Source organism: Carcharodon carcharias, chromosome 13 (assembly GCF_017639515.1).
Source record: "Carcharodon carcharias isolate sCarCar2 chromosome 13, sCarCar2.pri, whole genome shotgun sequence".
NCBI classification, from domain to species: domain Eukaryota; kingdom Metazoa; phylum Chordata; class Chondrichthyes; order Lamniformes; family Lamnidae; genus Carcharodon; species Carcharodon carcharias.
The window spans coordinates 114,352,045-114,496,223 of NC_054479.1; the positions used below are offsets into that span (position 1 = coordinate 114,352,045).

At 43.7% G+C, this 144,179-nt stretch overlaps 1 protein-coding gene across 1 annotated transcript; it reads left to right on the top strand.

Annotated features, from left to right (window-relative positions):
- The first annotated feature begins 34,029 nt into the window (after positions 1–34,029).
- panx2 (pannexin 2) lies at positions 34,030–106,167 on the top strand. Its single transcript, XM_041203117.1, has 3 exons — positions 34,030–34,255; positions 101,799–103,238; positions 105,788–106,167. The coding sequence occupies exons 1-3, from the start codon at positions 34,030–34,032 to the stop codon at positions 106,165–106,167; spliced, it is 2,046 nt and encodes a 681-aa protein (XP_041059051.1).
- The last annotated feature ends 38,012 nt before the right edge of the window (positions 106,168–144,179 follow it).

Genomic DNA, 144,179 nt, shown 5'->3' on the forward strand with positions numbered 1-144,179 from the left:
GACAAATGTAACAAGCAGTGGAACATCCTACACCTTAAATGTTACTATCTCCATAGTCTGCTAACTTAGCACACCGGGACACAAAAAATGGATTTTATAACAGTATATTTCTTTTCTTATTGGACTCTAACTTCCTTTATTTCTGTATATGTGTGATGTCATGTTTATTTTATTTTTCCCTCGTGTTTAGTGGTTAATAAAATTATTCTTTCTTCAACTCAAGAAAATTTCATTTGATTGTTTCAGTTCTCTTATCCATGTTTGAACTAAGGTTGTAATGAGATCGGGAGCTGAGTGGCTCTGGCGGAACCCAAACTGAACATCAGTGAGCTATGTAAGTGCTGCTTGATAGCACTATCGATGATCCCTTCCATCACTTTACTCATGACCGAGAGTAGACTAATGGGGTGGTAATTGGCTGGATTGAATTTGTCCTGCTTTGTGTCCAGGACATACAGAAGCAATTTTCCGGATTGCCGGGTCACTGTGCTGGAACAGCTTGGCTGGGTCACTGCTATTTCTGAAGCACAAGTCTTCAGTACAATGGCCAGAATATTGTTAGGGCCCATAGCCTTTGCAGTAATCAGCTTTCAGCCATTTCTTGATATCACGTGGAGTGAATAGAATTGGATGAAGACTAGCTTCTGTGATGCTGCGGAACTCAGGAGGAAGCTGAGATGGATCATCCACTATTTGTTTCTGGCTGAAGATGATTGCAAACTCTTTAACCTTATCTTTTGCACTGATGTACTGGATTCCCCCCATCTTTGACAATGGGGATATATGTGAAGCTACCTCCTCCAGATAGTTGTTTAATTGTCCACCACCATTTACAATTGGATGTGGCAGAACTGCAGAGCTTAGATCTGATCCATTGACCGTGGGATCATTTAGCTCTGTCTATTTCTTACTGTTTGGCATGCAAATAGTCCTGTGTCATAGCTTAACTTGGTTGACACCTCATTTTTAGGTATGCCTAGTGCTGCTCCTGGCATGCCTTCCTGAACTCTTCATTGTACCAGGGTTGATATTTCAACTTGACGGTAACAGTAGAGTGGGGGATATGCCGGGCCATGAGGTTGCAGATTTTCTGGTTGAGTACAATTCTACTGCTGCTGATGGCCTCATGCATACTCACGTTGCTAGATTTGTTTGAGATTTATCCCATTTAGCACGGTGATAGTGCCACCCAACACAGTAGAGAGAATCCTCAATGTGAACAGGACTTCATCCCCGCAAGGGCTGTGGGGTGGTCACTCCTACTGATACTGTCATGGACGGATGCATCTGTAGCAGGCATATTGGTGAGGATGAGGTCAAGTAGGTTTTTCCCTCTTGTTGGCTCCCTCATCAGCTGCTGCAGACCAACTCCATCAGCTATGTCCTTTAAGAGTTGGCCAGCTCAGTCAGTAGTGGTACTACTGAGCCACTCTTGGTGATGGTCACTGAAGTCCCCCACCCAGAGTACATTCTGTGCCCTTGCCGTCCTCAGTGCTTCTTCCAAGTGGTGTTCAACATGAAGCAATGAGGGAGTCAGTAGATTAGAATCAGCAGGAGGTTTCCTTGCTCATGTTTGATCTGATGGTATGAGATTTCATGAGGTCCAGAGTCAATGTTGAGGAGTCCCAAGGCAACCCCCTCCTGACTGTATACTATTGTACCATCCCCTCTGGTCATTGTCTGTAGTGTATGATTCTGTGAGTATGGCTATATCAAGCTGTTGCTTGACTAGTCTGTGGTTCAGCTCTCCCAATTTTGGCAGAAGCCCCCAGCTGTTAATAAGGAGGGCTTTGCAGGGTCAACAGGGCTGTGTGTGCCATTGTTGTTTCTGGTGCCTGGGCTGATGCCAGCTGGCCTGGTCGATTTCATTCCTTATCTGCAGCGGTTTGCTACAGCTGAGTGGCTTGCTAGGCCACTTAAGAGTCAACTACCTTATCACATATGGGCCAGACCAGGTAAGGATGGCAGATTTCCTTCTCTACAGGGCATTAGTGAACCAGATGGGTTTTTATGGCAATCAACAAAGTTTTCATTGGCTTTCACTAGCTTTTAAATTCCAGATTTATTAATTGAATTTAAATTGCACCAGCTACCATGGTGGGATTTGAATCTGTGCCCCCTGAGTATTGGCCTGGGCCTCTGGATTACTAGTCCAGTGACATTACCACAATGCCACTGCCTACCCTTATTGTGTGTTGAAGGCCATTTTGTGCTGCTTTACCTGAACTATAATTTTGCAGAAAGAAGCAAAAGCTGCACAAAAAATATAAATACCATCAGTCTAGCGCTGAAGCGTGAAATATGATACCCTGTTACCCCTTCTAACTGAAAGCTCAAAACCAAAATAAATAACTTCAAGTTGTCATTCCTACCTATGCTTCAATAAAATTGCTACCAATTATTTTATAGTGAAACAGTTTGATTGTTTAATAGGCTGCTTAGATATTGTGTAAGTGTCTGACCAAGGATCAAAAGTCAAGTTTTTGAACATTGACCCAATTTTAATCTTGCCTTCCAAGCCATACACAGTTTCTGAAGTGACAATATACACTTGGTTCAGAGAATCTAAGCTTTCTCAATGTTTCCCTTGAATTCTTGTGTAAGTAGATTTGTAGTGCTCATCTTCCTTCCAGATATTGTAGTTTACCTCTACAGTCACTAAAAATTGCAAAGTTGTTTGCATTTGTTCCTGTCTAATCTCTAGAGATCAAAACACACAATTACTTCTAAGGCATCATGGCCAGAAATTGGTTTGAGTGAATCCAGCAGCAGCAATAATGGTTCTTTTTGTGTCTTCAGGACATGGTCGGTGTGCTACAAGCCCTAGTTGCCACTTGAGGAAATGTGTCAGTCACAAAGTCATTGAGTAGGGATGCAATATCCAAACAGCATCATCCAGAGTAGAACCTCACAAGCACCTCAAGCAACAATCCCATGTACAAATGAACATATCTTGAACTCACAGTGACATTTTCAATTGGCACATGACACCCGGCTTCACTTCTGTGTTTAAAAATGGCAAAAATTTCCAATAAGTTCACTCTAACCAATTCACCTGCAATAATGTACTATTTCTATCCACACAAGTGGGCTTTAACAGGAAAAAAATACACTTTGCATTAAGTAATAAATATTTTCTCATTTTAAATTGAAACTAACCACACTTACAAATGCCCAGCATTGAGCATATATTAGGAAAGCAAAGTACTTTAGATGCTGGAAATCTGAAATATAAACAAAAATTGCTGGAAGTACTCAGCAGGCCAGGCGACATTTATGGAGAGAGTCAGTGCTTCAGGTCCACAATCTGCACTAGCTCTAATGAAGGGTCATTGACTTGTGTTTCTCTCTGCACAGACATCCTATTTCTATTAGAACAAAAATAACCCCTTTTGCCAGCCCTCCAAACAGCAATCAGATTACTTGTGAAACTTTCATTCCCCTTCAGCAAGTAACCCAGCAGCAGCTGCTTAAGATCTGGTTTGGCGTAACATTAAACTTGAATTTCAAAAAAACAGTTAAGGTACAAAGAAAACAGAAATAACTTGCTGAGCAAAAAATAAAATTCAAAGCAATAAATTTATAATTTAAAAAAGTAATAAAATGACCATTAAAAAGTGCCAAGCATCAGAGTTAACAAATTAAACCTTCTTTTCACCTAAGAAGCAGAGCTAGAGAGAGAGAGAAAGACAGACTGGGGCCCAAGTCCTGGTCACCACGGAAGGGGGTGGGGACTGGGGCCAAGCTAAGGAGTTGAGTTTGACTGACACCAGCCTCCCATTCACCTGTGGTGGCGCACACTCCAAGCTGGCCTTGGCAGAATTCATATGATAGTGGGGTCAGAAGTGCCATGACATACGTGCACAATGCAGATGCAGGTGGAGGAGGCTGTTAACCCCAATAATTGCATATAAAGAGAGAATGAGTCTGAAGTTGGTCTTTTACCTCAAGCAGGTTAATTCTTCAGCCAGCTCAACAGAGTAAAAAAACTCCCAATTCCTTTCCCCACTGGAGTGTTACAGCTGTACCCATTTATGGATGAGCCAATGACCATCACCCATTTTAACAATGTAATTGTCTTAACAATCTAATTGCTATACAATGTAATTGCCAGTCAAAACGATGATTGTTATTGGACCTTGACAATGTAATATCTGATACGTTGGGTAGAAATTTTGGGTCAGTGAGCGGGGGCGGGGCCCACTCACCAACGCATAAAATGATGCTCGGTGATGTCGGGTGTGTGCCCCAATGTCACCATGTGTCATTTAGATTTCCAGTTCAGCGGATACCCAGCTGAGTTGGCTGCACACCCACCGAACTGTCAAAGGCCTTTTAAGGCCTCTTAAAAAATAATTAAAATAGTTAAATGAGCTGCCAGTCGAACCTTAAGGTGGTGGGCAGGTGAAGAGCCCAGGCAGCCTTTGCATTTTTCATGGAACCTCATCCACAGGCGGGGTGAGGTTTCATTAAGTTTTTATAAATTAAAAGAAGGTTTTCATTAATGTTCCTTGACATGTCCCAGCTCATGTGTCACTGCCACATGAGGGCACATGTCTTAAAATATTTTCTTGCCTTTATTTATCTTGTAAAAACTTTAACTAATTTCCCTGAGGCACCTCAGGGAGATTTCCATACAATTTTATGCACTTGCGTGAAAGAGTGGAGGCTCTGACTCAGGGAATATCGCCCCCCCCGCCTGCACAGGGAGCGCACAGCGCTTCCGGGCGCACACCACTCTGAACAAGCCTTAATTGGCCCACCCACGTAAAATGGCGGCACGGACATGATCAGGGGTGCCGATCAGGTTCACGCCCGTGCCCACCCACACCCGCACAACCCCCCTGACGGGGGGAAAATTCTGCCCATTGACAGAGACCGTGCAATTTTTATGTATCCAATTCATCTGTACCATTGCAGAATTTGTCCAAGCCAGTTCCAGCACTGCATCCTCTTCATCTGAGATGCTTGTTGGCTCTGCACACAGCGGACAGAATTTTACTATCCGCGAGTGGGGCATGGGGCCTGTTCACCAACGCCTAAAATGACGCGGGATGACGTCAGGCGGAACCCCCGACGTCACCCCGCCCCATTTAAATTTTCAGGAAGGCGAGGGCGCAGCAAAATCAGCTGCGGGCCCACTGACCACTTGAGGCCATTGACAGGATCAATTAAGCAAACCAACCTTAAGGTTGGCGGACAGGCCAGGAGCCCCGGCGGCAAATAGAGAAAACATGAAACCTCATCCACGGACGGGATGAGGTTTCATGTAGGGTTTTAAAAATTGTAATAAAATTGTTATGTAAATTATGAACATGTCCCAACTCATATGACATTGTCACATGAGGGGACATGTAAGGAATTTTTCTTTCCTCTATTTTTAATATTTTTAAAAGTTGAGGCGATCTCCTTGAGGCTGCACTTAGCCTCAGGGAGATGAGTGCACTCTTTCGTGCGCATGTGTGAAAGAGCACACTCTTAATTTTAGGGAATTTCCACCCCCCCCCCCCCCCCCCCCACCCCCCCCCCCCCCCCCCCCCCCCCCATGGCACAGGGAGCACATAGCTCTTCCTAGCAGACGTCACGCTGGGTGGGCCTTAACTGGCCCGCTCACGTAAAATGGCGGTGTGGCCCCGATCGCTGGCAACGATTGGCTCCGTGCCCGCCCGCAATTGGGTCAGGCCTGCCTGCCCAACAAACGGAAAATTCTGCCCAGCAGGTGAGCTGGCCAAGGCCTGGGAGAGGGGGTGCACTGGCACTGGTGTGCCTGTCGGGTAGATCTCCCTGTAGGCAGCCAATTAGGATGCCATGTCCAGCCTATTGGGATAGGCTTCATTTGAACCATGCTGGGACCAGTGTCCTGGCGAATTGTATAACTAGGGTTGTAGATAGGGCTTTAAATTAATTAATGGGGGGAGGGTTCAATTGAAGGGAAGTTTAAAAAATCAAAAAGAAATGAGAGAACAGAGGTGCAGGGTAGTGAAGAGGTGAACGATAATCAAAGTATGACAGGAAGGGGCAGAAAATATAAGCAGAAGAGTGCAGCAGAAATTAGAATCAGGATGAGTAATAATGGTTAAAAAGGAAAAGCTTAAGGTTCTTTATCTGAATGCACGCAGCATTTGTAACAAGATAGATGAGTTGCCGGCACAAATAGAAATAAATGAATTTGACTTGATAGCTATTACAGAGATGTTGTTGCAAGGTGACCAAGACTGGGAACTCAATATTCAAAGGTATTAGACATTCCGGTAAATAGGCAAAAAGGAAAAGGAGGTGGGGTAGTTTAGTTAATGAAGGAAGGTATCAGTGTGGTGGTGAGTAGTGGTATAGGTGCAATTGATCATGATGTGGAATCAGTTTTGGGTGGAAATAAGGAATAGCAAGTGGAAGAAGTCATGGGTGGGAGTCATCTGTAGAACCCCGAAGAGTTGACTCACTGTAGGACAAAGTTGAAATTGGGAAATAATGGAGGTGTGTAAGAAGGGTGTTACAAATGTCATAGGTGATTTTAACCTGCATATTGACTGGACAAATCAGATTGGCAGGGGCAACATGGATGACGAATTTGCAGAGTGCATCAGGGATTGTTTCTTAGAGCAAGACATTGCAGAACCTATCCAGGAACAGGCTATTTAAGATCTAGTAATGTGTAATGAGGTGGGATTAATAGAAGATTTCATAGTTAAAGATCCTCTAGGGGTTAGCGATCACAACATGGTAGAATTTCAAATTCAGTTTGAGGGCGAGCAGCTCATGTCTCAAACCGGTGTCCTCAATTTAAAGATGGACAATTACAGAGGTATGAAGAAAGAATTGTCTAAAGCGGGTTGGGAAAATAAACTGAGGGGAAGTTCAGTGGTTGAGCAGGGGCAGACATTTAAGTAGATATTTCATAACACTCAGCAAAACTTTATCCAGGTCAAAAAGAAGGATGCGATGAGAAGGACAAACCACCCATGGTTAACAAAGATGGTCAAGGAGACTATCCAATCAAAAATTAAGGCATACAAAGCGGTGAAATCTATTGGTAGGCCAGAGGATTGGGAATTTTTTAGGAACCCCAGCAGCAGATGACTAAAAAGGTAATAAAGAGGGAGAAAATTGATTATGAAAATAAATTGGCAAGAAATATAAAAACAAGCAGCAAGAGCTTCTACAGGTATGTAAAAAGAAAAAGAGCAGCTAAAGTGAGTGTGGGACCCTTGGAGGATGTGACTGGAGAATTGATAATGAGGAACAGGGAAATGGTAGATACTTTAAACCAATATTTAGCATTGGTCTTCAAAGTGGAGGACACTATAAACATCCTAAAGATATCAGATAAAAAAGGAGCTAATGGAAGGAAAGATCTTGTAACAGCCTCTATCATGAGAGATAAAATATTTGACAAACCAATGGGACTAAAGGCAGAGAAGTCACCAGGTCCTGAAGGCCTGCATCCAAGGGTTTCAAAGAAAGTGGCTGCAGAGATTACGGAGGCATTGGGCGAAATATTCCAGAACTCTCTGGATTCTGGGAGGGTCCCACCGGATTGGAAAACCACTAATGTGATGCCCCTGTTCAAGAGGGGAAGGAGGCAAAAAGCCAGAAACTATAGGTCAGTCTAACATTTGTCATTGGGAAAATACTAAAGTCCATTATTAAGGAAGAGGTAGCAGGATATTTAGAAAAGCTTAATGCAATCAAACAAAGTCAACATGGTTTTGTGAAAGGGAAATCATGTTTGACAAATTTGCTAGAGCTCTTTGAGGATATAACAAGCAGAGTTGATAATGGGGAACCGGTAGATGTAATGTATTTGGATTTCCAAAAGGCATTCACTAAGATGCCACATAAAAGGTTATTGCACAAGATAGGAGTTCGTGGTATTGGGGGTAACGTATTAGCATGGATTGGGGGGCTGGTTAACACACAGAAGACAGAGAGTCTGGATTAATGGATCTTTTTCAGGTTGGAGAGACGTAACTAGCAGAGTGCCACAAGGATCAGTCCTAGTGCCTCTATTATTTACTATCTATATTAATGGCTTGGAGGAGGGGGCAGAGTGTAATGTATTCAAATTTGCTGACAATACAAAAATAGGTGGGAGAGTATGTTGTGATGAGGACATAAGGAATCTGCAAGGGGATATGGATAGGTGAGTGGGCAAAACCCTGACAGATGGAGTTTAATGTAGGAAAGTGTGAGGTCATGCACTTTGGTAGGAAGAATCAAAAGCAGATTATTTTTTAAATGGAGAGACTCCAAAAAAGTGCAGCACGTAGGGATCCGGGGGTTCTTGTGCATGAAACACAAAGAGTTAGCATACAGGTGAAGCGAGTAATTAAGAAGACAAATGGAATTTTGCCCTTTATTGCTAGGGGGTTGGAGTTTAAAAATAGGGAAGTCTTGTTACAACTGTACAAGGTGTTGGTGAGGCTGCACCTGGAGTACTGTGTATGGTTTTGGTCCCCGTATTTAAGAAAGGATATACTGGCATTGGAGGCAGTTCAAAAGAGATTCACTAGGCTGATTCCTGGGATGAAAGGGTTGACTTATTAAGAAAGGCTAAACAGCTTAGGCCTTTATTCATTAAAGTTTAGAAGAATGAGGGGTGATCTTATTGAAATGTACAAGATTCTGAGGGGGCTTGACAGGGTGGATGCTGAGAAGATGTTTCCACTAGTGGGGGAATCTCAAACTAGGGTACGTAGTTACAGAATAAGGGGACACATTTAAAACTGAGATGCGAAGGAATTTCTTCTCTCAAAGGGTAGTGAATGTCTGGAATTCTCTACCCCAGAAAGTTGTGGAGGCTGGATCACTGAAAGTATTTAGAGACGAGGTAGATAGATTTTAGAAATATCGGGGAGTTGAGGGCTATGAGGAGCTGACACGAAAGAGGAGTTGAGGCCTGGGGCAGATCAGCCATGATCTTATTGAATGGCAGGGCAGGCTGAGGGGCTGAATGGCCCAGTCCTGCTCCTATTTCTTATGTTCTTATATGCTATGTTGAATTAGGAACAGTGGCCGGGTTTCAGAGTTAGGACATATAATGCAGCCTCTGGATATGGCCATTCGCTGCCTGCACAAAGGGGTGGTGCAGCCAGTAAAGCAAAAGCTGCGAGTTGGGTATGGGGCCCTGGGCTTCCTGAGAGCATGCGGCACTCACTCACTACACCCCAGGGTGTGGAGTGCCTACTTGAGAGAGGAGAGGTGCTGCCCAAGCCCAGCCCACCCCAAAGGCATGGGCCCCAGTGATTAGCACCGATTGCCTCTTGCAGGCCCTCCCATAGCCACACGCTCCACCATGTCAAAATTCTCCTCTGGGTGCCCATGAGGATTCTTCAATCTGATTGGTTGAATAGACATAGAGCTGGATTTGGCCATTGCAATTTGGGTCTTGCCAATAGGCCCAAAAGCTGTGGGGAGGAGACCCCATTTCGACAATCTGTAAGACCCAAGCCTGCATTGTCAGCAACAGCCAATTAAATGACTGCTTTGAGGGCTACCATCCCCATAAAGGATGGTCGCCAGCCCCCAGGAGCTGCTGGTCAATCACAGGGCCAACAGCCTCAGTAGCACCACTGGGAGCATTGCCACGGCTGGGACTACACCTGGAAGAAGCGGACACCATGGAAGGATGGCACACTCACAACCAGGCGAGTGTGATCTGGGGTCACAGGGGCTAGCCAGATGGGCCCTGGTAAAGGGAGATTGGTTGGTGAGGGCAGGTAGCGCTGTTGCCACTAGGACGGCAGAGATGTCCTGTAGAGGGCGACATGCTGAATCAGACACCCGATAATAGCAAGTTGCTGCTCAAAAACCAGGAGAAGTCAATGGGTAGCTGTAAGCATAGGGAATGGTGAGCACCATTCTTTCACTGCTGACTGCAAAATTAGGACCATTTAATCAAAGGTTGGTTGAAGCATCCTGGGACAACCTGTATAATTGTAAATTGCTGTTGTAGATTCAGAAAACCAGAGATACTATTCCAACTTCCTATTTCCCTTTTTTGTTTTCCTTTTTTCGTGGGATTAGCTCAACCTGGGTTACATTGATTTAGCATTGGGAGTATTATACCCATCAGGGTGGCTGAGGCTAAGAAGAGGGCATCAGTTGACTTCCCCCATAAAAGTGAGATCAGAGATCATGGGTCAGAATTTTCACCCCGTCGGGGGAAAGTTCAGGAGTGGGTTCGTGGAGGCGTGCCTCAGATTGATACCCCCATTTGGGGGTGCACCGCCATTTTACGTGGACGGACCAATTAAGGCCCGCCCAGCGTGACGTCCACAAGGAAGCGCTATACGCTCCCTGTGCGGGCGGGAGGGGATTCTCTGAGCCGGGAGTGCACTCTATCATGCATGCACGCAAAAGAGATCACAGATCTCCCTAAGTCTGAGTGCTGCCTCAGGGAGATCGGCTCCGCAATAAAAAATCTTAAAAACAGAAAAAAAAATTCCCTGACATGTCCCCTCATGTGACACTGTCACATGAGTTGGGACATGTCCATCACTTTTAATTACGCTTTTATTACATTTTTGAAATCCTACATGAAACTTCACCCCGCCCGTGGATGAGGTTTCATGCTTTTTCCAATTCCCGCCAGGGCTCCCGGCCTGCCCACCAACCTTAAGGTTGGACGGGCAGGTCCACTAATTACTTTAATGCCTCTGTCAATGACCTTTTGGATGAAAAACTATATCAAATCAGTGGGAGCATTCAAAGGTGAGATTTTGCGGCCACAGTTTAGGCTGAGCCGCCGCCGACCTGGAAATTTAAATGAGGCGGGATGCATCGGGAGTTCCGTCAGACATCATCCTGCGTCATTTTACGCGTCGACGAGCGGGCCCTGCCCCTCATGCGCCAACCGGGAAATCCTGGCCCATGAGATCAGCTTGTTGCAGTGATTAAAGTTGTGTGCTCATGTACTGAGATTTAAGAATGCATTAGTGAGCTGTAACAAAGATCTGTGTAGGATGAAATATTATGGTATTTATATATGCATATATTCTCTTTATATTATACTGTATTATGCTGTAAAATGGAGCATGTGTAAAAATGGCTGCAAAAAATTCCAGATCTTACCTTAAAGCAATATAGCCATTCAATTCATATCTAACTAAAACCACCACACTAGACAATTAAAACAATCCTCCATCATGCTAATTTGTTGCAGCATTTAATCTGCCAAATAAAGATCATTAAAGATCATACATGGTAATGTATCAATTTACCTGGCTATATCTATTCTTGCATAATTAGGTTTCTCAAGAGGCAAAATAACAAAAAACACCAAGCTGCTTTTATATTTTAGAAAGTGTAGCAATTGATCAATTGTTGTTAGAAAATGGTGACAGTTTTCCATACATGCTATGTTAGCTGCCAGCATTATTTCAGTACAAACACCACAATGGAAGCAGAACAAAAACAGAATTACCTGGAAAAACTCAGCAGGTCTGGCAGCATCGGCGGTGAAGAAAAATGTTGACGTTTCAAGTTCTCATGACCCTTCAACAGAACTGAGTAATATTAGAAGAGGAGTGAAATATAAGCTGGTTTAAGGTGGGGGTGGGGGGATGGGGGTGGAGAAGTGGAAGGGGGGGTATTAGGATAGGAGCAGATCATTAAAAGATGTCACAGACAAAAGTACAAAGAGGTGTTGAAGGTGGTGATATTATCTAAACGAATGTACTCATTACGAATGGATGGCAGGACATACAAGGTACAGCTTTAGTGGGGGTGGAGTAGAAAAACTAACAGGGCATAAAAGGTATAGATTTAAAAATAATGGAAATAGGTGGGAAAAGAAAAATCTATATAAATTATTGGAAAAAACAAAAGGAAGGAGGAAGAAACAAAAAGGGCATGGGGATGGAGGAGTGAGTTCAGGATCTAAAGTTGTTGAATTCAATATTCATTCCGGAAGGCTGTAAAGTGCCTAGTTGGAAGATGAGGTGCTGTTTCTCCAGTTTGCGTTGGGCTTCACTGGAACAATGCAGCAAGCCAAGGACAGACATATGGGCAAGAGAGCAGGGTGGAGTGTTAAAATGGCAAGTGACAGGGAGGTTTGGGTCTTTCTTGCGGACAGACCACAGGTGTTCTGCAAAGCGGTCGCCCAGTTTGCATTTGGTCTCTCCAATGTAGAAGAGACCGCATTGGGAGCAACGAATGCAGTAGACTAAGTTGGGGGAAATGCAAGTGAAATGCTGCTTCACTTGAAAGGAGTGTTTGGGCCCTTGGACGGTGAGGAGAGAGGAAGTGAAGGGGCAGGTGTTGCTTTGCATGGGGAGGTACCATAGTTGGGGGTTGAGGAGTAGGGGGTGATGGAGGAGTGGACCAGGGTGTCCCGGAGGGAACGATCCCTACGGAATGCTGCGGGGGGTGGGGGGAGTGAAGGGAAGATGTGTTTGGTGGTGGCATCATGCTGGAGTTGGCGGAAATGGCGGAGGATGATCTTTTGAATGCGGAGGCTGGTGGGGTGATAAGTGAGGACAAAGGGGACCCTATCATGTTTCTGGGAGGGAGGAGAAGGCGTGAGGGCGAATGAGCGGGAGATGGGCCGGATACGGTTGAGGGCCCAGTCAACGACCGTGAGTGGAAAACCTCGGTTAAGGAAGAAGGAGGACTTGTCAGAGGAACTGTTTTTGAAGGTAGCATCATCAGAACAGATGCCACGGAGGCGAAGGAACTGAGAGAATAGGATGGAGTCCTTACAGGAAGTGGGGTGTGAGGAGCTGTAGTCGAGGTAGCTGTGGGAGTCGGTAGGTTTGTAATGGATATTGGTGGACAGTCTATCACCAGAAATTGAGACAGAGAGGTCAAGGAAGGGAAGGGAAGTGCCAGAGATGGATGATGTGAAAATGATGGAGGGGTGGAGATTGGAAGCAAAATTAATAAATTTTTCCAGGTCCCAACAAGAGCATGAAGCGTCATCGAAGTAATCATCGATGTACCGGAGAAAGAGTTGAGGGAGGGGGCCGGAGTAGCACTGGAACAAGCAATGTTCCACATACCCCATAAAGAGACAGGCATAGCTGGGGCCCATGTGGGTACCCATAGCCACACCTTTTATTTGGAGGAAGTGAGAGGAGTTAAAGGAGAAATTGTTCAGTGTGAGAACAAATTCAGCCAGACAGAGAAGAGTAGCGGTGGATGGGGATTGTTCGGGCCTCTGTTCGAGGAAGAAGCTAAGGGCCCTCAGACCATCCTGGTGGGGGATGGAGGTGTAGAGGGATTGGACGTCCAATGGTGAAGAGGAGGCGGTGGGGCCAGGGAATTGGAAATTGTTGATGTGATGTAAGGTGTCAGAGGAATCACAGATGTAGATGGGAAGGGACTGGACAAGGGGAGAGAGAAGGGAGTCAAGATAACAAGAAATGAGTCCCTTGGGGCAGGAACAGGCTGACACGATCGGTCTGCCGGGACAGTCCTGTTTGTGGATTTTGGGTAGGAGGTAGAAGCGGGCTGTCCAAGGTTGGGCGACTGTCAGGTTGGAAGCTGTGGGAGGAAGATCTCCAGAGGAAATGAGGTCAGTGACAGTCCTGGAAATAATGGCTTTATGTTCAGTGGTGGGGTCATAGTCCAGGGAGAGGTAGGAGGAAGTGTCTGCGAGTTGACGCTCAGCCTCCGCTCAGTTTCTCTGCTCCTCTCACCTATTCTAATCTGTCTCTCTCTGATCTTACTGCACTCCTTTCTCTCAGGTCCAATCCCAACATTGTCATCAACCCCGCTGACAAGGGTGGTGCTGTTGTTGTCTGACCTCTACCTCCAATCTCCACCCCTCCATCATTTTCACATGGTCCATCTCTGGCACTTCCCTTCCCTTCCTTGACCTCTCTGTCTCAATTTCTGGTGATAGACTGTCCACCAATATCCATTACAAACCTACCAACTCCCACAGCTACCTTGACTATAGCTCCTCACACCCTGCTTCCTGTAAGGACTCCATCCCATTCTCTCAGTTCCTTCACCTCCGTTGCATCTGTTCTGATGATGCTGCCTTCAAAAACAGTTCCTCTGATATGTCCTCCTTCTTCCTTAACCGAGGTTTTCCACCCACAGTCGTTGACAGGGCCCTCAACCGTGTCCGGCCCATCTCCCGCGCATCTGCCCTCACGCCTTCTCCTCCCTCCCAGAAACATTATAGGGTCCCCCTTGTCCTCACTTATCACCCCACCAGCCTCCGCACTCAAAGGATCATTCTCCGCCATTTCCGCCAACTCCAGCATGATGCCACCACCAAACACATCTTCCCTTCACCCCCACACCCCTCCCCCCCCACCCAACAAGCAGCATTCTGTAGGGATCGTTCCCTCCGGGACACCCTGGTCCACTCCTCCATCACCCCCTACTTCTCAACCCCCACCTACGGCACCTCCCCATGCAAACGCAAAAGATGCAACACCTGCCCCTTCACTTCCTCTCTCCTCACCGTCCAAGGGCCCAAACACTCCTTTCAAGTGAAGCAGCATTTCACTTGCATTTCCCCCAACTTAGTCTACTGCATTCGTTGCTCCCAATGCGGTCTCTACATTGGAGAGACCAAACGCAAACTGGGCGACCGCTTTGCAGAACACCTGTGGTCTGTCCGCAAGAAAGACCAAAACCTCCCTGTCGCTTGCCATTTTAACACTCCACCCTGCTCTCTTGCCCACATGTCTGTCCTTGGCTTGCTGCATTGTTCCAGTGAAGCCCAACGCAAACTGGAGGAACAGCACCTCATCTTCCGACTAAGCACTTTACAGCCTTCCAGACTGAATATTGAATTCAACAACTTTAGATATTGAACTCACTCCTCCTCCATCCCCACCCTCTTTCCGTTTCTTCCCCCTTCCTTTTGTTTTTTCAATAATTTATATAGATTTTTCTTTTCCCACCTATTTCCATTATTTTTAAATCTATACCTTTTATGCCCTGTTAGTCTTTCCACCCCACCCCCACTAGAGCTGTACCTTGTGTGTCCTGCCATCCATTCTTAATGAGCACACTCATTTAGATAATATCACCACCTGCAACACCTCTTTGTTTTTTTGTCTGTGACATCTTTTGATTAACTGCTCCTATCACTGCTTGCTTGTTCCTACAACCACAACCCCCCCCATCCCCCACTTCTCTCTCCCCCCCCTCCACCCACCCCACACCGCCGCCCCCCCCCCCCCAACCTTAAACCAGCTTATATTTCACCCCTCTCCTAATATTACTCAGTTCTGTTGAACGGTCATGAGACTCGAAATGTCAACATTTTTCTTCTCCGCCAATGCTGCCAGACCTGCTGAGTTTTTCCAGGTAATTCTGTTTTTGTTTTGGATTTCCAGCATCCGCAGTTTTTTGTTTTTATCACAATGGAAGCAGCTCAGGTATAAATCCATAATGAATAGTGCCAACACTTCAATTCATTGGTGTGTTTCTGATTAAAAGAGGAGCAATTAAACATAGCAGCATCAAAGCAAAAAGCAAATGAAAAACAGAGTTCAAAAAATAAGACAATGGATATATAGCACCACATATTTGAAATATGATGAAAACTGCAATGTTGACCCATGATTAACACTGGAACAATGCTATGTTACAATGGGAATGAATGGCACTCAACATTTAATTACATATTGGAAAAAAATCTCATCTCATTTTGCAGGATCACAGCCACATTTTGTTTTCATCTTCTGCAAATAGTAAATCAAAAATTATGGAAATGAAAAGTCAAAGCTATGGTAGAAACTTGTGCATGAAAATAATCTTATATGCCAATCCAATAAAATGCATAATAAGAATTAAACAATGAGTACCCCAGAAGAGTCATAACTTGGTTTAGAATATAAACCAAGAAATAAAATGTGTCAAAGCCTCCATTAAAATATCAAAGAAAGAAATTTGATACAAGTACTCTAACGGTAGAATTTTTCCCCCATTGGGGGAGGTTGTGTGGAGGCAGGCATGGACCCGATCAGTGCCCCTGATTGGGTCCATGCCACCATTTTATGTGGGCGGGCCAATTAAGGCCCGCCTAGTGTGACGCACCCTCGGAAGCATTTAGTGCTCCCTGTGCAAGCGGTGGGGGGGTGGAGGCGGTGGGATTCCCTGAGTCAGGGTCTGCACGCACATGCGCAAAAGAGCACAGAAATCTCCCTGAGGCACAGAACTGTTTAAATCTCCCTGAGGCGATTTGTTTAAGTTCCAAAAATTTTAATAAAAGAAAAAAAATTTAAGACATGTCCCCACATGCGACAATGTCACATGAGCTGGGACGTGTCAATGATCTTTAATAGAAAAATTTATTTAATTTATAAACCTTTCATGAAACCTCATCCCACCTGATGAGGTTCCATCAAAAATGCGAAAGCCGCCTGGGCTCTTCACCTGCCCACCAGCCTTAAGGTTGAACAGGCAGCTTTCTCAACAAGGTTAATTAGTTAATTAATGGCCTTAATAAGCCGAACTGAAAATCTAAATGAGGTGCGGTCAAATTGGGGCGCATACCTGACGTCACCCCGCATCATTTTACCCCGCCCCTGCTCGCCGAGCTGTAGATTCAGCCATAAGAATCTATACTGTAGAATCTATAGTCAGAAGACTATATTTTCTTTACACTTAAAGGAATTCTCTTCTAAATTAAAAGTCATATTGGTGTTTACATTTCACATCAATATTGAATTAAATTGAACATATATAAAAAGATAAGAAACATATATATATATATATATGCTGTATATAAAGAAGAAGCTACTGGACTCTACCATCAAAATAGTGATAAATTACAGACAAGTTCCACAGGCTGTAATTACACAGTGTCAAATCAGTAATACATAGAATCCCATAAAGTAAGAATTAGCCTGCATGAGGCCAGAAGATTAAACAGGTGAGATGGTGATCATGGGTTGTACAGTCTGCTCTGTTGTTGGGGGAGGGGCGGTCTTTTCAAAGCCTCTGCTTCATAAGGGAGACTATCATTGAACTGTGCTATCTGTTCCAAACTAATCTGCAGACAACTGCCAGAACAGAGTCTGTTCTTGTAGGAGCTGTATAAATCACCACTGGTTTCAACTTTAATGCAACCAGATAGTTCTCAGTCATTGTAGTGAACATATATCAGATCTATCAGGCTGCTATTCATAGATGCTTCAAGCGAGTGGCAGATGCCACATCCGAAAGGGCAATACCATTGTCATTTTCCCTGCGAAAATAAGTTAGGATGGATAGTGTACAAAACTTTTATCAGGTCGCAGAGTTCCTAAGAATTCGTGGCTTCATAGATAGCACCAACCTGGCTTGCTTTCTCTCTGACAATATCCCTTTGCTCCTTCTCAGTTATGCACATCAACACAGGAAAAGAGAAAAAAGAAGGCTGATGGGGGTCTAATAGAGTTCTTCAAAATTATGAAAGGTTTTGATAGGATGGATACAAAGAGAATGTTTCCAATTATGCAGAAGAGCATAACTAGAAGCCATCAATATAAGATAGTCACCAAGAAATCCAATAAGGAATTCAGAAGAAACATTTTTACCCAAAGAGAATGTGGAACTCGTTAGCACAGGGAGCGGTTGAAGTGAATAGTATAGATGCATTTAGAAGGTAAACAGCATATGAGGGAGAAGAGAATAGAATTCCAATGATAGATTTGGATGAGGAAAGATGGGAAGAGGCTCAAGTTGTGCATCAATGCCAGCATGGACTGGTTGGACCGAATGGCCTTTTCCTATGTAATCCTACATAATCCTATACAAGTCAAAGTAGTAGGCTTCCTCCAAGCTGAGGCCCAGTATTATCTTTTATGTAGTGTTTCCCTTTTCACTTATTCCCAAACAAGCTATATAAATCACACAAATATCAAATATTCTCACCCCAATTTTAACCTATGAGCCCAATGAGAATGAGCCAGATCAGGAGGAGGTAGGCTAAAATTGGGGCAACTTCCTGGTCTCCACATTTGTGCAACACTCCCATCCACCATCATGTTAATTCCCAAGTTTTGGCAACAGCTCCATTTGGCTCTTGAGTTTCATGAACTCTCTCCCTAAAAGCACTGTGGGTGTACCTGTACCACATGGATGGCAGTGGTTCAAGAAGGCAGCTCACCACAACCTTCTCAAGGGCAATTAGTGATTGGCAACAAATGCTGGTCTTGCTAGTGACACTCACATCCCATGAAAGAATAAAGAAAAGAATTAAACAACAGTCTTAATATGACCAGGAGCCTTATGTTATATTCAAAGTTTTAAATACATATCATGTTCTACAGGCAAAAAAACTAAAAACAACACAGTTTCCTCCATGTAATTTGGTGATAATATTTGTTTAAATAATGTTCAAGCTGCCAATACAGAACTTTGCTCATCATTAAAAGTGATTAAATTTCATTTGTTAAGGATATGGTGATTGGTCCTGCCATTCATCGAGGCTCAGCGGTTCTGGTGATCTGTTCATTCTTTTTTCCTCAAACCTTACAGAAAGCAGAGAGCCCTTCTGCAGTCACAGTGCTTATAGCATGCTTCACTACTCCCTTCATCCTGCATGAAAGGACATTTAGAGTATATAGACAACTTCTAGAACACTGACATGTTGACAATGCAGAAACAAAAGCTAATAAATCACACAGCGGATCAAAGTGCCAAATAATAATGGTGGTTAATTTAACTGCGTACAAAATAATTACCTTTCACTCATTTCACTCCCAACGTGTTATATTGTTACATTATTTGTAAAGAGCTAAGAACTAATTATTATGTGAATGTATAACCCAGGGTGCTACATTCACTGTCACACTGCAGTCATGAGCCAAGTATCAGCTTGCAACCACATGGAGAGCAGGAGGAAATACACTAGATGAAACTCCTGCATTTTGAGTCTAATGTGTGATTATTTCTAATTTCTGCGAACTCAGAAACATAACATGATGACAGTGGGTGTCTGTGAGTAAAAAACCCACATATTTTGAATGATTATATATTGAGATGTGATGATGCAAAGAGTATGTGATAGGGAAGGGTGTGTAAGAAGTGCTAGGCGATTCTGAGAGAATTGGAGGGATGAAGAGGTGTATTTACCTTGTTACTCATACAAGGTCATTGAACTTCTTTCCAAATTGAAACCATATTCTGGGGTGATGCTGCAGATGATGCTGGTGACATCAACCCTGTCAGCCACTTCTATCCAAGCCTGTGCAATTACAGTCCTGGGAATGCTTCTGTGCCTAATGAGGACAAGGGCATCCATCATTACCCATACCTCCTCTATTAGGGCCACCAGGGTGCTTATAAAAACCAGGGAGCAGATCTTCTACTCATCTCAGTGGCAAATAAATCCCCCAGAGATGGAGCATCAAGAGTCAAAGCAAGGGAATGCAACCTTACTTTAAGCAGTGCAATCCACTTCAAGTAGACCTCAGCATAAATTATATTGGAAGTGAAATGTGAAGGTTCACTAGATTAGTTCCTGGGATGAGAGGGCTATCCTATGATGAGAAACTGACTAATTTAGGTCGATATTCTCTGCAGTTCAGAAGAATGAGAGGTGATCTCATTGAAACATACTAGATGCTGAAGGTCTTCACATGATAGGCAATGAGAGGTTGTTTCACCTGGCTGCGGAATCTAAAGCACAGGGGCACAGTCTCAGGATAAGGGGCTGATCAATTAGAACTAAGTTAAGGAGAAATTTCTTCATTCACAGGGTTGTGAATCTTTGGAATTCTCTACCCCAGAGGGTATTGGATGCTCCATCGTTGAATACGTTTAAGGCTACGATAGACAGATTTTTCGTCTCTCAAGAAGTCAAGGGATATGGGGAGAGGACAGGAAAGTGGAACTGAAGCCTGTTACGAAAGTATAATAATTTTCATAATATTTTCCTGGTTTGATGTAAAGTAGGTTTATGGGTGAGAGTGTAGATAGACTGTCTGTGTGACTTAATTACATTTGGAGTCAGGCAGACTGAAAGCTTGAAATTACCAAAAGAAGCTAGGTGTAGAAATGTATTTGAAATGCTAATGAGTAAACATGGTTGTTGTCTTAGCATGTGAGGTATGAAGGAAATTTATATTTTTAGACAAGTGAAAGGATTGTTTGGATTTCAAAGGGATTTTAGTCTATCTACAACTAGCCAGATAAGCAAGGCTAAGGAGTTTATTTTTCCCAAAGGTTACTGACAATATTGGCAACATTAAAGTTTTTATGTTATGGGATAGATACAGTTCCAAACACATGTGGAACAATGGAATTTGCATATTAAAGAAAGAGAAACATATATAAAGGAGAATGAAAGGCTACATTGGAGGCCATGTAGGATCTAACAGGAGTATGTGAAACAGCCTTGAAGAAGCCTCCAGCCATTTGTGCATAAGGCCATTTGGAGTTCCACTGTCAAGTGGGTAGTGTGGTAACTTGCTGTTTTTTTTTTTAATCTAAAATCTATCTTAAAAGGGGTTTGTAACTGGGAGTCAGGTTAATTAGGAATTTTAGGAGTTGTTATAGTATTAAGTAATTGTAGGCTTATGTATGTGCTTGAAATCTTTTATTTTGTTAATAAGTATTTTAATTTAACTTTTTAAATCCCTAAAGGTCTTAGTGGGCTTATTACTTCTAAATTCAGTACATACATCTTCTCATAATAAAAACTGTTGTAATAGCATAGCCAAGTTTCCCTTGTGGATTCAGCCCACCTGGCACACATCATCTGCCATGTCATAACAAGCCAAAGATTATCCATGATCATATTGAATGGCGGAGCAGTCTTGACGGGCTATATGGTCTACCTTTTCCTATTTCTTATATTCTTATGGGCAGTCTGATGACTGACATGATTGTGAGGGCAGCAGATCAGCTAAGTGGAATTACATCCTGATACTTAAAATAACCCAGGAGTGATGCCTATGCAAATATGCGAATTTGATGCATTTCAAGTTAAAATCAGGGTTTATAGCTTGTAATACAAGCTTTGTTCAAAGGTATGTCAGGGATCCTGTATTATAATGCAAAATACTTGTCTGTCGTTAAAGGCTTTAATCTGAGCTTTCTCTTGATACTCGCTAATTGCAGTTGTGCTGGTTCATGTAAACTTTGGAGAGAGACACAGACATCGATCTTATGTGGTTTTACCTTGCTTGAACTGCTGGCAGCCCTGACATGCTCTCTCCCATCCTTTCCATCCTCTCTTAACCCTCTCTCTCCACTCCTTCTGCATCCCTCTTTCAAACATGCCTTTAGGGTTTACATCCCTCGGAAGATTAAACAATTTGGCTAGCAGTTCTAACACTCCAAATTATATATGATCTACAGGAGTTTGATGAGTTAAGTGGTTTTTCTTGCATTATGTACTTGGTTTTTTTCTGAAGTAAGATGTATGTTAAATAGTGAATGGCAATGTAAAGGCATAGTTATGCCTTTTCTAAGCATCAGCAGTGCAGTGCAAATGCTGGTTCAATTGTGCAAAATCTTTAATGCACTGTGATCACAATAAAATATTGGGAATTGTCCCAGCCACTTACAAGTCCATACTAAATAGAATGCTGTTATATGCCAAAACACACTTGTATCATTCCCCTAAGCTACAGCCATGCTGGATCAAAGTCTGAGGGGGTGAAATTGGTCTAGGCCTGAGCTTCTTTCCACTGAGGTTCACAGAAATGATAGTTTGAACTCTTTTTGGAGACTGGTTTCCTAGTCTCACAGTAACATTTACCTTGTTTGAAATGTATTTGGTAGATAAGTGCCTGATGGTTTAGCAATATTCATTTATTCTCCAAATTATATATCAAGGAAGGTTTTAGGACATATTTAGAAGGATATTTTCTTGTATTTATTATTTGCAATGAAAATGTAGGAAAGTACTGTTAAAATCACAATCTAGATCAGCCAAATGAAAATCATATGAAATTTCAAAGGAGTTGAATGAAAATAAAGGAAAAAATTCCTGGGTAATTCTTATATTAATCAGTTTAATAAATGGGGAGAATTTTAAGTGTCATCGTATTTTTTTAAAATCTTATCGCATTAAATACACAATTTGGTTTGTAATGTGGACTGGTTTTTCAGTGCTGACATGAGGAACTGCTGTACTGTCGAAAGTGCTGTGTTTCAAATTAAATGTTAAACAGAGGCACATCTACCATCTTAGGTAGATAGATAAAAGATCCCATGGCACTTATTGAAGAAAAGCAGGGGAGTTGTCCCAGTGTCCTGGCCAATAGTTATCCCTCATAAAACCTCAGCAAGAGATTACTTGGCCATTTATCTCATTGCTCTATGTAAGACTTTGCTCTGTGCAAATTGTCTGCTGCATTTCCTACATCACAACAGTGACTGCATTTTAGACATGCTTAATTGGCTGTGAAGTGGTGTGGGGAGTCCTAAGATTATGAAAGGCGACATGTAAGTGCAAATTCGATCCTCCTTTTATATATTTGTTTGACAAGTGCGCATGTCTTTAACTCAATTAACTATCAATACCATCAGTGTACAAAAAGTATCAGACATTCAAATTTATTTGTACAACAAGTGGACCAGAAGAAGAAAATTGGAATTGGTTCAGATGGAACTGGAGTGGAAGAAATGGCTCAGTAATGTATTAATGTAGCCTGTATCAACAAGAGGTCACAATGGAGATTGGGTTTTCCTCTCCTTCCAACATGATTTTAGGCAATATTCAGGGAAGGGGTTAGAGAAAGGGGTTAAGATTTACTATGGTTGATCATAAGACCCTAGGATCAGAAGCAGGTCATTTATCTTCCAAATCCTGTTCATAAGATTATTCAGAGAGTATTTATGTCTTTAATACATATTCCTTATACAATTACTTAGCAAAATATATCAATCTCAATCTTAAAAATAACCTTTTAAACTCAGGAAATACAAATCTCATTTATACAACCTGTCCACATAATTTAACTCTAAGTGCTGGTATAATTCTGGTGAATCTGTTCTGTAGTCCCTCCAAGCTCCAGTACATCTTTCCTGAGATTCAGTGCCTAAAATTGACTGCAGTATTCCACACAGAGTCCGATCAAGGTTAAGTACAGTTGAAGCATCGTTTGCTAACTTTTGTATTCCAACCCTCTTGAGACAAAGAGAAGCATTCTATGAGGTGTTTTTACATACATTCTGAACCTGGGAATGATTTATTTGAGCATGCACAACTTTCTGCCATAAATTCAAATGGATGGCATAATTTAAATGTGAAGGTTATGCAATCTTTTATCCATCATTTGCAATCTATGATAATAATGCCCATTTAAAAGTGGCCATAAAACAATATTAGGGAAAATTTAGAAGTAAATTTAAAGAGCCAAACATACATATTTGAAGACACTGCAGAATCCTAACTTTTCCACTGATTTTGGATTTCTTATTCATTATTGGTCCTGGCGACTATCTTAGCGATAGCATTGCAGCCACTTGCTCTGGGACTCTCATTTCTCTCTCTTTCTCTCTTTCAGGTTGGGTACCATGGATCTCCTGTTGGAAATTCCCCTTGGCCTTTGCTTCCTGGAAGATGAAGAATAATACCGATGGATGTAGGTTAGGCAGGCAAAACTGCTTGGGAGATGCAAGGCATCCTCTCAATGGCACCCGACAACAAGAGAAATGCTCCTACCTGTATTTACTGACAGAATAGCAGCCAAATGAATGCAGAAGGTGACTCTTCTCAGGTTGCAAGGTACATTCATGCCACATTGACACCAGAGACTTTCTCTTGATTACCTTAGATGGCCACAACAGGATTAGTCCCGTACATATTGTGTTGAAGCCTATATTTACATTGTTGAGTGTGGAGGTAAGGAACTCCAACTCCTGACAATCCTCGGACCTTCCATACATGCACCAGCCGGCAACTAGCTGCACATACACGGACCGGGTATTTTACGTTCTTCAGACCAAGGATCAGCCCTGCGTGCTTGCGCAGAAGGAAGAATGAAGAATGTTGTGAAAGGGCAGGTCAGATGACCTGGAATAGAGTGCCATTGTTGACTAAATATCCCAGAGAGCGGGACACGGTGGGAGGGACAGGGAGAGGTCCCAAATGGAAGCTTCAAGAAAGGGATAAAAGACAGGGGACAGAAATAGTTCTGTTAAGTTAAATTAAAACAAAGCAGCAGAGAAATAGGCTCTAAATTAAAGGAAGAGCTGCAGGGAGCAGACTTTAAGTGAAGTGGGCACAAGAGAAGCCCTGAAGATCTAAGAAGGCAGCTGAAGGTTGGTGACTCCTTGCTGCGGGCCACTGGGGCAACGGTATCCCTTTGGAAGCAGTGATATTCTGCTTGGCGTGGCCGAAGATCTAGAATTGTGCTTGAGAGGTGAAGCTTGAGTGTACTCAGAGATCCAGGGGAAAGGAATGGTGGAAGACAAGATTGCAGCCCTGCGAGGTGGGCCATTGTTCAATCCATCTAAGTAGGAGCAATTTTTGGAGCAACTTCCAAGGCAAGATCTTAAATTGTGGAGATTGGAAACCCTCGTGAGAGAGATGATGTTTTAGTAGGATTGGTTGGCTCACAATGTGACAAACATCTGGGTTGGTTGTTGAGAAATTCATAGAGTATGCTTTGGTCGCATCTAGCATTTATTGTGTAATGTGGTGTGTTCGACCACAGTTTGTCTGTTAATTCATATGTACCTCATATTTACCCTGCGTGTTAGAGTATAAGATAGATATTGTGAATTGTTTTTATCTTTCTGAACTTGTAAAGTTTATTTTTGTTTGTTCAAAACCTGTGAAATCTTGTGACTTTATTCATTTTGTTAGGAAATAGAGATAGTTTAAGTAAGTTATATTTGTATTTGTGGGTGTTAGGAATGGGTTTTAGCTTTAATGCTTAAGTTTGATTTGTATTTCTATATCTGTGTGTTAAGAAAACATCAAATTGACTTTTAATTTCACTTTGAAAGATGCCTGCATTACTAATAAGAGCTTTACAATTGTTGCAGCTAAGTTAAACAAACAAGAATAGGGAAACTGGGCTGTTGCCTAGCAACAGGGGTGCAGAGAGGCAGGTCTGTCCCACAGACACACAGATGAAACTAGAAACAGCAGTTTGATTTGGAAGTTGTTTGAATTCAGTTGGTTTTGAAAGTTACTGCCAGGAGAGACTGGAGCAAAGGGGACAGATAGCTAGTCCCAAGCTAAAGAAAAGATCCCCAAAAAATTCAGGGGAATGGAACAGAGGAAAGTCCCAATAAGACCTTCTTGTCAATGGGAAGGACAGGAACCCAGAAAAGGCACTTTTAAATGAAGTTAAGAGTGAGAGGCAGAGATAAAGGCTCCAAGCTTCAGATATAAAGAATCAAAAGCTGCAGAAAGCAGATTTAAAGCGAGAACAGCTTGCAAGAAGCCAGAAAGTCCAAAGAGACAACTGAAGGCCTGTAACTTTTTCTATGGGCATCTGAAGCAGTGGCGTACTTGTGACAGCTGAGTTGGTGAGAGAGAGTGCATGAAAGACAGCTTGAATGCATGTGGTGACCCAGGGAAGAGAAACATTGGAAGGAGAGTTCAAAACCCTAGAGGCGACCCCTTTCGGAAGGTGTCTGAGAAAAAGCATCAGTTTGGGAGAAGTTCCAAAGCAAGTTCTTGGAGAGTGGAGATTGGAAATCCTCATGTGAAAGATGGAGTTCAGTGTGATTGGCTCATTGTGTAACAAGCTTCTGGGGGAGCGGGGGGGTGGTGGGCGGGGGCAGTTGAAAAGAGATCCATAGCATCTGTTTGAGGTGGCATTTGTCGCTTGGTTTCAGAGCGTAGTGTGTCTGACCACTGGTCGCCTATTGATATATGGACTGTGTACTTATTGTGGACATTAGAGTATAAGGTAATTTTTGTAACTTGTATTATCCTTACAAATCTGTATATGTCTGTAAAGGTATAGTTGTGGGTGAAGGAGTATTGCAATATAGTTCATCTTTTCTGGCTTAATAAATGTTTTATGCTTTTGTTAAAAGTTCATTGGCTGACTCCGGTGACCCTGTTCAGTCACCCCTCTCCACATTTCTAGACAAACAAAAAAAAGTTAGGATCTATCAGGCTGGGTTCCATCCTGAGATCAGGCTTGTCCAGTGGCAACCTCAGCTGGGGGTCATAACAACTTAGTAAGCATCTTGAATCTCAAACTTTATGTACTTTAAATGAAACATTATTGGTCCCTAACCAGATCTCCCCCCCCCCCACCCGCCCCCACCACCCCCCACAACCCAGGGCCTGGCCAAGGACCATAACAATATTTTCCCACCATTGACATTCCATTATCTACTGAAACTTCCCTATGCACTGCAAATCTCAAAGCTCCTGTTCATTCTACCAAATGAAAGCAACCTCAAAACCTTGAGAAGGATAATCTTTGTCCGTACCACAAATCTAGTGCAGCCAAAATGTTAACATAATACCACTTGTCTGAATGCTTTCTATCATACTTCACCTTGGAGAGAATGCTTGATAAATGGCTTTTTAAACCAAGCCTCTGGTTTCTCCTATGTGCTCTCTGAATGATAGGGATGCATGATGTGGCTGGCTTCTATAGTAATTGAAGAGCCTTTTGGGGACTGAGGTATCATGGTATCATGGTTGCTAAGTACTGAAATGGAGCTCTTGTAGACTACATCTCTTACGCAGGCTTATGGACAGCCAGTTTGTATATCCTTTCAGCCATAGATGTAAATATTGACGGGAAGACAGGAGGACATGCATGTGCTGCTAAGCTGAGAGACAGCAACATAATCTGAGTGCATTTTTGACTGCCATTAGTATTGTGCATGAGTTTGGCTTGCCCGTTAATCTTCTGGTTGGAGAGGTTATGGTAATATGAAAGGGCAAGGTAATGGAGGTGATTTGAGGGATGCAAACTTGTCCATGGAGGCAGTCACAATGCAGCGCAGGGCCTGTATTACAGTAGTTTGAATACTTATGGTAGATTTGAAGACTGGCACCAAGGCCTCAATTGTCAGAGTCCACAGAGGGGAGGAGCTGCTGCAGTTCAGGAAGTCACCCCATTTGAAAGCAGGCAAAGCTACTCCAGCAAAGCAACGTCACAGAGGTGGCAGATGGTGGTGAAACAGGAAGATAATTCCCAATTGAGGGTTTATTGTTCCCTTGTTCCTTCCTCCCAGCCTGCAGAGGATTTGGCTGTGCCATTCCTGTGAAGGGATAAATGGACATAGTTAGGTCCTTTTATATTCATAGCTTGCATCAAAATGCTTGCATCGTTACTGTCATCTGAACAAGGAGGCTCTGAATGTTGGTACTTTCAGATACTTTGACCAAGAATGGAAAGGAATAAAGGAAAGGGGGATAACAAGTTCTCTAGCCAACACCTGTGCAGTCATGAAGCAGGCCTATGAGTACAGCAGCCCATTGTGGAAGGCATTGGTATCCCATTGCCAAATGTAGACAGGAGCATAAAAGTACAAAGGGACATTGACACATTAAGCAAGTGGACAAAATTGTGGAAGGGTGCCAATGCCAGGGTTGAGAATATATCCTTGTGGCTGGAGAAGAACTTGGGGTGGGAGAGGGGGTCTAGTTGTTGTTCACAGAGGAACCAATGGCATAGGTAGGTCTAGGAATTTAGAAGATTGAGGGGTGATTGCAATAAATCATACAAAATTCTCAAGAAGCCTTGACAGGGTAAATGCTGGAAGATGTTTCCTCTGGCTGGGAAGTCTAAAATTGGTGGTCATTGTCTCAGAATGAGGGACTGGCCACTTGGCACTGAGATAAAGAGGAATTGCTTCACTCAAAGGGTTGTGAAGCTTTCAAACTCTCTACCCAAGAGATTTGTGGATTCTCCGTCATTTATCCAAAACAGTGATGAATAGATTTTTGGATATTAAGGGATTTGGCTATAGCACAGGAATATGGAGCTGAGGCAGAAGATAAGCCATGATCTTAATGAATCTTGGAACAGGTTTGAAAGAATAAATGATCCAGTACCACTCCTATTTCTTCTGTTCTTTCATTGATTTCAACACAGGCAAATGTCAAGTTATGCATTGTGAACCAAAAATGATAGTTCCAAAGTGTTTTTAAATAGTAAATTTACATTATGTTAAATTTGGAGCAGTGGAACTCCAAAAAGATTTAGCATTCCATGTACACAGGTCACAAAAATGTTGTAGTCGGATACAAAAAAAAAATCAACAAGCCTAATAAATGTAAGCCTTTATAGCTGTAGAGCTAGAATAGAGGGAAGTAATTTTTGCTATAGATGTACAAATCACTGATCAGACCACATCATGAGACTGTGTACAGCTCTGGTCACCACACCTAAGAAATGATACAATGGGCCTTGGAAAGACCACAGTGCAGAGTCACTAGAATAATACAAGAGCTCCTAGGATTAGATCATGAGGAGGGATTGCATAAACTAAGCTTGTATTCCCTGGAATTTAAAAGATTAAGAATGATTTGAGGTTCCTAGAATTTTGAAAGTTATTGTTAGAATAAATAGAAACTTTTTCCATTGGTTGGGCAATCTATGACAAGGACACATGACCTTTACACCAGAACTAGACCATTCAGGAGGAAGCTGGGAAGCACACAAATTATGGTAGAAGGATGAAACCCTCACCTACAAAATGCAACAGATATTATTCAATTAACAATTTTAAATCTGAGGTTTATAGATTTTTTGCAATGGTACATGGATATGGAGCCAAGTTGGGAAGGTGAAGTTAGGATCGTGATCAGCATGATCTCATTGAATAATGCAACAGACTTGAAGAGATAAATACTTTACTCCTGTTCCTATGTTGATAGAGTAGATGGAACTATTTGCACTGGTGAAAGAGTCCAGATCAAGGGGGTATGACCTTAGAATGAAAATGTGGCAGTTTAGGGGTGACATCAGGAAGCACTTCACAGATGGTAGTTTAAATTTGCAACCTCGTTCCAATAGAAGGAAACTATTGGAGAAAATTCGGAAGGAGAAAATCTATCTCCACTTGGAGAGGCAAGGTTTGATCAAGGATTGTCAGCATGGCTTTGTCAGAGGGAGGTCATGCCTAACAAATTTCATTGAATTTTTTGAGGAGATGACCAGGTGTGTAGATGAGGGTAGTGCAGTTGATGTAGTTTATATGGATTTCAGCAAAGCCTTTGACAAGGTCCCACATGGGAGACTTATAAAGAAGGCAAATGCACATGGGATACAGGGTAATGTGATAAGGTGGATTCAAAATTGGCTTAGTTGTAGGAGATAGAGGGTGATGGCAGAAGACTGCTTTAATGACTGAGGGTGACTTTAATCTCCATGTAAATTGGGAAACTCAAATTGGCAGAGGTATCCACAAGCAAGAATTCATAGAGTATTCAGGACAGTTTTCTGGAACAATATGTTGTGAATCAAACCAGGGATCAAGCTATTTTGGATCTGGTAATGTGCAATGGGGCAGGTTTAATAAATGATCTCAGAGTAAAAGATCCCCCAGGAAACAGTGACCATAACATGTTGGAATTTAGCATTCAGTCTGAGAGTGAGAACTTAGTTCAGAGACAACTGTGCTAAACTTAAATAAGGGTAAATACAAAGGAATGAGTGTACAGTTGACTACAGTGGACTGGGAAAGGGGTTTAACAGAAAAGACAATGGCAGACATTTAAGAAAATACTTCATGACTCACAACAAAGATATATCTCAGTGAGGAACAAGAATTGTAGGAAGGGAATAAACCAACCATGGTTAACCAAGGAAGTTAAGGATAGTATCAAAGTGAAAGATAAAACGTACAATGTGGCAAAGATTATTGGTAAACCTGAGGATTGAGAAAGTTTTAAAAACCAACAGAAGATAACCAAAAAAAAAATACAGAGGGAGAAAATAAACATTAAGGGTAAACTAGCAAGTAATATAAAAATGGACAGTAAGAGCTTCTTTAAATACATAAAAAGGGAGGGAGAGGCCAAGGTCAATATAGGCCCCTTAGAGAATGAGGTAGGGGAAATAATAATGGGGAACCAGGAAATGGAAGTGGAGTTGAATGAATACTTTTCATCAGTCTTCAAGGCAGAAGACACTAATAGCATTCCAAAAATACTAAATAATCATGGGGCAAAATGGAGGGAAGGAAATAAATACAGTAACTATCACTAAAGAAAAAGTATTAGGGAAACTAATAGGGCTAAAGGCCGATAGGTCACCTGGACCTGATGGGTTGCATCCTAGCATATTAAAGGAAATAGCTGCAGAGATAGTGGATGCACTGGTAGTAATCTTCCAAGAATCCTTAGATTCTGGAAAAGTCCCAGAGGTTTGGAAAACTGCCAATGTAAAACCCTTATTCAAAAAGGGAGGGAGACAAAAAGCAGGTAACTATAGGCCAGTTAGCCTAACATCTATCATTGGGAAAATGTTGGAGTCTGTTATAAAGGATGTAATAACAGAGCATTTAGAAACGCGTAATATAATCAGGCAGAGTCAGCATGGCTTCATGAAGGGGAAATCATGCCTGCCAAATTTATTAGAATTCTTTGAGGAGGGAACAAGCAGGATAGAGAAAGGGAAACCAGTAGATGTAATATATTTGGATTTCCAAAAGGTGTTCAATAAGATACCATACATAAGGCTACTTATTAAGATAAGAGCCCATGGTTTTGGGGGTAGCATACTAGCATGGATAGAGGACTAGCTAACAAAAAGAAGGCAGAGAGTTGGGATATGGGGGGGGGGGGCATTTTCAGGATGGCAACCTGTAAATAGTGGAGTGCCACAGGGATCAGTGCTGAAATCACAATTATTTACAACATATATTAATGACTTGGGATGAGGGAAATTAATGTAGTATCACCAAGTTTGTAGATGATACAAAAATAGGTGGGAAGGCAAGTGGTGAGGATGATACAAAGAGTCTAAGAGGGATATAGACAGGTTAAGCGAGTGGGCAAAAACATGGCAGACAGAATATGATGTGGGAAAATGTGAGGTTATGCCCTTTGGCAGGAAGAATAGAGGAGCTAAATATTATTTAAATGGAGAAAGACTGCAAAAAGCTGCAGCACAGAGGGATTTGGGGGTCTTCATGCATGAATCTGAAAAAGCTCGCATACCAGTTCAGTGGCTAATTGATAAGGCAAATTGAATGTTGGCCTTTATTTCAAAGGGAATGGAGTATAAAAATAGGAAAGTCTTGCTAAAACTATACAAGGCACTAGTTAGACCACACCTAGAATACTGTGAACAGCTTTGGTCCCCTTATCTAAGGCAAGATATGCTAGCATTGGAGGCAGTCCAGAGAAGGTTCACTAGGTTGATCCCGGGTATGGAGGGATTTTCTTATGAGGACAGGTTGAGTAGATTGGACCTGTACTCATTGGAGTTTAGAAGAATGAGAGGTGACCTGATTTAGGGGACTTGACTGGGTAGATGCTGAGAATCTAGGACCAGAGGGCATAATCTCAGAGTAAGAGGGCACCCACTTAAAACAAAGATGAGGAGAAATTTCTTTTCTCAGAGGGTAGTCAATCTGTGGAATTCTTTACCACAGAGGGCTGTAGAGGTTGGGTTGTTATGTATATTCAAGGCTGAGATAGACAGATGTTTACTCAGTAAGAGAATCAAGGATTATGGTGAAAAGGCAGGAAAGTGGAGTTGAGGATTATCAGATCAGCCATGATCTCATTGAATGGCGGAGAAGACTCGATGGACAGAATGGCCTATTTCTGCTCCTACATCTTATAGTCATTCTAACACCATCTGCAGCTTGTAACTCAGAAGAAAGGGTAGAATGTGTTGAAAGTGGAATGTGAGACAATGAATTAGGTAGGAACAGACCATCATTCTCTACAGTTTCAGCCCTGCTGCTCCAATGATTGCCAGAGCTATCTCCTCCATTGGGGTGAGGTCATATAGACCCGTTCCTGTCCCCCACTGGTTAGACCAGTGCTCCCTCCTGCTATGGTCAACCTTGTCCTGCAAGAGTGAGGAAAGTTTAGCAGTGAGTGTGATTAATGTGACTGTGTGATGAACCTGTCATAGTTGAATAGCTGGCATGATATACAAGCTGTGAGATGTGGGTGCCCAGCTTGCAGCAGTGCTAAGTACATGAGGTCGAGATGAGATAATGAATTAACTCAGTGCACGGATGCTTGGGCACACTTGGATCTGTGAAGTCTGAGTCACGCTTGACTGAGGCTGTTAGTAGGTGAATGAAACGATGGTAGCACATGCAGCATTGTGTGAGGATAGTGATTCACTTGTAAGGATGCATTCACTGACTTTGGCCACTCATGCCAAGTAAACTTCTTCCTGTACTGCATCCAGGTCTTCAGAGCTATTCTGCTGGCATTGACCACCTCAGCTGCCTGCTCCCATTGCTTCCTTACTGTCTGTGGGAGAGCTTCCTGGTCCCCTGAGGAAAGAGGACCTCTCTCCTGTGCTGTACCTCCTGCATCAAAGGCTCCAGTGCTCTTTCGGAGATGTTTGGAACATTCTCCCAGCCTGGGAACCATTTCCAATCTCCTCTCTGCTTAGAGAGGCTTCTGCTAACCAGTTCCACAACCTGTTGCAGCCAGAATGCTTTTGGGTGCAGGATGGCTTTAAGCGGTGTTCACCTCACACAACCTTAGGGCCCCTGCTGAGGTGTGCAGCCACTCAGCAGCACGCTTGGCGCTGGGCTGCAGGGCAGCATCATTTAAATTAGCACAAAGTTTGTGTGCTCCCTGCATCGCCACAGAGAGGCGCGGGGTGATCTAATCTAAACGAATGTTGCTCCCAAGATCTTTAAAGATTTTTGTAAATACTAAGGTGACAATAATATGGTGTTATGGCTTTAAGAGCTGCGTTCCAGATCACTGGTAGAAAGGTGTGATGCCGAGACCAATTTTTCGGACCGAAAGTTTGGTGTGAATATCACACATTTGAGCATCATAAAGCGCAAATTCATTTGTTTGCAAAATAAAGAAAAAGAATAAAATACTGTAATATGAGCAACAAGATAAGAGGCACGCGAAAAAGACACGTCATGAGCCTGGCATGTTGTTTCCTGGAGACCAACCTGATTGCGTTTTCCACAAACGTGCTGCATGTTAAACTCAAGACTCCAGCAGCCATCTAGATCACAGCTTGAATCACAGCTAGCATTTAATGGGAGTGGATCCAAGCGATTTGTTGGAGAATGTGCAGCACATGGGGTAAGCCTTAAGCCGCAGATGGTTTACTATCTGATGTAAAACAGAATTGGACGGAGCCTGGCACTCTGGACAGCTGCCCGTCCAGCTGTGGAATGGCAGTTTCGCTGCAGTTTCACGTGTTTACCCCGCGATCCACAATAATGAATGGACAACACCCGCTGCGATAGAGCTGGCTATGGTGCTGAATCCAGTTGTGTTCTGCAGCAGCCTTGCCCCTCTGCTGCTGTATTTGTTGCTGTTGCTCCTGTACATCCGTCGCCGTTTGCAAGTATTTTCCCCGTTCAGCCCGATGGTCTTGCTGAAAGTTGTCAGGTAAAACAGAGGCGAATACACCATTTCGAAGAGAGAGAGAGAAAAAAAAACACCGTGGATTTCTATGATGAGGACAAGTGGTAAACTCCGAGCATCGTTTTCTCAATGTAAATTCGAGTCACAGCGATGAAAGCTTGATCGTTCCGATTTATCAAGGAATGTTACTGCCGAAGATTTGAAACAGCCGATTTAACACTTTTGATCTTAGAGAGCTGGTGAGCCCATTTTTGAAGTTACATTTATGTTAGTTTCGGTTTTTTGGATGATATGTTGCCATAGGGAGCAGAGGATAGTTGTATTTTCTTCTTTCCACACTTTTGTATGTTCGTATAGTCAGTAAACTAATGCTTCAGTATAATTTAGTCAATAAAAACAGGGAGGGAATAAGATTGTGTTCTACTTCAACTGAGCGACCTGGGATGTGTCTTGGTGCAATGATGTAGTGTTTTCCGCTAATTGGTGGATAGGCTAAGTGCTATTTTTTTTTCCTAGCCTGTGTCACAATCTGCATATCTGAACATGATGCTTTTTTTTAATATGTTAACAGAAAGCGATCTTTTGGGAAATCAGTCGCTTTCCAGCAAAACGAAGATCCAGCGCAAGCCGGTTGTAGGGATCATATCTGCACTCAGTGACGAATGCACAACATCATAGATCACCAACCAGACATGGCTACTGCGCTATTAGCTGGAGAAAAGCTCAAGGAGCTGATCCTTCCGGGGCAACAAGATGAGAAAGGTTCGCCCTTTGCAGCCTTCATGGTTCAACTAAAGCTAGAACTCCCCTTCGACAGAGTAGTGTCCATCGGGACTGTCATTATTCCCATCCTCTTAGTAACATTGGTATTTACTAAAAATTTTGCAGGTAAGAAGATCGAGAAGTACAGAACCCAACATCATTTTAAAACTGCTATACTAGGGCGGCATTCCCGGCCATTTCTCGTGTATATCTCGGTTATGATGCATGAGGGAGGATCCAGTGAACCAGCCGCAGTCACATTCACGCTTCACTCTAATCTTGTGTCCTTTGAGACGCTTTGCTCTGTCACCAACCACCACCAACCCCCCCCCCCCCCCCCCCCCCCCCGTTATTTAGAACTTTCACTGGGACTCTTTATTGTTGACATCTGACCTTCAAAATGAACAGACTGTGGCAGAGGTGCCACTTTAAGGAGTCGGATTAAACGTAGATTGCTGCATTGTACGTTTTAAGCCCGCCCTCGTGAAACTGTTTTAGAGAGTGCAGGGTGTGTTTAAAGTACTGTTTATGTCAAGCTACTGAAACGCACAGCCCATCAGAGCACATCTAAAAAGAGTGCCTTAGTTCTCCTTTGTGTGATATTAAATCCATTGTGCCAGTTCCACTTCATGAAATGTATTGCCAAATTTATTTATATTTGAGAAATTAGAGGAAGACCCGTGAGTTATTTTTGTTCCGAAAAGCTGTGTAATTGATGCAGTTTCATGCAATTGACATCATTCTTTTGTATGTTTGTAATAGTAAATAGGATTACAAAGCATTTGAATGTAAAGCGACCATTTAAAGCAACACTAACCAATTTAGCGTTAAGTGGAGTATGAATCATGTACTTCTTCCCTCAACGACAGTTTGGTTTAAAACTTGTAAGACATTTTACTGAGACATGTAAACTAAGACATTTTAGATTAAAATCTAAAGGCAACATTAAAAAAATAACTTTTCACCTACTTTGCTCAAAATTAAGTCTGGACCATTTAGTAGCTACTGTTTATCCCAGTAACTTAACCTGAGTAAAACGCCACTTGAACTACACGGAAAACCTTTCTGCAATTAAGCATGTTATGCTATTAAGCAATGAAAAACTACCCCTTCATGCAAAAATTTATATTTCTCTGCTCAGTTCATTCTTTCTAAGACAAGAAAAGCCTATAAGATAAAACATAATACTTGGATTTTAAGTTTGTTTCATTTATTCATTTTTATTTTTGTGAGCTTTACGTTATTAAGTCAACCATTAAACATCCCAACAGGAAAGCAGTCCACTATTTACCATCAATAGCCAAGCAATAAACATTTAAAAGAGGGGAGAATGATTACATGCTGGTTTACATACTTGTGTTGTTTTTGCTTATTTTTCTTAGCCTGCTATTTACAGGAGAGTACATATTGTGCATATTTGTGCAGACATTGTAAATGTTTCTGGGTCATGAGTAGCCCAGGAGAGACAGTACTTATTGCCCTTAGGGCAGAAAGTGTTAACCACATAATGTGAAACTGGTAAAGATTAGAAAGGCATGGCAGATTTATGTGCCCAAAGAGCATGGGTAAACCAATTGGATTTTTACAACAATCCAACCCACATGTTAGCAAATTCATTGGATTCAGTTTCATAACTTGTTATGTTAGGAATTGAACACAAATGAACTTCAGGGTAAAGGCAACATGGATGCACAGGATTGATCTTATCATTCCTGATGCATTATTAGGTTTGTCCATTTTATTTGTACAGGAGGTGCTGGCATGCTCCTATTTTTCAGCTTGCCCTCATGTGCATGTGTGTTTGCAGAGTTAATGTCGGATATGTGTGTGAGTCTTGAGGAAGGGGACTAGTCTGCCTGATATTTCCCATTTCTTGTTGTTAGATGTGGATCAGGAGCGCCAACTGGCAAAGGACCCACAAGTGCATGTTTGTGATGGGAGAAGTAGCCTTGTAAAATGAAGCGTTGTTACCTGTTTTCAGGTTGGTGATTCTGATTAGTGTAGGATCAATCAGATTGGAGATCCAACTGTTAAATATGAAAATAGATGAGAATAAATCAAAGCAAAAGGTTTATCTTAAGTATGTACTCTAAACCTAAGGACTTGTTTATTGGTAGCAAAGCAAAGATTGTATTGGTGATGAAATATAGATTCTAGGCTCAGATAATGAAATGCTTTATTGAATAAATTATTATGACTCAAATGTAATAGTGGTATTCATTAAATGGCATAATTATAACTTCAGGAATCTATTTGTTAACTTACATACATAAATAATATTTTGGGTGGGAATTAATTCTATTCAGTAGCCCTGAAACCAATAGCTGCATTTTTCAGCCCAATGCATCTTATTGTCAGCAGTTAATGATCATGCTATCCTTGTATAAGAGCAATGACTATTGTTACATGCCTGATTGCATTGAAAATTATACTGTTGACCCCAAAGTACTCTTTGGTGTTGCAGATGACATAAATGTTTGGAGAATAGCAATTTATCTAATAAAAGCATTACAGAGGTAAATGGAAGATTCATGGTCAAAGAGGCTATGCTACGGCCTGAAGGATGTCTATTGTGGAACAATACTGAATTTGACAGTTCTGTTAGAAGCATCAAAAGGAGTTGCTAAGTAGCGGAACACAGTTGCTAATAGCAAAAGGGAAATAATATATCATCTGGAATGGTTTAATGATTTGAATAAACAAAGCCGAAGATTATGTTCACTCAACAACCAACCAGAAGAGGTCCTAAACCAAAGAAGGAACTCACACCAGCTGAGGCGAGGGTGAGTTACTCAGCTTGGTAACCTTGAAATGGAGAGTTTGTGGCGAGAACACATTAGCTGCGTTGGTAAGTGCCTTCCCAAAGTATATGTCTCTGTAGACGCATATAATAATTGAACTGTTATGAATTTTAAACAAATGCACTTAATCAGCTTTTGTTTGATGCTATAGTATTCTACTGATAGCCATAGATTTTATGTCTAATTATGAGATACTTGTGATACCTTTATTGCCTCTGCAGATGAGATGGATCAATTGGAATGATGCAGTGTCTCACTTTCCACCATGCACTGCATTGCAAAAAATGAACACCTTCAGAAGCACCTGTACTACAAGCACCAACACAGAAACTGTGGTACCTGCTGAAGCACTTCTATATGAGCATAGAAGATCTAACAATACCTGTGGAGTAAAATTATGTTAATTTCAGGTCAGGAGGACTAATTTGTGGATTTACAAGTTTTTATTGAACACTTATAGCATTACAGATTAAGGCTGCATCATTGAGATTTGGGGTCGTGTTGGATTCCAGAAGGCTGAAATCTAGTAGATTTATGTCAATTAACATACTGGTTGAAATAAAATCCTTAGTGACACCTAGATTTTAAAATTAACATAACATAAATGTATTCAAAATTGTCAGGCTCTCATTATAGGGCAGGCATTGTGGGAGAGGTATTGCAGTACATTATGAAGCAAAGCTTGGGGCATCAATCATAAAGTGATGTCACATATTTGTAAATTATTGTGAGGCTGAATCTGAGCATATTGTTCTTGCAAGAACTGGTAGAAATCTTTGAGTTCTCTGAGGAAATAGTGGAAGCCATTCCTGCCCTGATGTACAGACATCAAGTGCTGCTTCCCGCTCCATCATCCCTGCATCAAGATATGGAGGCAATTTCTTTTGCTAACTGCTTTTCATAAGAGTTACAAACAAATTGACACTCAGTTTCCAGCAGGATAGACTTTGAAGTATAAAATACAGTTATGATTTTGTTGTCATTTTAATAAATAAAGATGTTTTCGTATCATCTTGTCATTGCCTGATTTATTGAATGAGGATTGATCTATAATTGGGTAGAAAAGAAATATATTACACTCTTCATTTTGGTTAATTTTATATTGAATTCATTAAGGATGTAATGGTTAACATACATAGCTGAATGTAATAAGTAAGTACAGGATATAATATGTAATCACAGGTATAGCTTTATTGTCTGTTATCCAGATTGCATGTTCTTAATTCATATTTACATTGAAGTGGTCAAGACAGTTTGCTGGCTGCCTTTAGATGGACATTTGGGTAGTGTGAGGTAAGGGGTCTTAGATTATGTTGCTGTCATTGCACAGTTACTGGGGAGCAATTGGAAATTGTTACACCCATTTTTGGATAAAAATTAAACACCGTGGAGGGAAACGTTGATTTGCAATCTCATGCACCCCACAGAAGTTCAGCAAACAGTGACATTTAGTCATGCCGGTAGCTGCCTGAACAGAATGCTGACCTTATTAAATATTCAGATAAGGACTATTCAACTGGTGAAGTGGCCTTTTCCAAATTGGATTATGAGAATGCCAGATTCATCTTTGTGCTGCGCCAGCCTTCAATTCTCTATTTCTTTTCACCCAGACCATCGGGTGTCAGGATATCTATGAATATCCTGAGGGTTACCATTAACCAGAAACTGAACTAGACCAGCCATGTAAATACTGTGGCTACAAGAGCAGGTTAGAGTTTGGGAACTCTGTGGAGAGTAACTCACCTCCTGCCACCACAAAGCCTGCCCACCACCTACAAGGCTCAAGTCAGGAATGTGATGGAATACTTGCCACTTGCCTGGATGAGTGCAGCTCCAGCCACACTCAAGAAACTCAACACCATCCAAGACAAAGCAACCTGCTTAACTGACATCCCATCCACCACCTTAAACATCCACTCCTTCTACCACTGATGCACAGTAGCAGCAGTATGTACCATCTACAAGATGCACTGCAGCAACTCACCAAGGCTCCTTTGACAGCACCTTCCAAACCCACAACTTCTACCACCTCAAAGGACAAAGACAGCAGATGCATGGGAATACCACCATCTACAAGTGCCCTCCAAGCCACACACCCATCCTGACTTGGGACTATATTGCTGTTCCTTTACTGTCACTGGGGCAAAATCCTGGAACTCCCTTCCTAACAGCACAATGGGTGTACCTACACCCAGTTCAAGAAGGCAGCTCACCAGCAACTTCTCAAGGATAATTAGGGATGGGCAATAAATGCTGGCCTAACGGCGATGCTCACTTCACATTAAATAATGAAAAAAAGATAACCCTTGACAATTTGCCTCATGACTCCTGATTGGAGCCTCAGCAGAGTTGCTAAATATGCTACAATCAAAGCCACACCTTAGCCAGTGCACTCATTGAACACAAACAATTGGTGTTCTAAAGCTGAGGTTCCACTGCTGGACACATCTGAAGGGTTCAGTCATTAGAGTTCTAGGAATATCTCCAGAATGGCCTGTTAAGTTCTCCATGACTTTGCCCTGCTAAGAAAAGAATCCATGGAGCCACCTCAGGAAAAATAAATTGAGGGACAGGATCATGAGGATGACAGAAACCTGAGGATGAACCAGAAGACTAAGGATTAGAAATGATCCCTTAGCTTTGCACATGCAAATCACTGATGAACATTTCCATAGAGTTAGCACTCCCTCCCACCCACCCCAAACTTCGTTCCTTTCAACTAGCTGATGTATGCCCTCTGCTGGAAAACCAACACCAATACAAAGTAACTGCTGGACAATACCAAATCGATTCATAATGGCTTATTTCATGATTCTTTCCAATGAAGTTTGAAAGCTAAAACTTATCCAAACGCAAACCCCTACCTCCTGTCTTCCATGCTCATTTGCCTAGTCAGGAATTTTCATGAGGTACTTCCACATGGCAATAGATACTCAGTCTCAAGGGGTGAAGGGAGTAATTGTAGTGACAGTAGCAGGTGCAGTGTGTATAGCAACCAAAGGAAGTTCATTAGCATGCTGCAATGAGGAGGGTGATGAGAAGTGGGGCACAGAGAGTTTATCAGTGCTGGGGCTACCAATGGTGTTGAGTTATGGGGAGACCAAGAGAGCTATGAGTTGAGCTCTTACCATAGCAGCTCAGGTCATATCATTGAATCTGTGGCACTGTGGCCAGGTCTTGAGTAAAATACTTCTTGCAATGATTTGCTCTGCAACCTCTGCCTACTAGTACCAGGAAACTTACCTTAGCATCAATCTACCATCTGACAGGAAGATCAGCTTCTTCCTCTTGGTCACCTCCAAAGCAGCTTCAAGAAAGGGGGCAGCCTTCTGAGGGCACCTTTATCTGCGATTTCATCCTCAGAACTTTTATTCAATTGACAGCAGCCAAAATCAATCCCCCCTTTAAGAGATGCAGGTTGACTTTAAATCAGGTTACCCATCCATTTACAATCAGAGAACTTTCAATAAACAGTTTCACACTATTTCTGGTACTATTCAAATTTTTCTTTCACAGTGTTACCACATGGATCTCCAGTAAGGATAGCCACATATACCTGATATTTGCCTCATTCAAGATAGGGGTCAAACAGTCATCTTTCAGATTACCATATAAGTGTTTAGCCAGTGTTTATTGTGGGGACCTTGTGCCTCCTATTTCATTCCCAAGTTCTGCTGGCCAGCCTTGCTTTTTCCACTCTCAGTAATTTTAAGCTCATCCATAACCCTGCTGGTCATATTCTAACTCGCACCAAGTCCCATTCACTCATCAGCCCTGTGCTCACTGACCTGCTTTGGCCACATGTTCCTGGATTCCTCCATTTTAAGATTCTCATTCTGATGCTCAAATTGTTCCAGGGCCTTGTCCCTCCCTATGGCCGAGATTTTCCGGCCCCCATCATGGTGTGACCCGCAATGGGTAATTCAGCAGCCCAGTCAAATGTCCATTAACTTTCAGGGGGACCAGACAATTCCAGCGGCGGATGGGTCTGGAAAATCCAGCCCTATGTCTGCAACCTCCTCGGCCCTACAGCCCTCTGAAGTCTCCCCATTTCTCTGGTGAGTTGTCAATTATCTCTTCCTTCTCACAACTATTGGTAGCTGTGCCTTCAGCTGTCTAGGTCCTAAGCTCTGGAGATCTCTCCATAAACCTCTCCACCTGACCACCTCTCCCACCTTCTTTGGGACCACCCTTAATGCCCATCTCTTTGGCCAGGTTTTATGTCACCTATCCTAATGTCTCTTTCTCTGGTTCAATTTTTGTGCATTTACTCTCCTATGAAGCTCCAAGGGGTGTTATACCACATTAAAAATGTTTTTTAAATGCAAGTTGTTGTTGTATGGTAGAGGCTTTTTTTTGCTATTGGTGAAAATTGCGCAAGTCTGTGTGTCAGAGGCCTCATTCCTAAGTGAACAGTCTTGGAAAGCCTGGGAGATTGAGGCCAGTTATAATCTCTGATGTCCTGGATGCTCATTTGTTCCGTAAAATTTGAGACCCTGTATAGTGGTACATCTGTCTTCCACCAGTTATCCTGTCTGGAATGGAGGCCCAGTATGGTCTATTGGTCTGAAGTTCTTACAACAAGATTTACAAACATACCAACAAATTATAGGTTATTAAAAAAATACTCCTGTGCTGAGAGTCTGAAAAAGCTGAAAGATTTATAAATATGTACAAAGAACATATAGTTCTGTTTTTACATTATAGCTGCATAGTAGAAGCTAAAGGATGCTATTTCAAAGGCACTATCAGAGAAACAGTCTATATTTTAAGTCCACCCACCTTGTTTCCATACTCTTAAGTACCATTGCCTACAAAAATCTATCAATCTCAGTTTTGAAGTTTTCAGTTGTTCTATTCTTAACAGCATTTTGTGGGAGAGAGATTCAGGTTTCCACTATCCTTTGTGTGAAGAAGTGCCAGACATTTCCTTTTATTGTCCTAGCTCTAATTTTAAGGTAGTGCCTGGTTATTCTCAACTCTACCATGAACAAAAATACTGGCTATAATTAGTAATGGGTTGAAAGGTTATGGGGAGAGGGCGGGAAATTGGAGTTGAGGCCGAAATGAGATCAGCCATGATCGTAATGAACGGCAGGGAAGGCTCGAGGGGCTGAATTGCCTACTCCTGCTCCTAGTTCTTATGTTCTTATGTTCTTAGATGTCCTATGTTGAACTCCATCTACCATAGTTTTGCCCACTTACTTAATCTATCAATATCCCTTTACAACATTCTGTTCCCATCTATACTATTTACTGTGCCATCTAACTTGATATCATCAGCAAACTTAGGTATATGATGCTCCAGTCCTTCACCTAAGTCATTCATAAATACAGTGAATAGCTGAGGAGCCAGTACAAATCTCTAGGAGACACCATTAGTCACATTCTGCCATTTGGGGTACATACACAATATCGCTATTTTCTGTTTCTTATAATCAATTTTTTAACCCACGTCAGTTGGTTGCATCCAAATTCGCTTACTATTATTGTTAACAGACTCTTGTGTGGAACATTATGGAATGACATCTGGAAGTCCTTGTATAGAACATGTTTAGATCTGCCCTAATCTACTATGTTAGGTACATTCTCAAAGAACTCACCTATTTTAATTAGACATAATTGCCCTTTGCAAATCCATACTGACTTCTCTAATCAGTTCATATTTGTTTAAATGCTCTGTCACTTTGTCCCTAATAACAAATGCTAGTAGCTTCCCTACAATAAATGTTAAGCTAATAGGCCTATAATTCCTCAGTTTAACCTTTTTCACTCTTAAATAATGGAGTGACATTGACAATTTTCCAATCCAAGAGGACAATTCCTGAGTCAAGAGTTTTGGAAGGTCTAGAGCATCTACAATTTCCTCATCTACTTTTTTTACTACCCTGGGGTGGAAACCAACAGGTCCTGGAGATTCTTCTATCTTTAGTCTTATTATATTTTCCCTCTTAACATTTTTTTAAAAATATTAAATCTAGTAAGTTTCTCTGCTTAGGGCAGAATTTTCTGGCTGACGTGTGGGTGGCGGAGCCTGCACTTTGGCGCTTAAAATGTCGCGCACTGATGTCGCTCAAGCATCCCAATGTCAGCGTGCGGCATCGCGATATTTTGGTCGGCGGGCATGCACAGCAGCGGGACGCTTACCTGCCATTAATTAAAGGCCTCGTTAAGGCCCTAAACATGCCAATTGTCCAGGAATTTGAGGGGCCCATGCGAACTTGGGCTCGGCGCAAAGGCCCAACGGGCAGGCGGGTAGGAGATATTTTAATAAAAGCCATGCGCTGGCGGGATATGTGGACTCAGACGGGTTGTTCATGTTTTCCACAAAGTTTTAATTGCAGAAAGTGTTTTAAAGTTGCGTGTTTGATTGTTAGCAGTTCACATCGATTTCCAAGAGCTTTTTGTGTACTTTGAAACCAGTCCGCAGACAGTAATCTTTCTCGGGCCTGCAACTTTCCAGTGGCTTCCATTTAGCCGGGAGCGGCGGGGTGGGGGGGTATGGGTTCTGACATCTCCACTGGAGGCAGCTCCTCTGAGGAGGAAGGGAGGAATAGAATAAGGAAGAGGGCAGGGGTGGACAATCAGCCTCCGGGGGAGCCACCTTTCGGAGGCCAGGCACAGGCACAAGGGGCGCAGGGCCAAGAGGTTGTGCAAGGGGCCACAGAAGACGCCACAATCCTGCTGCCAGGTTACACAGGTGGCGAAGCAGCTACCTCAATATGACTGAGGTGCAGTGCCGAAGGAGGCTCTGACTCTCAAGGGAGACAGTCACCTATATCTATCAGATGATTGACCCTGAGATATCTCTTAACTGTGTGGGTGGACATCCCATGCCAGCAGCTCTGAAGCTCACAGTTGCCCTCCACTTCTATGCCTCTGGCTCCTTCCAGGGCTTGGTGGGTGATCTTTGTGGTGTCTCCCAATCAGCTGTCCACACTTGTGTCAAGCAGGTTACAGACGCTCTGTTCAGATGGGCATTGACTTCCACTGCGACCAGGCAAGTCAGGCACAGTGAGCCAGAGGCTTCGCGGCCATTACTGGCTTTCCCCGTGTCCAGGGTGCAACAGACTGTACACATGTGGCCATCAAGGTGCCAGCGGGTGAGCCCGGTGCCTTCGTCAACAGGAAGGGCTTCCACTCCATGAACATGCAGATAGTGTGTGATCACAGGATGCTGATTCTACAAGTCTGTACAAAGTACCCAGGCAGCTCCCAGAACGCCTACATCCTCAGACACTCCCAGGTGCCAGGGCTCTTCAGTGCTCCAGCCCGGCTGGATGGTTGGCTGCTGGGTGACAAGGGCTATCCCCTCAGAAGGTGGCTCATGACGCCTCTCCGCTATCCAAGAACAGAAGCTGAGGAGCGCTACAATAGGAGCCACGGCACCACAAGCGCTGTGGTGGAGAGAGCCATCAGTCTTCTCAAGATGCGCTTCCATTGCCTGGACCGCTCACGGGTCGCACTCCAGTACTCCCCAGATCACGTCTCTCTGATAGTGGTAGCATGCTGCGCTTTGCACAATCTTGCACTGGAAAGGGGGGATGCAGTTGATGATGAAGACCTTGACACCCTGGATGAGGCTGCACATGATGAATCCAGCAGTGGCTCAGAGGATGAAGCACAGGGCGATGATGAGGGGCAGCACGCTGACCCGCTACTACACCAAGGAGGCAGGGACACCCGGTGCAATTGAATACAAAGAACCTTCAGCTAGCTCCACACACATGGATCAGCAGGAACAGCATTGCCTGGCGCTTCCACACGTGGCACTTAGGTGCTACATCTTCCACCTCATCAGCTGCAACTAAGGGCTTAGTACAGAAACATCAATGTCCACTCAAACACTCATGATATGTCTATAAAAAAGACAAATGCAGCACAAAGGAAACACCCTCAGCCATGGTAAGAAAAGTGGACTTTATTATGTCCAAAATATAACAGAGACTTCTCCATGGCAAACATAAGTATTTTGTTCCCTAATCTAAGGCCAACACAAAATCACCAGTGACATTTCCGTTGAGTGCCTAACGTGCGTTATGCTTTCGTTTGCGGGTGCTACGTCTAGGTGTTGCCCCATTGGTCAGAGTGGCTTGTGAGACAGACTGCTGACTCCGCTGTCCTGTTGGCCTCGATGACCTTGACTGGCGTTCTCTGGCCCATGGAGCCGGTAATGGCCCCGCCTGGGAGGGAGTGGCCAGTTCCAGAACTGGCACCTCCCCAGTTGTCGCAGCCTCAATGGAAGCAACGTTGACTGGCAGAGGGGCGGAGGAGCTGCTGCCCTCATCCGGAGTGCCCTGAGAGGAGCTTGCAGAGACGACAGGCAGCTGCTGTGCCGATGTGAGGTCCCATTGGACCTCCCTGCTCACCGCAGATGTATGGGCACCAAGCGCCAACACCTGGTGCCCACAACATCTCCCACGTTGGGAATGACCACCCGTGGCCAGTACCACTACGAGGGTTTGCAGGTCAGAGCGTAACCCAATCAGAAGATTTTCCATCCGATCGAACCCCCTCTCCATGAGAGTCGCCAATCTCTCAGTGGCGGGAGCCTGAAGTTCTGCTCTGAGGTTCATATGCACTCTGCCTGGACTCTTCCACCACAGAGACCAAATGGAGCATACCATCATGCAACCCTGCCAGATGCAAATGTGATTCCTGCTGCTTATCCTGCAGCTGCTGCATTGGGGACAACTCCAGAGGCACGTTATCAGTGCCGGACTCAGCACGTGCCTCATCTCCTGCAGCCCTCCGGCTGCTGGCACCATCGGCACTCTCTGCCCCTACCATCTCCTCCAGCGATTATGAAGTGCCCTCTCCACTGTGACCCGGGACACTAGCCGATGGTAAACTTCCCACCGAGGTGTGTGTGTGTCTGCGCTGGTGCCTGGCTGGCTGAAATGATGTGCCGCAAGTCGCACATGTTGGCTCTCAGGTGTGGAGGGGGGTCTGCAGTGTCTTTGGGCGCGGCCATGCTGAAATTAACAACAAGGACGGTGCATCAATTAGCATTCAGTCAGTTAAACCTTTCATCCCTTTCCCCCCCAGCCTCATAAGTTGCTCACCCTTCAAGACCCTAAGGAGACAAACATTGGTGAGGTGGAAAAGAGTCAAGAGGCAAACATTAGACACGCATACAGACAGGCTGGTCAAACGGCCTCAGGAATGCCACATGGCAAGTTATGTACCATTGGAGTGGGGAGGGTGCAGAGCTACCTGACCTGGATGCATTCTGGCCTGGATAGTTGCGGGGTTGAGGAAACATCGCAAGCACTTGCGACATTTGCCATGGATCACAGGAGATTGACAGGTCACATTATTGACCTTCATACCTTTAGGAGGGGCATAGACCAGGTGGGCAGAAGGCAACATTTCCCCTTGGTACAGGGATGAGTAACATGGTGGCATTTATCTAAGTTGAGTGCCATGAGGTTCACAGTTGAGGTGCTGAGGACCTTTTGGACAGAGTAATGTGGGGCGCACTGGCTGAAAGGGTGGTGGAGGTCTCAAACCCCCTAAGGTGCAATAAGTCCTTGGCTGTGCAGCAGCGATCCAATGGCATGTTAGACCATGGTGATAGTGGTCACAAATGGGATAAGGTGACTTTGGAAGTTGGTGGAAATGCGATTCCTCAAGGGGATGAGGGTCCCTTCTGTATGACCCACACGTCAGAATGTCTCAGTCTGTGAATGAGCATTGCTTCAGCATTAACGATTGCAGCAACCATCAGTGGTTTGGATGGTGGGCAGACAGAGTGGATGGGACTGTGGACTTCAAATATCTGCCAGCTGGACCCCAGCCTCGCCGCCCCCGACCGTCCCGGCCTCCTGACTCCTCCCCAGCTCCATGGCCTGCTCCTCAAATATCGTGAGGCACTGGAGCATGGTGTGCCCACCACCAGTCCGCTGATGCTCCCACTGATTGTGATCAATTTTTGCCTGCAGAACAGAGAAGAGGATTTATTGGGGCAGATCACTCATGTACTCTGCATGCACACGCTGCACCCCAACCACCCATCTGAGGTCTCCAGTGGCTCCTGTCCACACTACTGGTGATCAGTCCCCAGAAGATAGTACGGCTGGTCCCAACCCCCTCCCCCAGTGGCCACCTTGGACACATTCAACGTCCATCACTTTAAATAACACACGGGTCTTAGTGCCCATGGCAAGGAGGCGCAACTAGGTGCGGCACCGATGCCAGCTGATGGCACTTGGCCACCACACCTTGAGGCACCTCTTACACCATCTCATCACCATCAATATGACGGTTTGGAGTTCTAAGTATGTGCCTAGCGGCCTCCCCTGCAGGTTGCCCCCACACTACTCAAATGCAACAAACACCAACATATGCTGCTTCTCCTCAACCACTAAGGCTGATGTAAGCATGTTTGCCCAGCCAGCATGCGCCAAATGCCTAATGCAGTAACCATACCAAGACATGGTGGGGTGTCAAAGGCTAAGGCTGCCTACTGGGTCAAATGGCCAAGGCCGACATGGTACTCACCCTTCCAGAGTGCAGCAAATCATTGAATCTCTTGCGGCACTGGGTGTCTGCGCGCTGCACATCATCATGGGCCCTGACAGCATCACCAACCTCCTCCCAAGCCTGGCTGGTGACATAGGGGGCCCTCCTCCTCCCATCATCCGGATACAATACATCCCGATGGCTGGAAATCTCTTGGAAGAGGACAGCAAGGCATGCGTCGGGGAATCGGCCTCCCGCTGGCCTCTCCTGCAGCCTGCCCCCCTCCTCCTCTTCAAGCTCCTGTGGAACTGCAGCTGCCTCTCTCTCTCCCCGAGTGGCCATGGTGCACTGCCTCAAGCAGGCTGCCTGGCCATTCTTTATGCAGGCTGTCAGTTCCCCATTGGAACTGGCAATCTGAAGCCATCTGCTTCCGCGATTATTTTCCCATTCTCCACGGGAGTTTTGCTAACCCGCAGGGCGGGCTTTAATTGGCTCGCCTGCGGAAAATAGCGGCATGGCCCATTTCGGCGGTGACAATCGGCTGCCTGCCCACCGCCAAGTCGGTCGGGCCTGCCCACCCGTCAAGTGCAAAATTCTGTCCTTAATTTAGTTTTACTCATCCTTGTATTTCTGGTACTTCATCCTTATCCTCTACACTGAACACCAATATAAAGTAAATATTTAGCAAGTCTACTATTTCCTGATTTTTCAATCACATTAACACCTGCGCCTGTCTTCAAATGTTCCAACTTAGCACTAACAAACCTCTTTTTCTTGTTTCCCTCAAAAATTATTTCTCATTTTCCCTTATTACAGCTCTCACTACTTTCTTTGTATTGCTTTCTGTTTTACTATCTCTCTCAGTCTGCGGGAACTGTGCAGTTCTTTGCATTCATATCATCAGTCCTTTTATTTCACAGTATCACAGTATCTTTATGGTGCAGAAGGAGGCCATTTGGCCCATCTAGTCTGCACTGGCTTTCTGAAAGAGCATTCCACTGGTCCCACTCCCCTGCCTTATCCCCATAAACTTGTACATTTTCTCTTTTCAGGTAGCAATCTGATTCCCTTTTGAATAGCTTGATTGAACCTGCCTCCACCACCCTTTCAGGAAGTTTGTTCCAGACTCCAACCATCCTCTAGGTGAAAATATTTTTCCTCATATTTTGAATCTGTGCCCTCTAGTTCTTGATGCTCTCTTGGGTGGGAACAGTCTCTCACTATTTACCCTATCCATTCCCCTCAGGATCTTGAATACCTCTATCAATACTCCTCTCAGCCTTTTTTCCCCCAAGGAAAACAGTCCCAACCTCTCCAATCTATCTTCATAGCTATAGTTTTCATCCCGGGAATCACTCTTGTGAGTCTCCTCTGTACACTCTCCAATGCCTTCACATCCTTCCTCAAGTATGGCGCCCAGAACTGGACACAGTACTCCAGATGAGGCCTAACTATTTATTCCTCTTTCTTCATTTGTCGGAGGATCAAATGTCAACACTTGCTCAGAAACACTCCTTGTTCAGAGTAAGGATACTAATGCAAATAAAAGGCTAAAAGCTGACTAATGAGCTGTTGAAAGTTAAGCTCAAAAGCTATTATTCTAATGTAATAAACGTTAAAGATAAGTATTACCAAATGAAATTGATGCCATTGACATAATAAATTCCTTGATAGCAAAAGATGGAGAAGAAATGAAGCTGAAATATTTAGACTACTTAGTAATATGACCATTAAAACATAGAGCAGTGTTATTATTGGTAAGGAATTAAATTAAGTTAATGATCAGGCAGAATAAACAATGGGCAGAATGATGCCATGCACACCATGAATCTTCTATGGTGTAAAATTCTATGAATTCTTCAAAGAGCTAGGAAAATTGGCTGGGAATCTGTCACTGTAGAAGCACACATTATCCAAAAACTCAAAGAAGTAAGAATCATATTACCTGTGTTTATTCTTTTTGCAAATTGATAGAACCATAGATTTTTAAAGCACAAAAGGAGACTATTTGTCATCTTCTTATTAGAGCAATCCAAAATTAATCTCATTGCATTCTCATAGCACTTCCTATGTCTTAACCATTACTGGGGAAGAAACATTCACTTCTCCAACTCTCTGCAAAGGCAATCTGCTAACTTCTGACACTTTTAAAAATCCAATGGACCTCCTCTGGACTTCTGTACTCCAAATAGTCCTGGTGTCACAAAACTCCCCACAATAACTATAGATCTGATTTAACCTTGATTGGGGTTCAGGCAGGTGACAGTAGAGGTGGAGGGAAGGAGGGGAGTGACAACCAGCGTGCCCATCAGCCTGGGCAGTGGTGGCCTGGCAGTTTTAATTCTGGGCCCCAACTGCATTCTATTGGTGGACTGCCCATCTGAAACATTAGCGGTGAATGTGGAAGGTTCAGGTGGCAAGGCAGCACTGGGCAAGTCAGCAAGAAATTATGTCATTTGGGGTGGGGGAGGGTTTCACGGGAGGGAAGAGGGAGGACCCCAAGGCTGGCAGGGCCTAAGCTTTCCTTTTGAGGCCTGCAGGAGAACTCCAGCTCCTCCTGGCCCCACAAGGAAAATAAATAAAACAGAGATTAATTGGCTTCTTCTGGTCCCGAACCCTTTCTCCTAAGCCTTCACCTGGCAGAAAATCCACAATGATTTCACCACTCAGACCTGAGTTAAAGAAGGATCCCACCAGCTGCAGGTGGGTGTCTGCCCTGCCTTCTCAAAAACACAGATCAAAATTAAAGGTGAGATCTATACAGAAATGAACAGGAAATCACCCAATTAGCTTTAACTGCCTCGGTTTGTCAGGTGGATAGGATTCAAATCATTCTTCTTAGTTTCTAATCCCTGGACATGTGTTGGTTCAGTCACCTGTAGAAAGTGTGAATAATCCTATGCTTACCACTATCTTGAGAATAACTCCAGTTCAAAAATAGGTTCAGGGAAGTTCACAGTCTTTGCTTGTTAGGGTCTTGTTCATGGCTAAACATGTACAAGTATGTGGAATGTTGGGTGGGGGGATGGTGGAGGAATGTGATTGGCAGTAAAAACAAAAACTAATTATCAAGCTAAAGGTCACAGCAAGGCTTAACCAGTTGAATGTAAGTTACCATGCTAGATAAGATAATATCTATGAATGCTATTTAGTTGCACACCTGGAACTGTTCGCAAAAATGAAAGCTCATGGAAATTAAGGCAACTTATTGACATGGCTAGGGAATTGGTTTGGAGGTAGCAGCACAGAGAGATGGGGAGAGAGAAAGGCATAATGAGCAGGCACACTAATTGGCAGGATATGACTAGTGGTGTCCCCTAGGAATCTGCACTGGTGCCTCAGCTTTTCATAATATTTACAAATAACTTAGATGAAGGATTTGTGAATTGTATATCTAAGTTTGCTGATGACATCAAGTTAAGAAGCACAATAAATAGTGAAGATGGAAGTAAAATGTTACAAAGAAGCATTGAGTGTGTGGGCAAAACTCTGGTAGTTGGTGTTCAATGTGGGGAAGTGTGAGGTCATCCACTTTGGGCCTAAGAAATATAGACAAGCACATTTTCTAAATGGTAGGAAACTAGAGACTGTGAAGGAGTAGAGAGATTTAGGGATTCATGCACAGAAATCACTTAAAGCTTGTGGAGAAGTACAAAAGACAGCAACGTACAAAAGTGGCTAATTGATGTTAGCATTTATCTCAAAGAGGCTGGAATACAAAGGGATTGAAATTACCCAACAATTGTATGAAGCTCTGGTTAGTTCATACTTTTTTATTATTCATTCATGGGGTGTGGGCATCACTGGCAATGCCAGCATTTATTACCTGTCCTGAATTGACATTGAGAAGGTGGTAATGAGCTGCCTTCTTGAACTACTACAGTCTGTTTGGTGCATTTACATTCTTAGTGCTGTCAGGTGGGGAATTCCAGATTTTGACCCAGCAACTATGAAGGAATAGCAGTACATTTCCATGTCAGGACAATGTGCAACTTGGAGGGGAACTACTCAAGTACTATGTTTAGTTCTGTGCACCACACAACACGAAGGACATATTGGCTTTGGAGGGAGTGGAGCACAGGTACATCAGAAGGATACTGGGGCCCAGAGTTTTGCTCCAGGGTTGGGTGTGCAGAGACAGGAGAACACCAGGCCCTGCAAACCTGATCTTTAAAATTGCCACCTGCAGTTGGGATTTTGTCCCGGGGGTGGTGGGGTGGTGGGGGGGATTGGGCAGGTTGGATTGTAGGTCAGGCCCACCATCCCTGAAACAAGTGTGGAGGATGCCAGGTGGGGAGGTAGTCTGTGCGGAAGGCCTACCTCTGTCCTCCAGCATTTTGTTTAAATTCACAAAAACAGCCCTCAAACCATCACCCCTTTCCCCCTACATACTCCCCATTCCCCCATCCATGCTAGCCTATGCTGCCTCATGCCCCCCATCCATCCCCCCATGGCCCATCATAACCCATATGCCAAACCATGCCCTCTCCTCACCCCACACGGCCTCTCATGCCCCTTATGCCTCCCACGTCCCCATGGCCTTTTATAAATCTTATGCCAAATAATGTCAACCCACCACCATTTACCCTTACCCTCTCCATCCCAGCTTACCTCATATCCGTTGACTGTTTTGACAGTTCCTTGAAAGCATGATGGTTCTTTGACAGTTCCTTGACAGCTTTGACAGGTTTGACAGCTTTGAAAGTTCCTTAACAGCTTGACAGTTCTTTGACAGTTCCGTGACAACTCAACAGTTCCTTGACAGCTTTGACAATTCCTTAAGAGCATGACAGTTCTTAGACAGTTCCTTGACAGTTCAACAGATCGTTGACAGTTCTGCGACAGCTTTACAGTTCTTTGACAGTTCCCTGACATATTTGGCAACTCCTTAACAGCTTGACAGTTCTTTGACAGCTCCTTGACAGCTCAACAGATCTTTGATAGTTCTGTGACAGCTTGACAATTCCTCGACAGCTTTGAAAGCTTCTTGAAAACTTGACAGTCCCTTGACAGCTTGACAGTTCCTTGACAGCTTCAACAGTTCCATTGAGTTTATGCACTTTTTACACACAACCATGTTTACTTTTAACAATCCCAAAGGGTGCCTTACATCTCTCAAATGACACCTTACCTCTCCAAAGGGGTACCCTGGCTATCCAAATGAATCGACCAAGTTGAGACCTCCTCTTATCTGATCAAACCTGCTATCATGGCTCACTGGGGATAGTGCGCTGCAATATCAAGCCCCACTGCTCCCGAGCCATGACAAATGTGAAAACATCTGACAAACCAGCTAATTGCTTAAGTTAGGTTAATAGAATATGAGAACCAGGTTTGTAAACTTAATGAGTAAATAACTGTTTGTTGAACAAATTATCCTTAAACTGTGGCTAAAGAAAGAAATATGAACCTAATTTCTAACTCTATAACCTAAACTCTGCCCCTTCTTAAATCCCTACACACATACATACAAGACACATAAGGTACACAAAATCATGGATTTTAAGGGTGGGATAAAACAGTTCAATAGCACCAATTCCAAGTATAGGGTTCAATGGGTTGATTTTGATCTATATCCTCCAATTTCCTTTCAGCTCTTTGTTGATGACATGAGGTGGTTTCCTAGCACTTTCAGTCTTTAGTTCACTGGTTGAGCATTTGGCTTTCAATGTCCCTAACAGTGATTTTTCCTCATTCCTCTTGACAGGCGATTTTTTTATTCATTCACGGGATGTGGGCTTCGCTGGCTAGGCCAGCATTTATTGCCCATCCCTAGTTGCCCTTGAGAAGGTGGGAGCGAGCTGCCTTCTTGAACCACTGCAGTCCATGCGGTGGAGGTACACCCACATTGCTGTTTGGAAGGGAGTTCCAGGATTTTGACCCAGCAACAGTGAAGGAAGAGAGAGAGAGCAGGTTATAGAGATAGTAGGAGAAAAAGTCAGCTGGTTATTTTTGTAGAATTACTGGAATCTTACACACACAGGAGAGAGATGTTTTAGGTCTTTTTCCTTTCAGCCCAGGAGCTATTTGGCTGCACCGCTCTCACACAAAACCCTGGCCACCTTGTCAGGAACCAATTAAAACATTGTTGCCAGACAGTTCCCCATTAGACCAGACTCCTCCTCAGCACTTTCCTGTCTTTCATGGCATACTCTGTTCCAGGACAGCAACATTGTATATATCCTTCACACTGTTCCAGTAGACATGTCCTTCAACTTGCAGCCATTGTAATTTTAATCCACAGTCCAACAGAAATAAAAAGATATGTTCTTTACATGCCTCCACCCTTAAAAGAGATGAAATGCCATTTCAAAATGTGTTTCACCACAAGGTATGTGACACATGAACAACAAAACACAAGACTTACTTTCATTCATCCTTCTCCTTTATACAACCTTCAGCATTTCTTACCCCTTTAATTTATTTTAGTATTTTACACCCGGGACAGTGCATCCATGATCACATTATCTTTGCCGGCAATGTGAATAAACTTTACATTGAATGGTTGCAACAATAGACTCCATCTAAACAGTCTCGCATTTCAAGTTTTAAACTTTTCAATGAACACCAGCAGATTATGGTCAGAGTAGATTAATGTTTCTCTGTTATCGTGTCGGACACAAACTTCAAAGTGTTGAAGGGACAATGACAATGCTAGAGTTTCTTTTTCTACTGTGGAGTACTTCCTCTGATATTGATTTAGTTTCTTTGAAAAGGACCCCATCAGCTTCTCTATCCCTAATTTATCATCCAGTAATAGCACAGCATCTACCCCCAAGTCACTAGAATCAATTGCCATTTTAGTAAGTTTGGTAAAGTCAGGGATGGCCAACACGGGTTCATTTATTAAGATTGCCTTTAGCTTTTCAAAAGCTGCCTGACACTCTGCTGATCATACCACTTTTGCTTGTTTTCTTAACTAATTGGTGAGAGCTGCAGCTATTGTGCTGAAGTTAGGCACAAACTTCCTATAAAACCCATACATTCCCAAAAACCTCATAATTTCTCGTTTAGTTTTAGGAATGGGGAATTCTATTAGAGTGTTCACTTTTGGTCAGATTTATGACTAAGCCAGCCAACTGCAATCGCTTAAACAGGTCATTTAATTGATTTTCATGTTCTTCCCATATTACAACATCATCTAGATAAACCACAGTTATGTACTTTAGCTACGACTTGATTCATAAGTCTCTGGAATGTAGCTGGGGTGTTTTTAAACCCAAATGGTATGACTCGACATTGATACAATCCACTTGGTGTAACAAAGGCAGATATTTCTTTAGCCATTGACATTAATGGCACTTGCCAGTACCCCTTTAATAGATCAATTTTAGAAAGGAATGAGGCACTGCCAGCTCTATCAATGCAATCTTCTAACCGAGGAATTGGATACGAATCTGTCCTCATTACTACATTCAGTTTCCAGTCGTCTATACAAAATCTAATTGATCCATCCAGCTTAGGAACCAGCGCTACCGGTGAACTCCAACTGCTTCAGCTGGGCTCAATCAATTGATTTTCCAGCATATATTGGATCTTTGTTTCTACCTGAGCTTGTTTCTCTGGGCTCAGCTGATAAGGATGTTGTTTTATTGGCATTGACTCTCCTATGTTCACATCATGTCTAGCTAACGTAGTATATCCAGGTGTATCCCTACAAATTCCCTTACACTTCCTAAGTAACCTTATTAGATCTTTCCGTGGTCCTTCCTCTAAAAATGAGAACACACTGTCTAACTGTCCCAGTATTTTTGTATTGGCTAGTCGAATTGTAGGAAGTTCGCTCTGTGCACCGTCTACTTCTCCCTCTACCTTACTCTTACTGTCTCTGTCATCGTCCATTATTCCTACCACCTGGCATTTTTGCTTTCCCATCATCTTCCCTGTGATGATATTGTTTCGGCAAGTTTATGTGACATAACTGTTTCTTCTTTCTACGCTCAGGAGTATCTATCAGATAACTCAGTTTACTATCGCTCCTAAGTACCTTGTCGGGCCACCAAATTTTGCTTTCAGGTGTTCACCCTGCAAAGGTAACAATACTAATACTTCATCTCCTGCTTGGAACATTCTAGTTATGGCATGTTTGTCTGCCCATTCTTTCATTTTTACTTGGGAAATTTTTTAATGCTGTCGTGCTACTTTACATGCTCCTGTGAGTCTTTCTAGAAACATGGGCAGGTAATCAAGATAGAGGATTCGTCTTTCTGCTTTAGCAACTTTTCCTTAATCACTTTTAATGGACCTCTTATTTCATGACTGTAGATCAATTCAAATAGATTAAATCCAGTAAATTCATGTGGAGAATTTCTGGGAGCAAATAGTAAGAAATCTAATCCTTTGTTCCATCCTTTGTGTATTCATGGCAATAGGTCTTAATTATGGTTTTGAGAGTCTGATGGTATCTCTCTAAAGCTCCCTCTGTCTGTGGGTGATAGGCAGTAGACTTTAGTTTGTCTGTGACATCTTTTGATGATCTGCTCCTTTCACTGCTTGCTTGTCCCTACAACCACACCACCCCCCAACTTCTCTCCCCCAACCCAACACCTCCACCCCCACCCCCCACCTTAAACAGCTTATATTTCACCCCTCTCCTTGGATTTACCTAGTTCTGTTGAAGGGTGATGAGGACTCGAAACGTCAATTCTTTTCTTCTCTGCCAATGCTGCCAGACCTGCTGAGTTTTTCCAGGTAGACTTTACTTGTTTGATACACAAACTGCTGATTATGTCCTGGAAAATTTTAGACATGAAGTTGAATATTGGTCAGATTGTATTTCAATTGTTAGGCCATAATGATTGAAAAACTGAGTTAACTTTTCCACTACCACCTTAGCTGTAATTGTCCTTAAAGGAATAACTTCTGGAAATCAGGTCATCATATCCATGATTGTAAGGATATTCTGATGTCCTGCTTTCTTTTTGGGTAATGGCCCTACACAATCTATTAATTCCCGACGGAATGGCTCTTCAAAAGCTGGTATGGGTATTAAAGGTGCTGGTTTGATTACATGTTGAGGTTTACCTACTAACTGACATGTATGACATGTTTTACAAAATTGCACTGCATCCTTGTGAAGTCTTGGCCAGGTAAAATGCTTGGGTTTTCCATATTCCTCATGTCCTGCCATAGGGGTTTCATGTGCTACTCGCAATATCTCCTTATGATATTTGGGCAGTAACACTATCTGATGAACAACCATCCATTCCTCATCCGCAGGTCTGTGAGGGCACTTCCTCATCAGAGCTCCACTTTTAAGGAACATCTTTAAGGAACATCTCCGGAACTCTTTTAGCCTCAGCTTCAATGTGAGCTGACTGTGCTAACTTGTTTAACTCTGGACCTGCTTTCTGAGTCTCAATTAATGAATACCTGCCAAACAGTTCCTTTGAATTATCCTCATTCTTAAAGAAAGTTTTGGCTACTCTAACATCTACATCTTTGATCTCTGGTGATGGACTTTGTTTTGCCATTGCTCTGGTCACCACACACAATGGAAAAATACTAGGAACCTGTTCTTGAAGCTGTTCCATCTCTTTAGCCTCTCTCAGACTTTCTCTAATTATGGGCGAAGCTATAACCTTTACACCTGCCAAATTATTCCCCAGGAGTAAATCAACTCCATCCACAGGTAATTTCTCAACAAATCCTATAACCACAGATTCAGACAACAAATCACACTCCAATTGCACTTTGTACAATGGAACCGGGATATACTCTCTACTAATCCCGTTAACCAATCCTTTAGCTTTCATTGAACTCTTTGGAGGGAAAACAAGGTCCTTCTCCAGCAAAAAAGCTTGAGTAGATCCTGTGTCCCTTAATATAGTTATGGGTTTAGCTGCATCATTTGATGAAAAAGGGGTTTCCTTTCCTTTAGACAAAAACCCTTTATATCTCTCATCTACTTTATGCACTTCACCTACATTCACAGTAGTGCTTACCTCCAGATTCATATTTGTAGTTAAAGCTACAATTTGATCCATGGCATTCTCTTTTTGAGTTCCCTTTTTGGACTCACTCCTATGAACTCCAATAAGCCCCATGGGCTTCCCTCACCACTGAACAAATTCTGAACAAATGTGTCCCACTTTATTACAATGGAAACACTTAGGCCTTCAAGCTTCACCTCCACCCTCAATACCTTCTTTCCTGATCTGGGGAGATCTCAAGGTATTCCCAGCTATCCGTTCTTTTCCCTGCTACTTGCCTTCCTTTCACTCTCCCACTTTCTATCCTTTTCAAATTTATGCGTGTGATGGAAAAAAGGTTTAGTTTTATGGATCAGCTCATAATCACTAGCTGTTACTGCTGTCTGTCTAGCAGTTGCAGCCCTTTGGTCTTTAGCATTGGTTCCTATTACAGAACGTAGGGAGATTTTAAATTCTTCCAAGAGAATGGTCTCTCTGGGAACTTCATAGGTAGTTTCAACTGTCAAAACTACTTTGCTTAACCCTTTCAAACACTTTCAAGGTAAGTTTGCCCAGGCTGTTTCCTTAAATTTTGAAACTTTTGTCTGTATGCTTCAGGGACCAACTCACATGCACTCAAAATGGCCTTTTTCACCACATCATAATCCCTAGAAACCTCCTCTGACAGTGAAGCATAAATTTCCTGTGCTCTACCTGTCAATTTGCTCTGCTTGGGCAATGTCCAGTTTTCCTTTGGCCAGTTCATCTGTATAGCTACCTTCTCAAGTGAAATAAAGAATACTTCAATATCCCGTTCCTCAAACATTGGAAGAGCTTGTACAAATGTAAACATCCCCCAACTGGGTTCAGATTTGAAACTAAGTCCTACCTCACCTATTGGTGTCTGTTCTTTAACTGCCAGCATTTTAAGCTGGAATTCTCTCTCTTTTTCTCTTCCCTCCTTTTCTAACTTTGCCATTTCTAACTCCCTTTGAAATGTTCTCTCTCCTGGCTGTTCTTTTTCTTTCTCTGCCCTTTCTGCCTGTTCCCTTTGGAATGCCCTCTCCCTTTCATTTCCTTTTTCTTCTGCCTCTAGTTCCATTTTTTTTTCATTGCAACTGAATTTGAGCCCATTCCAATGAACCACCCCTTGGAGAACTCGGTCTCTTGGACATTTCTTCCTGTTTCAAATGCTGTGCCATCTTTTCAATTATCTCTGCCTTCCTAGCTTTGGCAGGCAATCCTACTCCTAATTTACTTGCCAATTTGATTAACCTGGCTTTTGGGATCCCTTGTAAAACCATCTGGGGGCATCTCTTCCACTTGCACGAAAGCTTTAGCAGTTTCCCGTGCCATCTTACTTTTGACAGTACAAACCTGGTGTTTCCTTTTAGCTTTTATTACTTACTAAATCTACACCCAAATTGTCATTGTCTTTTATTCCAAAATAGCCCAGACCCAAGCCCCAAAACTTTGTCACGACTTACTGGGGATAGTACGCTGTAATATCAAGCCCCACTGCTCCCCAAGCCGTGACAAATGTGAAAAAGTTTGATCAACCCACCTGATTGTTTAATTTAGGCTATCAGAACACGAGCACCAGGTTTGTAAACTTAAGAAGTAAATAACTGTTTATTGAATAAATTGTCTTTAACCAGTGGCAAAAGAAAGAAATATGAACTGCTAATTTCTAACACTATTGCCTAAACTCTACTCCATAAAACCCTATACACACACATACAAGACACATAAGACACAGAAAAACATGGATTTTAAGGGTGGGATAAAACAGCTCAATAGCACCAATTCCAGAGTACAGGATTTTGATCGATGCCTTCCAAATTCCTTTCAGTTCTTTGTTGATGACACAAGGTGGTATTCCAGCACTTTCAGTCTTTAGTTCACTGGTTGAACACTTGGCTTTCAATGTCTAACAGTGATTTTCCCCTTGTTCCCTTGATAGGGGTTTTCAGAGAGAGAGAGCAGGTTGTAGAGATATGAGGAGAAAAAGCATGAATTTCAGAACAAAATACACAAAACTCAGACTTACTGTAATAGAGATAGATATGGACATGTCCAAAATGCAATATACATAAATCTCGGGATCTTCAGGGAGAATGTAACAAGAAGTGTCATGTGATCCAGAAAAACAATTGAGATTGTTGACCATCTGCTCTACACTACCACTAATATTGAGGGTCCACTATTACCCTCAATTATGTGTCGCAGGATTCTCAAGATACCCTCATGTGCCATTTTGGAGTTAATTACCTTTCCATGCTCTGCTTCATTAAGAAGGCAACTAAAACCTGACATTCTAGTGCTCAAAATGTATGTGGGTACGTGATTCTAATGTAAAGAGGGAGAGAGGCAGAGATTGGTCACCTCAATTTCCAACATCTCTAAAGTGTAGATTCTTACTAAATTGAGGCAGTTAATCTTCTCTCTCCCTCCCTTTCTGCTCCCTTTTCCTTTCTGTTCGCTCCCACTTCCTCCTCCCTCCTGAGACTCCCTCTTCTGTCCCCTGTCCCCCAGCATCACAGAGTGTGAAAATATAGCTATTTGTTTACAATCCTAAATAGGAGGACTGCTATTCCATTACAATGTGAATGGTATAGAATTCCTCTCAGAAAGTAACACATATCAATGAAGAATTTCTAAGTGGTGTGTTCATTCCAGTGCAACCAAATAAGGCTATTAAAGGAAAAGGAGAAATCTTATCTCTATGACTATGCAATAGAACCGCGCCTGATGTCTCTGCACAGTCAGCAAATAATCAACATATTAAGGCATAGGGTTAATCCATTCAGCAGAGCTTTAAAGCAATTCTGAGTCATTTAGATTTATTGGAGGGGACTTTATAATATATTGTAGAGAAATTCCATAAAATTAAGCAGTATGTTGCATAATGTCACCATGGACAGGGATACCATCTGAACTAGTTGAGGTGATGCTATAGGGATTATCACTGCCACCAAAGCCAGGTGCAACCTTGCCTGCCAAGATTAAGCTGATAGAGTGAACACAGTGCCCTCAAATCCTGAAGACTGATGAGATCCACATGGAGAACTGAGCCGGTCTATCATCTTCAAGCTGAAAGCTGTGGAAAACCAAGAAAACTGTGGCTTGCAGCAGCAGGTTAGCCACAGCGAGAATGAACCCAAGTGTAAGGTGTCAAGGCCACCAGCAGTAACCAGGAGGTGCAGTTGAAGAGGTAGTTTTGATGGAAGCTTTTGAAAGTGGAGGGAAATAAATGAATAGGTTTACAGAGAATATTCCACTGTGCAAAGGCATGGTGGCTGAAGACTGCCAAAATGGTGGAGGAAAGTGAGGAAAAGTGGATAAGGACATGAGTGTGAAACATTGTACAAATGAGTACAAGCTGCAGATTTCTTTAATGAGTTATACTCATATAGGGCAGGATTTGTGGTAGCCAGTGAGAAAACCAGGACATAAATCAAGCTATGAAGTGACTACAGTCTTGGTGAAGGTTTCAGTGGTGATAAGGGACAGATATAGGTAAATTATATAACAGTATTGCGGCCCATTTCATTCAATATTCCCCATGAAACAAATGGACATTTTAGCAGATCTGGAATAGAAAGTATTTTATTTTAGCTAAGAACTGCATTAGGGGCATTATTTTGTGTTAGCAATTTTTTCTAAGGCTAATAAACACTTAATCTTCTTCCAAATCAAATTCTCACTGTTTTCCACAGGGAGAAATATGTGGTGACAAAAAGTTAACTTCATTACCAGCTTCATCTGAACTAGTTGAGGTGATGTTACAGGGATTATCACTGCCACCAAAGCCAGGCGCAACCTTGCCTGCCAAGATTAAGCTGACAGAGTGAACACAGTGCCCTCCAATCCTGAAGACTGATGAGATCCACATGGAGAACTGAGCCAGTCTAACATTTTTAAGGCATTTTTCTGATAAAAACACATATGATACATAAAGGCAGGCATGTGTCAGTGAACTGAAAGGGATGCTTCATTAGCCTGAATAACCCACTAGTAACCCACATTCTTGTTGTTGATATGATGAAAATAAATGGTTGCCTTTCGTGGTGGCAGTGGGACCTGTTTCAAAGGGACCAGATGTTATATTCTTGTCTTTCTGTCTGATGTATCAGAAAGCTGGTCAACTGCATTGTTTTTCATAGGATGTAAGTGAACAACATTGGCTAGGCCAGTATTTATTGCCCATCTTTAATTACCTTGGAGAAAGTGGTGGTAATCCACCTTCTTGAGCCGGTCCAGTCCATGTGCAGAAGGGATTCCCACAGTGCTGCTAGGAATGGAACTCTAGGAATTTGACCCAGCAGCATTGAAGGAACAGCAATATATATTTTTTGAAAAATATACTTTATTCATAAAATATCTGAAGGAACATTACAAAACATTTCTAAATTGCCATCACAAAAAGTGCAATCAGATTCAACTTTTACACATGGATCATGAGGTGCTTCAATACAATCAATGAGTATTACAATCATTTCAAAATAGTCATTACAGACAGTCAGTCGGTGCAATAGTATTGGAGTTATCAACGTACATCATGTTGCACTCTGAGGTGCTTCAATATAATTAAAACAGCAATATATTCCCAAATCAGGATCATGTGTGACTCAGAGGGACACTTGCAGGTGCTGGTGTTCCCAAGCCTCTCCTAACCTTGTCTTTCAAGGTGGCACTAGTCATGGGTTTGGGAGGTGCTGTTGAAGAAGCTTTGGTGAGTTGCTGCAGTGCATCTTATGGATGGTACTTCCTGCTGCCATTGTGCATCAGTAGCGGAGAGAATGAATGTTAAAGGTGGTGGATGGAGTGCCAATCTAGCCAGCTGCTTTGTCCTGCACGGTGTCAAGCTTCTTGTGTGTTATTGGAGCTTCACTCATCCAGGCAACCAGAGAGTATTCCAGTACACTCCAGGCTTGTGTGTTATAGGTATTGGAAAGGCTCTGAGAGTCAGGAGATGTGTTACTCACCACAGTATAACCAGCCTCAGACCTGCTCTTGTAGCCACAGTATTTATGTGGCAGATCCAGTTAAACATTTGGTCAATGGTAACTCCCAGAATGTTAATGATGGAGGATTCAGCCATGGTAATGCCGTTGAATGTCAAGGATGTTTGGTTAGATTATCTCTTATTGGAGATAATCTTTGATTGACACTTGTGTGGTGCAAACTTTGCTTGTCACATATCATCCCAAGCCTGAATGTTGTCCAGGTCTTCCTGCATGCTGGCAAGGGCTACTTCATTATCTGAAGAATTGTGAATGCAACTGAATATTGTGCAATCAGTGAATATCCCTAGTTCTGACTTTATGATGGAGAGCAGGTTATTATGAAGCAGCTGAAGATGGTTGGACTTGAGAAACTGCCATGAGCAACTACTGTACCAATGTCTTGAGACTGAGATAATTGTTCTCGAACAACCACCACCATCTTCCATGTGCTAGATATGATTCCAGCCATTGAGGAGTTTTCACACGCATCCCATTTGACTGCAATTTTACTAGACTTCCTTGATGCCACACTCAAATGCTGTCTTGACATTAAGGGCAGCCACTCTCACTTCACTTCTGTAATTCAGCTGTTTTGTCCATGTTTCAACTGAGGTTGTAATGGGCTCTGGAGCCAAATGGCCTCAGCAAAACTCAAACTGAGCATCAGTGAACAAGTTATTGATGCTTAAGTATTGATCACTGTCCTAATGGAAAGTATCATTGACATTGCTATCAAGCAGCGCTTACTGCGGCTTTTATCAATGGTAGCACAAAGTTCTGCTAAGTCACTCTGAACGTGCATCTCACTCTATCAGGCTCCTGGTCTGCAGAGGTAATGCAGAGGTGTCGTAAGTCATGCCTGCAAGACATAGGTCATTTCGCAGCATATTGCTGCTATCACTTGGAATAGTTAGGCATTGTTAGATTGGTGCAGTCTTAATGCATCAGTGGTACTCATGGGAGAACAGGCACAGATATAAATAATGTAAGGTTTATTCTCACATATCATCAGTGCATTAATGAAGTAAAAGTTACTTTTATTTCTTCAATAACAAGGCTATGTTGTTGAACAATCAGTTAATCCCGGAGTCCTCCCTACAAAAGTGTTTCTTGCGCTGGAATAGCAGGTGCTAATTGGTGTCAAAAACTGATAAATTGGTATGGAGAAATACAACATCTCCTGGATAAGGTTGCAAACCTAAACAGCAGCTCATCCCTCAGTTGTTCCAGTTTGTGTCTAGAATGTGCCAGTGACACAAAAATATTCATTGATGATTGCTCAAAGAACTCCTCTTTAAACAGATAGGCTAATTCTATCACCACCTCCCTGGAGACAACCTCAGCCTGCAGTGCACTACTTCATTAGTAACAGAAAGTTGGACCTGGTTCTGAAGATGCATTCCTATAAGTAATTAATGCAGACCTTCCATGAGTAATCTGTGCAGTATTCAATAATTCTATATCCTGCACCAATGCTGCAAATATTGATGACCTACAGCCATTCAGCTGTAAATTTTTAAACTTTGCTGGAGAGAGTAGTATTCTGACCCAGTCTGGAAAAATGGATCTCATGAAAGAATTTATTTCCCCCTGCAGAATAAGGTACCAATCAGAATTATTAGCTCCTAACAAGCCAGTGAGCACAAACTGTTGTTTGCACAGAATAGAAGATTGCAAATAGTGTTAAAATAGCCACCAGATTTTAACTGCCCTCACATTGTTTAAACCGAGCTAAGAGGGTGGGAGCAGATGTATTAACAGGTTTCAATTATCAGCACCACACCGCCCCCTGCCCCTCCATCCCCACCAATCTCATTTCCTTTCCACCATGTCCCCATATTAGCCTGCTCTTTTGAGCAGATGAGCAGGACACCGGCAGGAAGTAAGTGGGGCCCTGTTTTAAATATGCAGATCAGGTCTGAAAATGTCATTAGCACCCAATTTGGAATGTCAACTGGAGGCCTAAGGCAGTGTGGGCTTCTCCGCCTACTGGGAGCTGGGTCATTACATGTATTTTCCAAACTTCCTTTTGAGCCAGGAGGGGCAGGAGTGCTGACTCCTGAGCCGAGATCAAAACTCATCTGCCAAAAAGTGGCCCCCAGTGAAAATTAGGGCTACTGAATGAAAATAGCATTTTCTGTGCTTCTGTTGCACAACCATAATTTTCCTTCATCCCTTTCATGGCATTTACAGAAATCTTACATTTGGTGCTCATTTTTAAAGAAATTTTATTTCTTCTAGCCTTCCCATCAATGATGGGCATTTTTCATTATGTATCTCCTCCTAATTTTGCCCCATGTTTTGCTGGAGAGGTGAGGTAAATTGGGGGAGGGGCTTTTTCTTGCAACTTAAACTTGGTACCAAATCTCCAATATGTAAACCATGAAATTGTGCTTTTGCTCAGTCATCTTTCAAAGCTGCTGTACTTCTCCACAGTTGAATTCATAAACAATTCTTCATTTATAATAATTAGCCATTTTGCAAGCTGTTTGAGAAATCTAAAAGAATTCTCATTATACCTGCAACATTTATATGCAAATGTTGTTTCATGGTATGTCATAAATAATCCAAAGAATTAGTTTACCTTTTTTTTTCAAACAACGAGGAAAATACAGTTCTAGGTGCTGATAAAAAATAATCCGGGTCAGAATAAATACATCCTAGAATAAGCAAAAGGCTAAAATAGTTTTAGCACCTCTCCAGAAGGACTGGAGACAAGTAAATGTGATCCCAGTCTTCAAAGAAAGGCACAGTGTTAACTGAAGCATTTTAAGTCAGTTAGTCCAACATTGGTAGATGTGAAAGCCTAAAGGACATGTCATGGGATAAGATCAAAAAAAGAAATTAGGGCAGAATCTTTGGCTCGGTGAGTGGGGGCATGGCGTGCATCCCGATGTCACCATGCGTCACTTAGTTTTTCACTTCGGCGGGTGTGCAGCCGAGTGGCCTGTGAGAAAACAATTAAGGTAATCATCTGAGGCAACCTTAAGGTTGGACGGGCAGGCGAAGAGCCCAGGCGTCCTTCGTATTTTTCGTGGAACCTCATCCACTGGCGGGATGAGGTTTCATGAAGGATTTAAAATTTTCGGAAATGTTTTTATTAAAATTAATGTACATGTCCCAAATCATGTGACAGTTTCACATGAGGAGACATGTCATAAAAATTTTTACATTTTATTAGACTGTTTAAACTTAAAGCTGCGCGCATGCACGAAAGAGCGCACTCCTGACTCAGGCAAACACCCCCCCCCCCCACCCAACCACACAACCACACAGGGAGCGCTCAGCACTTCTGGGTGCGCGTCACACTGAGCAGGCCTTAATTGGCCTGCCCACGTAAAATGGCAGCGCCCAGCCAGTCGGGGGCGCCGATTGGCTCTGTGCCCGCCCACCCCCATACAATCCCCCCCGATGGCGAGAAAATTCTCCCCTTTGCCCCCATTTCAGTTTTACAAGTCTTCCAAGCCAAATTCCAGCCCCAGTTAGGCGATTCTCCTCAGGCAGAAACTTCCTTATAAATAGGGTTTGGTCCTGTGTGGAGCACTTCCTTCCAGAACCTTCTCAATTCCTCTCCAGCTCTTCTGCTTCTGTTTCTCTTTCTGGCTGCATCTGTGTGCTGATCGCTTTCTGCCTACAGCTCACCTATCTTATTGCTCTATTTTGTGTCTTTCTGTATCTTAACTTCCTCTCTGTTGACACTGCTTCCGATCAAGGGTTATCAATTCACATGGACCAGTATTTCTTAGTATCCAATAAAATTACAAGTGCCCCCTTTACAATTGATGTAAACTCTTAAAAGTCCGTTTCAAATTCTTAAAAACAATCACGAATTCCTCAAACATTTTAAAGAAATTTTCCTTACTGTTACTGATTCTGGATCAAAGGCCATCACAGAAATATAATCCTTGTCTACTGATTCTCTCCTCAGAGAACAAACCCCTCATCCCAGCAACCGCATTTTGCCGAATCACAACTTTTCTTTGCATAATCCTATATCCTTTTACAGCCTTTTTTGTGTTTTCCTCAGTTTACCTTTCCTCCTAATTTGTATCATCAGAAAACTTGGATATATTACACTCGGTCCCCTCATTTAAGTAATTGAAATAGTTAGCTGAGGCCCAACCACTGATCCTTGCAGGACCCCGCTAGTTACACAGCCTGCTAAACTGAAAAAAATATTTTTTCTGTTTGTTAATCGATCTTCAATGTATGCTAACACGTAAGCCCCGATCCCATGATCCCCAATTTTAAATAATAACCTCCTCTGTGTCATCTTATTGAACACTTTTTGAAAATAAAATACATATTTTGTTTCCCATCTTCAAAAAAAACTCCTTAACAGATTTATCAAACACAATCTCCCTTTCATAAACCTGTGTTGCTTCTGTCCAATCATATTATAATTTTCTAAGTATCCTATTATCACATTTGCTTAATAGATTCTAGCATTTTCCCCATATACGGTTAAATGACCTGTAGTTCCTTGTTGCCTCTCTCCCTCTACTTCGAATATCAATGTTACATTTGTTACCTTTCAATCCACAGGGACCATTTCAGAAACTATGAAAGTCTAGAAGTTCAAAACCAATGCATAAACGAGCTCTGTAGCCATCGCTTTTAAAACCTCCAGATGTAGGCTGTCAGGTCCAGGGTAATTTGTCAGCTTTAGTCCCATTAGTTCTCCAGTACCATATCTTTAATACTAATTTTTCTAAGTTCCACAATATCATTAATCCCTTGTTTCCCCATTATTTCCATAATATTTTTGAGTCTTTCATCATGAAGATGAATATAAAATATTTGTTAAATGATTTATTCCCATTATAATTTCTCCTGTCTCCGCTTCTAAGGGACGCACATTTATTGTTGCTAATCGTTTCCTTTTTACATTCTTATAGAAGCTTCTACAGTCTGTTTTTATGTCTCTTGCTAGTTTACTCTTTTTCTGTATCAATTTCTTAGTCATCCTTTGCTGAATTCTAAATTCCTCCCAATCCTCAGGTTCATGACTTGTTTTTTAAACAATATTATAAGCCGTTTCCTTCAATCCAGTCCTATCTTTAACTTTGGGCCACTTTTCCCACATGGTTTTAATTCCTTAAGGGAATATAATTTTGTCCCGAATTAGGAATTTATTTTTTTAATGTTTGTCATTACTTATCTACTATCATATCCTTTAAGCTAGTTTCCCAACTTGCCCCTCTTAACTACATAGCTTGCTTTGTTCAGATTTAAGGTCATACTTTCAGACTTAAATAAATCACTCTCAAACTGAACATAAAATTTTGACATGTACTGATCACTCTTCCCTAGAGTTTTCTTTACTAAAAGGTTAGTAATTAATTATTTTTTTATTGCACAACACTACATCAGTTCCCACTTGGTTCTTTGATGTGCTGATCCACAAAACTGGAAAAGGATGCTATTGGTATTCATCTCAAATTATGGAAGTCACATTAGCCAGCACGGTTCAATAAACAATAGGTCATGCCTCTCAAATCTATCGGAATTCCTTAAGAGGTAACAAAATGGCTGGATGAAAAAGGAAGACTTGGAGCGGAATCATCCTAGATTTTCATTAAGTGCAGTAGCGGGTGGGTAAAATGATGTAATGGTGGCTTTTCACACTGTATCATCCCAAACCCACCTCATTAATTATACATTCCCGGGTAATACACCGTTTTCATGGCAGGCAGACTCTCATTTGCCCGTCATGCCATCGCCTTGCCACTTCATCACACTGGATGCCACATTTAAAGTCCAGCCATGCGCACAGCTCTCAGTGCTTCCAGCCCATGGCTGCTGCGTGGAAGACAGGATGGCCCCAAAGGGCAAAAAGACTGCAGCCCCAGGTTTAGTGACGTGTCCTTCGAGTGCCTTTTGGATGCTGTGGTAGCCATCCATGATGTCCTCAACCCCCGCTCTGGCCGCAGGAGGAGCAGTGGCATCACCAATCCAGCATGGGAGGCATTGGCAGTGGTGGTCAGTGCCAATGCCCTGCAAAAGAGTACAGCCACCCAGTGCTGCTACAGGATGAATGATCTCATCTGTTCCGCTCAGGTAATTCACTCTCCTCATCACTCTCAACTCACACACTCAAAAACCCATCACACATCCACAGGGGCTCACACCTCAAGGGACAAACCCACTAACTCACACACACACCCTCACATCTCCAACAGGCTCATATCCTCTCAAACTCACCTCCTCATCCCCTTCATGGCTCCGCTCACCCCACAAACATTCCGCGTAGTGCCATATGTTCTGCTCACACTCTGTCCATCTGTTTTCATGCAGGAGAAGGTAGCTGACAGCAGCAGGAGGAGGTCCCAGGCCGGGGTTGGCGTGGTCTACATTAGGCCCCTCACTCACCTTGAGGAGTGCACCGCTGACTGGTGAGGATGTGGACCATGCCTGCGGTGATGGTGAGGTCAGCAGCCAACACCCTCATGCGGATCCTACACCACATCACCCCTCTCTCAACATAAATGTGAGTGCTCTCTCTCCTGTTTTTGACTCTGCTGCCATGCACTAATTATCTCTACTTTGGTTCACAGGGAGCTCTGCCAAGTGACCAACACCCTCAGCCAGCCATTCCCTCAGCTCCATCCACGTCCTCACCTCCAGCCAAGAGGACACCTCCTCCATTGAAGAGCTGGAAATAAGCAGCCTCAGAGACCCACACCCTACACCAGTGCAGAGACCTGGTAGGACCTAGATCTAGAGCAGGCTCGGGTTCACAAGCTGGTGGTCACTGCACGGACACATGTCCAAAGCAGCAGGAGGCAGGTTTGTGCAAGCTCCGCGGCACTCAGAGGACTGCTGGAGATCAGGCATCTGTGAGGTCTGAGTCAGATGACGAGTCCCTAGATTTTGCCTTCCAACTCATCTAGAAAGTCAGCAGAAGGCATAGGAACATCACACAGAGCTGTTGGAAGCCCCCAACAGAGTGGCACGCGAGTCGGAGGAGTGCGCCCACCTGCTCTCTGATGAGGTTGTGTCCACATATGCATGTATGGAGGTCTCTGTGGGGAGGATGGCAGACGCCATGGAGACCCTGGCCTAGCAGAATGCGAAGATATGTGCAGACTTGCATTCCATCACGGGAGCCATGGGTGAGTTCCTGCAGTGGTAACGTGAGAGGGAAACGTGGCACCTCGACTTCCCTCCAGGTGCTCCTCTCCCTCATGGCGTCAGGTCGGGGCCCCTGTGCACCCAAAGGGCAGAGGAGCAGCAGCAGCTGGACACCCCTGGGCCATCCGCTTAGGAATCTCAGAGGCTGTCCTCTCCCTCCGAGTATCTTTTGCCTGGGAGCCCCTCAACCTTGTCCCCTGTCACTGCAGAGGGAGCAGCTGGCCAACGAGTGATTCTGGAGGGAGAAGCGTGTGTGAATCAGGGCCTTTTGGAGCCTCGTGCACGCACCCTCCCACACGTGCAAATCCTTCACATATCTGACTCCCCTCAATGCCCTGAGCATTTTAAATGCTGCCTGCTGGGGTTCGCTTTCCGTTGTCCACTTGAGCTGACCTGCATCTCCTCCCATGCAGCACCTGATCTCACCCACCACAACTGTTGTTTCATTTTTGATTTGGACAGCATAATCTGGATTCAGTTTTGGTCAGTTTGCCCATCTTTTCCCCTCCCCCAGCCACCCATTTCCCTCCCCCCTGGCATCACCTTCCACCTCCCCTCTGTGGCCTATCAGCCACAACCATTTTGCTTTGGGGATGTCCAGGTGAACGTGTACACTCCCTTCCTCCCCGAAAATCCCAACCCCGTCCATATTCACCTCCTCAGCCTCCTCCTTCCCAACCCCAGAGTCCATGTCTGCCTCTGAGTACCCACCAAACACCCTCAGCATCCCTTCTACCACTACCATCAAACCCTCACCCTCCCATGCTCCTGCCTCACTCTGTCCTCGGTCATTCTCACCTTTCCCTCCTACCATGCCCTCCTTCAGTTCACTCCTCAGTAGGCAATCATGGACCCATCAGACCCCTCCCTTGAACGTTCAACTGGACACCCTCCCCTCCAGATCCCTTCGTCCCCTTGGAACCCCTTCCCCCACTCTGGAACCCTTCCCCACCCAGAACCCAGACCTCTTTCTCCCCTTGGAACCCCTTCCCCGCTTCTGGATCCCTTCCCACCCCCCAGAATCCCTTCCCTCTCTGCATTCCTTCTTCCCCTTGGACTCTCTCCCTTCTCCTTTCCCGTCTCCGCACTCCTTATCTTTCATCTTCCACCTACCTCCCCAGTTGCCATCTTCTCCCCCGTTACACCCTCCTCCCCGAACATGGTCCCCCACCAACCTCACTCCCCCAACACTTCATTACCCCCTCCCAACCTCACCCCCTGGCACTTTCATTCTCGCCCTCCTAAGCTCACCACCCCACCCCTGCCCTGGCACCTCTTCCTCTCCCAGTCGATCCTGGACCTTCCTCTCCCACCCCCTCGACCATCATCCATTATGAGCATCAATGGCGACTTTCCAACTTCCGTGAGCTGCTTCGCAGCAGAGCCATGTCCATGTGAATCTACCCAGCATGGCATGGATGTTCCTCCAGGATCCCTTTGGTGTCGGGCTCCAACATCTAATACTTCTCAGATGTCTGCAATGTGAGCAAGGCCCTGGCGGTAAGTCTCAACTTCTGCACTTCAGAATTGTCAAGACGTATTCTGCACGGGCGTGTTTCCCCACCTTCCCAACTGACGTGGGCAGGCAATCCAGCCAGGGGGCCGGGGGGTGGGGGGGCGGGGTGGGGGGGGTAGTAGAATGAATCCGGCGAGCTGGCCTTATAATGATCTGCTGATGAATTACAATGAGGTTCCCAACATCTGATGGTGGAGAACGCGGCCCACCATTGGCAGGCTGAGTGGACGATTGCAAACTGGTTTCACGACGTTGTGAAACCGATTTTTGGCCTTCTTGCCATATTGTCCACTCGCGCCATCGAACACCACGCCAGCAGGCACAGACAGTTCCACCCTTGTATTAATACAGTGCTTTATCACGTCTCTCAAAAATGTTTCAAAGTATTTCGGGTACAAATTGATATACAACCACTGTTACACAGATAAAAATGGACTGTAATTTAATTTATTTTGATTTTCAAAAGGCACTTAATGAAGTTCTGCATCAATGCCCATTTCCACAAGGGAGAGGAGTTCTATGCAGAATGTGACTGCTGCAGTAATACTGCACTTTATATTTTGATACCAGGAAAGTTGGAAAATATAAAATGTATTTTTTTAAAAGTTCAATTAATATTGCGATTAGTATGAGGAAATCGGGTTCAGTTTTGTCTTTAGGAATGAATATTACAACATCAAGAGAGGGGTTCAAGGGCTGGAGGGGCTGCCCATGATTTTCTATCATTTACATGAAGATGTAAATGTAATCCATTCCTTTACCTTCCACACGCTCTAACAGATCTATGTCTTAGGTCAATGTTCTTGCACCGCTGTCTAATCCGCTGATTCCCACCCTCCCTCTCACTTTCTTCAAGAAAGTGTCACTATTATTAGGCATTGTTCTTAAATGTTAATGTTTTGTTTGTTTGATTCTACTTAGAAAATTTTTGTATAGAAAATTGTGACTGCGTAGGCAACATAAATTGGACCCAGTTAAAACAGTTAGATACTGTACATCTTTGGCCCTCTAATTTGGTTCAGCAACAGAAATAATAGACAGATTGAATTTCTGACAAGGACTATGCTGCTATAATGCATAGTGAAGCTGTATTGGAACCAATCTGTTCTTTCACTCTTCAGAACTGATACACGTCTGCAATAAGCATGAATCTTTCATATTCATGAGGAACAGTTGTTACATGCTATTGGTGCAGCATCCTGTATATAGGGTTTCTGATTGTTATGCCACACAAGCGGATGCTAAATAGTTTGTGAATTCGTCAGTGCTTTAGTGACCATCTGTATTATTGGCAGCAGAAAATGCTAGCTAAGAACTCTGCATAATTATGAAATGATTGTTCACTTAGTGCATGCTTTATAAAACTGAATGAATATCCCTCTGCTATCAGCTTTTTTTTATACTTTTAATGTTCAGAAGGTTTGGCACCTGTATGTCAAACATTCTATTTATTACTTAGTGACTAGTGTAAGAATGGATGTTAATTTTTAAAATATTTTTAGGAAATATTGTGTTATTCTGTGAAGGAGGCTGTGTGTCTGTGTGTGTGTGTTTGTCTGTGTGTGCAAATGATTTAATTAAGATGGGGAAAAGTTACTAGAAGACAGGTTATCTGAGAGGTATAAGACATGAAAGGATAGAGGCATTAGGTTTTAAGTACAAGTGAGTGGGTTGGATCTAACATTTGCATTTTTATTTAAGTTGACAGTTCCTTTGAATATGAAAGGGAAGTCAGAGGTAATATGAAACATGTTTACATATTGCAGGCATTCCATGGGTAAACAGAAGAGGGTATATTACATTTTATTGACCCAAAAGCAGAGACAAAATAGAAACATGAATGATTTTATATTTGGAAACATTTGAGTTTCAAAGAGGAGTGAGAACAATGGAGCCTGAGATGAAAGGGAAAAAAGGCATTTTAGAGTTACTGTGGAGAGCTTAGAGGTAGCTGTTAGCTATGGCTGGTGGCCGTTAGCTGTAGCTGTAGGTTATTGGCTGTGTGAGGAAGATCTCCTGGAAACAGCTCTAGGCTAGGAAAAGATGCAATTTGAATCAGTCATCCAGTCAAGCCAGAAAAGCCTTGGGCTGCAACAAGCAGCCTTGTTCCAAAGTTTTGGATTTCCACAGCAGTATGGGAGAGAGTTTAAGAGGTCATGTGGTATGATTCCATTAAAGCTACAGCAGTTTGCCTTGGGTAATATTATTGTATTTTTATAGTTAAACATCTATAAGGGAGTGTTGCCTGGAAGGTGTTACTTGTGGGTCTGACCAAGTAAGGTGACTTTTGGGGGAATCTCCTGTTTCCAAGAGATCTTCCTCACACAGCCAATAACCTACAGCTACTGCTAACAGCTACCAGCCATAGCTAACAGCTACTGCTAAGCTCTCCACAGTAACTCTAAAATGCCTTTTTCCCCTTTCATCTCAGTTTCCATTGCTCTCATTCTTCTTTGAAACTCAAATGCTTAGTAAGGCTAATTTTAACTGTGCAACCATAATCTTGTGCGTTTACATTTTATTTTATTCTTATTAATAAAGCCTTTAATTTTAATTTTTAAAATCCCAAATGTGTTACTGGACTTATGCTACTGAGATCAGTACATTTTCTTCTCATTTTCAGAATACAAAAAAAAAGGGTATGTCTTGTAAGCCAAATTTCCCTCTGGGATTTTGTTTGCGCAGCTGTGGTCATAATCCTAGAAATAAATCTCTTGAATATAGTGGCAGGATTGCTAATAAAAAAATGAAGTGTTAAATAGAAATATTTGCACTTTTTATATATCATTGTACTCCTCTAAAATTCTCCATCCCAATAAAGACCTTTCTTAGCAATGTTCTTGCTATATAATGGAAGTTTGCCACTAGCTAGTTTTCCACTCTTGGAACTGTGTTTGCTTCCTGAGTACGGACAAACCTAAAATTTAAGACCAACTAGGAGTGGGGCACATACACAAGCATACCTAAATATTCACAAGTTACAGTGGAAAATATGTACACCACATGTACTTAAGCACTGAATAAAACTCATTCATCTTTAGCAGGCTTGCACCCTGTCATTCTTTTTTACACATTTGTTTGAAAAATAAGAATAGATATGCAGCCCTCAGCAAAAAGTGAATAGGTAAAGTAACTTTAAAGTTGGGAAAAATGCTGGAAACACTCAGCAGGTCAGGCAGCATCGGAGGAGAGAGAAACATGGGCGGAATCTTGTGGAGGAAACAGGAGTATCGGCTGCTGGCTGGGGTGCCACTGAGACCCCTGCACTTCTTGTGCCACTCTGGCACTTGATAGGCCAGTGTTGGCTTTTCCACAATATCAAGGGCATCGAGGGCAAAAGTCCTGCACACCGAGAACTGCCAGTTGATCAAAGGCCAGCAGCTCTTCTGTACTCAGCAGCATCACCGGAGAGGCAGTAGCTGCTGCCAGTGCTACACCCAGCCAAGGCTTTGGATCAAGGAGGGACCCAAGCATAGGTGGGTGATGGCGGGAAGACGGTCATGGGAAGCGGTCACAGGGGAGAAGGAGAGGGATGTCAGCAGCTAGGGCAGGGAAGTTGTTCTCAGCCCCACCACTTCCCAATCCTGGGTGCATGGATGAGGCACTGATTGCCTTTGAACAAGGGAGCCCACCCCCATCCCCACTGCCCCACCCCGAAAGCCAGGGTTTGATTGTCATGCTGCCCACATGGCGAGATTCCCCCCACCATGGGATGAAGCCCTTAAGTGGGCATTAATTGGCCACATAAGGGCTTCAGTCAGCAATGGGATGGGAGGAAATCCATGGGCCTTCCCATCCAGGCTTAATCAGGGTGGAGGCAGGAAGGTGGGGGTGGGGGGGGGGTCTCTATTCACCACCCTCCGACCTGATTAAATGCCACCCTGCCACCAAAGCAGCCACAAGGGTACAAGATTCTGTCCAATGTTTCCGAGCGATAGGGTCATTGACCTGAAACATTATTTGTTTCTCTTTCCACAGATGCTGCTTGACCTGCTGAGTATTTACAGCATTTTCTGTTTTGATTTCAGATTCCTGCCTCTGCAGTTCTGATGAAGGGTCTTTGCCCTGAAACATTAACTCTTTTCTCTCCACAGATGTTGCCTGACCTGTTGAGTTTTTGCAGCATTTTTTTTGGTTTTATTCCATGGTATTTCACTTTTCTTTTAGATGTAAAGTTCCTTTGTTGAAAATGCAGCCATTAGAAAACAATAGCGCACAACCCTGGAATTCACTTCAAGAACCAAACAATGAGATCTGTCTCACTGACCCCGATTTTAACCTAATCTGCCTGGCAAGGTTGAGTCGGAAGCCTATTTTACATCCTACCCAATTTTACAATCCATTGACCTGGTGCTTATGTTTTCAGGGTGTCCACCTGAAGACTTCCATACTTTTCACTTCTCCTGTTGCTGTGGTAATAACTTAGAATTCTTGTTCTTTGCTCATCTGGTAAAGCCTACATCTGAGCGAGAGCTCAATGTCCAATTTTTTGCTTGTATCCCCTGCCACTTCAGAAATTTCTCATAATTTTCATTGACCAAATAAAAAGCTGTGCTTTATCTTTCTTTCCAATTTTAGAGATAGGAGCAACCTTCAGAAATTAACATCAAGTTCACTTGAGCTTTCCTACCACATTGCATCACGTTTTGGTCATACCCACTTATTTGCTAAAAGTAGTGCATGGCGGAAATTGTCGATTGAGATTGCTCCACTTTAAACTACTGTACAAAGCATGGATGTAATTCGTCTTGGACAGTTGCACTAAATGGGCATAAGCAAATTAGCAGTTCCCTTTACACTTCTCCCAAGGAAACTGAGGTGATGATTCCCGATTACCCATTTTGCACGTCCACCCAAAATGAATCTTGCCCTCATCAAGTTGAAAACTATGAATAACCTTTTGGTTAGATTGAATTCATAAGTGGATGATGGTGGATTCAGTTTGCTAGTTTTCTGGGACCAGGCAATATTGATGTGGCTTATCAACTGACTACAAATGTATCCTCGTTAACCACTTATGGCTTACCATTGATTGGGCCACAGAGAAATCTTTAGCATCGACTCCTATCTTCCTAGAATAAGAACAGAATCTGACCCTGACAACTACAGGCTCTTTAGCCTAGCATAAGCAATGGGTAAAATAATATATGTTATTCTATAGGGCAGACTGACAAAGTGCCATATAATAACAACTTTTTAGCAAATAGCCAGCATTAATTCAGAAAGAGAAGACCCTACCAGGCAAATAACCTGCACTTTGCAGTTGTCACAGATAATTTAGACAGCATAAGTACATGTGGGATTTTAGCAGCTTTTTGATGAAGTTCCATAAGAGAGTTTTCTGATTAAACTGCCAGCCAGTGTATAACCTGGTTCTGAATAAGAAGTGGTGAGAAGTAGGAAACAGAAACATGTAAGGCAGAATGAGAGTTAAAATCCAAGTTAGACACTTTCTGCTTGTTTCCCGCCCACATCTATTTTAACACGGCTTTTTCTTGGGCAACTGAGAATCTACTTAACTCAAGAAAGAGGAACCTCATAAATACATGCAAATCAGGGTCCTAAAACTCAGATAGGACTTCAATCCCATTTTAATTGCCTAACGATGTACTCAATGTATATTGATATTGATCCAGCTACCTTACAAAAGTTATCCATGCTATCCATGAATCGATTGCTTTTTCCACTAGTCTCTTCCACATGTCCACTGTCCTAAAGTGGATATTCATTAAGTATAATCATTAATGTTACATCCACGTGAGAACAGTAAAAATTAGTCCCCTATTACAGCACTCCAAGTCTGACCATAACAGGGTTTTTTGTGAATTTAACGAGGACTTCTTTTGCCAATACTGCAGGAGTCCTACTGTGTATGCTTTCGATTTATAAAGAATTAGCCAGACAGGTTCTCTGAGTTTAAACAAAGACAGTGATAAGTTTATTGACCCTACTACTCAAATTTTAAAAACTAGGTAAATCACAACGACCATTCATACATCACACACATTTCCTCAGCCAACACACACTCTAGTACAGATGGTAGACTAAGAGGATCAGCTGAAAGATATTTTATAGTTTGTGAAGAAGATAAACAATCAAAGAAATATATGGTAAACTTTTCTTTGGCTGGTCTCGATGTGGTGATTCCACATTGCTGCCATTTTGTTCAGTTGTCTTCCTGGGTGTTGCTGTATGAAGCAGATTTCCATGTTTTATTCTGAAAAGATCTCGGTTTACAGTAGATTTCTCTTCTCAGGATGGTTACTTTGCAAATCCAGACGCAACACTTTCGAGAGAGAGAGAGAGAGCTTTTCAGTACAGCATCCCAATCTCTCTTTGTGATCTCTTTGGCTTGGTAAAACAGTTCTTAAAAGCACTGCTGGCTGTAAATTCCAGAGAAATTTGATTACCTTGTATGCTGCAGTCTTTGTTTCATAGAACAGGTAGTTGCATTCTGGTGTCTCATCTCAGAAACTTTGGAAGAGTTTCAAGATAATGTGAAAGCCAACAAGAGTTGGGATCTTTCACACTCCTTGGCGGGGTGTGGGAGGGGGTTGGGTGCCTGTTCCCTTTTCCTCCTACTTAGGTGGAATGTAAGTTGTATATTCTGGCTGGCTAGCTGTCCTCATTGTTTTAATAGGATTACGGTTTATTGTTTTTCTTTTAAATCCAGCCAGAAAAAGGAGAATTAAAGATTGTATCTTTTTTAAAAAAAAATCCTCATAACACTAACCATATAATTTGTATATTTGTACTGTATCAAAATGTTATTTTTAAGTAGAACATTTGATACTGAAGCAGTATTACATGGTTGGAGATGCCATCTTTCAAATGAAACATTAAACTGAGGCCCCATCTGGCCTCTCAGGAGCATGTAAAATATTCTATTGCACTATTCAGAGATGGGTAGTGGGGTTCTCCCAGTGATCTGGAGGACCATGATCTTTATTCACTATAAGACAGCAGACTACCATTCTGCATTGGAAAAACTCACTAACAATGTTTCCAAAATCCAATCAGATGGATGAGCGCGGAAAATATTGAATAGCGTTAAAAGATCTGAGAAGAATGAAGATTGCCTTCAACTGGCCATTTCAAGATACAGCTGGAAGGGTATCACCATCCCCCAAATAATGACCTCTTGTAGGGTAAAGGTGACACAGCTCTTCAGGCTGGAGGAAGTATAGAGAGAGAAAGGGATCAGTTTGGACAGCAAATCTCCAGGGACTCAAAAAATTCTAATGTCTCTTAAATTAAGCACAGAAATACTGATATTATGAAAGCAAACTACTGGAGTTTCTGGAGATACTCAGCAGGTCAGGCAGCATCTGTGGGAGAGAGAAACAGAATTAACACTTCAGGTCGATAACCATTCAGGTGAAATAGTGCCATAGGTTATATTACATCTGAGCAGGCATTTAGGACCTCAGTTTAATGTCTCATCTGAAAGACAGCACCTCTGTCAATGCAGAGCTCAAGCCTAACATGGGACTTGAACCAAAAACCTTAGAATTCAGAAGCAGTGTACTACCAACTGAACCATGGCTGCAACACAAATTAACTCACTGTACGCACCTGGGCAATTCTTCCTTCACATTTAAATTGTTATCCTGCTATCACATTTTAGGACAGAAATCATTAGGCTCCACTACCAGATGACACAGGGTACAGAATCAGAGCTACTGTGTTGAATTCAACCCATGCACACATTTAAAGATGCCCCACACCAGCAGTGCATCACATCTCTGCCCTATATATCTATATGTCTTAATAAAAATAGGTGGTTGGTGCAGTTACACTGAGACCAATGCAAGCATCAAATTATACCTGCACCACTGTACATACGCTGCTCAACTTACTGCTGTTTGAATTGCCTTCAGAATATGAGTAAACCATCTCCTTATGCCTTTCTTAACATACGTGACAGACCAGTGAATTGCATAGGATCTTTCCAAACTTTCATTTTAAAGTTAAAAAGCTTTGCACCAATTAAAGTCAAAATGAAAATTACCTGAAGTCATACTCTTAAAAAGTATAAGATATGAGTCTGCAACTAACTGATCCCATTGACACCCTTAAGATCAGTTTTCCAACTGTGACAAATTTTAACACCAATTAAACATATAGCTTTCAACTGAACTGAAAGTCACAGTAGTCCTCGAGGAACTGAACCCAGGCAGTCTACCATTTTATCACCTAAGAGGTAGCAGCAGAAAGAGCTCTACCCAGGTGAAGTACCTGGCCCTCATCTACACTGTGAATTACTGGAACATTGGAATTTCTGTATCTGTTCCTTCAAGACTAATTCATCTCCTCGTGGCTTCTCCAGAAGTCCTCGCTTCTGGAAAGTCAGATTACTCTGCAACAGTTTCAGCCTGCTAACCTCTGAAGGAATATACCACTAGACTTTTGATTCTGGACTCACACGAAATCATAACTCTTATTTTTACTGTTGTCTTGCCTTGTACCCCTTTCTTTCCCTTATCCCTCTTTTGTTGTATCAATGCAAAACGGGCGGACATTGCAAAAACCCCTTCCCGTGTTTTGTGTGTGTGTAAAATAAACCAACCCTCTTATTTTACCTTATCTTGAGTTTGCTGTGGGGTTATTAATAGAGGATTGGATAACTCCAAACTGAAGGGTTGGGGAAAATATGCCACCGCTTATAAAAGGGGGAAATCAAAAATTAAAAACACCTTTCTGTTTACGGACGGGTAGTGAGAGGAGAAATCAGGGCTGTTTAAATGAATCCCCCTCCGGTCCATAACAAAAATTGGCAGCTCGAGTCTGGGAGCACCCAATTTGAATTTGTCCAGAGTCCAAAGTTTTAAAACGAGCCTGAATTGGATACTGGAAGAAACCAACTGGAAGTCAAAGAGGGAAAATTCAGTGGCTGGAACTAATTTTAAGACAAGCAACTTACTGCAGCAAGTTCCTTTTGTCCTAACACTAAGAAAGTGGCAACATTTGATGCCCAAATGTTTGTTCAGAAAGAGAATCTAAGTGGGAAAAATTTGGAGACCCATAGCCCAGATCAATTGAAAGCTGTAGCTAGTGAGATACATTTCAAATTGCCCAGCAAAATCAAAAGAAAGGAACTAATCCTGATGTTGGTATAACATCTGGATCTGACGTTACCACTACAGCAGTCAGATGAAGAGCACATGCATGACTCCGAACGCCCTCCTGAGCCAATTTTGAGCTGGAAAAGCTTAAATTGGAGCTAGAATTTAAGGGGAGGGAAAGAGAGAAAGAGATGGAAGCTCAGGATAGGGAAAGAAAGAAAGAGAGAGAAGAGAGAGCAAGGGAACAAGAAAAGGGAAGAGAATTCCAGCTCTGAAAATTGGAAAAGTAGCGAGCAGCTGAAAGGGAGAGAGAAATCAAACAACTAGCGCTGCAAGGGAAAATCTCTCTCTACCTGGCAGCATCCCCTATCCCCCTAACCCAGAGCCACTCTCTGAGGCCCTCAAGTATATGAGATTCCTTCCCAAATTTGAAGAAAGTGATGTGGAGTCATTTTTTTACAGCTAAAATGGCCCTCAGAGGTCTGGACATTGTTAATTCAAGGGCCAATGTCAGGGGGAGCCCAAGAAGTCTACTCCTTGCTGGCTTCTGAGGTGTCCCAAAATTATGAGCAGACTAAGGCTGTCATCCTAAGTGCCTATGAGTTAGTCCCGAAGGCATATCATCAGCAATTCCAGAACACTTGTAAGAAGCCAACCCAAACCTACATCAAGTTTGAATGGCTGAAACAAATTGTGTTCAACCAATGGATAAGATCCCTAAAAATCCCACGCACTTATGAGGGGTTGGGTGAGATAGCACTTTGGAGGAATTTTATTATTGCCTACATGAAACCTGTGAATATACCCAGAGGAGCAGAGAATCCTCACAGCCAGGGGTGCAGCAGTCACAGCAGATAGCGATGACCTCACCCATAGACCTGTAAACTCAGGAAGACCCTTTCCAAAATACACCCATGAACATTGGAAAGAGAAGCAGGGCAATCTAGATAGGAAAGCGCCCTCACCCAAAGAAAACACAAAAGAGGGTGCGAGAAGCCCCCCTAAAAGCCTCCCCTCCCTAAGGAGAAGCCTGTAAGGAGAAGGGAAAAACAGGATTGGGCAAAAAGTAAAAGGGAAGTTTATGGCAGATATCGAGGGCTCAAAACAGAGGAAACCCTACAGGAGTATAGAATGTGTAGGGGGGAACTTAGAAAGGAAATTAGGAGAGCAAAAAGGGGGCATGAGAAAACATTGGCAGGTAAAATAAAGGAAAATCCAACGTTATTTTACAAGTACATTATGAGTAAGAGGATAACTAGGGAAGAGTAGGGCCCATTAAGGACCATAGTGATAATTTCTACGTGGAGCTGGAAGATATAGGTATGGTTCTAAATGAATACTTTGTGTTGGTGTTCACAAGTGAGAGGGATGACGTGGATATGGAAATCAGGCAGAAGGACTGTGATGTAAATAAAGAAATTAGCATAGAAAGAGAGGAGGTTCAAAGTGGTCTGGCAGGCTTAAAAGTAGATACATCTCCAGGCCCAGATGAAATGTATCCCAGGCTGTTGAATGAGGTGAGGGAGGAGCCAGCAGGGGCCCTGACAATAATTTTCATTGCCTCTCTGGCCACAGGAGAGGTGCCAGAGGACTGGAGGACAGCCAATGTGGTACTGTTATTCAAGAAGGGAGGAAGAGATAAACCAGGAAACTACAGGCTAGTCAGTCTAACCTTAGTGGTGGAGAAACTATTGGAAGTAATTCTGAGGGACAGAATTAATCTACATTTGGAGAGGCAGGGATTAATCAAGGACAGTCAGCATGGTTTTGTTAAAGGGAGGTCATGTCTGATTAATTTGATTGAATTTTTCGAAGAGGTGACCAGCTGTGTAGATGAGGGCAATGCATTTGATGTAGTCTATTTGGACTTCAGCAAGACTTTAGATAAGGTCCCACATGGGAGACTGATACCAAAGATAAGGGCCCATGGGATCCAAGGCAGTTTGGCAAATTGGATCCAGAATTGGCTGTGTGGCAGGAAGCAGAGGGTGATGGTCGAGGGGTGTTTTTGTGACTGGATGCCTGTGTCCAGTTGGGTTCCACAGGAATTGGTGCTGGGTCCCTTGCTGTTTGTGGGATATATAAATGATTTAGATTTGAATGTAGGAAGGTTGATCAGTAAGTTTGTGGATGATACGATAATTGGTGGGGTGGTAAGTAATGAGGAGGATAGCCTTAGATTACAGGAGGATATAGATGGGCGGGTCAGGTGGGTTGATCAGTGGCAAATGGAATTTAATCCGGACAAGTGTGAGGTGATGCACTCGGACAGGACAAAAAAGACAGGGGAATACACGATGAATGGTAGAACCCTGGGAAATACCGAGGACCAGAGGGACCTTGATGTGCCTGTCCACCAGTCCCTTAAGGTAGCGGGACAGGTAGATAAAGTGGTTAAGAAGGCATATGGGATACTTGCCTTTATTAGCTGAGGCATAGAATATAAGAGCAGGGAGGTTATGCTGGAACTGTATAAAACACTGGTTAGGCCACAGCTAGAGTATTGTGTGCAGTTCTGGAATCAGCATTATAGGAAGGATGTGATTGCACTAGACAGAGTGCAGAGGAGATTTACCAGGATGTTGCCTGGGCTGGAGGGTTTTAGTTATGAGGAGAGATTGAATAGACTGGGGTTATTTTCCCTGGAGCAGAGGAGCATGAGGGGGGACATGATTGAGGTGTATAAAATTATGAGGGGCGTAGATAGGGTAGACAGGAAGGAACTTTTCCCCTTGGTGGAGGGATCAATAACCAAGGGGCATAGATTTAAGGTAAGGGGCAGGAGGTTTAGAGGGGATGTGAGGAAACATTTTTTCACCCAGAGGATGGTGGGAATATGGAACTCACTGCCTGAAAGGGTGGTAGAGGCAGAAATCCAGATAACATTTAAGAAGTATTTGGATGTGCACTTGCAATGCTATGGCATACAAGGCTATGGGCCTGGTGCTGGAAAATGGGATTAGAATGGTTAAGTACTTGTTTGACTGGTGCAGGCTCAATGGGCTGAAGGGCCTTTTTCTGTGCTATAGATCTCTATGACTCCATGACTCTATGACTAATTCCTGGAGGCTGGTGTGTTCTCATTGCAACAAAAAAGGCCTTTCCAGACCCGAATGCTGGAGATTGCAAGGCAAGCCAGTTGGCCTAGTAGGGCTCACATGAATAATCTTCTGAAGAATGCCTCAATGGATCGAGCCACACACTACAGAAACTTACCCTTCCAAGAGCATGGCACTCTGTGTGCCTGAGCGGACAAAGAGAGAGTTTCTGGAGTTTTGCCCATTCAGAAACAGTGCCTTCCTACCCGTCCCAAAATATTAGCAAGTCCCTGGTACTGCTCCGGGTCACAGGGGCCACCCGGTCCTTAATGTTGGGGGGGACACTTAAACCCTGAGTCCTCCCTGAAGGCCAAAGCCATGTTCAGTGGAATGGGAGGAGGACCTGTGTTTTCACCCCTGCATTGGGTCCACCTAGAGTATGACTTTGTTCCAGGCCCTGCTAGAGTAACAATTGTCCCTAAGCTACCAGTATCAGGAATTAATTTCCCCCTTGGGAATGATTTGCTGGCAGCCGGGTGCTAGCCAGCAAAAGAAAAGCACAAAGACCAAACAGCAGAAATGCAGAAGGTCAGAAAGTTGGAGAAGGTCCAGAGGCCCAACTGGTGGGAAAGCACCCATAGACCTCGAGCAAGAGCTACTCGATGGTAGCAAGGCTGAAGACAGGCCAGTTAAGTTAAACAGGGTCCATAGAAGGCCCACAGAATATGAAATGGGTTTCCCAAATATCCCCAAATTAAATAGGGACCAAAGAAGTCCTAAAACAGGGAAAGGAATTGTGAGGGTGATGCCCCACATAGCCTAAGAGCCTGAAAGGAGAAATTTATCAAGCCCAGAAAGGAAAATTTTAATGACTTGTGTGAAGTATGGCTGGCAGAAACCTTCTTCCTTGCATTAAATATGGACAAAGGGAATTCCCAAACCAATAAGCAGATAGGGAAGGAGATGCCTCCCCCAATCGAAAAGCCACCAGGGAAGGTATCTGGAGCTGCACCTCCACTCGAGGGCAATGGTGTTCCAGATGATATGGAACATGTTAGAAGAGTGCATCTTCCAAAGACAAAGGTCCCGGCCAGAGACCGAGTGATTGATTTTGCTGACCACTTTATGGCGAATTTAAATGTGGAGCAGAAAAGTTCCCAAATTGGCCCAGAGTGAGGGTGATGCCTCATGTAGTTGATAAGCCACCCAGAGGTACAGCAAGAGCTGACCATTCCTCAGAGGGTAGTAGTCTCCCAAAAAACACTGAACCTATCAAGCAAATGACCAGCAGAGGTCCCCAACCGGATTGGACCCCCCAGCTCAATCCTATGATCCCAGGTTCTGGCATCCACAGAGTGAGATGTCCAGTGCCCCCTTGTGGATTGCCCAGAGCAGCTTGACCATCACTTGCCCCCTGAATGCTAACCTCCATGTAAACTACCAGACCTTTTCGAAGATACTTAATCAAGAGTTTGGAATGCCTGACCCCTAACAGAGGGAAGTCAGAACTGCAGCACAAAATAGACTTCCCTAGACCGATGAATTTCAAATCCTCCCAAGTCACATAAGCCTTCCTAAATCCCAGGACTGGACCATGCCTTTGCAAACACCTTGCCCCCAGGTTAAACCACTAAGCAAAAATGTAGCAGGACACTGCTATTTCACCTGTGAACTGTGCGTCTGATGTACCAGCATGAATGAAAGAATGCCTGTATCCATTTGCACTTCCTATTCTTCCTTCCCTAAGACCACATTAAAAAAAAATGAAATGAAATGGAATCCATTTATTTTTCCCCAAATGGGGAGGTATGTCCCATGACTCATACCAGAGGAATTTCTAACCTTCAGAAACCAGCAGGGACCTTATTATCTTTAAAGAGGTGCTATAGCCCTCTGTGACTGCCGACAATCAGATTGCAAAGAAATGCACCAACTCCCTTTGCATTTCTAAAGCAGAGCTCCAGCCAATGGAGACTGTATGTCTGCAAAAACAAAAGGGACCCTGACTTCTCTACGAAACACCTCAAGATTCCGGGCCTGGGAAAATACATCTTTTGTCTAACACCCAGGAGAAGTGGGAGGTATGTCACATGACCTCCCCCAAGTTGCTAGAACTTCTGGTATTGCCATGTGGATCTGAACCCAGGCATTCTAACATTTTATCATCTAACAGGTAGCAGCAAAATGAGTTCTGTCCAGGTGAAGTGCCTGGTCCTCATCTATACCGTGAATTACTGGAACATTGGAACTTCTGTATCTGTGCCTTGAAGACTAATTCATTTCTACGTACCTTCCCCTATCATGGAAGTCCTTGCTTCTGAAAAGTCAGATCACCCCGCAACAGTTTCAGCCTGCTAACCTCTTAAGGAAAATGCCACTGGACTTTTCACTCTGGATCCTGGACTCACGTGATATCATCATTCTTAATTTTATTGTGCCTTGCCTTGTACCCCTTTCATTCTCCTATCCATCTTTTATTGTGTGAATGCAAAAGGGATGGACATTGCGAAAACCCCTTCCCGTGTTTTGTGTGTGTAAAATAAACCAACCCTCTTATTCCATCTCATTTCAAGTTTGCCATGGGGTTATTAATACAGGATTGGATAACTCGAAACTGAAGGGTTGGGGAAAATGCGCTATCACTTATAAAGGGGGAAATCAAAAATCAAAAATACCTTTCTATTTATGGACGGGTAGTGAGGGGAGAAATCAGGGCTGTTTAAGTTAATCCCCCTCCGGTCTGTAACATAGTCCTTAGGAAAAAAATTCACATCAAGAAAAGGCAGTATGCCTTTTAATTCAATTAGATTCTGAATGACAAGATTAAATACTATCGTCATATTTCTGTCCCATTGGGAAGGGACATTGAGATTTCGAGGAGTTTAGAAAAACTCTAGGTAACACTAGACCGGCACAATAGGCTGGCCAGCAGCATCAAGGTTTCCGTCTGAAGCGTTGCTTTGTCTTTGTCCTTCAGATGCTGCTAATCTGGACAGTTCCAGCATTATGCCTAGGTGAGGTACTTGCCACAGAATTCCCAGCCTCTGACCTGATCTTGTAGCCACAGTATATATATGGTTGGCCCAGGTATTTTTCTAGTCAATGATAATTCCCAGGATGTTGATGATCTGTAATGCTGTTGAATGTCAAGGGGAGATGCTTTGATTCTGTCTTCCTCAAGATAGTCATTGCCTGGCACTTCTGGGGGGGTGAATGTTATTTGCCATTTATCAGCCCAAGTCCATATCTTTCTGCATGCAGACATGACTGCTTCACTATCTGAGGTGTCATGAATGGGACTGATTATTGTGCAATCATCAGCAAGTATTCTCACATCTAGCCTTGTGATGAAAGGAAGGTTATTGATGAAGCAGTTGAGATGACTGGCTGTGGGACACTACCCTGAGGAACTCCTGCAGCCATGTCTTTGGGCTGAGATGATTGGCAGTACAATTAAATGATTATCAACCTCCAGCAATTACTTGAATTGTATTCTGCTTTGTGTGTAAATGTGCAATCAATCAAGTATTCTATTACCTTATTTATTTATGTATGCATTCAGACATATGCCAAAGATTTTAGCCCCAAGCATTTATATCAAAGTGCATTTGACAATATTGACAATTTCAGCAACATGGTTCAGTCTCAGCTCAAGTTTTGTGTCCAATTCTGGACCCTGCCCTTTCAAAAGGATTTGAGGGCTTTGAAGAAGGTGGAGAAAAATTCCAAGAATGGTTCCGGGGGTGAGGGACTTCAGTTACCTGGATAGATTGGAGAAGCTGGAGTTGTTCCCCTAAGAGGGGAGAGTTCAAAAGGAGATTTGATAGAGGTGTTTAAAATCACGAGGAATCCAGACAGAGTAGATAGAGTGAAACTGTTTCCACTGGAGGCAGGGATAGAGGACACCAATTTAAGGTTATTGGCAAAAGAATCATTGGCAACTTGAGGAAAAGCATTTTTACGCAGTGAGTGATTCCAATCTGGAATGCACTACCTGAAAGAGTAATGGAGGTAGATCCATCATGATTTTTGAAAGGGAATTGAATAAGTACCTGAATGGAAAAAAACTGCAAGACTACAGGTAAAAGGCATGGGAATGGGACTAGCTAAATTGTCCTTGAATAGAGCTGGCATGGACTGAATGGGCCAAACTACCTCTTTTTGTGTTGTATTCACTTTATGATTCTAGATATTTTTGAACAGTAATTTGGAGGAAGAAGTGCTTCAGTGTATATGGTATTCTTGACCAAAAGTGCTATGTATTTATAGCACTACCCTATTTCATTGTTAATTTCAAACATATCTTGTAGAACCACAGGCAGCTATTATTTCTGTTTTTCTAGATGATACAGTCAATTCTTCTGACAGTGTTGAATAAAGAAAGACTTTTCACTTTTCAAAGCAAGCACCTTTCTCATTTTACTGGCTGTCTTGTGATTACAGTTTTGCTTTAGCTGCAGAAAGGCTACTGCAACCTTCAAAATTTAAAGGCAACACATCAGTGTTTTCCAGTTACATACACTGGAAGTACTAATAGACACTGGCTATTATGCAACCTTACCGAATCAGTCATAAATAATCATTCTGAATGTTGTCATGTTTTTTGAAACTGAAGGGAAAGCCTACCTGTGATTTTAAGGTGATTTGAATTTGAGTTCAGTGAGAGAGAATCAATAACCGCACAGAAAGACAGACCCTTGATAACTCAACAAATGAGTTTTGTGAAATTTCTCAAGTTCACTCTCCAGGCTGTATTGAGTTAGTTGATCTCAGCTCTGGCTGATGTTACCCCTGTAATCGCAAGGGAATGTCTGACAAGCACCTGCTGCTTATTATGATTCAGCAATCCCTGCTGGAAGTACACATCTGTTGTGAACATTGGATGACAACAGTATCAGGGTCAGCTCTGATGTCTTCTGTCATAGCCTACTTCCCTTTACCATCAAACTTCATACATGAAGAATGGCAAGTCAAGAGTGAACAGTGCTGCAGAATTGCACCCAAGCATGGAGTCATGCATCTGTATGGGAGGAGGTGAATGGGTTGTAAGCACAAAGAGGAAAGGCTAGGTAACTCAAAGGACAGAAGTACAGAAATGATGTACAGAAAAAGGTATCAATGAAGAATCTAATAGTTGTATGTGGCCAATTCCCTAACGATTGTTGAAAAGCTTATAGGATGAAAGTAAACAACGGAGAGATTGAGCTTTACAGGTGAGAAAGTAGAATCGTTCTTCTAATTATTTTGATAAACATTTAAACTAAACTCTTTGGACACAGTGGGACCAGGTGACAATATTAGTTTATACGAATTATTCATCACTTTTGAGTTTCATTTAGTGGTTAAATTAATATTGACATCTTTTGGTTATCTCCACCTATCACTGGCCCTCTATCCAGCTCTACTTGTCCCACGCCCCCTTAAACCACCTTATATTTCACCTCTTTTCTATTTTTACTTAGTTCTGTTGAAGGGTCATTCGGACTCGAAACGTTAACTGTGTTCCTCTCCGCAGATGTTGCCAGACCTGCTGAGTTTTTCCAGGTATTTTTGTTTTTGTTTTGGATTTCTAGCATCCGCAGTTTTTTGCTTTTAAATTAATATTGGGGTGTGTTGACCCTGATTGCTGAACAGAGTTTAAAATGATTTTCACTGTGTTGATAATGCATAAACCTATAATAATTTTTGGAACTGTAAGTACCGGATCTCCAATTTACCTTTGAAAGAACAGTTATAGTCATTTTTTTGTGATTTGTAACTGATTTATGCAAATTGTTAGTTGCTTGCTGGTCCTCCAAATAAATCTTTCTGCTTTAGATTTTTCTGATTCCTATTTATTCATTATTTTTAGCTTCTAGCAAAATGATTTTATTTGCACTATACACATTTTCATTTGTTTCTTTGAATGCTCCATGAAGTCAATATAAATATATATATTCTTTAACTATTTTGATGATATTTCAGTTGGGCTGCCAACTCACAATCACCCATTTTGCACTACCACACAAAGTCAAGGTCTACTCCAGTATGTTGGAGAGAAAATATAGCATATGTTTGGGGGTTGAACTGAACATTAAGGTTACTTTTGTTTTTGTTTCTTCACTGTCCCATTTCCCTTCCTTCTTTCTCTACTAAAGATGTTGACTCATTGACAAGATCTAAATTCATAAACACCAACCATCCTCTGGTACCTTACCCAAATGACCAATCTTCAAGTGTGAACTCTCATGGTGAAGGTTGGTACATTATTCAACTACAAAGAGCTAACAGCCAAGACTGATCCTATTCCCACTTGTATATATGGGGACATCCAACAAGGGAAACTGCTTAACAATCAGGAGCAGAAATTCCATCTGATTTTCCCCTCTAAGACGTATGGTGATAGATCCAATTATCATACCCCCAACCATTGGCCTGTTTGAGATTAACTAATTCAGCAGATGTTGCAATTTTCTGGTCTGTACTGCTCCATTACTCACTGGATTCCGTGCCCGGTGGGCACCGCGGGGACTGGGGTGTTTTGTTGACCCCTTTAATCACATTTTGATTTAAAGTTTGTAAGGTTCCTTTAAATTTTGTTCTTGGTTTTACAACTGACCTGAATTAGGGGCTGTGCCTGATTTATCCCAATTTTGTTGATTTGGTTTAATTGGTTTCACTTAAAAGATTATTACTCACTGGATAAGCTCTCAGATCCACCAAAGGAAATCTGTTTTTTAACATTTGCCTTTTCCACACATCTAAAAATTCAATGTTAACTATTTGTTTTGTGAAAATGCAACCCAGCAAACGTTTTATCTCATAAATAAAATGTAAAAACACATTTTGTCAGTGAGAATAAAAATAATTTAAGATGCTGGTGTAACATAAAATTTTATTTTATAAAATACCACTTCAGATTTAAAATGAAGCCAGTAAAGAAGTAAACAAAATGTATTTAAGTCCCGCAAATATTGACAAAAATTCATTTCTTCCTTCTTTAAAATTTATACAATTCTACAGTAATTTTACAACACAATAGAATTACAAGGATGAAAGGGGAACTGTGCATCAATTGACAACTAATATGCATCAGAAAACATTTTGCCACTTTGATCTGTTATACATTCAACTGTGTATCAGTGCTGACTCCATTACAATCTTCAACAGAATCACAAATGGAAGCTAATAGATTGGTAGATGGACAGTTACTTTGAATTAATTATGTTGTTTATCTAAAGCAAAATGGGAAGGCAGATAGGAATTCTCAGAAGACATATATGCTTTGCAGTAATATCACTACTGGTGCATATTATTTCACAACTAATTCACCTTCTTCTGTTACTGCTGTATAATTAATAAGTACAGCAGTGCAAGCTACTTAACATCCCATTATCCTACAAGCATTCCTGTTACTACAAAGTGCAAACCTAATGATTAAATTAGCTGTTACCATGATATTCATTACCACTCATCAAAGGCTCCTCAAATCAAACAAGCAAAATTGTTTTAGCACGTAGGGAGATACAATAGATCATGTCTAATCTCTATTTGATCACATAGCTGTCGTATGATTACAAAAATATGTACTCCAAATTTTTGCATTATAAAATATAAGGACATTGAAAGGTGCCAGTGTACTGATTGGGCTACTTAGTGAAATAACCAAATTGATTATATCTTTCTTTGAGGGTGCAATGAAACCTCATCTTTAAAAAATCAAAATTGTCCTCTCCTTGCATCCAAGTTGGTGGCTGACCCTCTCTAAGATTATGGCAATTGAGCTCTGAAACTAAACTAGGATTGTGCAACAGTGATCTTCAACTCTTAGGGCAGAATTTTCCGTGCCCGCTGGTGTCAGGCGTGATCAGTGGCATGAGCTGAAAATATAGAGCGATTGGTTTTACGGCACCAGTTTGTGATTGTCTGCTCAGCCCGCCAATGGCAGGCCGCATTTCCCACCATCGGACGTCGGGAACCTCATTGTAATATATCAGCATATCATTACCAGGCCCGCCTGCCGGAATCAGCCCCTCCCCCCGCACCACCACCCCCCCTCCCCCCAAGCACGCCCACGTTTCTCACAACAGCACATAAAAGGCAGGCACTTGGCGGCCTGCATTTTGAGGGGATCACAGAGGTGAGTACACGGTAATGTTGTGCAACGCTCGCCAGGGTCACCTGTTGAACTTCAAACTTCAGGGGCGTTGCGGGTCAGAGTTAAGGGCAGCCCTACCATTGTGGCAACTCATGGCGGGGGTGGGGGGGTTAAGAGCAGCTTTGCTGTTGAGGCTACTGGTGGCAGGGTGGTTAAGGGCAGATCTGCTGTTGAGGCCATGGGTGATGGGGTTCGAGGGTGCAAGGACAGCCCTGCTGTTGAATATAACATACAAGCATTTGGGGTGGGGGGTAGGGCGGGCGATGGAAGTGGCCACGCATTAGGGAAACCTGTATAAAGTGACTATTCCTCTGCAACTGAGACAGTTCAGACGCAGCCACATTGATACGATTGGGGTCGGGCTCCTAGCTTATCTGCCCACTCAAGCAATGCAGAGGTATCAAAGTGCCACCAAGTGCTCCAGAGCTTTTCACCCCTCAGGCACAGACAGCAAAGTAATGAGCATTTTAGTGGACTGCAGAACAATTGGACAACTGGGTATGTTGTACAATCTCCCTCCTAAAGCTGGCCATGGAGCAGTCACGGTGGAGGTACTCACAGCCCCTTGCAATGTCATCACTCTGGTTTGGACCAGTCTCCCCAGTGGTTCAAGCTAACAGTGCAGCCCTGCAGCACATTAATCTCTGGCCATCCAAGTGGTGGCCAGCACTCTCCAGCAAGCGTTAAGGGGCCGTCACACTTAACCAGGACAGGTTCTTAGTACACCCATGGTAACCACGTTCTCTCTCTTTCATCCTCCAGGAAGAGTACATCAGGATCACAGAGCCTGGTGAACTAACTGTATACCTGATGGCCTACAGAGTGTGAAGATGACAGAGGAGAGCACGACTGAGGCTCCTGGCTGATCAGAGACAGGAGCAGCAACCTCATGAAGAAGGGGCGGCTGGGGATCCTGCACACACCGCCCATGAGCCACAGTGAGCCGTCACAGGCCAGCGCCTAGTGACACCCAGGGTCTATAGATGCCACCTTTCTTCCTGCAGATGATCGAGAACCTGTGTCGCTGAAGACTGCGCATGTCCAGGGAACTGATCGGTCACATCTGCCGGCTACTGCAGGATTTGGCGCCACAGGGACATGGAGGGCATCCACTGCCAGTGACCGTGAAAGTGACCATGACACTCAATTTCTATGCCAGTGGCTCCTTTCAGGGCTCCACAGGTGACCTCTGTGGGATTTCACAAGCCGCCACCTACAAACGCATCCTTCAGGTCAGGGATGCCACCTTTGCGAGAGCACACCACTTTGTGTATTTCACCCGGGACCGGGGCAGCCAGGATGCAAAAGCAATTGGATTCACCCAGATCTCGGGTTTCCCACAGGTGCACTCATGTGGCGCTCAGATCTCCGTTGCAACACATGGTGGACTACATCAACCGCAAGGAGTTCCATTCACTGAATGTGCAGCTGGTGTGCGACCAGGAGAAACATGTCCTGCAGGTGTGTGCATGATTTCCTGGGAGTGTGCAAGACGCCTACATCCTCAGTTGGCCACGGATCCCTGCAGTCTTCCAGGGTCCACAGAAGCTGCAGGGGTGGCTCCTTGGGGACAAGGGCTACCAACAGAGGTCAAGGCTGATGACACCTGTGCAGCAGCCTAAGACTGCAGCAGAGTGAAGGTTTAACAAGGCTCATGCTGCAATTTGCAACTTGGTGGAGCAGACCATCGGGATGCTGAAGGTAAGGTCCCGGTGCCTGAACCGGTCTGGTGGAGCCCTGCATCGTCGTTGTCTGTTGCACCTTTTACAACCTGGCACTGCAATGGGGAGATGGGCTGGCTGAGGAGGAGATGGAGGAGCTGCATGTCTCCTCCGATCAGGAGGACGCTGACAGGGATGAGAGTGACGGGGTCCTCAGAGGCGACGATGATGGGGATCAGGCTCATGCACTGGCCAGATGAGGCAGGCATGCTCGGGAGGCCTTCATAACTGCTAGATTTGTGGAGGATGATGACAACATGCAGTGAGGTGACCCCACAGTTCCTCACATCGCATTGATGAACATTGACTCCAGTCTGGCTTATGGCAGCGTGAATATCCTCTGTGAGAATGTTCCTGTCATAGAGATGCAGTGGAGGCCCTAATAGTCACTCGGTTGCAGGAGGATGATGATGACATGCAGTGAGGACACTCCATAAATTTTCACACAACCTCTGAAAACATCTGTCTTCTATCTGGCCGAGGGCAGCTTGCTTATGCTCTGTAATCAAGGTCATATCATGGCGATGCAGCCAGGAATCTTCAGAATCATCTGATGCTTTGTCTGTCTTCAGCACCTGAGCCCTTCAGGAACCGGTGCACAGCATCAGGGGGTCACAGATGCTGAAGAGATGGGAGCCAGCCCCTCCTTAAAGGCGTTGAGAGCGCACGGAGAGTATAAGAGAGCTCTGTGATACCTGCCCACTACATTCTGGCAGCAATGACCAGCACCGCCGAGGTACAGGCGTCAGTAATGTGTCCAGGGAGTGTGAGGCTGGACCATCACTTTGGTCTGAAGGCTTCACAAAGCACAGGGGAGAGGCCCTGGACTGAGACACCTGCTTTTACTTTGTGCAGAAATATTTCACATCTGAGTGACAAGAACACTGCTCATCAGAACAAGGAACCATAGGCAGGGAAACATTCTTAGGAATTTATTTACAATAGTGAATAGTATGTACAAGTGGTGAACACCCATGCCCAGAACGTGCAACTAATTCTTCTTAACTTTCCTAACCCTGCTGCTATGTTTTGATGGTCCCCGGACGTCCAAAGCAGAGGTAGAGGCAGACTGCTGACTGTGACACCCTGTCTGTGATGACTTTGGCGGGCGTCTTCTGGAGGGCCCCGGCCTGCTTTCAGGGTCTTGCTGTTTGGCAGCAGCACCCTCCTCGGCCTGTATAGCTGGAGCTGCTGAGGTCACAGGAAGAGGGGAGTCGGATGGGCTGGACACTCTCTGAGTCACCTGGATGGATGGGCCTGGAGTGTGCACCTGCTGATCCTCCTCCCTTTGGGTACCCGGGGACCCCAGGCTGACTCCTTGAGGAGCAGGGGTAGCTGGACTGAGATCGAGCTGCCTGGCAACCCTCTTGCGTACACATATTTGGAGGCCAATTCTGGCATCAGCGTTGGAGTTGAGCCCGCGCAGCAGTGCAGAAGCGAAGTCCTGAACCAATGTCTCCATGGCGGTCGCCATCCTACCAGTGTTAACCTTGGTGCGTTGGCATGCAGGCGCTATTACCTCAGAGCGAAAGTGGACGGACTCCTCCATCATGCCTTGCACTCTGAGGGGGCAGCGGACATCCCTTCCTGTTGTTCCCTAGCTTGCCTTTGCAGCTGCAGCAACTGTGACATAACCGAGTCCAGAAGCTCATCATGTGACTCGGACTCAGCAAAGTTCTGGCCTCCAGCCGTCCTTCAAGGGCTAGAAGCCTGGGAGGTCCCTGCCTCCACCTGCTGTGGATCGGACAGTGCAATGTGCTCACCAGATTGTGATCCCGGGGCTACTCTAAAGCTAACTCCCACCGAGGTGTGTATCTCTGCACTGGCGGAGGGTATGGGTGAGCGCTGTGATGGGACTTCAGGGAGGGTACCTCCAGACGCCTCTTTGTAGGTTTCCTCAGGGCTTGATTGGAGGCCCTGGGTCATGGACTCTGTCGGCTCTTAGGCAGATGTGCCTGTGAAAGCAAGGAGGGATAATTAATTCATGGCAGTGGCCAGTGAAAAAGGACACATCACTGACAGCATGGTTGTCTGATGAATGTGGCACTACTAGATCCTCACTTGGTAGAGCAGCGCCAACCTCACCATCAGCCCAGGACTGGTCCAGGTCCTCACGGTCAACTGGATGGCTCTGTTTTCAAAGTCCGTGAGGACCCTGATTTCGGGTATTCCGCCACCAGTCTATGACCTCTCCCTCTTGTTGTGTGCCAGCTTGTCCTGCATGAATAGAGATGGGGAAAGTGTAAGCAGGACGCCAGCCAGGCCAGATGATAAGTATGCCTGGCCTGTGTGGGTGGTGAGTGGTCCCATGGACGGGATGAGGACAATGACAGTGTGTGTGAAAGAGTGAATAGTGATGTCCCTTGAACTGACAATGAGTGAGGGCCCTGTGGATATGTGATGGGTTTGTGAGTGGGTGAGTTCAGAGTGATGAGAAGAGTGACTTACCCTGGCGGAATGAAGGAGATCATTCATCCTCTTGCAGCACTGGGTGGCTGTCCTCTTTTGAAGGGTGTTGACACTGACCACCGCTGCCACCGCCTCCCAAGCCATGTTAGTGCTGTTGCTCCCCTCCTGCGGTCATAATATGGATAGAGAACATCCCAGGGGCGTTCAAGGCATCCAAAATGAGCTCGAGGGACACGTCACTGAACCTGGGGGCTGCAGTCTTCTTCAGTTCCAGGGCCATGTCTTCCATGCAGCAGTGGTGGTCTGGAAGCACTGAGACGTGTGCTTGCAGCTGGACTTTAAACATGGCACCCAGCATGATGCAACAGCGGGGCGATGGTGGGCAGGCGAACAAGAGCCTGCCGGCCATGGAAACGGCATGTTACCCGGGAGTGCATAAATAATGTGGCGGGTTTGGGACGATAACATGAAAACCCACCATCGAGGCCGGTAGGTAAAAAGTTGTTTTGCCTACCCACTACTGCACTTACTGCAAATCTGGGACAATTCCGCCCTTAAACTGACCCTTTTTTTTGGCACTCCTCAAAGCAAAATGCTTGGTCTCTCATAATGGCAAAGCTGGGATCAGTAACCCACTAGGTGGAGGATGACTGGATAAATGTTCATCCTAACATTGAGTGGAGCATTACCATGGAATTCTGCAACTTTGCTTCATTGTGCTAAGTTGTTTCTCTTGCGTGTAAATGAACACATTACCACAAATATATTTACTCAGCAAATACATTTCTTCCTTATATATAGTTTTATTATTATTTTGTTTACATAATGTTGTTATTTATTGCCTGATAAAGCAAGGAGCAAATAGACTGCGAATGAATTAGCTTAAACCGAGACATTATTAAAGAGAGAAGAAAAACTGACTTAATTTGTGCCAAACAATTCTTCCCCAAGGGCTCATTTTGCTGCATGTCAGTCACATTTGTGTCCTTTGGTAGGCCATGTCATCATATATGTGTCATCTGACTGTGCTACCCTAACAGCTGTCTATAACTAAGGGGAGAATTTTCTGTATGTTGGATGGGCCGGTCAGGAGTGGGCGCAGGTGGGCACGGAGCCGGCTGCCACCCGCAATAGGCTGCACGCCACCATTTCATGTGCCCGGGCCAATTAAGGCCCGACCAGCTTGATGCATGGCCGGTAGTGCTTCTACCAGTGTGGGCGGGGGGGAGGAGACATGCGCACGGAAGAGCGCAGAAATCTCAGAGCTGCCTCAGGGAGGTTAAGTACATACTACCAGTTCAGAAATAATAGAGTTAAAAATTATTTAGCCATGTCCCCTCATGTGACAGTGACAGTGTCACATGAGCTGGGACATGTTAATGAATTGTGCAAAAAAATATTTATTTATTTAATAAAACCTTCAGGAAACCTCATCCCGCCCGTGAGAAATGCGAAGGCCGCTGGGGCCCTTCACCTGCTCGCCAACCTTAAGGTTGGACGGGCAGTGTTGATAAGTAGTTTAATTGGGTTTTTAATGGCCTTAAAAGGCCTTTGCCAGTTTGGCGGGTGGGCAGCCGGAGGTGGCTGTGTGCCCGCTGAACATAAGATCTAAATGATGTGCAGTGACATCAGGACGCACGCCCGACATCACGCGTTTTACGCGTCAGCATGCCAGACCTGCCCCTGCTCGCAGATGTAAAAACTCTGACCTAAAAGTCAAAGATCATTAGCCAATTCTGAGAAATAGCTTTCATTTCCAACACATTGGGTTCAATTTTATAAAATTCACTCAAGTGTTAAATTGTATGAGCAACATGGCCCACAATGTGAATTTTATTTAGTAACACACAAACCATGTGCTCTCACTTTTCCCTTCATTAGTGATGCTGCATAGCACTTGCATCATCCTGTTGGAGGGCGTATAGACACTGCTCTTGATTGCCACACCAGTCACAAAATTATGTTGGAGCCAGATAATATTGGTTTATGTGTATTTAATTAAAAATAAATTTTTGAATTGAAGGGGCGCTTTACAAACACTGGCTCTTGCAGCAGAGACAAAAATTGAAGCATGAAGATTATCCAATCCCAAATGGCCCAGTTTAAAAAAGAATTGCCAGGTTAAAGACACCACAATGCCAGGACAAAGTATCCCGTCATTCAACCAAGTTATGCTAAATCTGAATACTGAGTTAATGTTCATGTGTATATATAAGCATGAAATATGACAGAGCTCTAGTTAATTTTAAATGTTGAGTGTCTAATTAATATATTCAAGATTATTTTTATGTTTAACAACAACCTCTGCAAATGAATTCAGAAATATGTAAATCAGGCTAATTTAAGGTTATTTGGTTTATTAAAAAACATAATCATAATGCCAAATTCTGTGATCCACACATGCAGATTTGCTCTCACAGCTTCTTAAAGTTTTTGATTGGCTTGGAGCTTAGGTACATAGGTAGTGATTATTTTTCACAACATGTTTTTTTTCTAGAACTCTTGCAGCCCCTAGAGTAGCCGTTATGTGTCTGGACTCTTGCTGAAAATCTAGTGCAGCTTTTCCAGGTTGCCACTAACTTAATTTAAATTCAACCTAGTCATAAAGGATCATAATTCTGGAAAATTTACTGTGTGACTACAACTATGGGTCACTTTGTACCTCAGCAGTTCTGCTTGCTATCAGTTTAGTAACATTATTATGTGAATTTATACTTTGAAGAAACTGTGGCATGATTGCCTGCATTTGAGTGTGAAGATCAATTGGAGAGATGTTAACCTCCATTACTCTTTAATATCAAGAGTATTTCATAACCACAACCAGTGGATCAGATCTAAGCTCTGCAGTCCTGCCACATCCAGTCAAGAATGGTGGTGGACAATTAAACAACTCACTGGAGGAGGAGGCTCCATAAATATCCCCATCCTCAATGATGGGGGAGCCCAAACATCAGTGCAAAAGTTAAGGTTGAAGCATTTGCAACAATCTTCAGCCAGAAGTTTCGAGTGGATGATCTATCTCGGCTTCCTCCTGAAGTCCCCTGCACCCCAGATGGCAGTCTTCAGCTAATTCGATTCACTCCATGTGATATCAATAAATGGCTGAAGTCACTGGATACCGCAAAGGCCAAGGGCCCTGACAACATTCTGGCAATAGTACTGAAGTCTTTTGCGCTCCAGAACTAGCCGGGCCTCTACTCAAGCTGTTCCAGTACAGCTACAACACTGGCATCTACCTGGCAATGTGGAAAATTGACCAGGCCTATCCACAAAAAAACAGGACAAATCCAACTCAGCCAATTACTGTCCCATCAGTCTATTCTCAGTCATCAGCAAAATGATGAGCAATAATCTGCTCACTGATGCTCAGTTTGGATTCTGCTAAGGCCACTCTGCTCCTGACCTCATTATAGTCTTGGTCCAAACATGGACAAAAGAGCTGAATTCAAGAGGCCATGGTAAGAGTGAATGCCTTTGACATCAAGGCAGCTTTTGACCAAGTGTGGCATCAAGGAGCCCAAACAAAACTGGAGTCAATGGAAATCGGGGGGAAAACTCTCTGCTGATTGGAGTCATACTTGGAACAAAAGAAGATGGCTGTGGTAATTGTAGGTCAATCATCATAGTCCCTGGATATTGCTGCAGAAATTCCTTAGGGTAGTTCCTAGGCCTGACCATCTTCAGCTGTTTCACCAATGACCTTCCCTCCATCATTAGGTCAGAAGTGGTGATGTTCATGGATGATTGCGCAATGTTCAGCACCATTCGGGACTCCTCAGATACTGAAGCAGTCCGTGTCCATTTGCAGCAAGACCTGGACAATATCCACACTTGAGCTGACAAGTGGCAAGTAACATTTGCACCACACAAGTGTCAGGCAGTGACCATCTCCAACAAGAGAGAATTCAATCATTTCCCCTTGACATTCAATGGCATTACCATTGCTGAATCCCCCACTGTCAACATCCTGGGGGGTTACCATTAACCAGAAATTGAACTGGACCAACCGTATAAATACTATGGCCACAAGAGCAGGTCAGAGGCTGTGAATTCTGTGGAGAGTAACTCACCTCCTGACTCCGTAAAGCCTGTCTGCCATCTACAAGGCACAAGTCAGGAGTGTGATGGAATGCTCTTCACTTGCCTGGGTAATGCAGCTCCAATAACACTCAAGAAGCTTGACACCATCCAGGACACCTCATTCACCACCTTCAATATTCACTCACTCCACCACCGACGCACAGTGGCAGCAGTGTGTACCATCTACAAGATGCACTGCAGCAACTCACCAAGGCTCCTTCGATAGCACCTTCCAAACCCGCGACCCCTACCAGCTAGAAGGACAAGGGCAGCAGATGCATTGGAACACCATCACCTGCAAGTTCCCCTCTAAGCCACACACCATCCTGACTTAGCAACTACATTGCTATTCCTTCACTGTCACTGAGTCAAAATCCTGGAACTCCCTTCCTAACAGCACTGTGGATGTCCCTACGACACATGATCTGCAGCGGCTCAAGAAGGCAGTTCACCTCCTCCTTCTCAAGGGCAATTAGGAACAGGCAATAAATGCTGGCCTAGCCAGTGATGCTCACATCGCATGAGCGAATACAAAAATAGTGTGTGCAGGGAAATACGAAGACCAATGTTAAGCATTTAAATTTACAGTGTTCTAGTGTTCTTGGGTTGTTTTCGTTGGAGCAGAGAAGACTGAGGGGGCGACCTGATCGAGGTGTACAAGATTATGAGGGGCATGGACAGGGTGGATAGGGAGCAGCTGTTCCCCTTAGTTGAAGGGTCAGTCACAATGGGGGCATAAGTTCAAGGTGAGAGGCAGGAGGTTTAGGGGGGGATGTGAGGAAAAACTTTTTTACCCAGAGGGTGGTGACGGTCTGGAATGCACTGCCTGGGAGGGTGGTGGAGGCGGGTTGCCTCACATCCTTTAAAAAGTACCTGGATGAGCACTTGGCACGTCATAACATTCAAGGCTATGGGCCAAGTGCTGGTAAATTGGATTAGGTAGGTAGGTCAGGTGTTTCTCACGTGTCAGTGCAGACTTGATGGGCCGAAGGGCCTCTTCTGCACTGTGATTCTGTGATAGTATTCAATAGCCATCACATTTCCCCAAGTTTAGAGGAGTTATTCATAAATATCTTTTTAACATTGGCTATTCTTCAGAAGGCAGGTTAAATTTAGAAAGTTGACACACATATTACTTCCCCAGGTTCTAGCTCCCTGAATAAGTGGAATGAAGACTTAAGGCCGAATTTTGCTTGCCTTTAAAGTGAGAGGGTGCCCCAAGATGGAGGGTGCCCTCTCTCCAACTTCTTTAACTTTAAATTTAAAAATGGCTCAGGAGTTGGACCACCATTGTTGTGGGGTTGGGTGGGGGAATTCCCCCCAGTGGTTTGTGGCTGCAGCTCCAGCCAGGCAGGCAGGGAAGGTCTCTCAGCCTGCCTGGAGCGTGGGATCCCCCATTTGGGCACCAGCAGCTCACCTCCAGGCAGCTGAACTGTTCCCCAACACCTGAGCTGAAAAACTCCACTTGGCCTCTGACAGTAGACCTTTAACACGGTCAATCAACCGCTTGTGGGTGGGTAACTCTGTGCTCACCACCACCCACCCACCACCCCCCCCCCCCCCCCCCCCCCAAATCTGCCCCCAGGAAAGTGGCCCAGGCCGAGGTGGAGCCAGCAAACCAGCCTGCCAGCCAGTGGCACCCATTTACCTTGCCATCTGCCCACTTCCATGTCACCCCTGTGGGGCCAAAAAACGCAGCCTAAAAGTCAGTAGAGTGGGTAGATCTTGGAAACTAACCTGCACAGCGAAAACTAGAGCACATTCAAAGCAAACAAAAGATTTTGCTAAGATAAAAGCAAAATACTGCAGATGCTGGAAATCTGAAATAAAAACAGAAAATGCTGGAAAAACTCAGCAGGTCTGGCAGCAACTGTGGAGAGAGAAACAGAGTTAATATTTCAAGGCCATGTGACTCTTCACAGCTCTGAAGAAGTCATACGGACTCCAAACATTTACTGTTTTTTCTCTCTCCCCAGATGCTGCCAGACCTGCTGAGTTTTTCCAGCATTTTTTGGTTTTTATTTATAAAAGATTTCGCTAACTAGAATTCGCTGGTGCCTCAGGAAATCATTTAACATGTATTATAGGTAGGTCGGTATAGAGAAGAGCTTTTTATTTTCAAAAGATTAAGCATATAGAGTTCCTTAAGACACACTCTAAATGAGTAGAACTTGCAGGCCTGCAACAGAGGGAGCTTTCAAAATGTGCGTGGCAGGGCTGAATTGAATAGAATAATTTAAGAATTGGCTTAAAGGCCAGATGTCAACATTTGGAAAGTGAAGTAAAGTAATATCATTGATGGAGTTGTTTAAAATATTTATTTTACAGAGCACCTTTGACAGGTTTAAAAAAAAACAAGCGTGACTTTTCTCTCTCTTGTACAGAAGAATCGATATACTGTTACACGCCAAACAATTTCACCCGTGACCAAGCTTTATACGCCAGAGGATACTGTTGGACTGAGCTGAAAGATGCTGTCCCTGGTGTTGAACCGAGTCAGCGGCCATCCCTTTTTGAGCACAAGTTCCTTCCCTACGCCCTGCTCGCTTTCGCCGGCATCATGTACATCCCTGCCCTCGGCTGGGAATTCCTGGCCTCCACCAGGCTGACCTCCGAGCTGAACTTCCTCCTCCAGGAGATAGATAACTGCTATCACCGAGCCGCCGAGGGGCGGGCTCCTAAAATCGAAAAGCAGATCCAGTCGAAAGGGGCAGGCATTACAGAGAAGGAGAAAAGGGAAATCATTGAAAATGCAGAAAAGGAGAAGAGCCCGGAGCAAAACCTTTTCGAGAAATACCTGGAGCGGCGCGGGCAAAGTAATTTCCTGGCCAGGCTTTATCTGTCGAGGCAGCTGTCAGTGGTTTTTCTGAGCATCATCCCAATCACATATCTATGTACCTACTACGCGAATCAGAAGCAGAATGAGTTCACTTGTCCCCTGGGGGAGCCTCCGGACATGTCCAGCAGTGAGATGCTGCATGTTCATGTCAACTGCAAACTGCCTTCGGTGCAGATGCAGCGCATCATCGCCATAGTGGACATTGTTCTGCTGTGCGTCATCAACCTCATCATTTTGATAAATCTAATCCACCTTTTTATAGTTAGGAAATCCAACTTTATATTTGATAAACTGCACAAAGTCGGCATCAAGACTAAAAAGCAGTGGCAGAAGTCGCAATTCTGTGACATCAACATTTTAGCTTTGTTTTGTAATGAAAACCGCGACCATATCAAATCACTGAATCGCTTGGACTTCATCACCAACGAGAGCGACCTCATGTACGACAACGTTGTCCGGCAGTTACTGGCAGCCCTGGCCCAGTCCAACCATGATGTTACTCCAACCATGCGGGACGCGGGCATCCAGACGATTGACCCTAGTGTAGACCCAGCTGACATAGAGGCCAGCGAACAACTTGTTATAAAGAGGCCCAGGAAGAAAATGAAATGGATTCCCACCACCAACCCACTGCACCAGCCTTTCAAAGAACCTTCGACCGCCTTCAAGTTTGAAAACAATAAAGGAGAGAAACCCAAGCCTGCCCGCCGAAAGATAGCCACGGATAGTCTTGCAGCCCCTCTCCTTGACTCGACTTCGAAATATCTCCAAGATTCATCTTCCAACAAAAATGAAGGGAACATAACTGTTATTAATAGCGAGAAAAAGCACAGTCGGCACCTGTCGTTGGATGTTCATCCGTACATTGTGAGCACCAAAAAGACCAAACCTGAAAATCAGGAAAGTTGCACATCTCAGAGTCAAGGGGGAGATTTCCTGAACTCAGAAGAGAATATGCTGGCGCATGTGCCATCTCCCATCAAAGGTGAAGTATGAGCTTATTGAATATTCATAACCTTAAAGGAATTGATAATTGGAGAGTAATGTCACTTACTTTACATGGAGTTGGAGTTTCTCCTCATATTCTGTATATTTTCACACCATATTTTGTTGGACAAGTTCCAGATCCCTTTCCAGTAGGGTTTTAACTTAAGAAGTTTGCAATGAGAAAGCAGTAGCAAAGTGCCCATGAAGTTGTGGTGCGTGACATTTACAGAGGCTGGAGTTGTAATGAACAATGAGGCATTTGACTGGCCCAATTACATGAACAGTGTCTGTATTGGCAATTGCAGAGTTAAAAATGATGATACAGATTCCAAACCTACATCAATAGCACTGTCAAACTCACCCAGAAAGTAATATTGTAGTTCTTTGAAAAAAGACACTTTTATTGTTACACACTAAACCCAATAGCATTCCACAATTAAGGGGTATTTTGGAGTCCATGTTTAAGCAATATAAAATTTAATGTATCTGAAATGCAAGAGAAGTGCCGACATTACTCTATCTGATTGTGGGTAAATTTTAGTTATTACCAACCAAACAGACAAACCTGTTCTTCATTGCAGAAATGTGTATTTTGTCATGAACATGTCATTTTTGCCAGACAATTCTTCATATTAAAGTTCTTTTTATATCTGTCATGATCAGAAACTTTGTTGTGGGCATTATCTAATTCATAATGATTGATTTATCTGTACATTTTCTTTTTCCCCATTAAGTGTTTTGCTTCTCTTGGTTTGCTTCATTCCATCTGGATTATTTTCTGCTTTCGATAATTGCCGACCATATGGTGCAAAACTTCTCAGCACTCTCCATTTTCATGCAGTCACATTCCACCCAAAAAAACTGCCCAATCAAATGCCAGCAAGAATAAGAAGCCACTGAGATGGTTCTTTATCCACCCCATTTTATATGTTTAAAGATAAAACATTTCAGACACAACCAATATAAATCTCACAGAACAATCAGAAGATGAAGAAGCTTTAACCCCCAACAACTCCGCATGCAACAAAACACCCCTTAAGCTAGTGGTCTCTGAAGTGTAGACATCTCCCACCACCCATTTATTTCAAGACGTGTACCCAATAAACTGATTCCCATATCCAGAGACCTGGGGCTGGATTTTCTCTTTGGGCCAAGGAAACAGAAGTTGGGATTGTTTCTGGGTTCCGAACCCACCCCAGTCGTTGGGATTTTCACAGAGGCGACCCTCAATTGGGACGGAGTTAGGTGGCAGGCGGGCTTTCAAAGCTGGTGGGCCACTCAGAGACCTTCCAGCCTGAGAGGAGCGGCAGGCTGTGATGGCAGGTAGGTAACAGTGAGGGCACTTCAACATGGAGGCATCTTCTCATCAACTTTTTTAAAACTTTAATTAAAAAATTGTTCTTGCAGCCAGGCCTCTCCTTTGTGGGAGGGTGGAGAGGACGAGCATCTTTACCAACAGCACATGGCTGCTCTTACACCCAGGCAGGCAAGGAGGGCCTCTAGCCTGAAGCATTGCACCCTGGTCTGCTACCAGGTGCCCTCCTCTTAGCATCTAAACTGGCTCCCCGTGGTGCAGGAAGCTGGAGGCCAACTGGGAAATTCCAGTCCACCTCTTTCATTTGGACTTAGTAAGGCTCTTAACAAGCCTAATCGATCACCAGCCATATGGAGGTGGATAACCCTGCCCACCCTGAACCTGCCTCCACAAAAAAATGGGTGTGCCTGGAACGGCATTGGGAAACCATCAAGCTGGTTGTTGCCAGTATTTTCAGGCCCCATCCACCTGCGTTCCTGCCTCCAGCTGAGTTGAAAAACCTTGTCCCAATGTGAGAAACTTAATGTAATAAGCAAAAGTGCTCATGCAGAGGTTAGTTTCTGATGAAAAGGATTAGTGCTCCCAGGAACCACAATGTGTATCTTCTCCTTCAAACAGTGTGGGCACTGGAATGCTACACAATGAAGGCACAATGGCTGTTTCCTGAATTATGGTCACGAGGTGTTGTAGCTAAATCTAGTTATGAGATTGTTTATGATCTTTCAGCTTCTACCTTAATCTAATGTGGATGCCCTAACCTTAGTTTGCTTCTGTAAAACAATAACAAAGTGAATTATAATCCACTCATTTTAATTCCTGGTTGACTGTCTATGAGAATTCTTCAATCTGATAGGCTGCTTAGCCTGCTTGATGGCTACAATATTCCTAGAGGCCATAGATTCCTTAATGTGTCGCCAGTTTGCACGTCATGTAATTATAGGGAAAATTGATGCTCTAGAGCTGGGCAGCTTTCTTTGAGGTTAACTTTAAGCATCGTCCCTTCACCACTAACCACAAAATCCAGGTTATGTAATCAGCAGAATTGTATGTTACTTCCCCATAATTTGAAGTAAGGATCAAAAAGGTCATACACAATGGATCTTGGGGCATTGGTTTACAGTTTTTGGTTATCTAAATGTAGATGGTAACAGTTTAAAACAATCACAAATGTTGAAAAAGTTTTATATTTGCTTTTCATGACTATCTGAAGTCTAACAAGTTATTTCTCATAGATAGTAATCTGTCTGAAGGAGGTGCTACAAGCAATATTAAATATTCATCAGAGAGCTGCCTAACACTACCCATCAGTAGAGCTCATGCTACCAACTTTATGAACAACTTTCCTCCTGTAGCAGTTCCATCTAATTTAGAAAAGGATGTCTGTGAAACAAAGTCCCAGTTCAACCGCAATCCTACTCATCCCCTAATCAACATCCAGAACATCCCAGCACACTATGAAGACCGTGAGGATGAAGCATTTCCCTCCAGCTTGCTAAATTCAAAAGTCGCTTCCTCTGCTGATGCAGCAGATCTACCCACACGTTCACCAGAGAAGATATTACTCGCTACATTTGAAGACCCTATAGTAATGGTTAGCACGATAGAATATTAGCAAATTAGATATGCAGTAGAATTAGTTCTTTCATATGGCTGATATTGCATCATTGGAGGATGACATTGGCACAATTACTAATCTCTCCATCTGTTTAGGTAACAACAATATAAAACAAATAGTGTTCTGAATGTGTCCACATGCGTTTCTTTAGATGCAACATAACCAATGGGCATGTTTCCTAACCCAGAAAGATTGTCTTTAAATCAACAAACTCTCAAGACTCAACAAATGTTATGGTGCTTAGCTTTACTAATTGTAACTTGGGTTTAAAAATCTATCCTAAAACTGCCAGCAATGCGAAGCAACAAAGAAGTGATGGAATAACCAACTGGAGTTTACATCAGACAGCTAAAGGACTATAATTAGCAAGTCTTGCTGTCAGAAAGCTTAAGTATACCAGTGCTATTGAATAGATTCTGACACAGAGAATAGAAGGAAGCACTCTTCACTGGTTCTTTGTTAAAGATTATACCAATAAAGAACCAATAATTGTTTACATAGTTTATTTTTACACATCTTTTAATCATTATTACATTCGCAGGAAAACGACTTCATAGCACAAAAATGCAATAAACAGTAATAAGAATCACAAAACTCCAAAGCAGCTGTGACCTGTTTACTTTTTACTTCAACTTTTAAAGATTTTTACACTTTGGATTTTATTTCCTGAAACTTTATCTTAATTAGTAGAGTAACACTAGATTGCTGTATTCCATTTCTTATGGAACATAAATACGCCTATTGTGTAAGTAAAGGATAGCAATAATTTTTGTCAATATATATTTATTGTAAATATTACAGTTCTGATTGTCACCATTAGTATAACGTACATGATCATTGCCTCGATATCACTGAGCTGATGACATTACACACCCTAGCTATGCTTAGGTGCTTTTGGTTTTGATGGGGCTCATTCAATATAGTAATTTGCAATTTATGTTATTAATGATTTTTTTTCAGTAACTATTGATAAATAAATTTTATGTACATAACTTTAACTGAATGCACTCTTTATAACACATAATGCATGTTCACACTAGTGCACTCAGGCATCCTAATCATAACACTCCACCTGGTGTTTCAAAACATTCTAAATGGAAATGCATAGCTTTGAAACATAGGCTTGGAAAATGGTAGAATGCCAAGAATCAGTGTGAATGGGCAGCCCGCCTGCAATATGTGCTTGAAGATAAAAACTTGAGGCTCACTGGAAATTGGGCTGTCTATTCTGCATATTAATGGCAAGAGGCACACAGTATTGCTGTGGAGCCCTTCCTATTCCTCCTGGTTCCATACTGAGGTAAGTAGAGAAATGAAAGCTTAACAGTTCTCAAGTGGCCCCCAGCAGTCACTTTAAGGGCCACCAATTATGTCACTGTAGATCCAGAACAAGACTGGCACATGCTCTACTCAGCTTTTACTGAATTTGGCATGAGGTCCGAAAACAAGCATCAGGTCCCCGATTAGCGTATTGAAAGAGGCTAATGCTGTTTTAGGTGGGCACCCTAGACTTAGGGAGATGACAGTTTGACCTTGCTGTTTCCAGGTTACCCAACATGCCCAGTTTCAGTAAGTATCACTGGATTAGCAATCAACCAGGAAAGCTGATTTGTTTTTTTCCATTCCATAGCCCAGGGACATTGGTTCCAATAATAGTGCTAGTCATACTGCATGATTTGCTCAACATAATCTAGGAATGCCACTCAAGGCATTCGTGGATCAGTGCCAACCCACATGTACATTTACCCACTAAGAAGGACAAGGTCATGATTGTTTTACTTTGCTGTTTCCGTAATGATGAGTGGACCTGTACCGCCAAGATGCCCTCCATATAGTGTGATTACAATGTTCCCTCTACCATTAAAAAAGGGTACAATAAAAAAAAACTATGGGCAGAAATTCCACCCCCCCCCCACCCCATTGGGGGAGTGGTGTGGGGGTGGGTGGGGCCGGGCATAAACCCGATAGGTGCCCCCAACCAGGGCCGCGTTGCCATTTGCTGTGGGAGGGCCAATTAAGACCCGCCCAGCGTGAAGCATGCCTGGAAGCGCTGAGCACTCCCTGTGCGGACGGGGGGAATTCCCTGAGTCGGAGCCTGCCCTCTTTCACTCATGCACGCGAAAGAACTCACGAATCTCCCTGAGACTCAGAGTTGCCTCAGGGAGATTAGTCTAAGTTTTAAACATCCCAATAAAGAAATTAAAAACATTTAAATCATGTCTCCTCATGTGATAGTGTCACCTGAGCTGGGACATGTCAATGAATTCCTTTAAAAAATGTTATTGAATTTTTAAACACTTCATGAAACCTCATCCCACCCGTGGATGAGGTTCCATAAAAAATACAAAGGACGCCTGGGTTCTTCGCCTGCCCGCCAATCTTAAGGTTGGATGGCAGCTCATTTAGTTATTTTAATTAGTTTTTAATAGGCCTTTGACAGTTCGGTGGGTGCATAGATGGCTGTGCGCCTGCTGAACTGAAAATCTAAATGACGCGCGGTGATGTCAGGACACCTGCCCAACGCCACCGTGTGTCATTTTAAGCATTGGCAAGTGGGCCTTGCCGACCCGCTCGCTGACCGGAAAATTCTACCCTTTGTGTTGGGAAGATGTCTCTGCAGATTTTAAATAGAAAATGGGAGAGGAGATTGGAACCTGTTTTGCTGTTTTATCAGATGTAAATTGGGACAAAACGATCAACCTTGTGTGTCTATGCCTGATACCCTGAGGGTCTTGAAATACGTAGAGTCAAAGAGTTTAACAGGACGGAAAGAGGCCCTTCAACCCATCGTGTCCGCACTGGTCATCAAGCCGCTATCTACTCTAATCCCATTTTTCAGCAGTTGGCCCATAGCCTTGTATGCTTTGGCGTTTCAAGTGTACATCTAAATACTTCTAAAATGTTGTAAGGGTTCCGTCCTCTACCACCCTTTGAGGCAGTAAGTTCCAAATACCCCCCCATCCTATGGGTGAATTTTTTTTTCTTCAAATCCACTCTAAATCTCCTGCCCCTTACCTTAAATCTATGATCCCTCGTTATTGACGCCGCCACTAAGGGCAAAGTTTTTTCATCTCTATGCCTCTCATAATTTTGTACACTTCAATCAGGTCCTCCCTTAGCCTTCTCTGTTCTAAGGAAAACAACCTTAACCTTTGCAACTTCTCTTCAAAGATGAAACACTGCAGCCCAGGCAACACCCTGGTGAGTCCCCTCTTCAGTGCAATTACATCCTTCCTATGGTGTGGCGACCAGAACTGCACACAGTACTCCAGATGTATCTAACTAATGCTTTATTCAGCTCCGTCATAACCTCCCTGCTCTTGTATACAAAGCCTCAACAAATAAAGTCAAAAATCCCATGTGCCTTCTTAACCACCTTATCTACCTGTCTTGCTGCCTTCAAGGATCTATGGACATGCACACCAAGGTCCCTCTGATCCTCTGTACTTCCTAGGGTCCTACTATTCATTGTGTACTCCTTTGCTCTGTTAGTCCTCCCAAAATGCATCACCTCACACTTTTCAGGATTAAATTCCATTTGTCACTGTTCTGCCCATCTGACCAGCCCATCTATATTGTCCTGTAGTCTAAGGCTTTCCTCCTTGCTATTTAGCACACCACTAATGTTCATGTCACTTGCACACTTACTGATCATACCTCCTACATTCCTACATTCATGTCTAGATTATTAATGTAGACCACAAACAGCAGGGGACCCAGTACCAAACCCTGCGGTATGCCACTGGACACAGGCTTCCAGTCACAAAAACAACCTTCGACTATCACCCTCTCCCTCCAGCCATTAAGTTAATTTTGGATCCAATTTGCCAAATTCCACTGGATCCCATGGGCTGTTGCCTTCCTGACTAGTCTCCTATGTGAGGCCTTGTCAAAAGCCTTACTGAAGTCCATGTAGACTACATCAACTACATTACCCTCATCTACACACCAAGTCACCTCCTCGAAAAATGCAATCAAATTTGTTAGACGTGATCTCCCCCTAACAAAGCCATGCTGACTAATCTTGATTAATCTTTGCTTGTCCAAGTGGAAATTAATTATGTCCCTCAGAATTTTTTCCAAAAGTTTCCCTACCACTGATGTTAGATCCACTGGCCTATAGTTCCCTAGTTTATCCCTACCGCCCTTCTTGAGTAATGGTACCACATTCACTGTCCTCCAGTTCTCTAGCACCTCTCCTGTGGCCAGAGAGGATTTGAAAATTAATGTCAGAGCCCCTGCAATCTCCTCCCTTGTCTCCCACAGCAGCCTGGGATACATCTCAACTGGGCCTGAGGATTTGTCCATTTTAAAGCCAGCTAAAACCCCTAATATCTCCTCCCTCTCAATAGTAATTTGCTCAAGTATATCACATTCCCCTTCCCTGATTTCTATACGTACATCCTCCTTCGCTATAGTGAATACAGATGCAAAGTACTCATTTGAAACCTCACCTACATCTTCTGGCTCCTCACACAGATTGCCACTTTGGTCCCTAATGGGCCCTACTCTTTCACTGGTTATCCTCTTGCCACTAATATACTAAAATGCCTTTGGACTTTCTTTAATTTTACCCGCCAGTGTTTTTTCATGCCCCCTCTTCACTCTCCAAATTCCTTTTTTAAGCAACTCCCTGCACTTTCTATGCTCCTCTAGGGCTTCCACTGTTTTGAGCCCTCAGTATCTACCATAAACTTCCCTTTTTTTCCTTATCTAACCCTGTAAATTCCTCGACATCCAGGGTTCCCTGGACTTGTTCGTCCCACCCTTCACCTTCATGGGAACGTGTTGGCGCTGCTCTCTCACTATTTCCTTTTTGAATTTTTCCCACTGCCCTGATGTAGACTTTCCTACGCGGCCTGCAGGATGTGGGAAGTCTTAGATGCTCCAGGCTGTCTGGATGACCATATCTGCAGGAAGTGCCACCGGTTTGATCATCTTGAGAGCTGGGTTTCAGAGCTTTAGCGTCAGCTGGAGGCACAGCAGGGCATTTTTTTAAATTCATTCACGGGATGTGGGCTTTACTGGGCCAGCATTTATTACCCACCCTAGTTGCCCTTGAGAAGGCGATGGTGAGCTGCCTCCTTGAGGTCCATGTAGTGAGGTACATCACAGTGCTGTTAGGAAGGGAGTTCCAGGATTTTGACCCAGAAGGAACAGCGATATATTTCCAAGTCAGTATGGTGAGTGACTTGGAGGGGAACTTCCAGGTGGGTGTTCCCATCTATCTGCTGCCCTTGTCCTTCTAGATGGTAATGGTCATGGGTTTGGAAGGTGCTGACTAAGGACCCTTGGTGAATTCCTGCAGTGCATCTGCAAGGCTGAGAGTTACGTGGATAGCACCAGTCAGAAGGAAGGAGGCAGGCAGGTAGTCAGGAAAGCCCCCGGGTGCATCTCACTCAAGAAAAACTTGTCGGTGTTAGAAAATGGTGAGAGTGGCGGTTCCTCTGGGGAGTGCAGCCAGAGCCCAGCTGTACAAAGGGGGAAGAAAAAGAGAGGAAGAGCAATAGTGGTTGGAGACTCAACTGTGAGGGGTATAGACAGGCGTTTCTGTGGCCGCAGACGTGACTCCAGGATGGTGTTCTGCCTCCCTGGGGCCAAGGTCAAGGATGTCACTGAACAGCTGCAGGGCATTCTGAAGGGGGAGGGCAGTCAGGTAATGTGGTTCACATTGGTGCCAATGACAGAGGTAGAAAGAGGGATAAGGTCCTGCAACAAAAATTTAGAGAGCTAGGTAGCAGATTGAAAAACAGCACCTCAAAAATTGTAATCTCTGGATTACCCCCAGTGCCACGTGCTAGTGAGTGTAGGAATAGGCGGACAGAGCAGATGAATGCGTGGTGAAGAGTTGGTGCTGGAGGGAGGGCTTTAGATTCCTGGATCACTGGGTCCATTTCTGGGGAAGGTGGGAGCTGTACAATCCGATGGATTGCACCTGAATCGGAACAGGACCAACATCCTTGCAGGGGGTTTGCTAGAGCTGTTGGTGGGGGGTTTAAACTAATTTGGCAGGGGGAATGGGATATGGAGTGGAGGTATAGTGGGGGGTGATGTATAGACAGGTATAGAAGAGAAACCTAGTCAGCCTGGAAGGCAGACATATATTGTCAAGATAATAGTGACCATAACTCAGTAAGATTTAAGGAAGTTTTGGATAAGTACAAAGATGGACTGGAAATAAAGGCCAGGATTTTTCGGCCCTGTTACAAGTGGGACCCACTGCAGGCGAGGCGGTGCCCCAGCCAGAAGTCTATTGGCTTGGGGCAGGACCGGAAGATCCCGGCAGCAAGGGGGTGTGGAAAATCCCGCCCAAGGGTTCTAAATTAGGGGGAAGGCTGATTTTAGCCAAAAGTAGAATGGCTCAGGTAACCCCATCAGGCACCTTAAACCAGCATCAAGCCACTTGAATACACTAATGACAAGCCTTAGGCCTGTTTACAGGCCCTGCTTTGAAATTGGACAAAGTGAGCTCAATGCTTGCATGGCATTGGCACTAACCTTTCAAGCTCTACGGCAGCCTAACCAACGGTCCTTAAAGGGACCATTGTTGGCCACAAAAGACAAGGTAAGTAAACCTGTGTTTCTCCTGGCTCTGTAGAAAGATGGCGTTCATTATTCACCACCACATTGCCACCCCCCCCCCACCCACCCACCTCCCCCGCACCCCCACCCCACTGCCCCAACTTTCAGGACCTGAAAGGATTGCCAAACTTCATTTCGTACATTGTCATTTGTTTTTAATCATTCACAGGATGTGGGCTTCACTGGCTGGGCCAGCATTTATTGCTCATCCCTAGTTGACCTTGAGAAGGCAGTGGTGAGCGGTGCCTCCTTGAACCACTGCAGTCCATGTAGTGTAAGTACAACCACAGGGCTGTTAGGAAAGGAGTTCCAGGATTTTGACCCAGCAACAGTGAAGGAACAATGATATATTTGCAAGTCAGGATGGTGAGTGACTTGGAGGGGAACTTCCAGGTGGTTCCCATCTATCTGCTGCCCTTGTCTGTCTAGGTGGTAGTGGTCTAGGGTTTGGAAGGTGCTGTCGAAGAAGCCTTGGTGAATTCCTGCAGTGCTTCTTGTAGATGGTACACACTGCTGCTACTGTGCGTCAGTGGTGGAGGGACTGAATGTTTGTGGATGTGGTGCCAATCAAGCAGGCTGCTTTGTCCTGGATGGTGACAAGCTTCTTCAGTGTTGTAGGAGCTGCACTCATTCAAGCAAGTGGGGAGTATTCCATCACACTCCGGGCTTGTGCTTTGTAGATGGTGGACAGGCTTTGGGGAGTCAGGAGGTGAATTACTTGTCACACGATTCCTAGCCTCTGACCTGCTCTTGTAGCCATAGTATTTATATGGCTATGGCAGTTCAGTTTCTGGTCAATGTTAATCCTCAGGATGTTGATAGTGGGGATTCAGCGATAGTAATGCCATTGAACACAAGGAGCAATGATTGGATTCTCTTGTTGGAGATGGTTATTGCCTGACACTTGTTTGGCATGAATGTTACTTGCCACTTGTCAGCCCAATCCTGGATATTGTCCAGCTCTTGTTGCATTTGGACATGGACTGCTTCAGTATCTGAGGGGTCATGAATGGTGCTGAACATTGTGCAATCATCAGCAAGCATCCCCACTTCTGACCTTATGATGGAAGGAAGGTCATTGATGAAGTAGCTGAAGATGGTTGTGCATAGGACACTACCCTGAGGAACTCCTGCATTGATGTCCTGGAGCTGAGATGACTGACCTCCAACAATCACAACCATCTTCCTTTGTGCTAGATATGGCTCCAAACAGTGGAGAGTTTTCCCCCTGATTCCCATTGACTCCAGTTTTGCTAGGGCTCCTTGATGCCACACTCAGTCAAATGCTGCCTTGATTTCATGGGCAGTCACTCTCACATCACCTTGGGAGTTCAACTCTTTTGTCCATGTTTGAACCAAGGCTGTAATGAGGTCAGGAGCTGAGTGGCCTGGGCAGAACCTAAACTGGGCAGTAGTGAGCAGGTTATTGCAAAGCAAGTGTCAGTTGATAGCACTGTTGATGACCCCTTCCATTACTTTACTGATCATTGAGAGTAGACTGATGGGTTGGTAATTGGCCAGGTTGGATTTGTCCTGCTTTTTGTGTACGGGACATACCTGGGCAATTTTCCACCTAGCCGGGTAGATGCCAGTGTTGTAGCTATACTGGAACAGCTTGGCTAGGGACATGGCAAGTTCTGCAGCACAAGTCTTCAGTACTATTGCCGGAATGTTGTCAGGGCCCAAAGCCTTTGCAGTATCCAGTGCCTTCAACCATTCCTTGATATCAAGTGGACAAATTGAAATTTACTGAAGACTGGCACCTGTGATGCTCCGTAGGAGGTCGAGGTGGATCATCCACTCGGCACTTCTGGCTGAAGATCGTTGTGAATGCTTCAGCCTTATCTCTTGCACTGCTGTGCTGGGCTCCTCCATCATTGAGGATGGGGATACTTGTGAAGCCTCCTCCTCCAGTGAGTTGCTTAATAGTCCACCACCATTCACAACTGGATGTGGCAGGACTGCAGAGCTTAGACCTGATCCATTGGTTGTGGGATCGCTTAGCTCTGTCTATCACTTGCTGATTATGCTGTTTGGCACACATGTAGTCCTGTGTTATAGCTTCACCAGGTTGACACCTCATTTTCATTTTTAGGTATGCCTGGCGCTGCTCCTGACATGCCCTCCTGCACTCTTCATTGAACCATGGTTGATCCCCTGGCTTGATGATTATGGTAAAGTGGGGCATATGCCGGGCCATGAGGTTACAGATTGTGCTCAAGTACAATTCTGCTGCTGTTGATGGCCCACGGTCCCTCAAGGATGCCCAGTCTTGAGTTGCTAGATCTGTTCAATCTATCCCATTTAGCACGGTGGTAGTGCCACACAACATGATGGAGGGTATCCTCAATGTGAAGACGGGATTTCGTCTCCACAAGTACTGTGCGGTGGTCACTCCTATCGATACTGTCATGGACAGAAGCATCTACAGCGGGCCGGTTGGTGAGGATGAGGTCAAGTATGTTTGTCGATCTTGTTGGTTCCTTCACCACCTGCCACAAACACAATCTAGAAGCTATGGCCTTTAGGACTCAGCCAGCTCAGTCAGTAGTGGTGCTATTGAGCCACTCTTGGTAATGGACATTGAAGTTCCCCACCCAGAGCACATTCTGCACCCTTGTCAGTGCTTCCACTAAATGGTGTTTAGCATGGAGGAGCACTGATTCATCAGCTGAAGGAAGGCGGTACATAGTAATCAGCAGGAGGTTTCCTTGCCTATGTCAATGTTGAGGACTCCCAGGGCAATCCTCCCTCCCAATTCTATACCACTGTGTGCCACCGCTGCTGGGTCTGTCTTGCTGGTGGGACAGGACATACCCAGGGATGGTGATGGTGGTGTCTGGGACATTATATCAAAGGTATGATTCTATGAGGATTACTATGTCAGGCTGTTGCTTGACTAGTCTGAGAGACAGCTCTCCCAATTTTGGCACTAGCCCCCAGCTTTTAGTAAGGAGGACTTTGCAGGGTCGACAGGGCTGTGATTGCCATTGTCATTTCCGGTGCCTAGGCCGATGCCGGGTGGTCTGTCCAGTTTCATTCCTTTTCTGTGACTTTGTAGTGGTTTGTTACAATTGAGTGGCTTGCTCGGCCATTTCGGAGGGCATTTAAGAGTCAACCATATTCTGTGGGTCTGGGGTCACATGTTGTTCAGACCAGGTAAAAACGACAGATTTCCTTCCTTAAAGGGCATTAGTGAACCTAATTTTTACAACAATCGACAATGGTTTCATGGTCATCATTAGAAATCTAATTCCAGATTTTTATTGAAATCAAATTCCACCATCTGGAATTACCATCAGGATTACTACTCCAGCGACAATACTACCATGCCATCGCCTCCCCTTATTAAGCCTCAGGGGCTGTAAAAATTAGGCTATCATAGCTAACATGGAAACAATATTCCAGAAATTACTGTCACCAAGGGCAGAATTTTGCCCTCGTCGGGCAGGCTCATCCGGGGTGAGCGGGTGCGGTCGGGAAGCCGACTGCCGATCGCGATCGAGCTGTGACCAGGATTTCACGTTGGCGGGCCTATTAAGGCCTGCCCAGCATGAAACGTGCGCTACTTCGCTCAGCACTGCCTGTGTGGGTTGAGGGGGGGGTGGTGGGATGCTGAGGAGGGCGAGCGTGGAGATTCACCCGTGCGCGCAGGTGCACGCAGGAAAAGCTCTCCGAGGCACAGAATGCCTCAGGGAGATGAAGATTTTTGAAAATAAGAGGAAAGATTTAAAAAATATTAACAACATGTCCCCCCCACCCCCCCCATGTGACTCTGTCACATGAGCAGGGACTCGTTAGAAATTAGTTTGAAAAAAAATTTTTTTTTTTTTATGACGGAGCAAAGCCTCATCTCGCCTGTGAAAAAATCCAAAGGCTGCTTGGCCTTTTTGCTTGCCAGGCCGACCATAACGTCAGACAGGCAGTGAAAATTTTCATTCAACTGGATATTTAATGGCCTTAATAGGCCTGTTAGTTATCAGCGAACGCGGTACCGACTCCCGTGCAGGCCCACCAGCCGAAATATCGCGCGAGTGCGCTATGATGTTGGGACGCTCACCCAACGTTATCATGTGTCATTTTATGCTCGTTCAGGTCGGGCACATGCCCACCCAACGAGCACAATATTCTGCCCCAAGAGTGTGAACACTTAATAAGTTCTTGTAAAATTCCCTTCCTTATTATTTTAATGGAGGTGTTAACCCCTTTAAAATAAAGTGAAAGCCTCTATTATGATAGAGAGCAATTTGATACAAGTTAAGGACTCATACATTACCATTTCACACAATAATTTGCTGACTAATAGGTCTAGTTTAGACTGTCAATCACAAGAGTTACTGAAATAATTCCATGACTGAGGGCCCAAACGACTGAAAAATTCAATTAATTGTTAGACCGGGCACAATATGACTCAATCAGTACTAAACGCTTGAAGTATCGAGAAATCAAACTCGTCAAAAAGCGTTTGTTCCCATTCTGATGAGTCAAAGTATCGAGAAATCAAACTTGTCAAAAAGCTTTTGTTCCCATTCTGATGAGTCAAAGTATCGAGAAATCAAAGTCATCAAAAAGCTTTTGTTCCCATTCTGATGAGTCAAAGTATCGAGAAATCAAACTTGTCAAAAAGCCTTTGTTCCCATTCTGATGAAGGGTCATCATCGACCGGAAAGGTTAACTTCGTTTCTCTCCACAGATACTGCCTGGCCTGTTGAGGAGTTCCAGCATTTTCTGTTTTGATTTCAGATTTCCAACATCTGCAGTATTTTGCTTTTGCCAAGAAGTCCTATTTGCTTAACAATCAAGGATTTTTTTTAAATGCACACACAAAAGAGGACAATAGTCTTTTGCTACAAATACCATAGGTTCAAGAAAATATTCATTGCTGCATTTTTGAGAGAAAGGTCTGGAATTTTCTCCTTTGCTGCAACCCAGAGGTTAGACCACAAAATGTGCCTAATATTGCCTTCATTTTCCTAATGTCAACTCATGCGCAAGTATCTTCCGTAGCTCAGTAGAACACGTTCAAAGTTAAGACGGGGAAATATGAGCATAAATCAGCATAAACAATCAGAGCCCAAGAAACATCAAACTCAAAAGGATATTTCTTCTCTGAGCGTTAAATTGTAAGTTTCAACTCATTTGATTTTCATTCATGTAGATCAGGCAAGGCAAGTTTAACAACCTGCAATGTGGGAAGCTTTTCAATTTATAATGCGGACACAACTATGCCATAAAAATACATTCACAGAAACAGAACAGGTCTCAGTGAGGACACTCAAAAGCCTTCAATTTAAAAAATAAGAAAAGTGATTTTGTTTCCTGCTAAGCCTGAAAACCTGGTCACAATGCTAAGAGACCCCCAAACAAATGCAATCGGAGGATGCTAACATTTGAGAATCAGAGGAAAAAACAGTTTAATGGTTGAGATTCGGTCGACAGAGGATTTGATGGAAGGGCATGAAAAATTTGAGGAGATTTGTGTGTATTCTAGTTATGCAGGTAACTCACATACACCCAAAATTCCACAATCTTTTAAGACACGCAATTGGTTTGAACCCAGCTTATAGGAATATCTGGGCACAAATGCTAGTCCAAAATGTATTTGTAAAATACGTTTGTGCAAGCTGACTGATATTCAGCTAAAGACAAGCTATGGTATTGGAGTAAATTACAATAAATAAATTATTAATATTAGAAATGATGTATTAAACATATCCGCTAATTTCGACAAGATATCAAATTAAACAGATGTAAGAAAATGAATTGAGTGTTGAGTTAATAGTGTACAGGCAAATAACAACTTGTGCATCTAGATTCTTTGATACTGCTTTGATACTGGAGCAAATAATTTTCTAATGGTCTTTTAGACTGGCTGTAGATTTTCTTTCAGACACTGCTCTTCCATTATTTTGTCAGAAAGAGATGAGAATAGTAAAGTCAGAGTTGGACTCTGTGGCAGTTATTGACAATAAGTAGCACAGAAGAAAAGAATCCGAAGGTGTAAGCTATTTATGATACAAGTATAAAGATAGCTTTTTTTTAGCAAGTAATATTTTATAGGTGCTCGGAACTTATTTGTCAGCATAAGAAATAGAACTATTTGCTGCAGCAACTCCTGTATATTACTGAAACTCTAAGTGTGAATTTAGCTGCCACATTTTGTTCAAGCTGTATTCTATTCCTTTGCTATGTGTGTATCATCCACAAATGGACTTGCATTCCTTAGAAATGTGAATTAACTCCTTAATCATCAGATGTGTACATCTGTCTTTTGACACCTCGTCTTTGTATTAGACGTACAGTTTCAATCCTTCCCTAGTGGTCTTGATTGCTGCTCAAGTCTATTTGTAACATATTGAGCAGGCCGTGGAAAGGACTCCCAACAAAACGAAAGTCACGAAAGGGATTTGTGGATGACAAACATGTGGTCACCAAAATAGACCAGTTTTTAAAATCTTCCTCTAGAATACAGGTGCACATTAGTTATAGACAACAGGAGATAGCAAGAGGTGATATTTTTGTTGCGTAGTAATTGCCAAGCATTTTGAAGACAGAGTTGAGATAACAGTGTGGAGAAAACAAATTTAGGACAAGGCTTACCATTCACATTCAACCCACTAATAAATATCAATGCTTTAGTGTTAATAGAACTAGCAGTTCAACAAATAAATTGTTCCAAAGAAGATTTAATTAATGGTCCATTAGAATTGTGCATATAGTGTATTTATGACAATAAATTGGTGTAACATGGTTACAGTATTGCACTTGATAAGCCCATGGAAGAGAAAGTTGTAGCATTAGCTTCCTCCCATTCTTCCCCAAAGTCAATGAAACTTTCCGTAGTCTTGGAAGAATTAACATCAAGCACTGCACACAAAAGACATGAGGCCAGAGGCATCCTCAACAAGTTCAAAGAAAATCTGTTTCTAAAAATATCAACAATGAACAATGTGATTATAAGATGCAATGAGTAAATTGTAAAATGCTGAAAGAAAAATAGAGACACAGCTAGAATTATGAGTATAATGACCAAACTGCTGACACATGAAAAAGGCTGGACACAAATAAAAAATGCCAAACCTATTTAGATGGGAATTAAGAATACAAAAAAAAGGATGTTTAAAGAAAGCCCCATCCCAGCCACCGCCCCACCCCGCCTCTCCTGTCGAAATTCACTTCAGAAAGAATTCATTAAACAAATAAAAGCATGTGCCGATAAGATGCAAATAGTGCTCAGAGTGCATATAACAGGTGGGGCAGAATTTTCTCTTCAGCCTGCGGGGGCGGGTCCTGCATGCCGGTGTGTAAAATGATGCACAGTGACGCCGAACTGTCAAGGACCAGCTAAGGCCACTAATGAACCAATTTAGGCAATTATAGAGTCATAGAGGTCTACAGCACAGAAGAAGGCCCTTCGGCCCATCAAGTCTGTTCCGGTCAAACAAGTAACTAACTATGCTAATCCCATTTTCCAGCACTAGGCCCATAGCCTTGTTTGCCATGGCATTGCTAGTGCACATCCAAATATTTCTTAAATATTATAAGGGTTTCTGCCCTACCACCCTTTCAGGCAGTGAGTTCCAGATTCCCATCTTGCTCTAGGTGAAAAAACTCTTCCTCATGTCCCCGCTAAACCTCCTGCCCCTTACCTTAAATCTATGCCCCCTGGTTATTGATCCCTCCACCAAGGGGAAAAGTTCCTTCCTGTCTACCCTATCCATGCCCCTCATAATTTTATACACCTCAATCATGTCCCCCCTCAATCTCCTCTGCTCCAGGGAAAATAACCCCTGTCTATCCAATCTTTCATCATAACTAAAACTCTCCAGCCCAGGCAACATCCTGGTAAATCTCCTATGCAATCTCTCTAATGCAATCACATCCTTCCTATAATGCGGATTCCAGAACTGCACGCAATACTCTAGCTGTGGCCTAACCAGTGTTTTATACAGTTCCAGCATAACCTCCCTGCTCTTATATTCTATGCCTCAGCTAATAAAGGCAAGTATCTCATATGCCTTCTTAACCACCTTACCTACCTGTCCCACTACCTTAAGGGACTGGTGGACATGCACACCAAGGTCCCTCTGATCCTCGGTCCTTCCCAGGGTCCTACCTTTCATCGTGTATTCCCATGCCTTGTTTGTCCTGCCCAAGTGCATCACCTCACGCTTCCCAGATTATATTCCATTTGCCACTGATCAACCCATCTGACCAGCCCATCTATATCCTCCGGTAATCTAAGGCTATCCTCCTCACTGTTTACCACCCCACCAATTTTCGTGTCATCCGCGACCTTACTGATCAACCCTCCTATATTCAAGTCTAAATTGTTTATATATACCACAAACAGCAAGTGACCTAACACCGATTCCTGTGGAACCCCACTGGACACAGGCATCCAGTCATAAAAACAACCCTCTGTTTCCTGCCACTCAGCCAATTCTGGATCAAATTTGCCAAATTGCCTTGGATCCCATGGGCCCTTACCTTCATTATCAGTCTTCAAAGTGGGACCTTATCAAAAGCCTTGCTGAAGTCCAAGTAGACTACATCAAATGCATTGCCCTCATCTACATACCTGGTTACCTCTTTGAAAAATTCAATTGGCCAGACATGACCTCCCCTTAACAAAACCATGCTGACTGTCCTTGATTAATCCCTGCCTCTCCAAGTATAGATTGATTCTGTCTGTCAGAATTGCTTCCAATAGTTTCCCCACCACTGAGGTTAGACTGACTGGCCTATAGTTCCCCTGTTTATCCCTTCCTCCCTTCTTGAATAACAATGCCACATTGGCTGTCCTCCAGTCCTCTGGCACTTCTCCTGTGGCCAGAGAGGCATTGAAAATTATTGCCAGAGCCCCTGCTATCTCCTCCCTTGTCTCACTCAACAGCCTGGGATACATTTCATCCAGGCCTGGAGACTTATCTACTTTTAAGCCTACCAGACCATTTAGAGCTTTCTATGCTAATTTCTTTAATTATATCTCATTCCACCTGGCTGATTTCCATATCCACGTCATCCCCCTCACCTGTGAACACTGACACAAAGTATTCATGTAGAGCCCAATTTATGTCTTCCAGCTCCACACACAAATTACCACTGTGGTCCTTAATGGGCCCCACTCTTTCACTAGTTATCCTTTTGCTCTTAATGTACTTGTAAAATAACTTTTGGATTTTCCTTTATTTTACCTTCCAATGTTTCTTCATGCCCCCTTTTTGCTCTCCTAATTTCCTTTTTAAGTTCCCTATTACACATTCTATACTTCTCTGGACCTTCTGCTGTTTTGAGCCCTCGGTATCTGCCATAAGCCTCCTTTTTTCTCTTTATCCAATCCCTCGACATCCAGGGTTCCCTGAATTTGTTGATCCCACCCTTTATATTTACTGGAATATGTTGGCCCTGTACTCTCCCTATTTCTTTCTTGAATGAGTCCCACTGCTCTGACACAGATGTACCTAAAAGTAGCTGCTCCCAGTCCACTCTGGCCAAATCATAACTCATCTTATTAAAATTGGCCTTCCTCCAATTTAGAACTCTGATTTCTGGCCCATCCTTGTCCTTTTCCATAACAACCTTGAATCTAATGGAGTTATGATCACTATCTGCAAAATGTTCCCCCACTGATACCTCTACCACTTGCCCAGCTTCATTCCCTAAAATTAAGTCCAGGACCACTATTCTCTTATAGGCCCTTCTACGTACTGGCTTAAAAAGCTCTTCTGGATGCATTTTAAGAATTCCACTCCCTCTAAACCTAGCTCACTATGATTAACCCAGTTAATGTTGAGGAAGTTGAAATCCCCCATAGTCACTACCCTATTATTTCTACACTTCTCTGAAATTTGCCTGCATATCTGCTCTTCTTTTTCTGTCTGACTGTTTGGGGGAATATAGTACACTCCCAGCAATGTGATTGCTCCTTTTTTGTTTTTAAGTTCTACCCATATGGCTTCATATGAGGAGCCATCTAAGATGTCATCCCTCCCTACTGCTGTAATTGATTCTTTGATCAATATTGCGATACCCCTTCCTCTTTTACCTCATTCCCTGTCTCGTCTGAAGACCCTATATCCTGAAATATTGAGCTGTCAATCCTGCCCCTCTCTCAACCATGTCTCTATGACAGCAATGACATCATTCTTCCATGTGTTAAATTGTGTTCTCAACTCATCTGCCTTATCCATCAGACTCCCTGCATTAAAATAAATACCATCCAACCTTGCCAAACTCTCTTGTGCCTTAACTGGCCTATAATTTCTATAACTTCCACACTCACTTGCTCTCTTTTCTAATTTTGGCTGTGCATCTCCCCCTGCTGAACATCCTCTCAGGATCCCATCCCCCTGTCAAGTTAGTTTAAACCCTCCCCAACAGCAGTAGCAGACCTCCCCGCAAGGATGTTGGTCCCATTCCAGTTCAGGCACAACCCGTCCGCCTTGTACAAGTCTCACTACCTGCAGAAAGGGACCCTATGTCCCAGAAATCTAAAGCCTGCACCATCGCTCCAGCCACACATTCATCTGGACTAATCTCCTATTTCTATACTCACTAGCGCATGGCACCTGAAGGAATCCAGAGATTACTACCTTTGAGGTCCTGTTTTTTAATATGCTTCCTAGTTCTCTAAATTCTGCTTGCAGGACCTCATCCCTCTTTCTACCTATGCCATTGGTACCAATATGTACCACGATCTCTGTCTGTTTGCCTTCCCCTTTAGAATGCCCTGCAGCCATTCAGTGACATTCTTGACCCTGGCACCAGGGAGGCGACATACCATCCTGGAGTCACCTCTACGGCTGCAGAAATGCCCGTCTGTTTCCCTTACTATTGAGTCTTCTACCACTATTGCTCTTCCTCTCTTTTTCCTCCCCCCCTTGCGCAGCTGACCCACTCACAATGCCACGAGCATGGCTGCTCTCCCCAGAGGAACCGTCACTCTCACCTTCACCATTTTCCAGCACAAAAAAATGGTTCATGAGCGAGATGCACCCTGGGGATTTCCTGACTACCTGCCTGACACCTTTCTTCTGACTGATGGTCACCCATTCCCTCTCTGTCTGCACTTCTGTAAGCTGTGGGGTGACCATGTCTAAACATGTGCTAGCCACGAAACTCTCAGCCTCGTGGATGCACCTCAGTGCTTCCAGATGCCTCTCAAGCTCCCAAACTCGGAGCTCAAATAGCTGCAGCTGGTGACACTTCCTGCACATTTGGTCGGTCAGAGCGCAAGTCTAGGACTTCCCACATGTTGCAGGCGGTACATAACATGGGGCCGAGCTGCCCTGCTATGCCTCTAGTTAAAAAAAAACTTACTTTAAGTTAAATACAGTAAAAAAACATTAAATTATTTATGTACTTTAAATAAAAACTAGAACTCTTACCTTCCCTAATCTTAGTCTATTTTAAACTGTAGAAAAAAACTGGAGAAAAATACTTACCCACTACTCACCAATCAGCTCTCACCTTTGTGCTGATGTAACTTTTTGAAGCTTCCCAGCATTCGCGCTGGCTCTGATCTCTCCACCGTTCTCTCGCACTGTCTTGTGATGTCATTCTTGTTATTTTCAACAAGAACTGGCTGCAGGACACTCTTCCCAGACTACTTCACCATGATGCTGACTGCAGGACACTCTCCCCAGACACCTTCACCATGCTGCTGACTGCAGGACACTCTTCCCAGACTTCCCAGAAATTGACAGGGCTGCCTATCCAACTTTAATGTTGGTGGCCAGACAAAGATCTCAAGCGGCCTTTCCGTTTTGCATGAAACCTCATCCACAGGCAGGATGAGGTTTCATGAAGGTTTTATTAAATAAATAAAAAAGTTTCTGACAATTGATAAACATGACCCAGCATGAGGGGGCATGTCTGAATAATTTTATTCTTTCTTCTCTTCAAAATTTCATTTTGATCTTAATCTCTGCCTCAGCTCTCCCTCCTCCCCCCGCCCGCACAGGTAGTGCTGAGTGCTACCGGGCACATGTCACGCTGGGTGGGCCATAATTGACCCACCCACATAAAGTGGCGGCCACAGCCAATCACGGGCAACGATCAGCTCCGCGCCCATTCCTGACCGGCCCGCCCGACTGGGAGAAAACTCTCCCCATGGAAATTCTTCTGGAAATAAAATACCCCAACTTGAAAAAATAAATACTTAACCATACAATGAACATAAACTAACAAAATAGAACTTTTGTAACAGAGATGCTGACTGATATCCAACGTTTACATTGAGAACCTAAAAATAAATAACATAAACAAATTAAGTTGTGCAGCAGTCTAATAAATGGACTGATCTTTTCATTCTAAAAGAGTACCATTACCAATGAGATTATTATCCCCAACTATGGAGACTTAGGTCTGAATTTAACTCTGTGTACATGAATGGGCTTTGAGTGGGTTAAAATCTCAACCAATTCTCACAAATCTCTGGAGTAATGACAAGCATATGAGAGTCTCTCCCCAAACTGCCACTCAAATATACAAGATAAGTTGAAATCTGAGCAACCTTCTTTCAACTTCATTGAAGAAAACTTGGACATGACAGATACAGCATACATTGATGAATTTGGACTTAATTTGATCAGAAATAACAATAAAACATTGGCCAGTAGGCTACAGAAATGACCCTGTCAAGAAGAGCATCTTTGCCAGGTTATTTCTGTAACTTAAGGACAATAGGTTATCTTTATAATTTCTTTAAAGAAGTGAAAATTGCTTTCTTACATTTTATGGAGACTTTGGTGTGTGCCCTGTGACATCAGTGAGTAATGGTTACCATTATATTATCTACTGTTGAAATTGACTGAAAATAGGATTAACAGGCAATAGTGGAAATAATTTTCCAACAAGTAATAATCTTTCAATCAGTAACATTTAGTACTTTATGCAGAAAATAGTAATGACGGAAAGATGTGCATGGATATATATGTTAAATGATCTAATAAAATGATTACCACTGGAAACTATTCAATGATTATTCAAATAAAATTGCATTCATATGAATATGAGGTGTGATCTCAGCTATTGCATTAACTATCTGTACTTTGATTTGTCTTAAATTAAGGGCCATAATGCTTTGAGTTTATTATTAGGTAAACCTAATTTGGAAAAGTAATGATTATTTATATATATATATATAGTAGATTATTGCCTTTTGTTTTCAAAAGATTGTTCATTGCTATTTGTTTTCAAAAGATCCTTTTGTTAGGTCCTTTATTTGAATGTCTACACTGAAATTGCAGTATCTGTGTATGAGGTTAATTATTTTGCAGCAATGACAGGATCTAGTTTGTCATTAATGAAAACTGCATGTGGAGCAGTTCAGGCTTATCAGTGCGATGAAGCTGATTGAGGTGATCCTCAATCTATGTTCAGGAGAGTCTGTGTAAATTCTGTGGTTGTCTTTGTTTTAATTTCCCAGCTAATGTGATTAGACATTTTATTCAATTCAAATGAACAAGTTTATGTGTGTAGATAATGGTTTAGATGTCATCACAGTTATAATTTCAGTCACATTTAAATCATTTTTATAAATTGCTGATAAGGAGTGCCAAGCGAAGGTAATGTACATTTGCTTTGTTTCTGAATTTGAAACAAGCCCAGATATAAATTCCAGAAGAGATGAGGTCTAAAGGGCTTTTTCCTTTTCCTAAAAGCAAATTTCACCATCAATACTTCTGTTGAGCCCCAACTCTGTACACTACAATTGAATTTACTCTGGGGTTGCCAGAAAGTGTGCCAGTTGAATCTCCTTTTCCCTACAATCTAATTATATCAATCTTAATTGGTCAAAAACATTGGGTTAAAGAGCAAGTTTTTAGCCAATCAGATGACATTTCTTTTCAGCTGTATTCAGCTTCAAAACAGATAGAGAGAAACACTGAGGCAGTACCTGATTTTAAACTGAAAAATACTGTGGGGGAGGAGTTTAAAGTAGGCGAGAGGGATTATAGTTGGAAAATTAAAATTAAATTGAAATTTTTAGAACAGGAGGATAGGAGGAACTTTGGAAAGGCATGCATTTAAACTTTAATTTTAATAAACTAGCCTCAATACGACAGTAATAAAACTGTTCTTGACCATTGAATAACTTTATTGCTGTAATATTAGTGTTAATAGCTTCACAGAATTGGAGCTGAAAACTAACCAGTTACATGGCATTATAGTAAACTTTTTTTATTGCATTCCTATTTGTTAGTGGAATGCTTTTCATTAAATGGTATTGACAGAGATTGCGATGGTGATGAATTCCTTAGAATGAAACCCAAAGGACTTTTCTTTCTTGACCAGGTTGCTTCTAGTAACCTTCCTCACAATTAGTTCAGAGTGTGGGAAATGCTATAGAATTTAGTGCGGTGCAGGTTAATGTTCATCTTACTTCGTGCCTATGTTTTAGGCCAGTGCCTGGCATGTGACTTCTGCTGCCTGGGAATATTTAATAATGCAGCAGGATTTTTGAAACCCAACAATCAGAGCATTCATTCAAAGTAGATTGAAAAAATTCTTCGATTGGGCAAGACATGCCAAAATTGCATGAGGGGAAAAATGAAAAATAGGACAATAAGAAAAATAAAGCCTAATTTAGACATCTCACAAACCCATTCTACACTTAAACAGTGTAGAAAGGAGAAGTTGCTTTCTGTCTTATTTGCATGATATGCACAAACTTTTCCCTGCACTCCATCATGCTGTATTCTTTAGGGCTATTATGCCAAACATCATCACAGCAAGTAGAGTTAACATTAAGGAAGTCAGAAAACTTTGCACATAGCTTGAGCATCGAATACTATGACAATGCTGTATAGTTTATATCTTCGTATCTTATGCTACCTCTGCTGACCTGTTCAGACAGGAAATGTCTTATAAAGCTTGCAGATGAAATAAAAGTGCATGACTTCATGTACTTACATTGAACTATAGATATTTAAATGTCATCAATGAATGTTGGAACACAAATGTATTAGTACGGACTTGAAAACATATAATATCAATGTATTAGCACTTTTCAAACTATGTAGAATCACTTTGTCATGAAGGAAAATGATATATACTATTAATACTATAGCTCATTATTTTAGTAAAATAATGACCTGCTACGATACCTTTTAACTTAATAAACAAGAAATTAAAAATAAATCATTTGTTGATTCTTTTGTTTGGAGTAATGCTTTCAAATGAATTGCCTGCCATTTTATTTGTGGAAATCTTTGCCTTCCTACCTCTTTGTCACTCCACAGTACTTGTCTGACCATAAAATGATAGGCTTATTTGGTCATTTGACTTATGATCCCAGGCTTCAGGTCCAGCAAAAACATGCTTTAATCACAAGCTGACCAATTCTCATGTGAACCAAAACCTGCCTCACTGTATCTATCATGAGTGGAATAACATTCTGCCTGATCTATAAACCATCACCATAGGTAATTTCTAATCCCATAATATACTATTTCATTCATGGCATGTATATAAGAGCACAGCTTTAACTTCATAGGAACCTGAATCTGTTTCTGGAAAATGTCTATTTGCCATGAGACCAAGATAAAAATGACCAGAGCAAAAGCAGACAGTAGCGCCAGGACTCACCCTGTGCACAACCCAATCTTCCACTTGTTTTAATTACCCTAATTCATTATGGAACACTTGTGGAGCGCTCACATTGTTGCTTACAATGATGACCAGGAATAAGCAATTGGTATAAAAGCAAATGGTGGGCAAGGGAGCTCCTGGTGGTGAAACTTAGATTATGTTCTTGGCAAATAAGAGCCTGGGTATTGCAACACTAATATCACTGAGGCTGTCAGCGCTCACCATTATTGCTGGGTAAATCTGAAAGCAACTTCTGGCATCTTCAAATGCTGAAAGCTGTTAAATGTGGAAATCTAGAAGTTCCTGTCAGTGTCACCCTGCTCATCCACAGGCTGCACTGTTGCAGCCTTCACTACCAGACTCAGCACAGAGGTCACTGTAACTGAAGCACTGTTCTCACACTAAAGGCAGACGACAAGTTAGGGCATCTGTAATATGGAGTAACTAAGTTTTTAAAGACGTAACAAGCCATAATTATTGCTGAACAACCTTTTTGTCCCTGAAAAAATAATTTTACACATGTGAAGTCTCATTCCCTCAGAAGACAATAATGTTGCAGATTTTTGAAAAAAATAAAAATCACAGTAACTTTTTTTTTTAACTGTTCTGTTTTTTTCTCTTTCTATGTCTCTCCCTTAGTCCGACGTGCATGTCCCAATCTTTATTTTGCTTCTCCACAATGATTTAAACGCAAGTTCCAGGCCCTCTTTCTCACTCCCTGCTTTGTTGTCTTTGTGTCTCAGAGAGGGCTCTTCGCACTGATTGGTTGAATAGCTTCCCTGCTGCTTGACCTGCTCAAACACACAACAGATCCCCTGTAATATGGGCGGCCAAATTCAAACTGACACCAAAAGCGTGGAAACCAGCAGATGAGTCTGGTGAAAGTCTGCGGGCAGCTGTACAGAAGGTGAACAATGAAGGCCATTCCTTCACCCCTCCCAGCAAAACCTGACCCAAAGTCTTTTGGGTGACAGGCTAAACTAAGGCCCTGATTGAGGTGGATAGAAAACAGTCCAAAGGTGTTATTTAAAAAAGAACAAAGAAAATTTCCCAGCACCCAAGTCAACGTCTACTCCTCCACAAGACTCATCAAAAAAAAACTAGTCATTAGTCACATTGCTGCTTGTGATTGGACCAAAGTAAGTGTGATCTCTCACCTTTAGTGATAGGATCATCCTGAAGAACAAAGATAACCCCTGATGTCTTTCCTCTGCCCTCCTGAAATCCAATCTAGTTCTAAGCTTATGTAGTTTGGGTATAAGGCTATACAATCTAGTCCCTTCGTCATTTTAAACGTTTCAATTAAATTCCCCTGAGGCCTTTCCTTTTCTAAAATAAAAATATACTTTCTAAAGAGGCAATCTTGAAAAATGCTCTTCACATTGAAACAATTTTAAGGAAAGGTTTGGGAAGCTTCTAAGCAAGGTGGGCAATGGACATACTGTAAGTTAGTTAAATTCACCCAGTGATGTGTCATTGTCTCGTGGAGTTTCCTTCATTCCCATATAGTTGGGGAGAGATTTCCCATGGGATTTTCCTCATTTAGACAACAGGCTTTATTTCTATTTTTGTTAATTGCCCAAGAATTAGCATTTCTCATGGCTCAGTAAATGAGGTGTATGAGAGCAGTGTAAGAAGTGACACCAGATAAGGAGACAAAGGATGAGGAAAGTAGGCAATGACATGACCATTGATGGGTGTGGGAAACATTTATTCAATCTTTCCAAATATAAGGTGCCAGCCATAGCTCAGTTAGTACCACTCTTGCCTTTAAATCAGAAGGACTCCAGCACTCGAGCCTAAAAACCAAGGCTGACACCGCAGTGCAGTACTGAGGCAGTGCTGCACTGTTGAAGGCAAGGTGACCAAACTCTGAGAAAAAAAATGAGCGATACTTTGGCGTGGGGCACTGGACGAGCAGGCAGGTATTGCTGACGAACCTGTGAGAGTGGGGGTGGGGCAGGGCAGTGGCAGGGGTGCTAAAGAGCCAGTGAGAGCAGGGGTGGGCTTCTGGCAAATCTGTGAGGGGGTGAGGGGGTGATGCTATCTGCCCATACAAGCAGCCTAGGTCAGTGCAAACCCATATACGCATCCTGCGCATGCAAATAACAGGCTCCCAACAAGGTACAATCTGGGGCACAGTACAATTTCCTCAATTACGGGACAAAGTCATAAAATCCACCATAGTTGGTCACCCTGGTTGGAGATGCTGTGTTTCAGATCAGATATTAAACTGAGGCCCTGCCTGTCCTCTCAGGTAGATGTGAAAGATCCCATAATACTATTTTGAAGAAGAGCAGGGGAGTTATCCCAGTGCCCTGGCCAATATTTATCCCTCAATCAACATCACAAAACCAGATTATCTGATCATTTGCAAATTGCTGCTTGTGGGAGCTTGCTGGGTGCAAATTGGCTGCTGCGTTTCCTACATCACAACAGTAACTACACTTCACAAAGTGCTTCATTGGCTGTAAGGTGCTTTCATGAAAGGCGCTATACAAATCTTTCTTTCTGTTCACAACCAAATGTTCTTAGAACCTTTCATATTGAAAGATCAATAAAGGAAGCCCTGTTTCCAATTCTTGGCATTTCAATGATGAACTGACCTTCAGAAATGAGTGAAAGCTATGAAAGGATGTCTGTTGTAGAAATCAATCTAAAATGTTTTCCATTTTCCAATTTGGTTCAGACTGTAATGATGCTAAGGTGAAATAAAAATTGATTAAAACATTTTATCTGCAAAAAGACATCAATCAACAATTCCATTAACATTGCTTCATGTGGCTAACAGTTTGGTAGAAGATTTGGCCGGGGAGAGACCTTCATCGTGTTTCTGCCAGGGAAAGAGCAATGGCTATAACCAGTCAAACCCCTTACCATGGGGTACCTAACACCATCCGAGTCATGGTGAAGGGCAGCGAGCAAGGAACAGGAATGGATAGCACCTTCTTCACCTAGAGGATCCTATTCAAGCTGTGTGGTTTCGAGGCTGCGGAGATCTACTGCCTACAGGATTTCCCCAGCGCTGCTTTCTTTGATGTGACCTTCAAGCACGTGCCAGCTTGTGGCAAACTCCTGAAGGTGTTTGAGGAAAAGAAAGACCTGCCAGAAATGAAGATCCTGACGGTGGAGCCGCTCTTTGTTCTACCATTGCATCATGAACGGGTTGCGACGGTACATCTGTACAACCCCTACGTCCCTGTCGCTGACGTGCTCACCTTCCTTACCAGGTTCTTCGATAAGGTTGGGAGCTGCACTGAAGTTAAAGATAATTTGGGGATCTGGACATGTAAACGCCAGGTTAAGGTAACGCTCAAGACCGACAGTAAGGGAACCGTTTTCCATCCCCCTTCCAGATTCGCTATCGGGGGAAGCCGTGGGTACCTTGTCTACGCTGGGCAACCCAAACTTTGTCACTCATGCGGCAAGTCTGGTCATGTGGCGGCCAACTGCAGTGCTGTCCTCCGCAAGAACTGCAAAAAGGGCACCAGACAAAAGATTGTAAACAAGCTAAGTGCTGCAACCTGTGCGGCGAGGCAAGTCACCTCTACAAGACCTGCCCTAAACGTTGCCGTAATTATGCACAGGCAACTAAAGCCAACGAGGGGGAAGCAGAAGAAATGCCTCGTGTCACTCCAACCACCAAGGCCCCCAGGGAGAACAACGGGACAAAGGAGGACACAGAGAGAGACAAGGTGGAGGAAAAGATTGGGGCAACAGACAGCCAATCAACAGCACTGCCCCCTGAACCTCCCACTCCTCAGGAGAGCAAATCAATGGAGGAGGAGGAGGCAGCAGTGGGAAAGCAGCAGGGGGAGTGGCAGCTGGTGAAGAGAGCAAAAAGGAAGAAGGGGCAAAAAAGAAACCAAGCCTCTTCCCAGACAAGAGTCAAGAGGCGTCTCCTATCCGACACAGATAACAAGAGCAGCAGCTCTTCGGACGAAGAAGTGCCAGGGCGGAGCCAACAGAAGAAGCGGCAAAACACTAGGGAGTTGGAGGACGAGACACCCAAGCTCCAGAACATTGGAGAAAATGAGGAGACCAGCGCACCCCAACTTTGCCCACAACCTGAAAAGGCCAGTGCACCACAACCCCAGGAATCTGGGAACAGTGAGGTGCTCAGCGCACCCCAGCTCCGGGAAGCCGGGAGCAGCAACGGCCCAGAGGGGGAGAGGATTGGAGAAGCTTCTCCAACAGAGGACATTTCAGACCCCGCCCTCTGCACGGACCCCCAGATGCCAGCCGAGCAAAACACCGCCAATGGGGAGGTTCAGGACGCTTTCCTCAGCCCATCCCAAGTGAAGCAATTTGAGCACACCACGGGCATGAAGGAACTCTCAGAGACAACAGGTTTGGTAAGCGACTAACTGCTTTAAAATGGGTGTAAAGATTGTATCCATAAATGTGCGTAGCATTAAATCTACTACGCGATGTGTTGCGACCTTGGACTACCTTGCCAAGGTCAAAGCTGACCTGTTGTTTCTGCAGGAGTGTGCGATACCGCACCTCAGCTCCTACAGGCAATGGTCACGAAGGTGGTCGCACGGGCCATCGATCTGGTCGGGAGGAAACGACTCTCGTTCCTCCGGCCTGGGTATTCTGCTGCAAGGAGGCAGCTTCACCATCTCCCAGGTTAAGGAGGTGGTGGGCGGGCGCCTCCTTGTAGCAGACGTAATGTACAAGAATGCTCCACTCCGTTTAATTAACGTCTACGCCCCGTCACAAGGGGCTGAGCGGCTGGAGGTCAGACCGGTCATTCTGGGCGGTGACTTCAACTGCATCATCGATGCGGCTGGACGATCCGGCAGGGCCGACAGCAGATTGGACGCTACGTCCAGATCCCTGATGGAAACAGTAAAGGATGCCAAGCTGCACAACGTCTTCAGCAATCCTGCAGATGGAGCGCAGCATAGATACACCTGGTTGCGGCCAGACGGGTCCGTCTGTTCCAGGATAGATTTCCTGTTTGTGTCCCGTGCATTCAAAGTCAGATCCGCTGACGTCAAGCTGGTGTTCTTCTCTGACCACTGCCTCCTACTGGCTGACTGTCACTTAGAGAAGGACCAGAGGGTTGGCAGGGGGGGTATGGAAGCTAAACGTGCAACTGCTGACCCCAGAGAACATTGAGGAGCTCAAGACGGATTACAAAGGTTGGAGAACCATGAAACCCCTTTTTGAGTCCCTGACACACTGGTGGGAAGCGATCAAGGGAAACATCAAGAGGTTTTTCGTCCTCAAAGGCACCCAGAAAGCTAGAAAGGAACAGAGGGAAATGTCCCGACTCCAGAAAAACATGCAGAATCTGCTCTGGCTGCGGTTGATGGGGGTCGATATCAAGGAGGAACTCCAAGAGGTGAAGAGCCAGCAAGCCTCGCTCTTTGCCTCGGAGGCCTCCAAGAACATCTTCCGTTCCAGAGTCCGCTCCGTGGAGCAGGATGAGACGTGCTCACGTTTCTTCTTCCAAAAGGTTCACAGAGAGAGCTCTGTGATCAGCAGCCTGAAGGAAGAAGACAGCTCAGTAAAGTCATTGCAATCTGACATTTTGAGGATCAGCAAATCCTTCTATGCCGGATTATATGACGTGAAGCCCACAGACAGCACGGCCTCCCAGTCCTTCCTGTCCTCTATCACGGAGGTCTTAGATGACAGTACACGGGAGAGTCTGGACAAAGCGCTAACTCCTGATGAACTGACTGAGGCCCTTGAGTCCTTCGAGAAGAGTAAAACTCCCGGAAGCGACGGCTTGCCGGCGGAGTTGTATTTGGCTCTGTGGGACTGGATCGGCCCAGACCTGCTAGAAGTGTACGAGAGTATGCTCCTGGCTGGCAGTATGTCAGAATCCATGAGGAAAGGCATTATCACCCTCATCTACAAGCACAAGGGGGAAAGGGAGGAAATTAGAAATTGGCGACCCATTTCACTGTTAAATGTGGACTATAAAATTCTGTCCAAGGTCATCACCAATCGGGTCAAATCCGCTCTGGAATTGGTGATCCACCCTGACCAGACCTGCACTGTGCTGGGCAGGAAGATCTCTGAGAGCCTCGTGCTGCTCAGGGATACGATTGCCTATGTACAGGACAGGGGTGTGGATACCTGCCTCATCAGCCTGGATCAGGAGAAGGCCTTTGACAGAATATCGCACACCTACATGGGGGATGTGCTCTCCAAAATGGGGTTTGGGGAGCGAATTTGCAATTGGATCCAACTGCTCTACAGTAACATCAGTAGTGCAGTCTCAATCAATGGGTGGGAATCAGATAGCTTTCCTATTAAATCTGGAGTCAGGCAGGGCTGCCCTCTCTCGCCTGTTCTTTTCGTGTGTTGCATAGAACCCTTTGCTGAGTCCATCAGGAAGGATCCGGGCATAAGAGGAGTGATGATCCCAGGTAGTGGGGGCACTCAGATCAAAGTCTCCCTGTACATGGACGATGTCGCCGTCTTCTGCTCGGATCCGCTGTCGGTGCACAGACCTATCCACATCTGCGACCGTTTCGAACTGGCCTCGGGAGCCAAGGTAAATCGTGGGAAGAGCGAGGCCATGTTCTTTGGGAACTGGGTTGACCGATCCTTTGTCCCCTTCACTGTCAGGGCTGATGGCCTGAAGGTGCTGGGGATATGGTTGGGAGGGACCAGGGCACGCGTTAGAAACTGGAAGGAGCGAGTGTCTATGGTGAAAAGGAAACTGGGCATGTGGGAGCGACGCTCCCTCTCCATTGCGGGTAAGAACCTGGTCATCAGGTGTGAGGCACTCTCGCTGTTGCTGTATGTGGCGCAGGTCTGGCCCATTCCACACTCCTGTGTGGTGGCGATCACCCGAGCCATCTTCTGCTTTATCTGGAGGTTGAAAATGGATCGTGTCCGCAGGGACACGATGTAAAAGCCTCTAGATAAAGGGGGAAAAAACGTGCCCAACATCACCCTCATACTGATGGCCACCTTTGTGTGCGGCTGCATCAAGCGATGCGTAGACCCTCAGTACGCAAACACCAAGTGTCACTACATGCTGAGGTTCTACCTGCCCCCGGTGTTGCGAAGGATGGGTCTGGCCACGCTGCCGCGGAACGCTCCAAGTAGTTGGACTGTGCCTTACCACCTGTCCCTCATGGGAAATTTATGCAGAGAAACACCTTCGACCACAAGTCCGTCAGGCAGTGGTCGGCACGTAACGTCTTAAAGGCCCTGAGGGAAAAGGAGAGGGTGGATCCAGTGGGATGGTTCCCTGAGCAGACTGACAAAGTCATTTGGCAGAATGCCTCATCACCAGAACTTTCCAACAAACACCAAGATGTAGCTTGGCTGGTGGTGAGAAAGGCCCTCCCTGTAAGATCCTTCCTACACGCCAGGAGTCTCACCCCCTCTGCACGTTGCCCTCAAGGTGGCTGTGGTGGGGAAGAGACCGTTGTTCACCTCCTTGTAGATTGTGTCTTTGCAAAGAAGGTCAGGAGAGAGATGCAGTGGTTGCTGTCGAGGTTCATCCCTAGCAGTTCTGTGACAGAGGACTCTGTGCTCTACGGGCTGTTCCCAGGGACACACGCCGAGACAAACACCAACTGCAGCTGGAGGATCATCAACTCGGTGAAAGACGCTCTTTGGTCTGCCCGAAACTTGTTGGTTTTCCAGCGCAAAGAGTTGTCCCCGACCGAGTGTTGCAGACTGGCACTTTCCAAGGTCCAGGACTACGTGCTGAGGGACACAGTTAAGCTTGGGGCAGCCGCCGCAAAGGCGCAATGGGGAAGAGTTGCTGCCTAAGACCTTTCTGCCACAGTGCACTGGGGGGCTGGGAACTGTAAAGAGCCCCTCAGGCTGTACAGATTAAAATGTATGTCTGCCAATGATTGAAATATTCATTGTTTTTTCTGATACACCTTGTGTTTCATGTTGTAAAAGTTGAACCTGTTTGTATTTTTGTAAAGGTGATTTGAAATGTTTCGAAATGTTTTTGAAGATTTATGAATAAAGTATATTTTTGCAAAAAAAAACAGTTTGGTAGAAGATAATCCAGATGGACCTTATTCTTTTTTCATCCCACAATTCCTGTGTTCAGGAACAAACTATATTCGATATTGGAGTTTATTTGCTTTGCAACTTATTAAGGTTATTATTCAAATACAGGCCTCAGTGAAACAAATGAATTGTGCTTAATAGATTAGAATACTTCCTGTAATTCTCTACCAGTTACATGAAGAGATGGCTTGTATAGGCTGTATAGAGGCCTTGATCCTCTTATATTCAAATTATGCAACGATACAAGCTATCTTATTGAAGACTGTAACCCATTTATTTTAAGCAGTTTAACACTTCCACTAAAATAGAGAGCAAAACTTCAGGTGAGCATATTGGCATGCCAACATTGTTCTGCATAATTTTAAGAGCCATATGAGTTTCAGGGCTCAAACTGCCATCAGGATCTCAAATCTGTTGGTTTTATTTAGCATTATTTTAAAACAATAAGGAATCCTGTGGCACAATCTCTGATGCATTAATGACACTTTATGGATAATAAATAACTACATAGAACATTAAAATTAAACTTTTCACAGTGCAGTTTTATACAGTATTGAAAGACAAGGTAATAGAGCAAGTGAATTCTATTGTAAACCATGGTCAATTAAAACTTCTGACAAGCAAATCTGATCTAACATGATTTTATTTCAAACACCCCTAACTGAACTTATTAATGTAACCACCAGAGGGCAATACATGCCATAAGTCAAAAACAAAAATACCTGGAAAAACTCAGCAGGTCTGGCAGCATCTACGGAGAGGAATACAGTTAACATTTCGAGTCCGAATGACCCTTCAACAGAACTAAGTAAAAATAGAAGAGAGGTGAAATATAAGCTGGTTTAAGGGGGCAGGGCTGGGACAAGAAGGCCAGTGATAGGTGGAGATAACCAAAAGATGTCACAGAGAAAGGACAAAGATGTGTTGAAGGTGATGATATTATCTAAAGGAATATGCTAATTAAGGATAGAAAGCAGGACAAGCAAGGTACAGGTAGCCCTAGTGGGGGTGGGGTGGGGGGAAGGGATCGAAATAGGCTAAAAGGTAGAGATAAAACAATGGATGGAAATACACTTAAAAATAATGGAAGTTGGTGGGAAAAAAAACTATATAAATTATTGGAAAAAACAACAAGAGGGGAAAAATCGGAAAAGGGGTGGGGATGGAGGAGAGAGTTCATGATCTAAAATTGTTGAACTCGATATTCAGTCCAGAAGGCTGTAAAGTGCCTAGTCGGAAGATGAGGTGCTGTTCCTCCAGTTTGCGTTGAGCTTCACTGGAACAATGCAGCAAGCCAAGGACAGACATGTGGGCATGAGAGCAGGGTGGAGTGTTGAAATGGCAAGCGACAGGGAGGTCTGGGTAATGCTTGTGGACAGTCTGCGTTTGATCTCTCCAATGTAGAGAAAACCGCATTGGGAGCAACAAATGCAGTAGAATAAGTTGAGGAAAGTGCAAGCGAAATGCTGCTTCACATGCAAGGAGTGTTTGGGCCCTTGGACGGTGAGGGGAGGGGAAGTAAAGGGGCAGGTGTTGCACCTTCTACGGTTGCATGGGAAGGTGCCGTGGGAGGGATTTGAGGTGTAGGGGGTGATGGAGGAGTGGACCAGGGTGTCCCGGAAGGAACGATCCCTACGGAATGCCGCCGGGGGGGTGAAGGGCATCATGCTGGAGTTGGCGGAAATGGTGGAGGATGATCCTTTGAATGCGGAGGCTGGTGGCGTGATAAATGAGGACAAGGGAGAGCCTATCATGTTTCTGGGAGGGAGAGAAAGGTGTGAGGGCCGATGCGTGGGAGATGGGCCGGACACGGTTGAGGGCCCTGTCAACCACCGTGGGTGGAAAACCTCGGTTAAGGAAGAAGGAGGACATGTCAGAGGAACTGTTTTTGAAAGTGGCATCATCAGAACAGATGCGACGGAGGCGAAGGAACTGAAAGAATGGGATGGAGTCCTTACAGGAAGCGGGGTGTGAGGAGCTGTAGTCGAGGTAGCTGTGGGAGACGGTAGGCTTGTAATGGATATTGGTGGACAGTCTATCACCAGAAATTGAGACAGAGAGATCAAGGAAGGGAAGGGAAGTGTCAGAGATGGACCATATGAAAATGATGGAGGGGTGGAAATTGGAAGCAAAATTAATAAATTTTTCCAGGTCCAGACGAGAGCATGAAGCAGCACCGAAGTAATCATCGATGTACTGGAGAAAGGGTTATGGGAGGGGGTCGGAGTAGGACTGGAACAAGGAATGTTCCACATACCCCATAAAGAGACAGGCATAGCTGGGGCCCATGCGGGTTCCCATAGCCACACCTTTTATTTGGAGGAAGTGAGAGGAGTTTAAGGAGAAATTGTTCAGTGTGAGAACAAGTTCAGCCAGACAGAGGAGAGTAGTGGTGTTACAATCCCCATCCACCACTACTAAACCACAATCAAGTATACTGTAGATCTATTTCTTAAGTGCAGTGATTGTCGTTATACATACTAACTATTCTTTGTACGAATTTACTGCTCATAATCAATTAGAATGAGAAATCTCATACCAATATAAGTGATTGAAATAAATGCAATAGGAAATAGACGTCAAATATAAATTATTCTAATGTACAGTCAAAATAAAAACACATCAATTTTTTGAATGTGTTCTATATGGTGAAATACATTGAAAAAGGTTAGCAGTGTGATTTAGTAGTTCAACAGATACCAAGGGCAGAATTTTACATTCAGCATGTGGGGGCGGGCTCGACACACAGGAAAGTAACATGACGCGTGATGACATTGGGCGTGTGTCCCGACATCATCGCACTGTCTGGCGATATTTCGTGTGGCGGGCACGCGCTGGAGTCAGCTGCACGCCCGCCGATAATTGAAAGGCCTATTGAGGCCATTAAACAGGTAATTAGATTAATTTTACGCTGCCTGACCAACCTAACGGGCAGGCAAAAAGGCCGAGCGGCCTTTACGTGTTTTTAGGAAACCTCATCCACGAGCGGGTGAAGTGAAATAAAATGAAATAAAAATTTTCTTTGAAAAATAAAATCATGTCCCATCTTATGTGACACAGTCACATGAGGGGACATGTTTCATTAAATTTCTCATGTCTTTATTTATTTTGTTATAAAGTGCTTCAATCTCCCTGAGGCAGCTCCGTGCCTCAGGGAGATTGGGAGACTGAAGCGCTGGACCCGACTCTGCTTCCTGCCCCTGCCTGCACAGGCAGCACTCAGCGCTACCGCTCGTGGTCCACGCTGGGCGGGCCTTAATTGGCCCACCCGCATGAAATCACGGTGCCGAGCCGATCGCCGATGGTCGGTGGTCAGCTCTGCAACCGCCCCCACCCGCTCCCGCCGAGCCCGCCCAACCAATGAAAAATCCTGGCCCAATTGTTCTGGGATGATAGTTAAATTTGCCAACAACAGCAGCTGTAAGAACATAAGGAACAGGAGCACACGGCCCATCGAGCCTGCTCCACCATCCAGTACAATCATGGCTGATTTTGGGCTTCAACTCCATTTTCCCGCCCACTCCCCATATCCTTTTACTCCCTGACAGACCAAAAACCTGTCTGTCCCAGCCTTAAATATCCAGGGTTTGGTGATGAGAACTTTAACGGATGGGAGGCATCACTGATGGAGAGGAATAGGAGGTGATAAGATGATTCTCCGTAATTTACCAGTGGAAAAGGATCGGCATCAAACACAAATGGCCAACTCTGGTGGAGCACCAACTCAAGCACTTAGCAACAGACCCTTTACAACACTGGGGAAGGTCTGAGGCCAGAAATCTAAAATTACTATTACAGCTTTCAAACAATTTCACATGGGGTTATTATGGGGTTGTCACTGATGTTCTCTAATTTCCTCCATGTTGCATACACAGTGGATCCCAGAGCGCAAGAAACCATTCATCTCACAGTCAGAAAGTTGCAGGTTTAAGATCCACTTCAAGACTTGCATCACCTATGCTGCTACTTCAGGAAGGTTTTAACAGAATGCAGCATTGTTGGAGGTGCTGTTTTCCAGGTTAGACATTAAATTGAGGTAAGAATAGAAATGCTGGAAATAACCAACAGGTCAGGCAGAATCTGCAGAGAAAAACAGAGTTAACATTTTAAGTTAATGTCCCTTCATTAGAACTGAGGAAAGATACCTCATCTAGGCACATCTTTTATTACTTTAGTTTTTATGTTATAAAACCTTTTGTAACTTAATCTCTCCTGTCCTACATCTATCACAAAGCTTCCCTTTTGCTGTTCCACTACCTATTACATTTCTATCTTTTCTCAGTTCTGAAGAAGAGTCATTGACCTGAAACATTGGCCACGATATTCACAGAATCGGGCCAATTCTAGGTACCGAGCCTGCACCCTACACTCCCAACCTGGTTGGCTCCAGCGTAGGAATAGGCATCTCATCTCATGGAATCTGTCAGCTTCAAGGTGCAAGCCTCCTCAGAGGACTCATGAACCATGGGTGGATTAGGGAATCTTTTAACAAGTAATTTTAGAAAGGTCTTATCCATGCCCCCTCCTAACCACCATGCCCCTGCCAAGGCCCCTCTTACCTCCATGCCCTCATGCCCCCCTGCATCCTCCATTCCCATTCTGCACTATGTGCAGAACCAATGAGTGGTATTAAAAAAGTGGCAAGCGTTTGAAATGCTTATGAGAAAAATACACTGCAAAAAATCTCCTTTGAAAAAAACTGCTGCTCTTACAACTCATAAATGTGTCAATCATTCACAGTATCAATAACAGAAGCTTTACCCCACTTCACAGCCCTTAACCTAGTTCAAATAAACATGCAAGCATTGGACACCGTAGCAAAGAAAGAGTAAATTATTATAACCTCATTAAGATATCAATCAAAGCTAACACTACCCTTCAAACTGTCTAAACAGACCCCCTGCTCAGCTGAGTCCTTTAGTGAATATTAGAGCTCAGCCAAGCATTGATGGTGAGGCCATCTGGAGAAACAGATGCCTGGTCATCTGCTCCAGTTGATACATTTGCCAGGTGACCCCATTTTGAATGCTTGGCTGATCTCAAAGGTATGGGTTATGGGGTATGAGGGGGAATGGAGAATTTGAGAGGGTATGGGAAATGGGTAGGGGATGATAGGGTGTGAGGGTTGTGGGCTGGAGGCCCACATAACTGGGCCGAAGTCCCAGAGAACCAGGGTGGGCCTGCTAAACAACCTGCCTCAGCACTCACCCACATCTGTGGCCATCTCCAAACTGCCTCCAGAGGCGTTGGGTCTGACCCCATCCTTGCCCCACCCCCCTGGTGGGCGGGGACCTTTTAAAGGAACTGGGTATGCCAAGTCAGAAAGCTTTGAACTTCATGCCTCCTCCACGAAAATCCGTCCCATTTCTCTGCACGGATGCTGCCTGACCTGCTGAGTATTTCTATCCTTTTGTGTTTTTATTTCAGATTTGCAGCATCTGAAATATTATGCTTTTACATTAAATTGGGGTCCTGTCCAAGTAAACAATCCCATGACACTTTTATTCTGAAGGCCAGGGATTTCTCCCCATATCCTTACCAACATTCATCCCTCAACAAACACCTCCAAAAAAAATTCACTGCACATTCATCTCACTACTGCTGGTGACATCTTGCTGTGTATGATTGGCACCTTTGAGATACAACAGTGATTACTGTTAAGAAGTAGAGATAATTTAAGTAAGTTATATCTGTATTTGTTGGTGTTAGTACTGAGTTTTAGTTTTAAGTTTAGGTGTGATTTGTGTTTCTGTATTTGTGTGTTAAGAAAGGAGGGAACTTGCGTTTTAGTTTCACTTTAAAAGATGCCTTATTTTAATTAAGTTTTACAATTCTTGAAGGGGAGTTCAAACAAATGCAAGGTAGAAAAAACTGGGCTGTTGCGTAGCAATAAGAGGCCCACACAGAAACAAGGAGGAGCTGAAAGTGATTTTAGTTCAGTTGAAAGGAGTTTCCAGCAGAAGCAGCATAGGAGAGGAACAGATAACAAGTCCCAAACTAAAGTTGAAACCAGCTGCCAGGACAAACTGTATACAGGAGAGGGAACTGCAGGAAGCAAGTTCCAAAAACTAAAGAAGAAAGTCCCCAAAACCCAGGAGTGGAACAGGAAAGATCCCTCGAAAACAGTCAAGTCAAAGGTCAAGGACAGGGTTCTGGAAAAGGTCCTGTTCAGTGAAGTTAAACACAAGGAGCAGAGAGGAAGGCCCCAAGCTTAAAGGGAAAAGCTGCAGGGTGCAGATATAAAGCAAAATAGGCTTGCAAGAAGCCAGAAGACCCAAGGAGACAATTGAAGATCTGTAACTCTTTACTATGGACATGTGAAGCGTGGCTGAGCATTTGAGAGAGGGCGCATAGGAGAAAGCTTGAATGCACATGGAGATCTAGAGGAGAGGGACAACAGAAGGAGAGTTGAAAACCCTGGAGTGAACCCTTGTGGACAGCATCCGAGAGAAAGCGTCATTTGGGAGAAAATTCCAAAGCGCGTTCTTTGAGAGTGGAGATTGGAAAACCCCATGTGAAAAGTGGAGTTCAGTGAGACCTGTTAGCTCACAGTGTGACAAGCATCTGTGGAGGAGGTGAGGAGAGATCCAAAGCATCTGTTTGGTGTGGCATCTGTCACTTGGCTTCAGAGTGTGGTGTGCCCGACCATAGGTCACCTATTGGTTACTTGAGCCATGTACTTACTGAGAACATGAGAGTATAAGATAGCTTTTGGGCAGAATCTTCTGCCTGTCGGGCGGGCCGGTCGAGAGCGGGCGCAGACGGGCGCAGAGCCGATCGCCGCCCGCAATCTGCTGTCGCCGCCATTTTACATGGGTGGGCCAATTAAGGCCCACCCAGCATGACGCAGCGTGCCCGGTAGTGCTCAGTGCTACCCGTGCGGGTGGGAGGGAGGAGGGAGAGTCGGGGCCTGGGCTCTTTCGCACATGCCTGGAAAAGAGCGCAGAAATCTCCCTGAGGCACAGAGCTGCCTCAGGGACATTAAATTCAAATGGAAAATTTAAAATAAAGCAAGATCGAAATTATTTAAACATGTCCCCTGTCACATGAGCTGGGACATGTTTATGAAATGTGTAAAAAATATTTATTAATTTAATGAAACCTTCATGAAACCTCATCCCGCTCGTGGATGAGGTTTCATGAAAAACGTAAAGGTTCTTCACCTGCCCGCCAACCTTAAGGTTGGACGGGCAGTGTTGAGAATTAGTTTAATTAGTTTATTAATGGGCTTCACAGGCCTTTGACAGTTCGGTGAGCGCACAGCCACTTCAGGCACACGCCCAATGAACGGAAGATCTGGATGACACATGATGACATCGGGAAGCACGCCTGACATCACCGCGCAGAGCCTGTCCCCGCACACTGACGTGAAAATTCTCCCCTTTGTAACTTGTGTTATCCTTACAAATCTGTATATATCTGTAAACGTATAGTTGTGGGAGAAGGACCATTGTAATATAGTTCATCTTTTCTTGTTTAATAAATGTTTTATTCTGTTGTTAAAAGTTCATCATCTGACTCCTGTGACTCTGTTCGGCAGCTACTCTCCATGTTTCTAAATAAAAAATTAAAGTTAGGATCTATCCACCCTGGGATCTGACTTGTCCAGTAGTAACATCAGTTGGAGTCGTAACACTAACTTTATAAGTAATATAAAGGCATTGAAGCATTTTGGGATATCCTGAGTACATGAAAGACACAGGGCAAATCGTCCCAGATTTGCATTAAGTGCGGTAGCAGGCGGGTAAAACCACACCAACAAAACGGTCTGCGAGGAGAATGCCATCATCCCCGGCTGCTATGGCGGGTTTTCATGCCATATC

Excerpts from the sequence above, each read along its gene's own strand:
- panx2 (XM_041203117.1), top strand. The coding sequence starts at position 34,030 with ATGCACAACATCATAGATCACCAACCAGACATGGCTACTGCGCTATTA. Across the intron at positions 34,256-101,798 it reads ATTTACTAAAAATTTTGCAG|AAGAATCGATATACTGTTAC; the intron begins GTAAGAAGATCG and ends TCTCTTGTACAG. Across the intron at positions 103,239-105,787 it reads TGTGCCATCTCCCATCAAAG|ATAGTAATCTGTCTGAAGGA; the intron begins GTGAAGTATGAG and ends TATTTCTCATAG.